Consider the following 144,179-nt stretch of genomic DNA (forward strand, 5'->3'; position numbering starts at 1 on the left):
CACTTACAACAAGATCAGATTATTTTCTACTGGAAGTATGCCTATGTTCTGGAAAAGCCATTACAAAGTTATTGTCTTCTTTTCATTTAATTTGAAACCATTCACCCTTTTATAATATCAGCCTCTGCATCTTACTACTGAGAGACAGTCAATTTGGAAAAAAAAGCCCAGTAATTAAGTTATGTATGTGTGTTTATCTACAGAACCAGAGCATTTGGGAGGAGTGCTCCTTCTTTGCTCTGTGACATCTCCCTGTTTCCTCTTTGGTTTCCTTCCAGCTGCCAGACTTACCATCTCTTTTGTTCCCAAGAGAAAGCAGCAGAGGTAGTAAAGCATGCTCTGCTCCGCTCAGGCACTGTGCTCTGTACATGCATTTACAGATATAGAGGTGTATGAAATGCTGGAAGGAACACATAGTCTTTTCCTTAAGCCAAAGCAAGTTTGCAAAAGGAGATTTATTAGTTGTAAACATCACTTGAAACCATTCACCATTATAAAAGACACTACTTGCTAAATATAAAATTCAAAGCAAAAACTACAAGCCAGATTTTCAAAAGTTAGACTAAGTTTAAAAAAAAAAAAAAGAATTTCTAGGAGGGCAGTACTTACACTTGTACAAATGTCTCTACTGAATGATTATGGGGGGCAAAGCCAGACTCCAGCTCCCCCCTGACCACCGCCCTGCTTTCCTTTCTCTGAGCTTAGCCAAGGAGTAGGATGAGGAGGGTTGCAGGGTCTTTTGGCAAACTGGTTAGTGTGTTCAAGTTGTTGGTTTGGGCTGAGATGGACAGGGCTGTATGGGAGGACAGGTGACAGCCCATGAGGAGGAGGGTGGGAAAGGCGCTGGGGGCATCTGTGGGGGAAAAGCTTCTGGGAAGGTCCGACTGGGAGTTCAGGGGATGATACAGGCTGTGAGGGAGAGGGGGGAGCTCCTCTTAGAAGCAGGGTTCAGTATTTCAAGGGTGAGATAAGCTGGACCGAGTCAGGACCTACTTGAATGCGACTTGAACTGGAAGAGTTTTGTAGGGAGAGAATAAGAGTGAGGAGTATCGCACTGGAGAGGCACAGGCCAGCATGCTGGGGTGATGTGCAGGGACTCCGGGTAGGCCAGATTGCCCTGGCATCGAGTGTGAATGTAGGAAAAGTGGGAACTGCTGCTCTGTAGGTCCCCTAACTGTGTGTTTAAGCTATTTTTCTGTCTAGCTATCTGTCTGGTTTAGTCTGTATGGACAATGCTTTGCTATGGAAAATCAGGCTCGCTGGCCTCCATAACAGGGTCCGACCCTAGGTTCCTGCTGAGGCAGAAGTTCGAAGTCAGATTGGAGAGAAATAAAATTTAATGATACACGTGTGGTAATTACAGCTCGAGCTGGGTGCCTCCAAAGAGGGACCCCGAACAAAGAAATCCCTGGGCAATTATACCCTTACAATCTAAATTCCCCACCCCTTAAGCGATAGTTTGGACCAATAGTAATAGTTAGGTCTGGGGTCTTCCCCTTCTTCACTGGGCCCCTTCATTGTCTCTAGGCAGGCTGCTGCTTATCTTCAAGGTTGGCTACTCCTGCCGTCCGTGCAACTTCTTTATCCCTCCAGCTTGAACTGGCTCTGGGGCCCCCTTTTACTTATCTAAGTAAAAGTTCACAGCCTGAGGCCTAAGGCTTCAGCAAATGTAGCTACTAATGCTAAGCAAGTTATGCTAAGCAGTTAATTCTAGACAGCTTCAGTCTGATATTCTCTAACAGCTTTTATAGTGGTGCTCCTGTAAGAAAGTGGGCCTGAAGGAGTGGGTGTTGCTTTTCGCCTTGATGGCACCAAGAAAGCATACACCAGGCCATCATAACGTAGCTGCTACCTCCTGAAAACACTGGTGTAATTTTTGCCCTAACTGATCCCTTTGTTCAAGCAGGTGAAAGATGCTAAAGTGCAAATGCAACTGAAGATGAGGAATAAGCACATTGAGCTGCGCCCTGTACTCGAGGGCTGACAGGTGAGATGGCTAGAGCGAGCCCCAGGCGCTCACAGGGGCTGCGCTCAGACCCACCTCATCTTCCGCAGGGCAGAGCTGCAATAACCAAGCGGGGGGGTTTGCTGGGTCGGAAGGGGTTGCTGTGTCTAGATCCAACTCCAGCAAGAGTTGCTGAAGGCCTTCTTGTAGGCTACAGGTGGAAAGAGCTGGCTGGTTGTCCATGGCTGCTCTTCTATGCAGGGACAAGAGTGAGCCCAGGCAGACACAGAAGCTACAAATTCTCTCAGCTCCTCTGAGGGTAGCTACAACTGGAGAATGTTTTTCCATGCATTTCTCTCTCTCCTAGGGCATTGCCTCGGTCTACCCGGGAGTTAGCTGTAACCTGTTGTTCAGCTGATGTATAAATGCTCCAGGGCTAGATGGTATATTTCTAACATTTTATCCCAGACCTTTTCTTTGGCAGTCTTCCACAAGAACTCCATAGTGAAATTTTACTACTGAGGTACTCATGCCTCTCATTATTACTATAATTATTACTCTCATTATCACTCTAGGACTATAGAGGACTAAAAATGATGGGGTGTTTGTAAAATACACGTGTCCCCAACCACCAAGCACCATCAAACTTGGAATTGGTAGCAGAAGGCTTCATACTTCACTTTTTCAAATTACCTTACACTTGTCTCAGGATGCTATAAAGATAAAGCATGTCCACAGACCATTACCAAGGGCTAGATGACAGGCCAAAACTTATTCTGAGACAGCTCATTTGTATGCCCCAGCCCTACCTGTCTATTGTATTATTTATTCCTGTGGCTTTTTCCCTTTAATCTCATTTTCCATAAGTTCAGTTTTCCTTAGCTATCACTTTTTTGTTGAGATGTATCATGAGTCATGCCCCATACACTGTGCATAGTGCATGCAAAGAGTATTACAGAAGTCAGCATATCTGAAGAAGACATCATCTTTCTAAAGTTGAATCTGCCCTGTTGCAGCACAGCTACTTTCAAGTTCCCAGCTGTAATGCAATTGCTGCTTGCACCTTTATTTTTTGAGATTTATTTTGAATACAATACAATAGCCTTGGTATCTTAAATAACAGCAGAACCATTTTTCTCTGAAGCCAAAAGGACTGTAATTTGTTTAATGTCCACTAAATGACAGCCCAGTGTGTGAACTTTAATCACAGCTGCTCTGGGTGTTACTGGTCTTTCAGGACTTAGACTGAGCCAAGTCATGCAGAAATGGTGTTCATCTTGCATTGCAAATATGATTGAAAGCTTATTACGAACTTCTCCTATTTCCTCAAGATTGATGCTTTAGATCAACCTGGCTCTGTGTGCTCCAGAGAGCAGCTGAACAGGATATTTATGCAAAAAAATTATTGCATCAAATATTGAGCTTTGATTAGAAGGCATCAAAGATTTATTAAAGTTGGCCTTTTATTCAGTGGGAATGAAAAAAGTCATAACTGAATGCTTCACACATGTGGCACAGGGATCAGTTGTCAGTTCCAGGAGGTGAATGTTATTTTATTTTGTAAACTATTACAGTCCAAAGGGTACTCTTTCAAAGCATCTCGTTTTGGATGAAGGGAGAATGATGACTGAGAGGCTGAGAATTTATCTGGAAGCCACTGCCTTAGGAGAAAAGTCTGTTCCGAGGTACAGCTTCCAGAAGGCCCTGATCTTTGGCTATTTGATGTCAAAATTCACTGGGAAAATGGACATTCTGGGGAAGCTGAAGACTTTGTCCTGGTCTCCTCTGCCCCAATTTAAAGACTGTTGTTCAGTAACAGTCAAGAGAGAAATTTTGACTTCTGAGCTTATCTCCATGTATGAGATGCAATTTCACTCCTGTTTCCTCCTTTCTGCCAGAAAATAACAATTGGTAGCTGGCTGATGCTATCAGTATATTTAATTACTTTTTCCTTCTGGAAATCTTTCCTTCCTCAGGTTTTCTCTGAGATCAAAGCTTTTTTTGACAGCTGCTGAAGTGATGATCTGGGATTCTGGCTGCTCTCTACTCTTGTGTGACCTTATTGTGTCGCACCAGACCTAGGCCAAAAATCTAAACAGGCTCAACAGTGAAACATGGTAGACTCAGCCAATAGACCCCACAGTGCCCTGTAGCCCTTCTGCATTTTTACAAGGCTTGACTGTATAAGAAGCAGCACTCATTGCCATGTCTGTTGAGTTAAATTTTTTCTAATGCCATTTTTCTTTTAGAAATTGCAATTTGTAGAAACAGAAGCATTCCGTTTGAGATTATACTGATCTTGTTGAAATTCCATTTCTGAGTATGCCATTGTGAAATGTTTGCATGCATATGAGATGCACGCTTCTATAGCAGAGAATGTATTGAGTTTAACAAAGAGATGAAAGTAACCCACATGGAAATAGATTATGGTCACATGATCATTTGATACATTAGTCAAATCATGCCTCACAGAGACTTTTATGAATGCAGGCTTTACTGCAGCATGTCAGTGGTTCAACCCCAGTTGTTTTGATGGAAGAGGTTTTCAAACGAAAGGCTTCATGAATCTTTCAGGTCTTTTTAGGTTGTGGACAGGTTTGACTGTGCTGTGTTGACTCCTCAAACAGGCTATTTCATCAGCTTTTGGCACCTTCTTCAGAAACTTCTGCTGAGTTAAAAACAGAAGGTGTTTTGGTGATGTTGGCTGCTTCTGCACAGCAATACTGAGAGTCTGCACCAAATCTGAGAGAGATGAGCAGCTGGCAAAGGCTTCATGGGGAATCCTTCACACAAAGGCTTGTGTGAGGAGGAGGAGAAGGATGGTGGAATTTATGGTGCCTTAACAATAGGACTGTGGAGTCTCTGTAATTCTCTGTTTTGCCAATCTAAGACAGTACAGCATACCCATAATTCAAGCATGCTTCATAAAAAGGATGGCATCCCTAGAAAGATCCAAAATGGATAATAGCATGTTTATTTATGCAAACAGGGAATTTTCTTATCAAAGGAGGGGGATGAGCAGAAAAAGGAAATACTTGTGTGGGATACAACAGATTATTTTGGTGTTCGATCAGGAGACAGGGTACATAAAAACAGCGAAAGATACATTCCAGGATATACATTTGTGGTGTCTCCAGAGCTTACCTGGGAGAGAAAACATTGTCACAAAGATGCATAATGTAATCACTGTCTGCAGCATTCTTTGTCTGGAGCCTTAAAGTGGCTGATGTTTGGCTTCTACTGCTCTATCTGTGTGGTATTGACATGGCTAATGCAATTAGGAGGAGATGAAGAGTAAGAGGTTTCCAGTTAAGTAATTTAAAAGAATAAGAAAACGGAGATTATCACTACAAACATTTTTTCCCAATTCATGTATTCTTGTTTTCATTTGATCTTAGAAATCACTTGCTCCTTTTCCTCTTTGTCAACTAAAGTTTCTCACTCAATTTTTCTTGATATCAACCCAAATCTGTTACCTATCACCTGCTACTTGGTTTTGAATAAAGAGTCTGCCCCTGTCTTACTCATTTCAATTAATTGCCATTCTCTGATGATCTTTTATAATCCTTGCTAACCCCAAGGCAACTCTCATCTGCTATCTTGATAGGTGATTAATGACTTTCTGTTCCTGGAGCTGATGTGAAAGGCAAAAGAGAAATAAGACAACCCAGAAAAGACTTTCCTTCTAACCTTCCTTTCACCTTGATCATTTCAGGAAGAAAGAAGAGAAGGGTAATAAATGTTTCACTCTTCTTCAAGGATCACCAGCTATGTTGGTGCCCAGTGTTAATTACCTGAAAAATATTTAAATGAATGAACATAGCTGAAAAAGAAAAGTTCTCTTCTCTTGTCAAGTTGGGGTGGTGGCAAGAATAAATTTCTTTTGTGCACTGTTGAATATCCTTTCCTTTTGTGTGAGATCTTACATTGCTCACCACAATTCAGCCAGGCTAAGAGCAAGACTGACTCATTTCTTAGGTGTGACCTTAGTCGCCTATCTACATACGGCCTTGGAGTTAATCTAATCCGGTCTATAATGATTTACAGAGCATCAGTTAGTGCAAGTTGTCTGTGTTGGTGATAACACTTTGACCTCCTGTGGTACGTTTGGTACAAGATTCTCAAAACACTTTCAGACTTAATTCACAAGGCTTGCACCAACTTCAGAGAATTTTATCACCGTTTTCTTTTTGTGCTCCATGCTCAGCAGCATGAATGAATGTGGATTCAAGCATCAAATGACATATGGCTTTTATTATGACATTCCACTTGAGCCATATGAGTTTCAATTGATCCACACGGTCTTCCTGCTTTTCTTCATCCTCTGTAGGGCAAAATCATGTTCCCAATTCCTCTTATTGCCTACTTGAGTAATGATCTGTCATGCTGGGCTTTATTGCTGATGTTTGAGTGTGATTTGACACATCACTGTGCTTTTTACATATCCCTAGTGTCTCTGTACAATTCCCACCAAACTGAAAGCTGCCTCTACTCATTAGCACTGCTTAAATCTGATCGAGTAAATGTCAGCTAGGACCGCCTTCTTACAATAACCCAAACCCCATGGTTAATTAGGTCTTTCCTTAGCCCACAGATCAGTAGGAAATCACCAGTCTTCGTCAGCCCTGCGTAAAGCTGAGTTTCTGCTGTTGATATTCACCACCAGTTGTAGAGGTTTCCCCCCAGCATCCTGACCTATGAATGCTGGGCTCATTTACCCACATGTGCTGCTGAGCTCCTGCTGCAGTTTGTTATCTATGTCCAAGGCCTGCAATACAGAAAAGTGTGAAACCCAATGTCAGATCAGGAGGGTATCAGCCTGGCATGGGCTGGGGATGTGGCAGGATTACTGGGAAGGTGGGAGGCATAGTGCTGGGGATGAAGATGATCCTGGTTTGGGAAGAAGGGAACGGTGGTAGGAGGATAGGGAGCTGATGAGATACAGGCCTAGAGACAGACTCTCAGAAAGAAGAAGGGACATATTTACTTTACTGAAAAGTAATTTATGGTTTCACTTCCAAATCCTGCTAGGACTTCCACTGTTTAAGGACAGCCTTGAGTATGACTTTGGTACTGCTTAGAGTGGTTTGGTTTTAAACATGCTAGTTCTTTTTATATTAGGTTGTATCTGGCATGGCTGGGGGTATCATCTAAGCTGGTTAATAGGTGTCTCTAACAAAGCAATGAACCCTGAAAGCAACATCTGTCTTATCTTACTCAGGCTCTCAGATGATAATTGCATCACCTGCTCTGTATCTCGTTAACACTGACAGCTCTTCCTCCCTTGCTCCCAAGATTGGGGGGGGGGGGGAAGGCACTTATCTCATCTGTGTTTAAATTTCCAGTAAACAGATGGTGATTCTTCATCTTCTGTGGAGAGACTCAGAGGCTACAACACTACATTAGATTCTGCTCAATCTACTTATCAGGTCTTTCCCTGACTGCTCTTAGACCAAAACCACAGTGATGCTGCTTAGAAGAAGGTGAAATCTTTGAAAGTTGGTTGAGAATGATATTACTCTGAGGGGCCAAGGTGTTAACCCTCAGTGGGAGAAAGATCTAGCTGGTGTTGGCAAACCTATTTTTCAGGTGAAAACATGCATAGAGCACTACGTGGTGATGCCTGCCTGGAAAAATGACTCTTTGGGGGCTGAGGCTGACCTGGCTTGATCTGGAGGCAGAACCACTCTACAGAAATGAGAGCAAATTTACCCTTCCTATTACTTCCATCACCAATGGCTGTACTGACCTGGCAGGCAGAGGAGCTTGCTCACAGAGACTGTATTGGAGGCAAGAGGCTTCTCTGATGCCTTTGGTCTGCTACAGATTGCTTCAGTAATTGCTAGCATTAAATGTGACAAGCATGCTAAATCTATGAGAGGGTTAATTGGGGCACCAAAACAGAGGAGCAGAATGTCTTCTTCAAAAATCTCTTAAAACTCAAATATTATAGAGCTTCCTTCTTAATTAGCAATTGTTGTGTAACTGAAGTCTAAGGGGTCAACAAGTACAGTGTTGTCTGATGAAGGACCATGTGTCTGCTCCAGCATCTGATCACACACCTGATGTGTTATGTTAATGCGTATGTGCGTTCGTGTGTGTATGGGCGTTATACAGAGAGGCAGGCTCAGATTTTGCAGCCCTTACTAGTGTCACCTGAGCCAAAATAAAGGCCACTGGAAATCTGGAGAAACCAAGCTAGAGAACAGTGACCTGTGAGAAAAATATGCTGCATTACTGTGTGTGTTGCCTATGCCTGAGCACTGAACAGAAAATGGTGCTTTTCTCACAGCAAGCGTTCCCTCTGTGCACCAGAGGTGCTGCAGAGAAGCTAAGACCCAGTCTACAAACAAAGCTTCATTACATCTGCAGGGAATATCTTGTAGATTCCCAGCACACTGCAGGCTTTTTTAGACAAAATGCACATGAGTGTGCCAGACTCAAAGATTGTCCTAAGTTAACACAGTGTGCAGGCTTACACATCCCTTTGCATGCTAGGGCAGGACAGTATCTTTGCAGTGTCTCTGAGGTCTTTAAAAAGCAGAACCCTGAAAGCAATATGCAATGGTGATGCAAGGATGCAAGCAATATGGATGGTGACGGTCTTGGTGCAGCAGCCCTCAAGAAGAAATCTGCTTCTTCCTATATGGGCATGTGGGGCCTTTTTGCCCTTATAAGGAAGGTTGTAGCAAATGTCTTTTACTGCCCACCTGCCCAGTGAAGAATTGTGTATAGGGATTAAATTGGTTGTGGGTGTGCCATTCGCTCTTCATTCCATTAAGCACCTGGGAGTTTGTTACAGAACGTCAGTAAAGCAGATATACCTGCCATTCGTACTAATAATTTATACCACAGTAGCCTCTTGAGGCTACAGGACTGTACACATATCTTCAGAAAGTCAGTCTACAGCAGACAATTTAAAAGTTGAATTTGTAAGATGATGGGTAGGAGTAAGGGAGTAATTTTGCCTTGGGCTATTTTTGTGTAGAATAACATGGTGAAGAGCTGCAAACTATGTATATACTGCAAGCAACATACCAATATGCTTTTCTAGACTGTCCCACCATAGAATTAACTCTAATTTTAGCTCCATTTTGTGGATGAAATACTGTCAGATAAAGTAGCTTGTCCATAGTTGAACAAGAAACTGAACCCAGGTGGTCTAGGTATTATTTTTGTGGGGCACCCTTCTTTTTACAACATAATAATCTGGGCTTGCCTCTTCCCAGTGCAGCTGGTATCTCACTCTGGCAGGACTGAGCCCTAAGTGGTTGAATAGCCAGTACTTCAGTAATGTGGATGACTGTGTTTAGAAACTACATACTATATGTACTGTCAGCCTAGTCTCCCCTGTGCTGACTAATATACGATGACATACTTTATACCTGTCTGTAAGCACAAAGGAGCAGCAAGCAAGTCTGCTGCATGAGATTAGGAGACTGAAGACATTTGTACAATTCAGTCCCACTAGTGAAATAATCTCCTTCCTGGCACCCATCGGGGTCTAGTGAGTTCTGGTTAATGGTTCTCCAGTGGTTAAAAAAAATCCCAAATGTAACCCCACACTCTCTTCCGACAGGAGTGAATTGCAAACCATGCCGTTGCTTAGCCCATCTTCAGAGCTGACTGTTGGTACAGGTGATTCTGCAGTACTGGAGATCAGTTGTTTCACTTTCAAATCACTCCAGATGCTGCCCAGAAAATGAAAGCGCTGATGATGGATGTTGCTCTCCCTTCCCTCTGCTTGGGCAATGGTATCCATGGCATGAACAAGGGCATTTGCAGGGAAATGCTATTTAGCAGGGGACACTATTAACGTAGAAAACTCTAGCCACACTATCCTGCAAAGAGGAATTTCTCATTGTAGCTTAGATAACATCCACAAGAAGCATCACCTTTGGCAGGAGAAGAAAAGCCAAGGACGGGAGATCTTTGCAGGACTAAGCAGAAGGACATAAGGAGCAACAGATTAGGATGGGGAGAGAAAGAGGTTTGCATTCACTATACATTTCTTGAGCCAGAATGTGGAATCACAGAGTAGTAAATAATGGGAGTGGGCTGGTCACAGAAGGTTTTCTCCCATGTTCAGTACAACTCATGTTATACTTGGGCCTTAGAGACCTAGACTTTTTCCAAAGGGTGAAAATAAGGTAGCTTCTGTTTTTCTCCTTCCACCCTTGATCAAATAGGAGTGGACCCTTTCCACCCCCCACTCTGGAGAGGCTGTATCTCTTGCAGCAGTCCCGTGTCTCCGCTGGTCTGACTCAGAAGACACCCATATGGGAAGCCTGCTGAGACGTGGCCAATGTGTGGCCAGCTTTTTTTTGGTGGAGCTTACATGGTTTAAGAAAGACAGCACATATTTGACAGAGCAGATCCCCAGATAGGCCTGATGGGGTTTTCCTGGCAGGATGGGGTGCGAGATTCAGTGGACATGAAAAGAGGATGGCTGGTGAGTGAAGGCTTTGCAGCCTGCCCAGGTGGTGAAGGACCATGAGCAGCAGGGAGGACCTGAGCCCTAGCAAGGATCATAAAGACCGACCATTTTCTGTGGTGCAGTTTGCAATGCAAGGGTGTGCAGCAAGGCTAGACTCTGAGGTTTTTGGGGACTACTGCCATATTGGCTGCTTTATTGGGCTTCTGTTTGCTTGGGGATAATTTGGGTCCTTTTTCTTGTCAGACGTGAGGGCAAGCAGTGGTCAGCCAACAACAAAATTTGGCATGTTCCCTGGAAAGAAAAGAGGCTGGAAAGAAGCATTGCTGGCATGGACTGTACTTGTTGGGAAGAGCGCAGAAGCCTGCTCTGCCATCGCTCTGGCGTACCCACAGCACTGCTGTCGGATGAGAGCATAGAATGGGTGCTGCTGTGACTGCCTCCTGGACCAGCATCCCCAGGGAGAGGGAGGTCTATATGGAAAAGCCAAGGCATGTTAAAGGGGTTGTTTCAGTACCAGTACTGGACTTTTTTTTTTTAAGTCAGATTTTTACTCTCAGCTACCTCTCATTTTTCCTGTTAATGTTGGATGGTAGCAAAGCTGGAATAACTCTCACAGTCTTTTAGTTTTGTGTTGTCAGCCTTTTGACCCTATCAGCTAGCAAAATGCTGGTCATATAATAATTACACAGACAACAATTTGCTTCATTCTATCAAAGGTAAATTTTTGGTAATGCCTTTTTCATGGTGTGTATATGTGACTGACTAGCACTTTTTTTTTTTTTTAATTTTAAATGCATAGAAATGCCCCCTGTCTCTTTCTCATGACTTCCTCTCCTCCAGGCCTCTAAAGAGAAGTTGTTACTCTTTATTTTCACTATCTCATTATTGTCAGGCAGCTAGGTCAAAGAGGTATGATTTACATGTTCTGGCAATGTTTTCAGGCTGCCAATTTGTATGCTGCATGCAATCCCAACTTTGTTTAATGAACAACACGCATTTCAGAGTGGAGGGCATCTTGACTGTGCTCAATGTATTGCATATTCACAGTTCAGCTGCCTATAACCCTGTGTTTATATGTTATATGCTTTGTCTAATGCAGATAAAGCTTGTTGTCAGGGCTACACTTTTCTGTCTATATATCTGTCTGTTTTGGTGCTTGTAGGGCACCAATTTCAATTATATCTAGATGTCGAGTATGTTAAGATAAGTGAAGAAAAATCAGTCAGGACAAACACTTAAGGGACTCTTGCCATTGCGTTGATATTAATGAATATGATATATATGTGTGTGTGTACATATATAGTGTGTGTATGTACATATATAAAATATGAAATTAATTTAAGCTTATCTGATTGAACAAATCACATTAATTTAGGCAGGTGTTAAATGGACTTCCTTAAGCCCACTCAGGAAATGTATTTACAACCTGACCTGAAGCAGCCCCACTATAGCTTTTCTGGGCCTCTTTTGTGGAGACCCTGCCAAGTATTCATTCCCCAGGCACATGACAATTTTCTATATAAAGAATGGCTTTAAAAATAACACTTGTGTACCTCTTAGATTCAGCTGTTCTTTTTTGCAGTGGAAAACTCAACGTTGGGATAACATATATTCCCACTGAGGAAAATATTTATTCTCCATGCTTTACAAAATGTAGTGCACACAATCTGGATGATGATTTGGGACTACATCTATCTGAAATGTCTGAAACATGAAATGAAACACTTGTGTTGGTCTGACCCTATCTGTATTAGAGCAAAGTACAGAAGGAGTATGCATCATTCACATCCTCCTTACTTATATTTTAAATAGAACCTGACGTGCTTTGTATTTGTTCGCTTTCTTTTGTGCTTATTTTCTATGCTGTACAAACTATTTGATAAGCATATCACCAGTGAATAGAAAACTATATAGCTGTATTTTGTTTTATGTTATCTATGAATGAGCATAAGAACACCCACCCTGGTCTGATTGTCCAGGTCGATGCTATTCAGTCTAGTGGTTCGCAATATCTCAGAATGTTGTCCAGCAAAAACACTGTGAAATATTGAAAGAAAATGAACCACTCACAGATCTACCTCTCTAGGCATGTGGTAAGTATGTGTTATCGTTGCTATCAGAACTTGTGGACAGTCAGTATTACTGCAGGCAGAGATAGAGCCGTGCTAGTCTTCTTCATGATCAGTATTTTAAATTAAAATGTCCTTAGTAGGATTAGTTTGATTTTACATTACTGTTATATTTGTATTTAAATGCAAAATATTTTATTTAGGAACCCATCCTCCTCCACCAGACAGTAAAGGAAATTTTATAAAATGAAAACAGGAAAGAAAAATACACCTCTTTTCTTGTGTCTAATAGTAAACATCATCAGAAACTTCAGAGACACAAACAGACACATGGTAGTCAGATGTATGTGTTACATGTTTATCCAGAAAATAGGGCCAGGGATTCCTCTGCTCTGATATAGCAGAGACCTCTGCTGATGTCTAAATCTGATCCAGCTGTCCAAGGCTCCCGTGATTGTTGATGGATGGAAAAGGCCCTTATAGGGCATAATGTAGCTCATGCTAAAGCAGAAGTCTTTAATAAGTCAGATGAGCCACAATACTGAAGTGCCCATTACTCTCTGTTTGCTGGGAAAGGGCAGGGAGAGAAATAGGGTTAATAGCTTCGTTGTACATGTTTACAATTAGCTCAGATAAATTACATAGTGGATTTTTGGAAGAACATAACATTGACTAGCCTTTTCCGATATTATAGATGAACTCAGTCTCTGTTGCATTCTAGGATTCTTTATGTGGACTTCAAATGAGTCAGGATTGATATGGTTAGCTGCAATTATCCAGTGGCCTTTAGGGAAAGAAAGATGTAATATGAGTGCTCAATAAATGAGACATCTACATATATTTAGAAGAAATGAGCTGGGTTCATTTTCTGAAGATATTCACCTAGTGCCATTTTAGGCAATCTACATGGTCTCCAGTGGCTTCTTCAGAAGGTCACAGGTCTTCCAAAACTCCAGTGTCATTGCATGCCAGCCCTGTACTGTGACACCTCCAGCGTCCTAGGCTGTCTAAAACAGCACTAGGTGCTCTGTTTAGTCAATTGAATCTCAGCCAATAATTACTGAGAAAAATGCCTGCAAGTAATGCTAAAGAAACAATGTTTATAAGGAATAATATAAATTAATAAATAACTTTGTTCCCCTGTGGCAATGAGCCCACAGGCTGATGGTGCGCTGCAGCATCAATCCCTGAAGGAAGTCACAGAAGCAAGATGGTTGGGTGTGGGAAAAGATGTTATGCTTATACACTGAGATACTGTGTTATTTATGGATGGGAGTAAATCATGATTCAGGCAGCTCTTCCTCAACCTGTGTTGATCAACTCTCCTTAACACTTATGGATATGTTCTATAGCCAGTCTTACACTGCAGTGAGATGTTGAAACAACAAATGGAATGGCTTAAAATACATTCTGGTTTGCTGGAAACAAATGTTTAGGATGACTCCACCACAAAACTCATCTCCAATTCTACACATACTACATATGTTACAGAAGAACTATTTTAGAAATGTTTGGCTAAAGACAGCAAAAGCAAGTGCTGCAGATTTTAAATGGAAGTGCTCAGTAACATCTACTGCTGATGGTTCTAGTAAATGATTTGAAGGTGGCTAACTGAAAATGATAAAATGTCCAATGCAAAGAAGCCAAGAAACATACACTTCTATTCTCCTTCCAACAGTTGCGTATTCTTTATTAAGCAGAATATTAAATTAAATGTGAACATCGTTTATCTCCTAAAATTCAATTTTTCTGAGCAAACGTCAGACAGAGTCCAGTCCATCTTCTGTCTGGCTTTTATCTGCTTGTTAATGCAATATCTATTGTGAACTGCATATGGTAGGAAAAAAAATGATGGGATACTCATCTGGTTCCAGAGTAAGGCATCCAAAATTGATTTGAGGAAAATGACCTTAATTCAGCAAAGTGCTTCATCTTTAAGCATTCAAATAGCCAGTGTATCACATGCTTAAGGTTAGAGTCATGTATGTGATTCTTGCTAAATTAGGCATAAATTATGTTTCTATATCAAACAACTGCAAAAAAACAGAAAAAAGACCAAACAAAAAACACAGAGAAAAAATAACCATGAAAACTTTGGTTCACAAGCAATGCTTGCTCAGTTGTAATACAGTCCACTTAGGGTTTGTTTCATTTTTTCTCAATCACTTTATTATTTATTGCTCAGTATCAAAAGGAATCAAACTGACATTGATTAAAGGCCATTGTGAGTTGTAGGTAATATTCATATCATTCTTTGAATAGTATGATGCACATTGTAGGGATAAATTGAAATCATAGAAGACTGAAATAGGAGGGAATCACAGTATGATGCAATCATGTAAACAGTAGCACATATGTATAATTAATACAGATTTCCTTTGCCCACAGGAAAGGCCTGACAGGCCTGATCAAAAGTAGCAAATATTTTAGTTCTAACAAACACTTGAGTTTTTTCTTTGAACTGGTGAATATATATAAAAAATCTTATAAAGCAGGGTGGATTAACATGCCTCTGCTGCTTTTCCTCTTGATCTTTAAGGCTTATCAGAATCCTCTGTCCTCCCACTGAGTTTACTGGCTACTTAGGAAAATAAGCTGAGCAAAGTTCATTGTTTGCATTGAAAAAAAAAAGTCATGTGTAAATTGCTGATATTCCCATAGATGAAGATATGAAATCAGATGCTTTTGGTCAGCCAGGAGGACATTAATGATTGGTACAGATCACATCCGTTATGAAGGACCAAGTTTCAGCAGTTAACACCCCTGCAAATTCCTCCTCTGCAATTAAGTGATACATAAGAGCTGCAGAACGAGTCTTTGAGAGCTTGCAGACTGATCTGCTATGTCAACTTCTGACCATGTAGAGAGTTGCACTGGCTTTCTTAAGGCTTTGCACAAGATCAGCTATTCAAACAGGGCAACCCAACTATGGACCTGGGCTGTGCAACACGGATTCAAACTGCCTCATTGTATGGATGTGAAAGTGTAAGCAGTTTTTTTAGAAAGAGTGTCTATCTTGCAAAGGCATCTACTAATCTGGCAGCATCTGAATTTCTTCTTGTAATCTTGGGATTTAGGACATCAATTTGAGGCTAACTCCAGTAGTGTTAAAGACTGGGATTCGGTCTCAAGCTGGTCGAATAAGGCATGAATTCAGCAGGGAGTTTTGGGATAGGACTTAAGCTCCATGTCATAATACATGATAAGCTGCTTAAGTGCATTTGGTTCAGTTACATCCAATTAAATACTTGGCAATTAGGTTCCTTGTCTTTAAACATCATAAGGCCCCTGCCCTACAACAGGATTGGTGCTGGCTGACCTGTGTACATTGGTCAAGCTCCACAGATCCCATTGGCTGCTCTCCAGGTACCAAAAGATTTGTGTGCCCAAAATATATTTGAAGGTGGAGGCCTGCATGGTATGGACCATCAACAAGACAGACCTCCCTGTGCAGTCTCAACGGGATTGAGAGGACTTGAGGGGAGCCTCATGGTGGTACAAGCCAAGGAGGACCTCACATCAATGTATTTATTGTTGAATCTGCAAAACTTCTGTTTAGCAAATGAAGAAAAAGACTTTGGTGTGTCAACACAATGCTAAGATACCCAGTGCCTTTCAGTCGCTAATTCTGGATTTTGATAGTTATAGACTTCACTTCTATGAAGAATCTGTTCTTTCCTAGTGCTTTCAGTCTTTGGGGGGGGGGGTTAATTAACCATCTGTTTTTGTTATAAATAGGAACAATATATAAAATCTTTTAAGTGCAATAAACACAGAAAAATAGAAAACGTTTCAAGCCTGTGGCTCTCACAAATCATTTCTTCCATTTCCTCTGTTGCCAGATAAAGGAACAAGGAATACAGATGAACGCGTCCAAGCTGGCTTCTGAGTAGGAAGATGGCTATTTCTGTGAGCAGCCATCACACCCAACATACGCAGAGACCTTTTGTTCACATACAGAGGAAACAAAGGACACAGACATTCACTACTCTTCTGTATGGTAAGGTGACACAGAAAGAGAAAACTGCCGACTGCCAGGGCACAGTGCACACGGCAGACTGATGTTAACACAGCATCTCCAAACTGCTGTGTTATGAGACTAAACACCAGCATTAAATGCTTCAGCTGATCGGCTGATACTGGGGACAAAACTGTAGGACCACAGCCGCACTTTACTACAAGCATTGGACTGCAGTACAAAGACAGTTTGAACAGTATTTCCCTCCCCTCCCCGACTCCCCCTCCCCAAAACACACTTCAAACAAGAAAGCAGTCCAACAGTTTTCTAAGACACGAGAACAGGACGTGAATTTAGTCCTTCAGAACAGGACTGTCTCCATCAGGGTTGTAATAGTCATCTTGCACCAGAAATCAGTTCAGACTTTTTTTTTCCCCTTACCTTATTCCTATTAGTTTCCAAGGGCCTCTCATTTCCCCAGTGGTTTCTGACTATATTTTCTTTCAATCAATCCACTTTTTGTATTTCTTAGTGTTGCTGTGACAGTCTAAATGTCTTTTTCTTCTCGTAGTTGCAGTTTTCTCGCTATTCCCTGAACATCTGCAAGACAGCCCATCTGGGTTGACACAGTGTGAGATGAGGCAGACAGGTATTGCCAACAAAGGGCTCCTACTGCAGCAAGTGGGCTGTTGAAATCAGATGTTTTCTAAGACATCTATGGGGACAAAGCCTTTCTTCTTCCCGCTGTATACTTTGATGAAGCCATCGTGTTCCTTTTCAGAAGTCACGCAGATCTGAATGCAAAGAAGGTATGACAATAATAAACTCTTTGCCACGATCAGGCGACACATTATTCCAGGCTATTTAGCAGGTGGGCCAGACTTCCTGCCAGTTACTCCCGTAAGCAGAACAATCATTTTTAGGCTCTCATTGCTTTGACTGCTTTGACTAGCTCATATTTTTAGCGACAAACCTTCCCCCCGCCTCCCCAAAGTGCCGCATATGCATAAGATGCATCAAAACCAGGAAGAACTTTGTTGTGGATCAAAGATTTTGAAGCTTGCATTATGACTTCGACCTACTGTAACTACCATAGTTTAAGGTGGACATTGTTTTCTATGTGTGAGGGAGAAATGGGTAATTCAGACCATGAGCTATCCGGCTCCCTGGACAGTCAGTGGTGAAAAGTAATCGCCATGCCAAGGCGAGTCACTTGTAGTATCTGATCTGAACACAAGCATATTCTCTACAGCATGTTTAAGGAGCCCAGGTACTCCTCAGATGGACAGCAGGTTGTCTTATTCAGTCATTCCTCTCACCAACAGATGCCTATGCCGGTCTTGGGTGCCAAGTCCGAATATGCTGAGAGTGTGTTTGCATAGCACCTACTCCAAATGGAGCCAATTATGGCCCGAGCATATGGTCTTTACAGTAATACAAATATTACATCACAGTAAAGGTTTGCATTTCCTAAAGACCTTCGTGATCTCTGATACTTCCTTTTTAGGGCCCAGCTTGAGACACTTTTGGCAATGGCTGAGCACTTGTTGCCTGAATGCCTAGCAGCACAGGTGTTTCAGGCTGGGCACTTGAGCACAGAGGCACTCAAAATTAAGAGCTGCTTTCAAATATCTGTGCCAAGGAACTATGTATTTCCTCTTAATCAAGTAAGATTAAAAATTAAACAGAAAACTGATAGTCCTATTGAGAGTAACTCACTGGTTTCTCATGATGCAAGTGCCAGGTCCTTAATGCTCTCTGTCTGGACTAACACTCAGAAGGGCTTTGTCTGATAGTTATTTGTGATGTTTAATTATAATAATTCAGGAGGTATGAAATGAACAGAAATGGCTCTAAAATGTTCCCAACTAAATGCATTTCAGCATGACTATTATGGATTGTACAGTGACACCTAAATGCCACATCTGAACTCTGGGCCGGTTTGTCCTCCTGCTGTTACATACGTAAAATTTACTGACACTGCCAGTGGGAAAAGAAAGGTCTTAAGAAAGAGGTGAAGCTGCATCATATTTGCCACCAAGAATATTTGGAAATGCTCAGGTGCATCTCTGTACCTGCAAATAAGGGTTTGGAAAGCAAATGGGCTCATTAGTTTTCTTACCTGAGCTACCTACTTAGTACTAACTGAATTGAATCCCTGGGGTAGAATGACTGAGCACACCAATAATGCTGACATCCAATTAAAAAACATAATCTATTCTTGTTTGGGCTAAAGCACATGGAAACAGTAAGAGAGGCATGTAATTTATGCCACTTAGTCAAGGTACTGTCGCAAAAAAGCCAAGCTATTTGTGGAAGGAATCCCTAGCACAACAGCTGCTCCCACTCCGGCCATGTCACTGTCAAAGCAAAAAGATGCGTAAAGCACATGTACACAGAAAGTTGTTTCTGACTATTGCTAGAAGTTGGTCTGTGGCTCTGAGAAAGACTATGAAACCTTAAGTGATGTGAGAACAAGCCTGCAAAGAAGCACCAGAGTAAGGATGACCAAGCACGGCAGAGTGTCCAAGAGTAGAAAAGAGCATCTTGGTTGAAAGACCCTCCTTCTTAGTTGATCTGTCTGTGGGAAAAGAAGCCTTTGCAACTTCTCTGCAAATGGACTTAGCTTTTCCAAAGGTACACCTGACCCTCCCTGTGCTCTCTTCCTAACTAAAGTCTGCAAGACCTCTAGTTTTTGGCATGAGCAGGGAAAAAACAAACAAACCCAACATCTCCAGATGGGGCTCCGCAGAGGTCTGCACTGTTCACTAGCAGCGCTGCCTCTCACGCTTAACCTGAGGCTTGGTGCTCAATGTGTTGCAGAAACAGAGTGATTTTCCCCAATGTCTTGTACAGTCAGCAGCATGATTTGTTGGCAAAGTAAAAAACTGGATTTCCTGAACACTGCTTTTCTCCCTCCTTGAAGAGACAAAATGATGGCAGATTTGGCCTTTTAGAAGTTTTTTTGGTTCTGCTGCTGGTCTGCTATTTGAGTTCTCCTGATGTCAGTGGGAATGCTCTGCTATGGTAATAGCTTTAGATCTTCATTGGGTATGAGGTACATAACCTTTCCACAAGAATTTCTCTCACACTCTATACTAATACATAAATTGGAATTCTCCCAAATTCCAGCTGAAATGCTCTAACACTAATACACTAACCCTTGAATGCATTGGCTCCTGGCTGGCAGTTTTTTCCACTCTCTCCCAAGGAAGGGCATGTGTCTGGAGGGAATAGAGAGCATGGCCACAATATGCCACACTTTGCTAATCCTGTGCCAGTCAGAGGTCCTGGGGGGCTGTGGCAGCTGCTGTCTGCCACAGGTACACAGGTACAAAGCCCTGGAGAGGCTCCAAATACTGCAGTTTCAGAAACGAGAGAACACAACACAGTCTTTAGCCACTTTTGTCCTCATCGCCTTTCGCGAGCGCTGCCCTTAAGCTCAGTTTGACCCAAGGTTTTCACCCACAAGTTGTAGCTTTGGGATCTGGCTCTTGACTTTCTTAGGTGGGTGTAAATCAAGGGTAAACCCAGGGATGTAAATAGTGGTATCCAGAGTTTTGGGCTTGGCCTGATGAAGCAGCTGCCACTGTGGACTAGCCGTGGTGACAGATGGCAAGCGTGATGGCTGTGAAGGTACAAGGGTACCGCAGCTGCCAGCAGGCACTAACAGCTTGCTGCGGTAAATTGGAAGCTGCTTAAAATGGCAACTACTCAGGCTGGCATGTTTTGGGGGAAGGCTGCTGTCCTGCCAAGGTAAATGAGCAGCAACTCCCCAGTGAATTTGGTAGCAACACAAATGGAGGAAGATTTTTTTTTTTCTTCAAAAAACAAAAATAAAAAGGACTCTGTTTCAAGAGATTAGTAATGGGGTAAGCCATGGATTAAGCACTATATCTCAGGCTGTTTCTGAGTCATCAAGTGGCCCTCAGAAATAACTGAAAATGGGATGTAATATTAGAAAGTCATTTCCACATTCTCCTGTTTCATTTTGATAGAAACCCCCCCCCCAACAAAAAACCCAACTGTTGGAATTCTGACTCTTTTCTGAACTTATTAACATCTTCTGTTCTCAGGAGTTCATATTCACCAGGCAGCTCCATGGCAGATGGGGGAGATGAACAATTGAGCATAGCTCAACACAGGCAGCGAACAGACACAGCAGTTTGTGCAGGAGTGTCTGGGCTCTGCTTAGAACTTTTGAGGACCTTGTTGGAAGTTGTGCGGGCTTTCTGGGGACCCCAAGGAACTAGAGGGTATTTGCTGCTAACAGGAAAGGGGAGCTAGGCAAGGACAACTACAGGAAGCCTTAACTTCTCTTGGGAGAAGCTCTAGCTAGGTGTAGCTGCCTCTAAAATGCTCTCTTGGTTGTCCCTGATCAGAGGGAGTTGGGGCCTTTGATCCAGGTGGCCCTTGATTAGGGCAGGTCAAGCACCCTGTGAGTCAGTGCTAGGGAGAGGCCTATATAAGAGCCAGGCCCAGAGTGCAGGGAGCAGAGACAGCAGTTCATGCAGAAGGGTGCAAGAAGGCACCTTTGCTTCCAGTCCTAGTAGTGTATGCTTCCTCAGATATGGCCATGACACACTGCAGAGCACACTCTGCAGTAGCTGTTGGAGTTGCTGCATCAGCTGTGTCAGAGGTTTTGACCCAGACAGACCTTCTGACAACAGATGCAGCTCTACAGGTCTCAGGCTGTAGGGAGTGCTTGGGGCCTCTCGGTGAGGCCTGGGCTGGCAGTCAGCTCTCCTGCAGGAGGTGTGCTGCTGTTGATTAGTTCTGTCATCAGGTAAGGGAGTTACGGGAGGAGGTCAGTAGGCTGCCCAGCATCCGAGAAGATGAGCAAGAGATAGGGTATTCTTGGAGACCATACAGCTCCAGGAGTCCCAACCCCCCACAGCAGTGGAGTTGCTGGAGGGCTCTGTGCCGTGTGAAACGGTACATAACACTGTAGAAGAAGGCTGGAAACTGGTCACTTCTTGTAGGAGGAGAAAGGCTCCTACTTCTCCTGAAGACTGGCATTTGAGGAACAGGTTTAGTGCCCTCCAGGATGAGGAGGAGCTAGGCATGACTTCAAGGGAAGCAACTGGGCTGAAAGACCCTGTGCCTTGCCGGAACGCCCAGAAGAAGCAGCGGGTGATTGTTGTGGGGGACTCCCTGCTGCAGGGGACGGAGGCATCTATCTGCCGACCTGACCTCATGTCTAGAGAGGTTTGTGGCCTGCCAGGGGCTTGAATATGAGATGTCATGGAAAGATTGTCAAGGCTTGTCCACATGTTGAACTATTACCCTCTGCTGCTCTTCCATGTAGGCATTAATGATACCAAGGGCAAACTGGAGACCATCAAACAGCATTTCAGAGCTCTGGGGATGGTGGTCAAGGGTCTGGGAGCCCAGGTCATTTTCTCCTCAATCCTGCCAGTGAGGGGGAAGGATGGGAGGAGGAGGAGACAGATTTTCCAAGTTAACAGCTGGCTGCGCCGCGGGTGTTGGCAACAGGGTTTTGGTTTCTACGACCATGGGACCCTGTTTGAAGATCGACAACTGATGGCGAGAGATGGGATCCACCTCACGAGGCGGGGCACGCGGGTCTTTGCCAACAGGTTGGCCAACCTGGTAAGGAGGGCTTTAAACTAGAAAAGATGGGGGAAGGGGAGAGTTATAGAGACAGTCAGCAAAACACGGCTCAAGTTGGGATGTCTCCAGCAGGTGCATGCAGCCAGGGAAGTGCACATGGGATGTGGCTATGGAGGATCCTCTTGTATCCCTCCTGGGAAACCTGCATGCTCGATCACCTCTCTGAAATGCCTGTACACCAATGCACGCAGCATGGGGAACAAACAGGAAGAACTAGAGATCTGTGTGTGGTCGCAGAGCCATGATCTCATTGCAATTAAAGAGACATGGTGGGATAGCTTACGTGACTGGAATGCTGTCATGGATGGCTACGTGCTTTTTAGGAAAGACAGGCCAGGAAAGCGAGGTGATGGAGTTGCTCTTTATGTGAGAGAGCAACTGGAATGTATTGAGCTGTGCTTAGGGGTGGATGAAGAGCGAGTCGAGAGCTTATGGGTAAGGATTAAAGGGCAGGCTAGCATGGGTGACACTGTTGTGGGTGTTTACTACAGGCCACCTGATCAGGAAGGGGAAGTCGATGAGGCCTTCTACAGACAGCTGGAAGTAGCCTCATGATCCCAGGCCCTGGTTCTCATGGGGGACTTCAACCACCCTGGTATCTGCTGGAAAGACAACACAGCTAGGCTCAAACAGTCCTGGAGGTTCCTGCAGAGCATTGGTGACAACATCTTAACACAGGTGCTGGAGGAGCCAACAAGGAGAGGTGTGCTGCTGGACCTCATACTAACAAACAAAGAAGAACTGGTGGAAGATGTGAAGGTTGAGGGCAGCCTTGGCTGCAGTGACCATGAGATGGTGGAGTTCAGGATCCTGCGAGGAGAAAGCAGGGCAATAAGTGGGATCGCAACCCTGGACTTCAGGAGAGCAAACTTTGGCCTCTTCAGGGACCTACTTGGAGGAATCCCATGGGTTACAGCCCTAGAAGGAAGGGGGGTTCAAGAGAGCTGGTTAATAATCAAGGATCACTTCCTCCAGGCTCAAGAGCGGTGCATCCCTATGAGTAGGAAGTCAAGCAAAGGAGGCAGGAGACCTGCATGGATGAGCAAGGAGCTCCTGGCAAAACTCAAACAGAAGAAGGAAGTATACAGAAAGTGGAAAGGGGGACAAGCCACTTGGGAGGAATATAGGAATGTTGTCAGAGTATGCAGGGATGTGAGGAGGAAGGCTAAGGCCCATTAGGAATTAAATCTGGCAAGAGATGTCAAGGACAACAAGAAGGGCTTCTTCAAATACATCTGTAGCAAAAGGAAGACTAGGGAAAATGTGGGCCCTTTGCTGAATGGGGTGGGTGCCCCACTGACGAAGGATGCAGAGAAGGCAGAGTTACTGAATGCCTTCTTTGCTTCAGTCTTTACTGCTCAGGCCAGCCCTCAGGAACCCCAGACCCTGGAGACAGGAGAGAAAGTCTGGAGAAAGGAAGACTTTCCCTTGGTGGAGGAGGATCGGGTTAGAGATCATTTAAACAAACTTGACACCCACAAATCCATGGGCCCCAATGGGATGCACCCATGAGTGCTGAGGGAGCTGGCGGATGTTATTGCTAGGCCACTCTCCATCATCTTTGAAAGGTCATGGAGAACAGGAGAGGTGCCTGAGGACTGGAAGAAAGCCATTGTCACTCCAGTCTTCCAAAAGGGCAAGAAGGAGGACCCAGGAAACTACAGGCCAGTCAGCCTCACCTGCATCCCTGGAAAGGTGATGGAGCAGCTCATCCTGGAGGCCATCTCCAAGCATGTGGAGGACAAGAAGGTGATCAGGAGTAGTCAGCATGGCTTCACCAAGGGGAAATCATGCTTAACCAATCTGATAGCCTTCTCTGATGGAATGACTGGCTGGGCAGATGAGGGAAGAGCAGTGGATGTTGTCTACCTTGACTTCAGCAAGGCTTTTGACACTGTCTCCCATAACATCCTCATAGACAAGCTCAGGAAGTGCAGGTTAGATGAGTGGACAGTGAGGTGGACTGAGAACTGGCTGAATGGCAGAGCTCAGAGAGTTGTGATCAGCGGCGGCACAGTCTAGTTGGAGGTCTGTAGCTAGCGGTGTCCCCCAGGGGTCAGTACTGGGTCCAGTCTTGTTCAACTTCTTCATCAATGACCTGGATGAAGGGACAGAGTGCACCCTCAGCAAGTTTGCTGATGATACAAAACTGGGAGGAGTGGCGGATACCCCAGAGGGCTGTGCTGCCATTCAGAGAGACCTGGACAGGCTGGAGAGGTGGGCAGAGAGGAACCTCATAAAGTTCAACAAAGGCAAGTGCAGGGTCCTGCACCTGGGGAGGAATAACCCCCTGCACCAGGACAGGTTGGGGGTTGACCTGCTGGAAAGCAGCTCTGCAGAGAAGGACCTGGGAGTGCTGGTGGACAAGTTAAGCATGAGGCAGCAATGTGCCCTTGTGGCCAAGAAGGCCAATGATATCCTGGGGTGCATCAGGAAGAATGTTGCCAGCAGGTCGAGGGAGGTGATCCTGCCCCTCTACTCAGCCCTGGTGAGGCCACATCTGGAGTGCTGTGTCCAGTTCTGGGCTCCCCAGTACAAGAGGGATGTGGCACTACTGGAGCAAGTCCAGCGAAGGGCTACAAAGATGATTAGGGGACTGGAGCATCTCTCTTATGAGGAAAGACTGAGAGAGCTGGGCCTGTTTAGCCTGGAGAAGACAAGGCTGAGAGGAGATCTTATTAATGTGTACAAATATCTTAAGGGAAGGTGTCAAGAGGATGGGGCCAGACTCTTTTTCAGTGGTGCCCAGCGACAGGACATGAGGCAACAGGCACAAACCAAAACACAGGAAGTTCCATCTGAATATGAGGAAAAACTTCTTCCCTGTGAGGGTGACAGAGCACTGGAACAGGTTGCCCAGAGAGGTTGTGGAGTCTCCTTCTCTGGAGATATTCAAAACCCACCTGGACGTGATCCTGTGCAATGTGCTCTAGGTGATCCTGTTTGAGCAGGGAGGTTGGACTAGATGATCTCCAGAGGTCCCTTCCAACCTCAACCACTCTGCGATTCTGTCTAATTAGGAAATGATCCTTTAAGTTGCACGCTCATTAACACTCTCCTGTTCCTCTAAGTCTTGTGCTTTGAATTTGGGCTCAAATGGAAAATTCTCTTTGTTCACGAGCGACTTTGAACTCTCGATATATATGTATATTTTTTGGCTGCTGTCTTTTGCTTACTCTTCTCTCTCCTGTATCTTTAACCTTTCTGTCAGCCACAGAGCGGTTCTGACCAAATAGGAATTTGGTTATGAGGGCAATGCAGTTTCAAGAGATGTCCTGGAGCCTGCAGACACTGCCAGGCCAAGGGGTCTGAAAGCTCAAGTCTTCTATTTATCTGTAAGAATGACACAGGACAGTGGCACTGTGAGTTTCTGTATCTACTTCTGCCACTGCATTAAAGTCCTTGCCTTGGTGAACTTTGTGGATGGAAATGATAACTAGTTCTGCTTTCATGCCCAGTCAGTCATAGTGCCTGTGATCATGACAGGTTTCATATCAGCTGTTTCATTAGCTTTTGGACTGAGAAGACCAGCTTGTTTTACATATGGCCCTTAGGGTTTTAAAGATGACCTACACTAGACTGGATCAATAATGGTTTGCTCTCAGGTTCTGGACTCTTCCAAAATTTGTGTGCCAGAGCATCTCTGAATGAATGGGGACAGATATCCCTGTTCACCAAACTGACATCATTGGAAATCAGAGACAGCTGGAAAAAAGCCCTTTTCCCCTTAAGCCTAGATTTGAGCTGCAGCATTTATTGCAGGGGAGCACACGAGGAACTACAATATCACTTTCTGAGCTGGATTTGTGGTGTAAATGGTTCAGTCTGGATGCGTAAAGCACTGTGATGCAGCTGGTTTTCAAAGGCAGCTGAACCATGCTCTTAGAAGTCCAGCTCCTTTTGGACTATCTCAGGATTAAAAATGGGGGGGCCTAAAACCACAAAGCATCCAGACTAATCTAAAGAAGTCCTGAGCCTGGTGGAGCACCTGAAGCTGGTGACCTGGCTGCAATCCTGCCTTGTTGAACTCAGTCTCCGGAGAGGCTGGGCTTGTGTTTAAGCCCATTCCTAGGCTTTCCTGAGGTGGCTGTATTTTTGGGGTGTATTTGGGAGTTTCGGCATCAGTGGCGTTCAAGTCCAGCTTTGGGGGAGGATCAGAGTTGTACCTAGCTGCTAACATGCATGTGCCAAAAAGTCGCTCATTTTCAAATTCAGGTGACGGGGTGTTGGGGTAGGAGAGCAGTGCATCCTTTAAGCTCCAGTGCTATGGGACAGCAAGGCTTAAAGCTCTGCTTTGAAAGTTGTGATTGTTACAATAACAGCGGCCCATTTGCAGTCACTGCAAAAGCCAGTTGGGAGACTCCTTTTGTAGCAGAGCTAGTTTACATTAGTGACATTTGGAAAAGATATCCATTGCAAATTGGATCTGTTGCATGGAGCTCTGTGTAAAATCACAGTCCACTTTTGGATGAGCAGAGAGCTTCTGATTGCCAGCCTTGTAACAAAAGTTGTGGTTTGGGATCGCTTCTATTGCACAAGATCACTTGTGCAATTTAAAATCAGTTGTGTTATTTAAACACAAAGGGCCCAACTCTGAAGCGGTTTATATTAATGTGACTGTAGATGTCAATGGGGTTGGCAGTGAAGGGTGAAGTTTTTTTTTTTTTGAAGAGGTTATTTCCTTTAGTTTAAGTAGCATCTGAAGGGAGGAATAAAAACAGACATTCAAACAATAGATTATGAGTTGCTTAAAAATAAGCACCATAAAAAATGTTAAAGGCATTTAAAAAGAGATGCTTTTCCAAACCCTGATGATACTTAAATACACCTTTTCAAAATGGTGCCTTTGGTCACATCAGAGTCTGTAGTCATGCAAAGAAGCATTTGTATAATGTGTGGTAATGAATTCAGGTAGGCTGGAGCAGAAGTTACAGGCTGCATAAAACTTTATATATCCAAGTGGTGTTACAGTCATAGTTGGAAATTATGCAGCCAGTATTGTGTGTGGTGGCTTAAAAAAATGCCTTTTGCCTTCAAGTGTAGCTGCCCAACCTGAGAACATTCACACAAGGCACAAAGAGGAGGGAGTCCTGTAGTATACACCATGGGTGGTGTCAAGCAGTGTACTCAAAATTTGCACTATGGTAATGGGTTAAGTTTTCCTGCTGGCATATCTTCCTCCCCTTGCTTTTTAGAAAAGGCTCTGGACTCTTGTTAGACCCTGCAGATTTCAGTCTAGTGAACTAACAATATAAAATAGAGAGAATCTGCCCTATGACAGTAATAGGAAATTATTAGATCAGTTAGAGTTACGATTTTTTTTTTTTCTATTGAGATTTTTAGCTAAAGTGAGGCCTGGCAGGACTTGGTAGCAATGAATAATCTCCCCTTCTTGCTAACCTGGAGGAAGCCAGTGCCTTGCATGTAGTAGATGCACTACACTCAACATTACTCTGCACGCTGTGACCAGACACAGCTAAAATCGCTTGTTACATCCCACAGAAATCCCCAAATGGAATGAAAACCAAAAAAAAATTCACCAAACTTTTCCCAGGAGCCTTATTCAAATGATTGTTTTTTCTTTTTCTGCCCACTCTGTTTCTCAGGGAAAACAGTGTGGAAATTAAGGATGGAAAATAAGAGGAATGCCCAACAGCAAGAAGAAAGGAAATTTGATTCAGGAAACGTAAAATAATTTTTTAAAATCAAAAACTCCTAGCAACAGTTAAAATGTCTCTCACAACAAGAAATGTTGTTCTGTGGTGAAAGCAAAGGTGTTTGGCTGAAAAAACAAAACGGAAGAGCAGTTGCCCTTTTGTGCCGTTCAGGCAGTGGATGCTGTGGTGGGCATGTGGCTGGCAGGCTGGGCTGGGTGTCCCTCTACTTCTGCCCCCACGCTGCTGCTGCTGCACATTGGCCTGTGGCAGCTGCCAGCTCCTGCCGTGGGCTGTCACGGGGGGCTTGAACCCTGTCTGGGGGCACAGGGGAAAGCAGATGAGTGGCCACAGCCTCCCTGCAACTGTCCTGCCTAGAAATTACTCAAAGTAGTCTGGAAGTGCCCTGGCTTTCCCCTTTTGGCAAAATTTGTGTGAGGGTGGAGCAGGACCTGTTGGCTCCACTCCTTTCCTCTGTGCACTCACAGGTTTGATCTCAGCACCGTGGTTTATACCAAACACTAATTTCCTTTTCTTCTTCTGAAGTGTTTCCCAAGTGGTGCAAGAACCCAGCAATATTCATGCGCAGCCTCAGAGTTTGCATGGGTCTGAGATCAAGAGGAGTAAGTTTGCTAAAAGCGAGAAAAGGATAAACTGAAGAATGGCTTCATGCCTTCGTTTACCTCTTGCCCTAAACAGCGACGGTGAAATGCTTCTGACTGCCAGCTCCACTGGGTGCATGCTATGAAAGAAGGGCCATAGGATGTCCTCGTGTTTCCATAGGGCTGCCAGACCTGCCCGCTTGCAAACTGTGATCTTGTGAGGAACAACACAGGGAAATTGGCCTGTGCTGTTTGCAGCAGTAACTGCATTAACTGACAGGATCTGACATGCCCCCTGTTACAATGGGACTCAGACTGTGACTGTTCCCTCGCACTGGCTCACCCAATTCCCACACTCCAATTTCCCCAAGTTCTGTCCTTGTGCATAGTTTATACCAGAGCACAAAGGGTGCAAAACCTCTTGTTCTGCTTTGGTAGTGCTTTTCCCTCTCTATGCACATATATAAACAATGAAAAGAGGCACTGGTTAATGGCATAATAGGGCTGTGGTGAACAGTGTTTCTTGATTTGCTTCAGTGGGTAAAATTAAGTGCCTTATCTCATTCTAGCAACTTCAGGGCTGTCCAATGTACTATGTGCACTGTTAAAATATATTCTGGTTGCTGTATTGTTACGGCTTCCTTAAAGAGCAGGGTATTTCCAAGGATTGTCAACATACATACATACATTTTTCTATGGCACAAGGCAGCAGCAAAAGGATGAATTAATGATACCCACCGCCAGAGTTAAGTGCTACATAGCTCTCTCTTAAAAAAAAAGAACACCTATGGTGCTGAATTGAACACTGATGCTGCCTTCCGCACTACCTTATTAAAATCAATGGCCTTCCAGGCACTGCAAGGCAAACTCATCCTGCTGATGTGAAAGGAAAGGGAATGACTTATGGGTGGAAGAAAATTAGGCTTCATAAGATTCAGTGGGAGAAAGATGGCTTTCTATTTCACCTAGCTGTTAGAGAACCCAGGCTATGCTCAGCCCTAGTCAGCCATCATCTACTTTATATGAGCTTATGCCACAAGCCTGACTGCCATTTAATGCAAGTTTTGAGCCACATTCTGCTCTCACTTTATCCAAGTGTAAGGCCCATAGAAATCCTTTAACAGCATCATCAGACTTGATACATGGAAGTATTAAAAGTCTGGTAAAAATTTTGTTAAAAATCACTTTTAAAATCAGATTGAAAACACCCCCCCCACAATGGTGGCCATGGCTTTCACCTTGTGAAGCCATCTGAATAACATTAAGTAGAAGGACTTGCTGAAAGTCTGCTAGGGTGAATGGACCCTGCAAGTCTACACTGCATATGGTGCACTATAATTCACAGTGGCACTTTAGTTTAAAACAAATTACAGCCCATGGAGAAAGCGTGTAAGTGGTATCACAAGCAGTTAATGATTACAGATACTTTACAACTGGTAAATGTGGGGTAAACATAACATTTACAGGTTTGTTCAGTGCTGTCTTAACTCTGCTTTTGCTGAAGTCAAAGCAATGAGCATTGGCTGCGTTGGAAGTGAACTGAGGCTGATGCATTTGATCAATCCCTCCCTGAATGATTTTGAAATCTCTAGATTTTACTACTGCCTACATATCAGGAGCAAGGACAGGGTCCAAGGGGCACCTAATGGGACCTAGCTTTCACCAGCTACTGCTGCCAGTCTGGAAGGGGGGCTGGGAAGGAAGAGGATGAAGGAAGAGAGCTTGCTGAGGACTGATGGCAGGTAGCCAGGAGGAGGGGAAGGCTGGGGAGGGAACCAGGCACACCTCATCTCCCCAAAACTTCAACCTGAATTCTCTGTAATTGCTTTTCTGTGGGCTGTTTCCCTGATTCTGCCTTCACTTTTCCTTTGTTACAGGTTACGCACAGCTGCTGGAGCTTCCTCTTGAGTTTGACCTGTAAAGCTTATAGCGGTGTTTAGATATTTAGGTAAGGCAAGATCTGGGGAGACAGCTACTGTCTTTTATTAGATTAGCTCTAATAGAGGGAAGCAAAACAGACTATTTTTGTCACAGGAGGTCTGTCTTTAAAACTGTATGTCCTTCAAGCTATCCCTCTGAAGTCAATAAGAGAATGCATAATATGTAAAGTTAAGCATCTTTATGAATGTCTGTGAGACTAAAAATTTAGGCTATGTGAGGCAGGGAGTATGTGTTTGCACAAGGCCACCACTGCTCATAACTGGTTACTAGACACTAGCACCTTACAATTAATAAATCTTGAAGAAGAAATAAAATTACAGTGAACAGGGTCTGCCTGTGCTCATCTTGCACAGCTTGCTTTCTGGCCATGTCAGTCAGACTCCTGGATGCTCAAGTCCTGTGGGGATCTGGCATAGGAGAGGCATGCTCACTTACTTGGTTCTCTTTCAGAGTTATCTGTCCCTGCTCCTTGCATCCGATGAAAGTCCTGATACACCTGTAAATCTTTTCATCATGTTGCACTCTTTGAACAAAGTTAGCAGGAAAAAATCCAGTTCTGTCTTCAATTTTCCCCTGTGGAGAAAACGCATGGGCAGAAGAATGATGTTAACACTAGTAGCTTAAATACCAGTTCAGTACTGAAAAATAACTTTCCTTTACCTTTGAAAATAAGACAGATATAAAATAAGGAGCACAAACCTTCCACCAGTCTTCATTGGAGTCTTCCAGAAGAGTGATCATATCCCCTGGCCTGTAATTAATTGAAGAAAAATGGATTAAGATGACTTAATTGTTATGCTACATCACCATCCACATTTACATTCTAATAGGAAGACAATCCTCCCTTGGTCATTTTATCTGAGCATTCACTACAGGTAGACTTAATGAGGCAACAAGGACTTAAATCATACACAGTGATGTAGAAAGAGACTCTCTGTATATCAGCTGAAAATTAGCCAAGTTTTGCTCTCAGCTCTCAGTTACATAGATATAAAAGTTACTGAAGTCAAGGTGTTTGATTGCAAGCTTTCTCCCTTTGGGATTAATCAGGTATTGATACTAAGGCCTCTGTTGGTATTCCCCAAGTCTTGAATTTTTGCTTTATCCTGGTGCATTTTTTTACTAGTTCAAGTTAAAATTCAAACTAGGAATAAAATCTGTGATGCTGAACTGATAAATAATACTTGTGAATTTGTCCATGTGTGTTTTTGTCATTGTCTCCTATTTGGAGCAGGATGTAAGGCACTGTACCAACTGTGGCTAGCTCAGAGCACGCAGTCTGGGTAGACGTGCCCACAGTGTGGCCCAACAGGTTTCCCTTTCTGCCAGTCACATGTTCACTGCTACTCACTAATATTCCACATTTTATTCCCACTTCATCGAACCTCTGTCACTGAAACCTGGTTTCTGATCTTAGATTGTATGCTCAATCTTTTGCTTTCATTTAGGGCTAGATCCTTATTGTAAGACAACATCTCCTGTGAACTGGAATTTTTGCTTCCTGTTTAATAAGAAACTGTTTAAAATACAGTCCTTATTTGTTACAGGCATTATTCTGTTACTTGAAGACATTTCGTATTGTTGGGACACACCGCTTTATCATCTGTGTTTTCAAGCTGTGATTGCAGAAGGAAGGCAGCAGGAAAATAGTTTTATTTAACTGACAAAGGCAGTTAGTCAGCAGGGATATAATTCTGCTCAGGAATGTCTTTTTGATTTGAATGGGACATATTTACCTTTATAATGCGTGGTGCAGGGTTGTAATTGCTAAGTATCAGCATCCAGCTGACTAGCTCCAAAGTAGAGGTAGGAGAATAATTTGGCTGGGAATGCTAATAGCTAAACATGCTGAGCTGATTTTGTACAGGTAGTTGAGCAGTTATGTGACCTCCTTCCCCCTATTGGTGGCAATTTGTCAAGATTATTATGTAATTGTAATAAACCTGTGTTGCAGAAAGTATGTGACAGCCCATTTCCAAATGGATTCATCTAAGAAAGTTCTGTCTACTTGATTCAACATATTTTTGTGGATAAGAGGCATCTCTTTGATTTTATTAAAATTAATGGTGGATCCCCATTTACTCAGTTTTCCTTGCATATGATGTGGGACTCAGTTTACAGTTGTGGTGGCAGCACAAGAGCTTCCAAACACATCTGGAGTGTATGACAAACTTCAGAGTCTGACCTAGTGGCCCTGGCAGAGCACATGCAGAAGATATGAACCTGTCCAGGATGCAGCTGGAGGTGGCGGCAGTAGGGACCTCTTTGCTTCAGTTGCCCAACAGTTGTCATTGCTGCCGAAGAGTGGAGAAACAAGCACTCATTTTTTTCTCTGATTTGCGGGATCTGAACCTGACTTTTCCACCTTGTGATGAGTTTTTGAAACATTTTACCTATTGCGCCCTTGACAAAAAGTTGGTCACCTGCTTTATATCTATGTGTCTATGAGAAGTTCTTTGTATCTATGACTAGCCACCGTTATAAAAAATGTCTAGAAAAATGTCAGAATGAAAAAAAAAACCCCCACCCACCATAAAACATTCATATACAGCTATACGATTCTTGGTTTGCATGGGTCAAATCAACTAATAAAAATGTTGGCATTTTACCTCATCTCCAAGTCTTCAGTTTCTTGTGGTACAAATTTGTACAAGGCAACATAGGTGTTCATTTGTAAAGTGTTTTTATAAAATGGCCCCTTTAAGAAAAAAGATAAAGAGAAAATGTAAATATCTGTCCTGAACAGTGTTAGGAATGAGATGTAACATATGGTACCATATCTGGAGCTTACTGAAATGTGGGAAACACAGGAATTTTGTTCATTTTGTTACAGGCATAGGGACCAGGGCCCGATCTTCGCAGAAATGAGCTGGAATCTCATTGCTTTCACACCTTGGAAGACTGCAGCCCAGATACACTATGAGTCACTAAGGTAGTAAATGTCTTCATTTAGAAATAAGATTCTTTGAACCCCAAGATCAAACTTCAGTCTTCCAAAGACATAAAGAAATCTGCACAAGCTTGGTCTTTTGGGTGAGATCTTAAAAATGAATCTGCCTTTTGATCTCTGTTAATGTCTGCATGGTATGAGCCCTGTATTACTGGCATTATATAATATGTCTATTACAGTTGTCATTGTGGATGAGATATAGCTATACAGCTGTATCTATTCCAAAACACAGAGAGGGAAAAGTGCACTTTCTTAAACTCAAGGCTGTTTGCATTGTGCCTTCTACAGAGATGACTGGTTACTCTCTCTCCTCCCCTTCTACCTAATATTCACTCACACAGGGACCTCTGGAAATCTGTAGCTGAAAAAGTATCTAAAACAAACCACAGATAATTTTCCACATTATGTCAGATCTGTAGTATTTCTGTTACTGCAGTTCTATTGGAATGACACGGCCTCCCCGCTGGATCTTTTGTGTTCACAGTGTCAATTTGTAATAAACAGATGAAAGAACATAAAAGTGACCATAATGGGTCTGGATCAACGGCTCAGAGAGCCATTGAATCCTGTATACTGTTTTCAGCCATTGCCAGTGGCCTAGAAATAGTATAAGAACATGGTAGTCAGGTATTGATCCTTCCCCAGAAGAGTTTCACAGGACTCCTACAACAATTTCACAGCTCAGGGACCTTTGCTGTATATAAAAACAAGCCTTTGATATGCCTCCCCATTCCCATTGCATTCTCACTAAGATTTTGCCCATACCAGGGAATGTATACTTTTTGGTTCTTCTCCAAAGTGTTCTGTGCCGTTTTCGGAGTATGTAAACACTGAAATAAAGCAGATAGATACATGACATTTTAGGAGTAGTTTCACCTCAGCAGGATCACCTGCATTTTGTTAATCTCTTCCCTTTCCCCTTTACTTTCTTTCCATCACTTGTTGTGCTCTTCTCTGAATCCTATTATACTCCAAACAAAAGCAGCTATCCCAGTGAACTTGGCATGTGGCACTAGACAGTCCCTGTCCTGAAGAATAAAATAAACTGTTTTGGTCAGATGAAAATCCATAGATGAAATGACCAAGGTTGCGCAGCACTGGGAATAGAAGCTAGGTGCCCCATTTGCATTGCTATTGAAAGTCTATCAGTCTTTTTCCATACTAAATGCTGTATTTTCCTATTTAGGATCTGCAGGATTTCTGTTTAAAAGCAACTGCGAAACTTGGTAAACATACATGAGCAACATGGATGGAAGTTTGTCCCCCAACCCCCTTCTTCCCCCTCTTTGACCCTCTGTCTCTAATTTTTTGGTAGTCTACTTTGCCCTCTCCAGTAACCTCTGCCTTGGATCATCCCAGATCTGTTCCAGCTACTGCACTGAATACCCTACCTCCACCTCTGCTTTTATAAGGTACCTGAAATGTGGCTCACTGAGGACTTCTTTTCAACATTTAATGCTTTTAAATGGGAATGGGATATCTAAGACATGGGCTTGTATGTGTGAAAATTTGGTACTAATTTACTAAATCAGAAACTCCACTGACTGCTTGGGGAATAAGACAGCAGCCACATTGGAGCATGTTATCAGCATCTAACAGTGTCTGCTGTCTAACCAGTTACACTCTCCTAATTGCTTCATGCACTGACTGGTGCTTGTCCTCAGTTTCTCCCCAGAAACCCACGATGGCTTTACTACATTGACTGAATTCCCCCTTCACTTTTTCTAAGAATTGCTTGGTGTTTCCTGCTTCTGGATAAAGTCTCAATATGATTTTAATAGCTGGAGCGTTTGAGCAGCTAGAGCTATCAGTGTCTTTTCTCACTATTTACCTCTGCAGTTGTTTTGGACAGAAGCTGGATTTTGTGGTCTCTAGTAACAATTTGGAAATCTCCAAAGCACTAATAAGAAGCTGACTGATTGTTTGAGTGTATTTTCCTTTTGCTTTTCTGTGATATAGTTTCATATATTCAGGGGAAAAAAAAGGGGTAAGGGAACCACCAAACTACTGAATTTCCCTCCACCTCTGCTCTTTCATTTTTACTTGCTCACCTGTCTTCCGTGAACACATATTACTGTGGTTATTTTATATTGCAAATGACAGCCAGGCAAATAGTCTTTGAAGTTTTCCTAGTTAGATAGTAAGGCTCTTTGACAGTAGAGAGATTTGTACTTAGATGTTGAAAAATGTACTGCTCTTGTTGTAAAAGAGGGAAGATTTTGCCATTTTAGGCAGCCAGAGCATGCACAAGGAAGAGAAAGGTACGGCACGAAGTAACACACATCCATGAGCACACACAAGCACATAGGCTCCACTAAAATGTAAGACAATTTTGTAGTTGTAAAGTTCAAAGAGCTCTGAATACAAATACATCATGTGATCTGACACCTGCTGAATTAAACCAGAAAATGCCCCAGGCTGTGTCTAGGTGATTTGCCTGTGGCTGACCTGGGACCTCACTGTGCTCTTCGCCAGGTCCCACTGTGGGATGAATCTGGCCCTGCAAATGCTGGTGAGCGCCAGAGGGGGAAGCCTTAAGAAAAAAAAACGGTTTCCAGGACAGGGGCGTATATGTGTCTTGCATCCGTATAAAGGGATGTAAAATGCTGCCGGTCCAATCTGGCAGTGCTCAAGTTCAGCTCAAAGCACCATGCATGGCTTCTTGGGTATAGGAAAGGAGATAGAGAGGCTAACCAAAAAAGCCCTGGTGAATGATGCGCTTGGTAACCATGAGTGTTTTGGGCATGCAGAAAGTTATTTACCATAAGTGGAAGGAAACGTTTCGCTAGGGCAGCACATTTGGAGTAATTTCTACTTGGGGACAGAAACACAAATCTGTATGCAGAGAACTGCTCACTAAACTGGGCTTTGCCAGGAGGGTATTCCACATTTGACTCAGGGTGGCAAATGCTCAAATCCCTGTTGAAAACAGGCTCATACATGCCATTTAGAGTACATTTTGACCTGCAGGACTTCTGTTACTGACAGCAATTTGCACCAGTGGAGAAGTATAACTGGCTTAGAGGAGGCTGAGAGGCTGGAAATTAGGCAAGCCATCTTAGAGTTGTAAACTAAGCAGCTTTGCTACAGTATGTATGCCAGTGCCTGAAAGAAAGTACCTTCCCTTGAAATTGTTGTCATATATCTATAGGTGTAATTACGCTGCCACACATGTGCTGAGTCCTTCCAGCCTTCTGCATGCCATGTCTTTTTTGCTGTTTCCCTTTAAACAGACTCAAGTATGCATTTTCCTAAAATCTTATTTGAAGGAGTCAGTTTTGTTATAGAAAAAAAATAAAAAAGAGCTAGAATGGACCTGATTCATCAAGGTATTAGTGTGGCACTGCCTGCCAAAGAAGCAGTGGAAAACCGAAGAAAAAGGAGTGGTGAATCACCTTGTAACAACATTTTGAATTTGTTAAATTTTTAATCTCTGTTTAGCTCATGGTTTCTGAATATTACCAGGAGATGCATGAATCTGAAGGCCATAGAGCTATGTAGTTCATGTCCCCACACAACAGAAATCCATCTATTTTCATATTTGTTTGCCCTAGAAGCAGCAGGAAAAAAAAATGTGGAAATTTTGACAGCCTGAAAAGGGTTTTACCATTTCCATGGCTTATGCAAACAGTATGGGCAGTTTATTAAAAATCTACCAAGGGGAAATTTTTGGAGCAGCTGATGCATAATTTATACCCCAAGCCTCTGAAGGATGGATTGTAAAAAAGCCAGTGCTGATGAAAGGAATTGTTAATGTGCCGTGCAAGTTATTTGGAGGTTTGACACATGCTGAGTTTTTAAACTAATCTCTTTGAGTAAGTTCCTTGAATGCCTTTCAGCACATTCAGTGAATGAAGACCTCACAGAAAAAAAAAGTTTCTTTGGGGTTCAGAAATGAAATTGTTCAACGACAATGAGAAAAAGTTTTCTGAAAACTCAAACATGGACAAATTAATCTCAGGTGGGCAGGATTGTACAATGTGAAGCAGACTGAAGTCTCCGCCTTTTAATCAGGTCAGGTCAACTCACACTTTCAAAATGGAAAAGCTAAATATATTGTCAGGAGAAGGCAGATAACACAGATGGGTTGTTCACAAGATGGAAAGGAGAAAATGACTGAACTGAGGTGAGAAGAAGTGATAGGGCCAGGAGGAAAGGGAGCGCATAAGAAGGAGGTGGCATAAAATGGGAATGGACAACTGCAGCATATATCCCAGCTGAGATCCAGCAAATCAGCCTCCACATGCTGTTCGAGAAGGCACTGAGATGGTTTGGGCCTGAAGCTTGGGTGAGTGCTCCAGACTTCTTTTGTGCTTATTGCTTCCCTCACCATGACTGAATTTGACACCAGGGTCATCAATACTATCCCTCAGTGGTTAAGATTTCATCACTTAGCTCTGGTCTTGAAATCCCATCATACCAATGCCATAAAAACATTACTGCAAAGCAGACAAAGGAACTGGGCTATTAATATTACTGTGGCACATATTATAGCTGTACTGAGAGGCTGCAATTATGATCAAGATTCATTGTGCTGGATATTTTGTAGCCAAATGGTTATCATATGAATCAGTCCCTGTCCCAAAGAAATTATGGCATATAAACACAAGTAGACAAGTCAGACATATGGCAAGAGAAAGGAAGTATTATTTTTGTTTCACTTCACCAATGTGAAACTGAAGCATGTTGAGTGATTAGTCTGAAGTCATGCTTATGAAGCAGAATTGCTACAGAACAGATCTGAACCCTTGTCCAGCGTCAGGCCTGGAAAGAAAACCAGTGGCTTGGATCTCATCTGAATGGCAAAGAGCGTTCCCCAGGTTCTTACACCAACTGCTTGTCCCAAACTCCCCCTGCCTTCCACAATAAAAATACTGCTAAAACATGGTTGTGCCAGAAAAAAGTCTGAAATAGATTGTACTCATGCCTAGCATAAAGCCAATACACCTGAAGGTGCTAGCCTGGCCTGGAGGCACTCACCACTGTTGCTCCGTTTCCTGTTGGTGTCAAGGGTGCCTCCAGAGCTATCAGCTTCTTCAGGAACTTCTGCCAGGTCAGAAGTCTGTAGGGACAGAAAGAGAAAATAACATGGGATAAGCCAGAAAGCGATGAAATGAATAAAACTACACAAGAGTCTTTAGGGGAATGTAGCATTTAGGTGCTTTCAGAGCAGAGCCGCGAGCAGTGAGACCCCAGAAAGACCTCCAGACCAAGTTCCCAGTCCAGAGTGCAAAAGATCTCAGCAAAAAGTGAAGTGAAAGTTAAGGAAAAAGAGGATTACACTAAATAATGTGGTCATCTGTACAAAATAGAAGGGTCTTGGGGAATGTATAGTTGCTGCAGGTGTACTAGATAGCTGTCTAATGAGTTCACTGACCATTAGTTGAAACCATTGACTATTATTTTATTAACCCTGAATAAATTATTCAGTAAAATAACTCTAATATGTGTGTGAATTTAATTCCTTTAACATGCCGTGAAAAAAGGAGCTAGAGTGTGAAGGAGCTGGTGAAGTCAGTCTTGAAATATCTGCCCTCAATTTCTTTTTAAATAGTCGTCTGTCTGGTATAGTTAGACAAATGAAACTCAAATAATTTTTTTATGATTACTATTATTTCTTATTTGTACCATATTAATGCCAATCATGATTAGGGATCCATTGTTTTAGAGGTCTAGGAAAACACGGGATGACATAATCCCAAGCCTCAGAAGTATACTCTGCATACAGCACTGGATTCCTCTGTCGGGTAGTTGGCTTCTCCATGTATAGCCTGACAGGAACAAGGAGCTACTGCAAACAAGCCTGTCCGAACCTGACCTTAATGAGCTTCAATTTCTGAACTCTTCACCCAGGACTTTTTTGGGTGAAACATCTTCCAGAACCATAAAAAAATTCTTTAAACTCAAGAGTCAGATGATCTTCACAGTCTGAAAAACTGTACAAAGTCCTTGTATATGTCTAAGCTTTATTTATTTCTTTTTAACAAGATTTTAAGACACACTAAAGTATTTAACTTAATTATTCCATGACACCCTAGAATTATACTGTACCCACAGCTCTACTCACTGCTTTGCAGCTCTTTGCCTGCATTATGGGAAGAAAAGCCAGATCAGGAACATTCACCATCTTTGTTCAGGGAGCACAAAATCTGGATTGCTTCACAGTTTTCTATGCATTTTTTTCCTTTTACTAGTGTTGATAACAAAGTTTTTTTTTATAAAGCACTTTTTGAAAATTAAATATCTTTCCTGACAAACTTATTTCCCCCATCTAGTACTTTTCTAGAATACTGATGGACTAAGAGGTTGGCAGTAGATTTATGCCACAGAAATCCTGTGATTATTTTGTTTCCTTTGTTATTATCAGAGCCTTCTATTTTATTGCTCTGTTATGTTTTGTTTTTAGAGTAAGCCTTCTGGACCAGGTCATGCTTGTCTTGCATCTTGCATAAATGGGTCGTTCCTGTATGAGAAGGCACTGCAATAAAAATGCTAAGAAGGAGACAGGGCAAAGCAGACCTTGGGATTCCTAGCTGATGGGTGGTAGGAAAAGAAAAGACTGGCTTTGTTGAAATAGTAGGTCATAGCTATTTTTCAGCTATTTGCTGTGGCATGATCCTCAGTCTCCATAAACTAGCTGCATAATTGCTGATTAGCTTTGTACTTTGTCGTGTATTATTGCCTAAGGAAATGCAATGACCATCTCTTCAGCATATGCCTGATCCAAAACCACCTGAAGAAATCTCAGTTACCTTTAATAACTTTTCTGTCAGGAGCTGTATGACAAATAGTCTAACAGAATGACAGACTTACAAAACTATGAGCTGATCCATCAAACACTAACAAGAACTGGTATCACATTTACATCACCTCAGGTGACTTTCTGTATAAATGTGGGTTGCAGAAGCACATTTCAATGGAAGCAATAGCTAGTAAATCTGGAGCATATGGCCTCTTTCTTGTATGGGAGAGGCAGCATCTAGGCTGAAAATCACAGTGGGTGCATCCACACTGCTCAGTCATGTTAAAAATACCTCAGCTGGTTCAGAGCAAGATGGTATCTCTCTACGGTGCACAGACACAAGTTGCAAACCCAGAAGCTGCATGGCTGTAGGTGCAGAGCATGGCTCCTGAGCTAACTGCCTTTGCTTTTAATCAGCCTGGCATCACATGCAACTGAAGCAGCTACACTGCTCCCACCCAGAGCTAGCTCTTTGACAGCTCAGGCACCACCTGAGAGGTGCGGTAGGATCCTAGATGTCACCGTGTCACTGGTGTCCCTGGTTTGGTCCCAAAGGCAGATCCCAGAAGCACTCTCTGTCTCCCTGGGCTGGGGCATGGCCCAGCCAAAGAGATGTGGTGCTGCTCTGTGTCAGCTCCCTGTTCCAGCCACCAGTCAGTTGCTGCTCCTGTGTCACACATCATGATTGTGAAGCTCCATGGCCCCATCATTTGGATCAGGGTTGTGTCTTCCCCTGTTTTTTTATCCTTGTCTCAATGCACAGGCTTGCACTGGCAGAAGTTATATTTTCACATATCTGTTTATTCAGTCCTCTAATGTTTTCTATTTTCCATACACTGACAAGTGTTACACTCTCTCTCAGTCTGCGTACCCTGGAGAAATTCCCATAATGAAACGTCATTCCTTATTCTACACCCACAACCCACCTAGTTATGATCAGCTCTCTAAGGCAAGCTGACACAGCATTCGTGATTTCTATGCCTGAATAGTCATTCATAATTCAACATAATGCTTTATTGATTTAGAAAGCAATAATTACATTTGTAGAACTTCTGTTTCAAAGTAAATTAAATAATTGAAAGAACAAACTAACTGTAATCACTATGTGACAGGTGCTAGAGTCACTTTGGGTTTTAAAAAAAGAATGAAAATTACCAAGTTCCTTTTAAGGCAAAAAATAAGGCTGGATGAAGGACATGTCCTGTAATAACTCCCTTGCAGATTTCACTTGGTCCTTGTTTGAATTTGTATGTCCTCTGTTCCATCTGAGACAAATTAACATCTGTTTAGAGACCACCTGTACCATCTGAGGCTATACTTCAGCCATGTGAGAGAATATACGTTTTAAGTCCCAGTGAAACTTTGTAGTGAACATCATAGATAGATTTTAGACCAAGTTTAAATTAAACATATGAGTATTCGCTCTGAGGCCTGGAAATGAAGCCTTATAGCATCTCTGTGCCTGGGGTGAATTTCATTCTGAAACAAGTAGTGGAGCAGGAACTGCCACTCAGAGAGACTATCAAACAACCTGGGTCTGATTTTCAGAAGTGACAATCAGCCTTTGTTTCCAGTGGATTCAGTCCTGATTTTATTTGTTTGAAGGATGTCTTGGAAAAACAAAGAGGCTCAAACATCGGTTTAGGTGCCTGTTTATGCGAGTGAGAGGGTATGAGATGTTCTTTCAATCCTGTGAATGAGCTGCTGACAGCATGGTTCCAATAGCATTGAAATACTGATTTCCTTCTTACACAAACAGTTAAGCTGCTTTGTTGAACTATGTATGGATTTAGCACAGGCAGATTTAAAGGATACTATCTCTTCTCTTATGCTCCTCCTTCATCTCCTGCCATGGTCCTGAAGAGAGTGACTTTCATGACAGAAGACAGTGAATGACAGGGACTGATGCGAAGGTGAGGATGCATCAAGCTGAGCACAAAAACCTCCGTGTTGGGGGTTTGAGGTGAGGAGTCCACATCTGCAGTGTGTCCCTCACAAGCCTACGCTGGGCAGGGATGGAGGTATGAGTCCATTGCCCTGTTGCGGTAGCAAAAACTTCATTTTGGTTGGGCTTGTATGGTGGAGATTGTACCTGTAGATCGAGGCTCTGAGGACTCCAACCCATCCTTAATGCTAGTGCGTAGGGTTAAATGTCCACTGTTAACAGCAGGATGTGTCCACTCTGGCTGCAAGGCTTTTTGTTCAGAACAAAAGGTATAAGTGTTGCTTTCGAATTAGATGTTTTACAGCTAAGTATCTGTGTTCCACTTTTACACAGATATTTAATATCAAGAATAACACTTAATTTTCAAATCCAATAAAAGAAGATTATTCAACTACTTACTCTGAATTTTTCTCTTTTTCTCAAGAGATACTTAAAACCCGAGCTTGCAAAAATAAAGTGTTTGCTGGTCCCATTTTGTGAGCTGAGAATGAGATATTTCTTTTTGTTTAAGAGCTTGAAATACAAATTTTGTGAACTTTGATATGAACTCCTGTGAATGGATATGTGTTGCTCCTCCACAAAAAAAAAAGGAAGGAAGACACGGGATACTTACAGAGTTCCTGTTGGGAGAATCAGACCCACTTCCAGAGCTGCTCTTCTTGGTCTTCTGGGCTAAGGAAGTCCCAAAGCGGAGAGTTTCATAGACAGGGTCAACCTTATTGCCACAGGCTGCAACAAAAGGAGCAAAACATACATCAATATGTTGAAAACATTCCCTGCTATGTTCCTGCTCCACTTGGAGAAACATGCCTTGAGCAACTCTTTGGGATGTATGTTGAGAAATATAAGTTGAGAGGTTATCCTGAGAAAATGCACTTGATAAACTTACAGGAAATGGCTTTTGCTAGTGACTTTTTGCTGTCTCTCTGCTCCCATAAAAGTCATCCTTCCCTCATACAGGCTCTTCAGGTCTCTGCCCTTGCGTCATCTCTCCTCATCTGCAATCCTCCTTCCCTAATCACCGCTGATGGTGCCTATACCGACTTTAATTTGTGTTTACTGCCTGTTCCTACCATTTACCTCTTGGATCACTCTCAACACTGGATGCTTGGAGGGAAATACCTTCATTGTGCCTGGGCTCCGCTGTGGGGTGGGTGGGCCATCACCTTTATGCCATCTACCTTCTCAGTGCTGTTACTTGGCTAATTCTGGGTAAACAGGATGGCCTGGATCTTCCTAGAGAGACACCAACATCACTACTGTTGGGATATGTGGGACGTGGAGGCAGGTGTGAGAAAATACGTGTTTCGGGGAATGTGCTCCAGATTGCTCAACTCAGTCTAGGTGTAGCCAGAAAAGCCTCCACCCCCACTGATGTATTCATTTCTCCCTCTCACTGCCTTCTTAGCTGGCCCTGAAGTCATCTGCCATTACAGTTAAATGGGCATCTTCAACTGGCATGAATAGATCTCTTATATGTACTCTTATATGTACTGCATTATTAGACCTCAACTTCCTCTGGGGTACAGATAGTAGCCCCTTAGAATATAGTAAATTTGTAGCACTGTAAAAAAAGAGGGAAATTTTGGCCAAATTACTGAGAAAATACATTTTGAATCCTGAGCAGAGCAAAACACACTTCATTTTCAGCCAGAGTCTGCTCAAAACATTTTGATTTCTTATGATGAAAAGGACAGATGTTTTTCAGAAACAGAATCTTAGATGAATCCCATATAATTGACTTTTTTTTTCCAATTTCAGAAAATAACTGAGTAAATGTTCACAGACATGTCATTTTAAATTGACTGTTTAGTTTTGGCTTTCATTTTTTTGCACTGTCAGGCTTGCCTGGTCAGATTGCTTTCAGGGAAGAATATTTTCCAAAAAGAACTCAACTTTTCCATTTCAAAATTTTTCTTTTCAGGAATTTGGTAAAGCAGTGAAAAATCTGCTCTTTTAAATACTTGAACAATGTGTAGAAATGCTGAATAGGGAAATGAAAAAGGAAAGTGAGAAGTGTGGGTGAAAAAGGATAGGAAGCTAGCAAAGTCCCTCAAGGGACCTCAGACCAATGGCCTGAATAGTCTCCTAATGTTTTAATATCCCTATCTCTCATCTGGTTCTTCCCAGCTCAGACCTTTACCTCAATATGCCACTGTTTACTCCATTTTTAACTCCTACCTTGAGCTCAGCTCATTATTATTATAAGCATAGGGATTGCTAACAGGTTATTTGCACGGGGCTTTGAATGAGATGCATGATAAACACACCCGCTCCTCTTCCAGCTTTGTATCTTTGGAATGGTCCTTTTCTGGGCTGGCAGAAGGACATCCAGTCACCGAAAGGAGCTGGAAGGCTGCTGCAGGCAAATGCCACGGCGGGGAGTCTGCCGCTGCTGTTGCATAGCACTGCCAAAGGGAGACTGAACGGAAAAGCAACCAAAACCTACCAATAGGCATCACTTCTTTGATGCAGCCAAACTGTTCGTGAATGAGTAGTGGCGAGCTGTAGTACCGTCGAAATCCCTTCGGCTGGAGGGAAAGAAAGCGGAAACATGTGAAGTGCGGCGCTGCCATCATTGAGCCACAGAAATAACCTCAGCTCTTCGGCTCATGGCAGAACAGAAGCTATTTCTTGCGGTAAAGCATGGCGAGACTGGTAATTTACCTCCTGTTTTTGAGTCACTGTGGGGTGTGGAGAGCAGGGATTCATCTGTTTTTTCTGCTGGAAAAAACTAATTTCCTATACTTATCTGAAGGGAGAAGGGAGGTCATTTTCAGGCCTTCTGTTTCTTTTGCCTGGCACAAGTGCATAGCTAATTAGTTGCAGCAGAAGTTGCTGAACCACTAGAGTTTCTAGAAAGATCCACGTGATGTAAGAGTTCTACATTATGCTAATATAAGAATATATGAAGAGTGAATGTGCACTGGTTTGCATTTGCAGAGCATGCACCTATTCTTTCCCCATCCTAACTGCAAATCCCCATGCTCCCACGGATGCATGTGTGAAACTCAAGAAATGTAGAGTCTTTCTGTAGACTTTTCTAAAGTCTGCTGCTTACTGACTGCAGCTTCCACTGCTTTTTGGTCTTACAAGGTCAAAGGACTCCCCAGATCACCATCATCGATGTCCCCTAAATGCCCATATATAGAGAAATGCACTGGAACAACTTAAGCCATGCCATTAAAGAATAACACAAAATGGCTAATCAAGATGCCTTATACCACTCTAAAAGGTGTTCTTAAAAGATTAAATATTTTCTGTTACTTCTTGATTTATTACCTCAGCTAGCAAATACCTCAGTCAAAGGCTGAGCACCCAAAATGATGGGGCTAACACATAAATCTTCAGAAATGCCCTTTAAGTTATTAGGGATTCACAAATGTCCCCTCCAATTTATAATAGTCACCTACTGCACAGGCTGTGAGAACCACTAGCCACTGGAAAAGCCTCACGAGTATGTGCTTATTAGCAATATCCTATATCCAGTATACATTATAAAATTGCATGGAACTAATTCTATTGCGAGTGAGCAGCAGTATGGATTGAGAAGAAATGAGAGGTTTGATAAATTTAATTTTTGGAGGAATAAATCCTAGATTCCCCAGCCACAGTTGTCCCAAAACAAACTAAATTCAGACACAACATGAGCCCATAAAACTCCCCTGACATTGCTGGACTTCTTCCTGCTGTAAATTTGGCCTCTTCTTTTCTGCTTTTGTAAATTAGTGAGAGCTGAGGCTGGAGCTAAGCATCGTGTGAAACAATTCATGTGATTTAGTATTTGGCTTGTCCCAGACCTGCAGTGACGTCATTCAGCTCTTTATAGACCAATTTCCCTCACACTAGGACTATGATGAAGGTTTAAATGCATAAAGTTTTGCCTCAGGTGTATAATCAACAATAGTATTTACCAAATACACTTGGAGAGAAAAGGTCTTTCCAGAGGAGAGATGGATTTTCTAGCTCTTTTGAAGTGAATGCCTGCTTTTTTCATCATTGAACACAATATGGCTATTTCTTTTTAGCTCAGATTTGTCTTGGGTACCTTCACTTGGCATGTACTTGTAACAAAACTGAGAACATCTGAAAAGTGAACATATGCAACCAGTTTTCATGTTCCATATGGTCATTTTCCCAAATTTTTGTCCAGAGCAAACTAAAGAACCATATTTCTATAAAAACAGTCAGCAAACTGGGTTAGACCAGTCTCAGATGTAGTGTTCTGTCTTTGCCAATATGACAATTTGATGCTTAGAAGGTGACGCAGGTACTAAGAGGCTGTCTGTACATATAGGGAGCAGGTGCCCTCCTGACCTCTCCTACTGAGAGACTGCTTCAAACCCTGCTCTGTGTCTCTGTGAAACATGCTTTGTTTTCCCATTAAGCTAAATTGCATTTTTTTAAAGCTTCAACAGTGGAAGAAACAGTAAAACATAAATTGTAAGATTTTTCATTTGTTAAACTCCACTGAAATATGTTGACTAATTTATAGCATCATCTGTAGACATTTGCACTACAGAGACTACAGCAAGAACAGTTTAAATCACAGGAATTAATTCTGATATATAGTTAAATTTAGATTATGCAACCATATATTCACATCCATAAAGTAGAACAGATTTACATTGTAGCATGCTGCTCAGGTCCCTAAGTAGTAGCAATCGCACAAATTTATAATAAGCCACCACCTGGCATTACTTTTCCCACCAAACTGACGTGACATGGGTTCAGTTTTGTTAATGCACCAGCTAAATATGGGCCAGAAGGTCATGCACAGAAAACGAGGGGCTCCGGTGCGGGCTGGTGCCCCCAGCCACGTGGGCTGCCCTGAGCCGCTCACTTACCAGCTTGCCCATGCAACGCTGCTGTCCAATACTGTCGGCGCACTTGTGGTGGATGCTCATCTTGCAAGCCTTGCAGCGCAGCCCATGCTTCGTGTTTGTCCCTGTGAAATGCATGGAGACGATTTAATTAGGCAAAATCAATAATTTCCACGCATTTAACGAATGACCCGAAAGAACCAATGGGGAAGTAAGTTGCAGCAGTGTAAATACTGGCAATAGCTTTTACCTTGACTACTTTGTTTGATATGCGTACATACATGCATACCTTTTCTTTTCAGCCTCTCTATTTTAGGCACTTTTCCCCCAGGCTCTTTCCCAGGCTAGTGCTGCCTTTGGATATATGTTGGATTATTCCCTTTTGGGTCACACTCCTACCAGTGCTGCCTCTGCCTCATGAGCATCAGTTCACCAGGCCAAAGTCGGCTACTCGTTTCAAGGAGGTTTGAGCTGAGAGCGGTGCAGGGCCCACAGGAGGAGTCCCCAGCACTGGGGCTGGCCTGGGCAGGCAGCCCATCCATACACCACCAGTTTTGGTGGCACCAGCGGTGTGGGAGTGGGCTGGCTGGGCGCAGCTCTGCTCGGAGGCTCCCGTGTTTTTTGATGGCAGGGTCCCCCGCAGCGTGGAGGTGACAGGAAGGGCTCTGTGTGCCTGGCAAGCACCCAGCATCTCCCAGAGTGGGGCAGCGAGGATGCCCTGGGCCTGAAGAAGACCTCTCCCACTCAGAGAGCAGTAGCTCTGCGTTATCTTCAGCATAGACCTCCTCTTAAATGACCGAGCGAGTCTCTTTGCTTCGAGGCAGGAACAGTCACTCTTATTCAGGCACCCCGTAAGACTTCCTGAACTATGCAGCAGCATTTAGGCTGCAGCACCTTTTTTTCCTCCCCCCACAGGACTGTAAAAGTAGAATGAGTAAACAACGTGCCAGTTCATTATCAGCTGCTGTGGGAATGAGTAAGGAACAAGGTAGGAAAAAAATAATCTCTTGACATTTTAAACTGGCCCTCATTAGTCAGACATGATAGGAATATTAGTCAGAAGAACCCTGCGTCTGAAAGCGTTCATGTAGCTGCTGGTTATTTGAGTAGTCACCACCATGTATACACTGCTGATTTATTCAATGAATCGCTGCTTTTGAAAGAAGCACTTCAGGGAAGGGGGCATCAAGTTGGTGACAAAAATATGAGCATTGACAGTGCTGCTTTCGGGGGAAGAGGACCCTGAAGTGGCAACTTTCAAGGCGGGCAGGATCCTGAGGTGGTCCCCATGAGCTGGGGCACAGGCATTTCACTTCTGCCCCTCTTGTAAGGTGAGAAATCAGTGTCTTCCACTGCAACCGATAGGAGTGAATGGGGCTGGAGTGGACATAAGTCAGGGGAAAGTTTCATTCAAGACAAGTAGTCAATGCCTGGCAAAGAGGCCACGCTCTGCTATTTGACGGCTGACTGGAGAAGCTGAAGAGGCAGCTAATCCAGACACATTATGTCTCCTGCGCTGAAGAGCCTTTCTCTTTTGGAGAGCTCCTTTTCCATCTCCCCGCTCCCCAGGATGCTGGACCCCGTGGTGCACCTCACTCTTGTAGCTGGTGGTTTCCTCGTGAAGCAAGGCCTGGGGCTGCAAGGCGTCTTGCCCAGCACTGCACCCCACTGCCTTGCCGTGGGACCCCCGCATCGCAGGGTGCACCCTGGGGACGTCTGCTCAATGAGTGGCCTGCCTGCCCCGAGTGCTGCCTATACGGCTGAGCTGGCATGCAGAAGCTCGTGCATCGCCACTTGGGTACCTGCAGGTATCTGGCCCCATCCCTGGCATAATTTCTCCTAGTAAACAGAGGACTTTCTAGAAAAATAGATCCCTGTTTTTTTCTGTGCAGTTGCACTTGGCTTAGTGTGTTGTGAGCATCAGGATTTTTTCGGTTATATATTGGTCCTTTCCAATAATACATGCTCAAACCAATATTGACTTCTGTGGCTTGTGCTTATATTACTGAGGATGAAACACTGAATCGTCCTTCCTGGTGGTCAGTGACCAATACTGAAAGCAATGAGAAAACAGAATGTTGTCCACATTATTTTATTATAGCATAGTGTGGAACAAGAAAGGAAAATGACATAATATTGTACCTACACAACACATATTTAATATCACTGTTTATGCTGGGTCTGATCCTCCTCTCAATTCCACTAGTCTGTGCTGGCATAAATCTTACTTACTTTATCAAGTTATTCCTGAGATGCAGCGGGAATGAAAGGTCAGTCAGTTCCACAGTCCTTTTGGCTGGCTATTCCAGCCATTTTAATGTTGGCATTGCAAGCTAGATATTGGTCTTTACATGTTACAAAGATATGATCACAGAAGATACTGGTCGATGTAACTGCACATCCAAATGAAGTGCAAAATGAATGCAAAGTATCTACACTACTTTCAAAAATCAAGAAACAACTCTTTCAGAATAGACATCCATGATCATGTAAAAATGAGCTACAATCAACTTAAGAGAATAATTTACAGAAGAGCAACATTTTATATTTCTATTGCTGAATGCCATTAGTTACCTATGGGTAGAAAAGTAGTAGCTTCAAAGAGAGGAAAGGTAATTCAGTCACGCACATGAGTCTACAAAAAGTCTTTGTAAATCAAAACGAAATTGCCTTTAACTACCAAAAGCTTCAATCTGTAATTCATTGCCATTTCTAACTACTTGGTTTACTGTGTGACTAGGCAGCCTGGATATAATTTGCATGCATCTCCCTGCCTCCCTTTGTGGAATAACCAAAAGACTTAGAGAAGAAGAGTTTATTCTGTATTTACACTTAACTACCATAACTCAAGCTCTGAAAATGGCATTTCTGCAGAACATATTTTCTTTTTCCCCAGGATAACTCTTTCTTCTCCAGTTTCTGATCTCCATCACATTAAATCAAACCTGCTCAGGAAATCATGGCTAAGCATTTCAAAACTGTGTGCCAGAGGTTAGACAACTACATGTTGGTAACGTCTGCCCAAAACATTCCTGAAATTCAAAGACAAGGTACAGCCACAGCTCACATTATGAGAAAGAACAGAGCCACATTTGTTACAGGCAAAAATGAGACCAACGTTTGATCTGTTGGGCTGGTTTTTGGCCTCCCATGTAAGCAAGCTTGTTGTCTTTGCAGTTGCCTGAATGGGGCTGATTTTGGAAGGCTTCTCTGTAGCATGAAATGGGGAAAAAGAAAACAGAACATGGATCTTACGTACAGATCTTTCATGTAAACCTGGAGTAGTTCCATGACTGCAGTGGGGTCACACAACTATGCTAGTATGACAGAAATATTTCATTACGTCTAAAGCAGTTGCACAGAATATAGGAATATTAGGAACATCATAGAATATAGGAACATCATTTGCAAATAAATTCCCCTGGAGAGCATGAGAAAGCTAGGAATTCAGTGTGAATATACATTAAATAGCAGTAAATAAATGTTATTGATAACTAAAAGTATAAAAGCTAACAATAATGCTGATGCTAATAATAATAATAATAATAATAATAATGACACACTGGGCAGACTAGTTGAGGGGAATTTGGATAGTTTCACTTATCTCCCATAGGGCACCAGGACTTGTTTGAAATTGTAAGCCTCTGTGCTGTGTGCTTATTCCCTCTGGGTTAATCTTTCTGCAGAGCGAAGAATGGGGAAGGGGAAAAACAGGGCGAGGGTGGAGATGGCTGCCGCACTATCCGGAGGCGGTGGCATTCCCGCAGGACTGGTGAAGTCTGGAATGATAAAACACTCCCCGCAAGGACTCCTGGTGAACACCCTCCTCTGATTGCCTGCAGGCCTGGTCATCACTCTCTGTTTGCTTCCTGCCTCCTAAACAGCTGACAGTCTGATTGCAGGCTACCATTTATTCCCATTAGCACATATGCATCTAAGCCAGCCTTAAAGCACAGCTGGAAGCAACTGGTATAAAGTACTCACTAAAATGTCTTTACCGACCAGAAACATGCCAGTCATTTCAATTTACGGTGCATCAGAAATAGAGGAACAAAAGGCTTAGCGAGGAAGCTAAACTTTGAACACCCTAACTACATTTTGCTCTGGTTTTCTTTCAAAGGAGGAGGAGAATAACAGCTTTGGTGGCATCTTTATTATTACCTTAAAAAAGTAAACATTTTCTCCCCTCCTCCCTCTTCTCAAAAGACCCTTATTAAGGTTACTGAATCAAATTGTTAAATGTTGAGATGCCAGAATGAAGGTTCTGCTCAGTCCCATTTTGATTGCAATCGAATGATGTGACTGCTGCTATTTTTATGCTAGGAACTCCATTCAGCAAACAGGGCGGACAGTGTTCAATGAATGGGCAGCTCTATTCAGTGCTTCTTTTTTAGCTTCATCATTCAGTGTGTGTCCTCATGCATCACCTCCCGAGTATCGTATCAGTCCCATTCCTAATACAAGATGATTAATAGCCTCATGGGCTTTCCTAGGGGCCCATTGTCATGGTCTGTTTATGCCTTGCAACATGAGTACATTTGACAGAACTTGGATGGCATGCCTCCCAGGTGAGGGAGTAATGGGCAAAACTGTCACGGGTGTCACTATTAGTTACAATTTGGCCCCGAAGCTGGTGTCTAAGTTGTAAAAATTACAAGCTGCCAAAATTGTGGTTTTAAAATGGAAAATACTAGACACATTTAGCTGACTTGTAATGCCCATTAACATACCTGTCAATTTAGTCATGAAATTCATGTGAGTATAAAAGCACACACATACATGCATGTTCATGCATGTGCTCTACATCATACCTGTTAATGTACCTACTGATTTTCTCACAGTGGGTGAAGTCTGGTATCCTTTTGCAAATGAAAAAAACAAAACTGCAGAAGAAACAGTCCTATTTCATGTGAGTGTTTTGCTGTCAACAAATGAGGGAATTTCACATCAGGATACCTGAGCAGCTCTTAAATAAACTTGCAAATGAGGTTCTGTCGCAGGCATTTGCTTCAGTTACCAGCTAACACGTTCAGACGTCTGGCACTGGAAGGTCACAATGTTTTGAGAAACAGGTCGTGTTTAATAATACCTTGCTAGAAATACTCTATGACTGGGTCAGATCCCATTTGAATATCTAAACCAGGGCTAGATCTTTCAGAACTGCCACAGAAAATTGAGTCTTAAGCTGTTCTGATAATCTGACCCTAGATACTACAAGAGCACGCACTACATCACTTTTGTAAAACTAAGCCTTTTTTGGAGGGAGCCTAAATGGGAACAAAACGCCTGAATATAGGTGAATGGGAAGATCTGCAGGAAGAAAGAGACAAAGGAGAGAGAAAGGGCAAAATCTGATTCCAAGTCTTAATATCTGTCTCTCTCCTAAAAGTAACTTGGTAACTATTCCATATTTCAGGAAAATTACTTTTATCCTAAAGAATGTAGATGGGAATTAGGTTTGTCGCATGCTTGCAAAGGGAACCTTTGTCATCCTCTTGGCCAGCGTAATTATGGCTACAACATTATAGGCTGGTTCTTTATGTCTGCTCTTTCAAGATCAAAGTAAGATTGATAGCCAATGAAGGAGAATGACTTCTACAGCCTGGAGAAATCTGAAAGGAAACTGCAAATATTGGTAACAACATGACATTATGCTGACTGCATGAAGATAACTATATTAGGCACTCATGCTGAAGTAAAAAAAAAAGAAAAAGGGGTAAAAAATTTGGATACTGCCATGGGAGATTCAGGTCTATAACAGTGAGCAAGAGAGAGAGAGTAAGAGGGAGAGAGCGACACAGATTGACTGCCACCTCCAGCTAATCCAGCTGTGACCCAACTGCTATTTTATGTAGTTCCAGCTGAGAGGAACGTGCCAGTCAGAAATTGTTTTGATTTAAAGCTTTGATAAATAAATACATTTAAAATTACATATTTTCCATAGAACTTCAACTTCTACTGTGGGAGGTTGATAAAAATAATGAATGCCTTGCTCCTTTCTCCCCAAGAACATTTGGAATTGTCACCAGAAAGCTGTCTTTGTGCCAGAATTTATGGGAAATGGAGAATTTTAAGAAAGCTGGGCCAGTACTATAGCTGCAAGGGGTTTGGGATGTCACCTTAGAGGAGAAGGAGAAGTCCCTCAAATGGGACTGGCTTCTCTGTATCCACCTTTTAGCCTTTGCCCAATCTCTCCCCCACAGTCTTCATATTTTTTAATTAATTCTTTTTGCTTAAAAGCTCTGACGCTGAATGGATGAAGACTATTTTTAAAAACTCCTCTATGGCTACTTCCTGTCTGCGGCTGGCTGCTACTGGATAAACGCTCACCCTCCTTCTCCCTCGGCTGTGCTCAGAGGGCGGGAGCTGGGGATGAATCAGAGAGTGTTATTTTCTACGCAGGACATCCACCTCTTTAAAGCTAAAGAAAACATGAACCAGATTCCCCCAAATCACGAGGTTAGAAATATATAGTGATTCCATCCTTAATTTCATTCTTACTATAAGAGCTTCCTTCAAAATGCTCAACTGATATTACTATACCCGTGACAGCACCAAGCACTACCGTATGGTGCTACTGAAATTGCCTCAAACTTTCGTTTCACCCACTCACCTGGCCCCTCAATTTGCTGCTCTCCCCTAGCCGCTTTGTGATGTTAATTCTGCCTTCCTGCAGGCTCCCTCTTGCACAGCCCTTTCCCCAGTCCATCTCCTGCAGGCCTTGTCGGCAGGGTGAGCTGAGATCCCCTTTTCTCTCCCTTCCTCAGCCTTCAGCAGGTCTCCTCTCTCCCATTCATGAACTGACCCCTTCATCTGCCCCAAACCTGGCACCTTCTCGCTTCGTTTTCCTAACTGATGCCAGGATCCTGCCATCTCCCCCAGATGATGACAACATGTGACTTCCCAGCTGGCCGTCACGCAAGCTGTAGATCAAAGCCCAATTCAAGATTTCCCAGCCAGCCTAAATTGCCGACCACTGAAAGTCATTGCCATTTGAAGCCTGACTGATAATTCAAGTTGATGGATGCACAGCTACTAGATGAGTTGACTGATACATAAATATTCACCTCACAAAAAATTACTAGTACCATTAACAATCCTCCTATTACATTTTCCGCTGATAGACACAGAACTGAATGGGTTGTTCAAAAAAGTAATAAAAAGGACATAATCACTTTGTGGTCTGATATGTATTGTTCCTAGCTAGCCCACAGATAAATAGATCATGGCAGCTCTTGGCATTGTCACTTGGCACAATTCAAAAGGTTCGATTCTCCTTTTTCAAGAATATGAAATTACACTTTACATATAGTCCTCTTTTGACCCGACTAGATGGTCTACACTCATTTGAACATTGTGGCAAAGGTACTCCATGCATGGATACCAGACTCGTAGAATGAAAGATTTCAAAACATATAAAGCAAAGTAGGCAAAAATCTTATTTAGGTGATTTTTCATGTACAATGGCAGCCTGGGTTTGACTTCACAGTTTTTACTCTTTTAGTTGGCATTTTTTTACAGCTAAATCTGCCAATTCAAAATGTGCAGAGTTGTGGGGAGGTTGAAACACTAACCCCTCGGGCGAGGGGTCACAGGCATGTCCAACAGGTAGAAGCTAACACCCAAGGAGGAACCGCTACGTTTGGGCTCAAGCCACCAGTCCTGGACCCAACACGTCACCTGGTCAGAGTGAGTGACCTGTTCCCCCTGGGTCCATCTTGTGTCAGTCTAACCCGAATGGGGGGTGGTGAGAAGCTTTGATTTGTATGTTTGCATTTTGTAGAACAGGACTTCATATCCACCCACTACACCTCTCCTGTCAAGTTAATAAATTTTGGATTATATATCACTGGTGCAGTTCTGTTCAAGTGGCCACCCCACCCAATTTCCTCGTGACAATATCCAATGTTGAAATAGCAAGAAAAGTTACCATGTATGTAGGCAGGCTAGAAAACAGTGCATAAAATTAGACCTGACTTCCTAGTGACATAGTTTTCTTTAGAAACAGCATGCTGAGAAGAAACTGAGGCATTAATAGGTAGGTTTTTCCTCAAGGCTTGTTCCAGAGAAGAAAAATATCCCTGTTAAAATAAGGTCCTTTCTAATGTCATGATTTTAAATCATATATATCAGCAAGAGAAAATGCCTTTATTACTCTTGCAGATCAGCTTTATAACTTCTTTACAAAGAATTTACAGTGCTCCCAACCTTTTTATTCTGTGGTTCAGGAACAGTGAAACTTAAAAGGCAAATAGGCCTTTCCTGTCTTTTGCTCCAAAGTGATTTTCATTCTTAATGTTTAGTGATCAGAAGAGGGTGAAACTCACTGCCCCCTACTCAAAAAATCAGCCACAAAGCTTCTTTGGCAATGCACTTTTCAAATATTCAGCAGCTTTGCTATAAATGCCTGTTCCTGAAAGGAAATATCCACCTCCATATTTCTCAAAATATCGTCTTGTGTTTTTGATCATCTAAATGTTAGTTAAGATGCAGGAAGACCATGATAAATAAACTATGAGCTAAAGGTATTATTGAAAGAAAAAAAAAACAGTCCTCCAAAAACCAAACACAATAAATCATATCTAATGTTCTTTGCTCTAAACAAACTGATGCTGATATGTCAGTAGCAGCTACAATTCTAGACAATTGCTGGCACTACTGAACCTTGTTTGTGGGTCTTTGCACTGTGCTGTTTTACTCAGATGGCAAATATGAAGCTTAAAGAAGACAGACATGGACTAGCCTGTGGGGGCTGAGGCTGATTTTCTCCAGTGATGAGGAGGGTCCTAGAACTGCATAGACAAGGTGACATGGAAAAATTAAACTTAGCTTGGTGGTCCAAGGAAGGACAAGCAAGTATCAGTGGCTGGTCTTGGTCTGAATAATATTAGCACGTATAATGTGTTTAGTAACTCTTCTTGAGACTAGGATGAGGAAAGTCAGATTTCAAACTGGTCCTATACATTTGCAAACACAAGTTATTTGCACCTGTGTTCTTATATGTGTTGAAATGAAAAGCCATTCAGTTACGGCTTGTTTCTTTCTGTGTTTTTGACACTTTTTGAAAAAGCAGCTGAATTTTCAAGGGAAACTTATCTGTGCAGAACCTGTGAGCTTTTAAGGGCCTTGCATCATCACAGAGGAGTTGGAAAGCAGAAAACCAATATCCAAACAAAGACTAAGCTGCAAAATGAAGAGCAGGACTCTGGCCTTGCTGAAATGCAGTAAAAGAGTTACAGAAGAAAAGAAGTCTGCCCTCACTTGTTGCAGCAAAAGATTTTATATCCTCTCTGCTCTGCTAATGGCTTTTAACATTGCTTGTTGCTTACGGAGCTCCATTATCAATGGGCTTGAAATGAGAGGCTGTTATGTGCCAGAAGACTAGGACAATCTGACTATAAAAGGTTGTTTAGTTTAAAAAACCCTGATATGTAAACAGCCAATTGCTCTCTGGCCTTCTGCTGTTTCAAACTTACTGAGTTTTTTGGCTCTTCTCAAGTGGCACAAATGCTCCCTCATCAAAGCAGCTTCTTGGTTGTGTACCTGGTCTTTGTTAGTGCAGACAGACTGGCAGTGCTTGCAGCACTGAAAAAAGAAAAGCTGCCGTGTAACTTACCATTGCCACTAATCCCCTTCCTTCGTTTTTTTGCCTCTTGCACAGTAGCTGGTGATAGAGCTGTAAAGTGGAGTGCCAGAGGATAACCACCAATATCTATGCCAAATACTTAACATACTTAACACACAGGCTTCTGCTCTGAAGCCAGTTCTGATGCACATGTAGCTGGGAAGGACTTCATCAAAAGTTGCAGGTGCCAGTGACAGCAGGATTTGGTCTGAATGGACATGACTCAGGTTATCACTGTAGGGAAAACTGGGCAGCCTCTGAAATACCAGGTTTGTGGGATCTGTTTTCAAGGTAGTTATTCCTACAGTCAGTGATAATATTTTACTTCTGTAAAATCAAGGTGTTTCAATTTCTTTTCCATAGCAAACGTGAAATCAAAAATTGAAATACTAAATGGGGAAAAAGGTTCAAATGAAAAATTTCAACCCAAGTGCAACAATTGAAGAGCCATGAAATCAGGGAGATGAGTGGAGCCGAATGCTGGGGGATGCCCAGGGACCTCGGCTGGTGACACTGGAGACTGGTGACTGGGAGCAGCTGCACAGCACAAACAGCTGCGACTTTCTGCCCAACCTTCCTGGACCAGCAGAAATGTGGTTGGACCTAGGGAATATAAGGCTGTGGGGGAGTGAGCAAGTCAGTGTATGAGATAAGTGGGTAAGAGCTCTAATCTCACTGGTTCTTAAATAAAATCCAGCGTCCAGATCACTGTGGGCTGGTGTTCACTCTGTCTCACCCGTGACAGGAGCTCAGAATTATTTCTGTTTTTTTTTGGCTAAGAAATAGCCTGAATTTTCCAGATGGGGCATTTTAAAAGATCATCTGTGAGAAAGGCACCCAAATCCCATCAAAGTCCAAAGTGTTGAACTCTCTACTGCTCCTCAGAAAAATCTCTATTTCAGCTAATAAAGAATTTGATGCCCGGGAGCACACCACTACACATTTCAGTCTGCCATAGTGTGTCATCAGCTTGTTACAGAAAATAACAACTGTTCATCAAAGGTTGTTACTCATCTGCTGCTCTTCAAGAGGAACCATCCTGTATCTGCTCTTCTTGTGACATTTGAGATGTGTCGTACTCAATGGTTGTTTGTCCCATCCGGAGCTGAATAATGGAAAATGGACTTCTACACTCAGCTGGGTTGAGGGATGAAGTCATAGCAAAATCTTGGCATAATCTCTCTGTTTTTACTAGCTGTAACAAACCCTGCACAGCAGACAACATCACATTGTGTACCTGTGAGCACATGAGCAGATGAACCCCTGACAATGCCAATATTCTTTGTGTGTGCTTACATGGGAAGGTAAAGCAGTATCACTTACACAAATCCCTGTGCTTCAGAAAAGATGTAGGCCAGCAGAGACTCTCTTCCAAGTGTTTCATGTTTCATGGCTCTTGGGATGTAAGTGACTGCTATGCTACCGAGAGGTGCGGCTAGAAAAACAGGCAATTTTTGCAGCGCAAATACAAGTTTCCTTATCAATATGACCAGTTCTCATCTGGAGAGATCTTCCTATGCATTCGGTCTATCGCCTCTCTTCTGTGATTGCCAAGGAAGCCAATTGGGAAAATATTGGCCATGGCTTCACAGTTCACACTGACTCAGGGGTTATAGCAGCCCTATCCCATTTCCTGTCTTGGTTGGAAAGGTGGAGTTGTGGGGATGAAGACATAGCAATCTTCTTTTTTTCTTCCATCCCTTCTATTAAGGAGTAATATTAAGCATCCTAATGGTCAAAACAAAATATTTCAAGGTTTTGGTTAGGATACTGCCTGCATGTTACAGAGGAAACTATAATGTAATCACAATCTACAACCACACAGTGTGTCTGCAGAATTAGAAACCAGGGAGGGGATCAGTGTGAGTGGAGCATCCTTCAGCGTATAAGATACACTTATGTCAAAGAGGAAAAAAGTTATAGATTGTGTATACCCGGCAACCTAGACTTTACCTAGTTTAGCACTGATGATTGTTGAACTTGCATCTACTTGCATTCATATTGTAAAAGCAGAAAGAGGCCAGTAGAGGTGATAAGTCTCAGCATGCAATCTCTATATGAGCCACAGGGACACTGCTCTCTAAGACATCCTTCTGCAACAAGCAGAGAAGCAACTGTGGACAATCATTTTACTGTATATGATGTCAATGTTCTATTTTCTTGCAAAAGTATTTCTACTAATTGCATCATTTTACAGCTTCTGCAACTAGTAGTAAGGTGAAACTCCTAATAATTTTCTCTCTAGATGACACCTTCATCAGCTATGTGGCAATATAATTACTCACATAAAAATGATACTTTGGTAGACAAAAACTCTATGTAGAAAAATGTTTTTACTAGAAGGTCAGTTTCAAAAAAGATACATTTAATTTGCTTATCTGGAAACACCTAATGACCCATCTGAGCTTGAAAAGTGATCCTTGTAGGACATAAAAAAAAATAATCTTGCTTCATCCCAGATCAACCAAAAAGTTTAAGATTACCATTATGTTCTTCTCTAGGGCTGGTCTTAGGAGCAATTGCCACTACTGAGTGGTCATGGGGACAGCAAAAGAACCTAAGACAAACATTGGTTCAGCAATGGTGGTGTTTTTCCAAGTCATTTTTAGTCAAAACCAACTTATCTAACATGACTTCAAAATACTGATTGGAGATGCACTGCAAAATTTTATTGTCTTCCTTCTAGTTAAGCAGCAAATGTTGGTCAACATCTTTAGAATCTTTCTTCAGTGGAGATTAACTGCAATTTAATATTAATCACATTTTCCCCAAATTTACAGTGATTTTGAAAAAATTATCTAGTAACAAATGTGAAACATGCTTGATGCTGTTCAAGGACAAATTAGAATTTAAAATATATTTCCACCCTCTCTTCTCAGCTAAGCAGTTCCTGATTATCCAATTTACTGATAACATTCTCGCCTCATCTCAGAGGAGGAAGCCCTCCCAGAGGATAAACAGACTAAATATTTGCTTTTCAATAATTGCTTTAAAGTATGTTTAACTCCTTATTACCAAAGAAAAATATTAATTTCATGCAAGGATAATTTGGCCCTCTTTAGATAACTTACAGATGTGGGGCTGCATGAATTGGATATTGTTTGTCATGGTTAGAAAAAACAGGGGAGGTACCAATGAAGCACATCTATATTTTACATAGTGTGTGTATTTCTGCTTTTCTTTCTATCCATTCACCCACATTTTATGTATTATACTGTGCAAACTATCCACTTCCTGGGAAGTTTACAAAGAGTCCAGATGATATTGTCTATTCCTGACTAGTGCCTAACTAATACTAGGCTTAACTGCATACTGTATAGTTTGAATCAATGTAGCGCCTAACTTCATACTTCAAGGAGGCTCTTGTTCAGCTCTTGTATAGCTCCTGTTACAATGCTCCTCCCAGTAGTGGAAAGTTCTATGCTCATTAACTCAGTTATATATAAGGGAGTTATTAACTCCAGAAAGAAACCCTAGGAGGAGCCAGGCTCAATTTCAAGCTAATATGTAGGTTAAAATTATTATTTTGCATCAATTTTCCACAGATGCATGTTAAAAAAATGTAATGTTTATGTTTTCCCTAAGCTCTTGCACAACAGATCAGAAGAGGCTTAAGTAATTCTCACTCACACTGATTCTCAGATGTGTTAGAAGATTCAGGTGCCCAGATCCATTCAGTGTCAGGTGGAGCAAGAACTTAAATCTCTTCCAGAAGTGCATTTATTGGGGGGAAAAGACAGGGTCTTTAGGCCATTTAATAACATATATGATGGCACCTGGTAGCAGTCACTGACAAAGCTACGAAACTGTCCCTTTCCCTCACAATCAAAACAAAACGCGGCTGGATTCAGCTGCTTTTGAAAACCTCTTTCTAAATGGAAATTTGTTGCCCTCTTGCATTAATAATATGCAATATTCATAGACACAGACACACTATATTACACTGTAGTACTCTACCAAGTGGGAAACAGATCTGGGAAGGCTTGACTGTGACTGCACAAGCCCACCCAAGGGATGGTCACCAGCCCTCCTCCACAAGCTGCTCCAGAGGGATCTCCTCCCCACTTCCCATTCTCTATAGGAGACAACTCCCTTGTTGCTGTGGTGGCAACCCAGGTCTTTTTCCTCCTGGGGCTGAGAGATGTCATAAGGACTGGGAGGAGGAGAGGGCAGGGATGACCCCTGATTGAGTAACAGTGTTCATTATTTTTTCCTTTAGCCTGCAAGAAAACCCTGGGCAAATAAAATTGGATTCATTTTTGAAGAGCTCTGGGGGTGACCTCCAAACTTCCATAGCCCTGGGAACAGCTTCAGTTACAGCTATGCTGCCTAGCAGGACTTCTACCTTGCGCAGATGTCAGGCAGTGGTGACCAACCTGTGACCGTTTCTCGCATCCTTGTCTACCTGGAGAAAGTCACATAAATGTAGGCTCTGGATTGAAAAAGAGTGTTTATTTACTTACTTACTTAATGCAATGAGGAAGCAAGCTTAAAAAGGTCAAGAACACTCTTTATGAGGGAGCCGACCAGACTGGAGACAGAATGTACTCATGTCATAGTTTCTGCAAAGTTTGCTATATTTAATAAACAGCCACATAAATTACAGTTATATAAACACTCCCTCAAATTATGGAGGTTTTCCATTACTTGTTGGTTGCAATCACTGATAGCCTGGGAGAAGAGGTACAGATGTAGCGACATGCGAAAATGAGGGACCATAACTGCAATCCAGACTTCTTTCTTTCATTCTTAGCTTTGGAAAAGCTAGGCCAGTTTATCTACTTTGAGCCTAGCTTTATGGAGAATGCTGCATTACAACTTTGGGGGTGAAAATAGCTGAAAGTTCTAATAGCCAGCTGAAAGTTCTAATAGCCACAGCAGCATAATATGGCCAGACAGTTACATAAAGACAATATATATACATATCCATAAAATAAATACAAAGTGTTTCTAAAAGACGTGGTCGAAGAGAAGTATTTGTGACACTTTGAATTGGTTGGTTGAAACTCCTAAATTACTGCTAAATTGCTGAAAATAAAGTGGTAAGAATGAATCAATACTCAAGAGCTAGCATAGTTTCACTACTTAAGTGCTGCTGATTAGTAGATTGGAAGTCAACCGTGCTAGGAGATGATTATTGGTTTTACTTTTTTTGTTTGTTTGCTTTCCACAGGTTTCTTTGGCTGGAGCCTACTTAGTTCGCTGAGAGAGGGTACTGGGTTATTTACTCCTGGGGCTGCAAAGGTCGGGAGACTCTATAATCCATCCAAAAGCTTAATTGCCCTGAGACCAACTATAAAAGCATATATCTCAGGTACCTAGGCCACAAGGATAGTCTGACTTGTCCAGTTCATGTTTTAAATTAAATTCAATGTCTACATTGCCTGATGACCATGGAAAGCCTTGAGAACATGCAATTTTTGAAAGGTGAACAAACATCTATCCAAGGATAGATTATTTATATGCAATGTTTTAATGAAAAATATGTGCATTTTGTCCCTGCATTTATTTGTAGTCTTGCTGCTGCTGATAGTCTAAATATTACAAAACATCCACAGATAGCACAGTGATGGAATGAGCCCAGAGGACCTGTTTTGGACTATTACTGGTCATTGCAGACCACAATTCTGTTTGGTCTTTCTGAAAGTTTGTTGCATTATAGTGTGCTTTTCCAGGCAAAGATACCCCAGCGTATATCTCAATAAAACAGGTGCATGTCAGAGTTTAGGTTAAGCATGGAATGAAACCTTTAAATATACCTTACATGTATATATACATATGTAATATGTAATATACACACACACACACACACACACACACACACACACAGAAATATACAATGATGTTGTTATAAATGAGTGGCTTTTCCCTTAAAACACTCTGAAGGATTGACTTTCAAGCCAGCTATTTTTAAAACCAAAGTGGCTTACTTTTTTGCTACACTACTTATATTTGACTTAGACTGGAATACATTAATTGCATGTAATATGCTTGGAATGTGTGGAAAATAATTTTTTTTCCACATGAGTCAGCACAGGAAATGAACTGCAAATGAGTAAAATGTTGAGAAGTCTACAGATGGAGATTTTTTTAAAATACACAATGTTTTTTCAAGAGTAGAGTACTGACATCATGTTTTCTTCAAGAGTAAAGCACCACAGAGATGACTGATAAAGAAGAGCAAGAACCAGCTTCTGATCAGCATACTTTAAGCCTCTAATCTGATGCAACATTAATTTAACAATTTCTATCTTTGCTGGTGCCACACAGTTTTGTCCCCTTACTGGACATTGCCAAAACTTTTACTGCATTCTTGCTAAAACACAGAGAACTGTAGTTAATACACACCTCTGAGCTTCATTTTCTTTTCACAGTGATATAAAGCAAACAATTCAGCTTCTTCTAAATGAAGATTTTTTGGTAAATTCCACTAGATTCCTTGCACTAGTTAGATATTAAAAGAGTAATAAATAATAACAGAAATAACAGCAAATCATCTGGTTTCTAAGATTCATATTGTGAGAGGATATTCATGGGTGGGCTATATGGGGCTGCCCTTGTAGCAAAATATATAACAAATCATGGAGCTGAATCTTCAGTCCCAAACTGATCAACACTTGAAGCTCATAATGGCAGAAGAGAATACACTTGAGCTCCCTTGAATCTAAAATACTCTCCCTTATTTCATTTGGCAGGAAATTACTGTTTCTATGGCAAATTGTCCTTTTGTTTAGTCCTTTTGTTTAGAGGTGGAACGTTTTGCCCCAGTGTAGTACAGTTAATGGGAACACTTGAACTCACGTCTTTAATGTGAGGCTTAAAACACACCATTAATATTTTATTTCAAAGCAAACAAATTGACAGAGTTTCTTTTGAATATACTTCAATGCACTCCGAGACGCATGAAAAGCATTTGAATGAGTAAGTTTGCATTATACCGATCCTTGTAATCATCCTCCTGTGAACACAGACCAATTACGCATATTTGACCTTTATCTTATGACTGTGCTTCTGTCAAATGAACAAACAGGTGCACGTGCTGCATCCCAAAGGCAAAAATTTGGCTCATAGTGCCTAATGATCAAGGAGAGATGATGCACATATTTTTTGTAGGAAGATAATGTTTCACGCTCCTTTGCTTTAATTTTGCTGTCAGTGAAAAGAGCAGCACAGGGAGCCTGCTGCCTGTGCTTGAAGCAGCCTGCTTGCTCTGAAGCTACAAAAACACTCTGACACACAAGCAAGACTGAAGCTCATACTGCATGCTTGTGTTATGCACTGCTCATCATGCTGCACTGCACCAAGCAGAGCTGCTTGGTTCATAGATCAAAGAGCCATTTAAGGTGATCCTGAAATCCTCCTTGGTGGCAAAACTGAAGCCATCTAAAGTCAAGCTGGGATTTTCCTGGACTCTTTCCCCCAGTCTTCAAAACATGTAACCAGCCTTTGCCTTTACTCTCATCAATAAAGAATTTAAAGCCATAGACTCATTACTCTCAGATGTCGTTGTCAGTGAAACATGCAAATAGAGGGAACAAATGGTGCTCCGTGTTGCAGGGATAAATTCAGAATCACTGGATAGAAGTGAATATTTTCAAGCTGCCTTTGGGAACAGGATTGACACAATTTCCTGAAAAGCTGCCTGTTTTGCTTCAACATCCCCATGACCAACAGTTGCACAACTTATGTGGATTAACTGAGCTGCAAACAGTAACAGCCAGATCTCCCATGCTGTTTAAAATACAATACAGTGAAACCAGGCATCACTGTGGTAAGGATCAAAGAGAGAGGATTACTGGAATATGGCAGACTCTTGTCTACGAGAATCAGGGCCTCTAGACTTGAAGGCATTATAAGGTAAAACTCTTAACATCTTTTCTGTGATATCTCCAAGAGAAGCTGTGCCGGAGGAGGTGAGAGCAAAAACTCAGCCTGCTGCCTGACAAAATAGGTTGCATTATCTTCTACTCAGCAGACATGAAAGGCTTCTCTCTCTAACAAAAGAGCTAAAATGCAGAACAGAAAAGGGAAATCCTCAGAGGAGAAAAGAGGAGAAAAGAGGAGAAAGTTCAGAAGGCAGGTGGGGTCACAGCTGATGTTTTGAAGCTTACAGCTATGCTTCAGGACTTTCCTATCCCTGGCAGGACACAGAGAGCCTAGCAAAGGCAGAAGGGCACGTGTGTTTATGAAGTGGAGTTGCTCTGTGCAAAGTTTGCTGCCAGTACTAATCTGTCTTGAGCAGCAGTGTTTTGGAACAGTATTGCTGAGTCGTGCAGATTTGTGATCATACTAATCTCCATACAACTGCAATGAAAAGCTGCCCAGAAATGTGAAGCATTTATATTTGCAGTATATATTTGTGAAACTAAGCTTTGATAGTACATCCATCCACATGAGGGAAGGAGACAAGTTCTGGATCTGCTTCCATACAAGAAGCTATTTCAACTAACCACCTGTCTTCCAGACTTCCTCTCTATCTCTGGACTATAAACTTCCCTGATATTAATGCTTTATTCATTCCTCCTTTGACTTTTCCTACCCCTTAAAGTAAAAGGAATCTTAAAACACTGGAGAATAACACTAAAATCTGGGGTCAAAACTCATCTATTTCTCTGAATTCAGTAGAACAGCAGTGCTGGAAGGATGAAATCAGGCCTCATGTTTTTAATACTTCAAATTATGGATGCATTTATGAAGTCTTACATCAGATTTAACATTCTGCAGACAGCTACCTTTTTCAAAGAATATGATTTCCATTACAGGGGGAGAACACTGAGTCGTCCCATGTGGAAAAAGGTACCATTCTTCAAGAAAGGCTAAGCAATCAGGTCAATGTCTTTCAGCAGCTTACCATACTGTTATCTGAAAGGCAGTAACTTCCATGCCAAGGGTCAATAGCTTCTTACAATAAGCTAACAAAATTACAGACAATAGTTTGTACTCAAAGACTTGTATTACTACTTCTACATGAAGCTACACCAGTGTTTCACTCCACTGACTGCCTATGGAAACATGGAAATTCTATCACTTGCACAATTTTACACTGGTACAGTGGTATTGAATTTATTCTGTGATTTATTCTTATTCCTCTTTGCTGTGACAGCTAGATGATAAGCAGCAAGAAGATCAAATCATGTGCATAACAAGCCAGTTGCAAAGAAGTGAATTTATAGGACCAGACTGCTGATTAACAACTCCTGCATAGCCACTTCTGTCAGATGCTGCATGTTCTACACCTCCAGCCATCTACTGCCACTTCTTTCTCTTATTGCACAGCCCCACAGATAATCTGGTGGCCTTTTGTAGGTCTTCCACACTGTGGTGAAAATTACCTTGCAAGCAGAGCAAGAAGTATGACAACAGGGGACTTTCATTCCACATTGCTCACTACAAAGACTGAGATGTTAATGAGTTATTAGCTCTATTGTCTGTGTCTGTCTGTCTGTCTGTCTGTCAGCCAGTCCACGGCAGTAACTTACATATCCATGGACAGTTTCAGATGGAGGGGGGGGGAGGATCTTTCAAAGATATAAAGCTTGTATGAGGTTTTGTGAGTGACAGGGACTGGGTAGAAGAGAGAGACCTAAATCAACAATCCCAAGAAAGTCTGCAGTGTGAACTCAGCCATTATTTGTCCTGTTGACCTGGCCTGCCAAAATATGCATCCCAGACAGCCCCCAGGCACAGGAGTATCATGGAGCCTACCAGGCAGCAGATGGTACTTCTTGCCCAGCTGTTACTGAAGCAACACATGAGGAAGCTGGGGGAGGTAGGCATAGTGTCCATAATGAACGGAAACTGGAGGCACCACAGGGTTTGGGGGACAGTCATGAGGAACATGAGAGTTAGAATTACTGCAGTGGGAAAGAATAATGACATCAGACCCAAATGCACAAGAATGATTTCTGCTGTTTCTAGCCTAACATGCAACAATGCTCAGCTTGACTTGAATGAGAGCAGAATTTGACTCTAGCTGAAGCCCTCACTTGTGTTTTATGACCCATCTACAAGGGAAGGAATCTGTGAACAAATGTGGAGCTTATACTGTCTGCGACATCAAAAAGTGCATGTCAAGAAGATAGGCAGATGTGACACAAGTTCAGATTCCTTTTGCACTAGGATTCTTAAGTACACATCTGAGATCATGTAAGCTATGGAAAGGTGATTCTGCATGTTCAAACACGGATGCGCACAGATTGCTCAAAAATCGTTTCTTACCAACAATCATGTGGTTGCAGGCATCACAGAAGGTGGGTTTTTTGAAGATGTGCTCCTGGAAGATGTGAGCCTTGTTGTTTTCTGGCAGCTGTTGGGCTTTTGTTGGGGAGGACGCCTGACTCTCAGAGCTGGGTAGCTGGCCAGTGCTCGTGCTCACCTCTGGCATCAAGTCCACTTGCAGTTTCACATCGCTATTAGTCCTCTGGAAGAAATTGTCTGCGCTTTTACTCCGCAAGCTTTTGGTCTTGAAGGAGAGGGATCGTTTCAGTTTCTGCAGCTGCAACAAATAATCCAGTTACAATTACTCCCTTTCCCTCTTGAACAGCAAGGCAAGGTTCCCGTTTTTGGGGTGCGCTGCTGACGCATGTACCCAGCTGACATTATCAGCACACTGGGAGGAGAGTGCCCACGGACTGAGCAGGCACCCACTGAACCATAATGTTGACTCTAGAGTTTAACTAGCAATTTCAGGGAAAATAAACCAATTTACATAGATTTTCTAACAGAAAATAAATCAGATAGCCCTAATGAATGCTCCTATTGCTATTTTCTTTCAGGTATGACAGTGAAGAGATACTACAGAGAGTTGTACAGACAGACACAGCAAAGAGTTGTACGCACTGTAAAGAGTTGTACACAAAGTTGTACGTGTAGCTGAATATATCCCTTGTATTCAAGCATGAGAGAAATTATTATCCACCCTTGCCTGGTCCTTAAGCAGCCTGTAAAGCCATTTCAAAAACAGCTGTTAAAATGGCATTACAAGAGGCACTAATACATCAAATAGATTTGATATAGTGAACTGTCTTGAACTTGGCAGAAATGAAGACTATGTGGAGCTTTGACTGAGAAATTCTTGTTTTATTTTTTTAAAGGAAAAGAGACTCCAGAGCAGTAGCTTTTGTATAGTTAGTTAGCTGGTAGTTAACACAGTAACTAATGCTAGTTAACACACACATTCAAGTATATTCTTGTGTGTTGTGTTGTATATTGTGTTGTGTTGTATATTGTGTTGTCAGAATATTTAGCACAATATTGCATCATTAACTCAAATTTCTATTATGTCCCTTTCCATGTAAACTGTGTCTTGTACCTTATTAGAGCTCTCATCCTTCTCCCTGAAGATTTTTTATAAGGCTGAGCAGGGCGCTAGGTAAGGTGTAGCACCTATCAGGATATCAACTACACAGATTTGCAGGCTACCGCCTCTGAAGGCTCAGGCGTGCAGTCAAGGTGAAAGGAAAGCATTCTGGGAAAGCCAATTTGGCGTCTACTTCATGCTTGCTATCTCTGAAGTATAATATCTCCCTCTCACCTTTCACGCAGTATTATTTCAACCACTGCAAAATGATTTCAATCCCCACTGTAATTCTCTGGGCAAACATGATGTAACAACTGAAATTTTCCATGCCCCGCAGTCTGTCGGTGGTAACCAGCGGGGATGGTTTATATTAGAAACTGTTTATGTTAGAAACAATGATGATTGGGAATCATATTTTATACTAATATAAAAGGAAGGGGTTCACATAGCTTCCTAAAAAAGCATGGCACTGGCCTGTAACACTGACATAGTGGCCTCAGAGCACTGCTCTCTCTCGTTACTATTTCTGATCTGCCCATTTTCTTTACAAGGAACCTAAAGCACTCTATAAGATAGGAGCATCGTGCCCTCCTGGCAGGGAGCCTCTTCCACCTTCCAATGCCTGTGGCTTGCCGAGCGGGAAGGAGACTCTCTTTGCCCGCCTTTCACACCAGTGAACTCTCCGAGGCCGTTAACCAGGTAGATATAACCTTGCCTGGGGTTAACGATATTTGGGTTTGCTATACTGTGGGTTTCTCAGCTCTCTGCTGGTGAAACCTCCTGTTCCCTGTGCTGCTCCTTGGCGGTGACCTGGGGAGCAGGGACGGGTGCGAGCGAGGGGCCGGTCCTGCACCTGCCACTCTCACCACACGCGCTATCCTGGTTCGCGGAAAGAGCCCTGGGTTCAGAGGAAATGCTCACCTCTTTGCTCAAACTCTCAGTCTTGGGGGGGGGGATGTTTAAATAAGAGAGATTACATGGTTAAATGCCAAGTATGAGGCAAGAGCAGCTTCTGAGGTTCCTTCAGCTGAAGCCTAACTCTTGGACTCCCTGAGCCTGAAAAACACCATACAACAGCACCAAAAAAAGGTGGGACCCTCCCTCTCCCACTTGGATGTTAAATCACCGGCACCCAAAATTACTGAGTTTACTCAGAACTGAGATTACTTCATTTCCCCAGAGACGGCCAGGCTATCGGTAGTAATTCACCCCTTGCTCCTGAAGTAGTTCTCGTAGAAGTCAGACCTAATTAGTGCAGTGAAACACAGAGAATTACAACACCACAAGGTGACGGAAATGGCATTCATTATTGATTTGCCATCCATTTCTACAGTGCCACATGAAGTTAATTAAATTTAAAAATACTGCTTCTGCCACAGGAAGAAGACTAAGCAGTACAATACAGCATTTGTTTTACCATGAAACAACTGTCTTGCTAGTTTGGCAATGCATACAGTATGTTTTAGGGAGCTCTGCATTTAATATTCTTAGCCTGTTCTCTTTTGCAGTGAAGGGATGTACCAGCAGCCCTTCCTCCCCTAGGCAGAAGACTCTGTAGTTTTCCAAAGAGGGATAGTACAGCATCCAGGCAGTGCGTGCCCAAATGTATGTACGTACACTAAGGTGAATGTATAATTTGTGTATATGCTCATTAGCAACAACGATGTGGAGAGAAGGACACAGATATACAAGAGCATGTCCATGGACTTGGCAGGCATCTCTGCACAAGCTAATAATCCCCTCCGAGATGCCTGGGCACTGTCCTGTGCTAATGTGGCTAAACCATTCCCCGACAAGGTGAGCACCCTTGTTGTTACCCACATGCAGGCTTCATACTTGTTGGAATTCAGGCTGGAAGACACTGTGTGGTTGGTTTACATTACGTACTTAACACACAAGTGTGCGGTCATTACATCCCAGGTAGATTATATGTGTACAGAAGTGAGTATGCAAAAAATGCAAGCCATAGGCAATGCTTAATATTTTGCACAGCTAATTACAAACTTCTGCTCAGTACTTACAAAATACTTGTAAAAAAGTATCTAGGCATCTCTCAGATCTGAATGTTTTATACCCATTTTGCATAAATGTATATGAGAGGACATGGCAACAGAAATATGGCACTACATCTTAAAATTTGATCCAACTTTCCTTCCTCATATTAGGTGGGAAGGAAAAATTGGCCCAGGAAAGAATTTGAAATATGGCAGAGGTATGTGATTGTTTACCCAGGAAAAGATGGCCCAAGCAAGGGCAAGGACAGCTGGTTGTACAAATAATTTAAACTGAAAAAGCATATAAGCTTAAGCTATCATTAGGCTGCAGTCAAGTAAGCATGACTTTCCTTCCTTAAACTATCATGATTTCCTTTTGTGAAGTTTGCTATGACCTGGCCCCATTCTTTTATTGGAAGATTGTAAACACGTAGTTAAACACAGACCTATAACATTTGCCTGATTTTGATTTTCCTTAAACTGATTTAATGCATTTGTGATGCCTTTGACTCCAAATGGAGCTGCTGTAGGAGTCACCTGAGACAGAAATCAGCTTCCTCTGTCTCTACAGAGGCAAGTAGGCAAATTTTAGAATTCTTAATTTCTTTCTACAAAGTTAATGAGTCCACAGTTAAATCTCAAATAGAAATACTACCAACTTTGGAAAAAGATGAGGCTAGGGTTGTTCTGCATTTGATGCTGCTTCATCACTTCAGTTCTGAATGACCACATGCACTGAAAAATCCTGTATTGGGTCTGAACACGCCCCCCCCCTAAAAGCAAGGCTTTAAGCCACATGCTTGAGATACCTTTCCTAGGCCTTTCACATTTTCTTCTCTGCAAGGAAAGCTACAAATTAGCTTTAATTTAAACAATTAAAACATAAAGTGAGATTCCCACAAACACAAGAGTTTTTCTAGGCTTGTGATAAAAACCACAAGACTTCACAACACTGGCCCTTCAGAAACATGAACCCTTGATTTCAAATCCAGGATGTTCCTGTGGTTTGAAATTAGAGTTGGGGAAAAAGTTTGTCCGTCCCTAGGTTAAAGCATTTTATCAGTCACACAGACTCTCAGCAACTGCACATACTTACCCTGCAGGCAGGGTAGAGATAAGTGCAATAGCTAAACCTCAGAGCTTGATTAACCTTTCTTTTTCAGTATCATCCAGCACAATCTCCTTCTTCCTCACAGCATTACTGAATGCTCATGCTTCAAGGGATCAGGAAGCTCTGCAGAACCACAGCTTATCGGTGCCTCCTCTGTTCTTAATTCCCTTACGCTGTAACTCTTTAGCTGCTATAATCAGAAAACAGGAGGCAGCAGAAGGACAGCTAGTGAAATTTAGTCCTACTGTTTGCAGATACTGCTGCTTTTGATTCGAAGGGGAATTGCACCTGCCTTCACTAAGGCTTTGTTTTACTTAAAAAAACTGGAAGCATACGACCCTCTTCTACATTTTGGTTTAAGCAACACACGGAAGCCGGGAAGACGTCAGTGATTTGAGCTGTTTTCTAATTTCTGGCTTTGCAATTACAAAAAGAAAAAAAGAAAAGAAAAGAAAATCTAATTTCCAATTGCCCCCACTGCAAGGAATAATTTGTTCAGGCTCTTAACCGCTCCCCTGGTTTTTAGGACCTCTAGCTCCCTGGCCTTTCTGGCTCTAGCAACATTAGCAGATAGCACAGCTCACTAGGAGCAGATCCGGAGAATGACACAGCTGGTGTTGAGGACCCCACATAACACACACACCATATGCATTTCAGGGCACAGAGAACCTTAAGTTTGCTGCGGACCAAATGCCTGTTATCCCTGTTATGCGCGAGGTGCCCAGCTAGAGTACAACCAAGCCCCAGAGTAAGGCAGCCCGCGCTCTTCAACGCTGCTCCACAACAAGCACCAAGGTGCAGTGAGCAGGTCGACTGGGAGATCCACCTCAAAACCACGCTCCTGAGTCAAACCAAAATGCCAATGTAGGCACCTCCGCTACCATCACCGTTTCTCTAGCGTAACTTCTCCATCACATCTTCTCACTGTTCAAAGCTCAGGGTAAAGCCTCACTCGCTCCAAGTCCTGCACACAAATGTCTCATTCCCCTCTTTGGTGCACCATGGCCTCCCTCATCAGTGGTGTCAGGGTGAATGGTGCCTAGTGGGAGGACAAACTGTTGTATTATGTTAGGTTTGCTTAGATCATCAGCTTTACTGTTCAGAGCAACCCTTATGGACAGTGCCCAAATCGGCTTATTTCCCAGCACATTTAGTCTTGTTCCCTCTCAGTCATGTCCAAACATCCTCGCTGGCAGCAGAAGATGGCTTGGGGACTCCCTGTGCAGCATGAGGCCAGTGAAGAGACTGTTCTCATGCATTTCCGCTCTTAACTGTCTTCCATGAGAGAACAGCAAATGAACCAGGCTTATCAGCTGTCCCTTACTGACAGACCATATAACTAAGCCCTCAGTTTCAGATATCAGCTGTGCGACTGTGCTACTACACTAGCAATAAAAGAAAAAATATTGCTTGCTCTTCTCTATCCCTTTCTTTACACTAGCATTAGCAATATCATTACATGGATTACAAGTAACGCAGGGTATTGACAGGATTGGAATGAGCCATCATCAAACCCAGTTTGATTCCTGCAGTTTTTATAAAAATTACTTCTTTTGTTTAGCTACACAGGTTAAAAATGCAGCGTCAACAGATTTCGCTCATCACCGAGATAAACATCCACCTTCTATGAGGAACCATTTCTTCTTCCTTTCTGCTTCTTACCACAAGTTTCCCAATTATTTGACTGCCACATTGTTATAATAGGCCTTCAGTGCACAGGGCCAGACAGTGCTGTATAGATTCACTAGAGAGTGCGTCGGGTACACTCTACATTACCAGAAGGGACGTAGACCAAAAGCCTTTCAAATAAGGGAAAGAAGAAAACTGTTGACAAATAGAAGCTGTCCTGCCGAGTACAATCTGTTTTCTGGGTCAAAGAGCATTCAATTTGCGTTAGCATCCCCTGGAACGCACTTCACATGTTAACTAAGTTTGCTGAAGAACTGGATGTCAGCAGGGTGTAAGCTGGCCTAGCTGCAGTGCTGGGCTACATCTAACTCTGCTGATTAGGAGCAAATGAGGAACCAGCTCAAAAAGAAATGTTCACTTTTTGTGAGCCTAGAGGCTGATGATGTTCTTCTTAAATTTGAGAGATACAAAAGTAAGTGATTTCTGAGCACACACAAGTTATTTTTTTCTGGATTTGATTTAAACATGCACTGCCTTGGCATTTTAATGAGCAAAAATAAGATTATGATATCCCTAAAGCCAGTATGCAATTTCATAAATAATATGGGTGTTTGCCTGCTGATGAGAGAAGTACCATGTCTTATAGCATTAACAAGATAAAAGGATATTGTAAACACTTAAAGGGTTCGTTTGGTCTATTGGCAAAGAGTCCTTAAAATTGGTAAGCAAAGTAGATCCCTTTTTTACCTTCTCCTTTCCAAATAATGAATAGCACAAATACTCTACTAGTACAAATTGAATTAGTTAAACTGACTTCAATTGCTGCTGATTTATAAAGTCTGAGAATCTGGTCCTATCATGAATTTGTGTCTGCTCTATCCAGCTTTCTTGGAAGTTTTATCCTTCTAATCCGTTACAGACAAAGAGGGAGTGTTCATTCTTGCTGAATCTGCTACGTATTATATTAGTGTATTTTCCCAAACAGATTGCATAGCTGGCATTAGAACAAATATGTTTGTTATTGCTGTAAACCACCCCCCCCCAAAACTGTCAGCTTGAATGCTGTGTTGGACTACTCAAAGGGGAGACCTTTTCCCTAATACCTGATGATTACTTTGTTAGTGATTTGTTGGGTACCTCCAGCTATTGCGGTCAGTTCTTGCTCCTCTGACTGCCATCATCTTGTTCACCGCCCAGCCACACATTGTTTTTGAAGCCCACCCACTGATCCTCCAACCCATTTAGGTTATAAATTTTTCCAGACAGGGCTCTTGCTTTGATTTTTTTCACACGTACAGTCCTAACTACAATAATACAACGCTGATTGATATGTCAGGACCTTACAGCAAAAATCCCTGGAAGAGCCTAAGGGTTTCAAAGCATGAAATCCTAAGAGATGCTCGGTTGTCACTGCTCCTAAAAATGTCACTGTGAATTACACATTCTCAGCCCTCTCCTGATGTACTACAGCTTTGGCAGCTGTGCATTTGCATATGTAATTGGCAGACCTCTAAATTATCTAGAGATTCGGTCTGCACTTGTAGCCAAACAGTGTGCTTGCTTATCAAACTTGTCCATACTGTACAATTCTCTGCATACTTTGGTTTAAACCAAGCTGAAAAATTTATCTGGTTCTCAATAGGTCCTCCTGCAGGTGGTTAGGAAATACCCCACAGTTTCGGGTATTTCTTTTTCTAATATTGAAAGGAACAGGGGCAAATGTGTGAGACAAATGTGAAATAGAGTGGTGAAAGGTTTAAGGCCCCAAAACTTAATTCTTGTGAATATTATGAAGAAGTCTGCCCTGTACTCCAAATCTTTTTATATATCCTGAAAATTCAGCACAAGATTTGAGAGGATGAGGTTATGCCATTTAGGAGGGGCAGATCTGAAGAAACACAAAAAGTTTATGAACTATTTATGTCTATGCACAGCTAATGAACAATTTTCATCAAATCTCAGGGAAATCTTGTTTTGATCTCCATTGTATTCAGAACTGTATACTTAGTCTTAAGGCATAAAGAGAGGAAACTCTACATTAGCTATTCAGCAGCTGTGGCTTACCCTGAGCTTGTACGAGCCTCCCCGCCAAATATATTTTTGTATTAGCTTCGAAAGACTTGTTGTCATTTAAACTTTTTAAAACAGCTTGTAAAAAGGAGGAACATATGCAAAATAAATTTAACAATATTTGTATGTATGTCATACCCAGAAATTTTAAGGCTTTTTTTTTTTTTAATCAACAAACAAACAAAATCTCCCCCCCCCAAACAGATACATTTAATACATTTAGTTATTTAGCTAAAACTCTCAAACTTTCTATCTAAAAGCAGTTTTTGCTGCTGTGTTTTTGAATAGCCTTATTTTGGTGTATTCATCTATTTTTTCTTTTAACCAAACTAAATTAAAACCAGTTATCTAGAAACAAAAGACCATTTCTATTCCTGAGCAACTTAGTCTCCATTAGAAAAGGTGCAATTCATTGTAGCTCTTCAAACTTCTTAACAGGCTTGATTCAAGTTTAATTTGAAGAAAATGTTTGTGGGAGAGTGGTCATGTTTTATCATTGTATATATATCGCTCAACCAAGGTTTGCATTAAGCCTGTTTCTAGCAGGGAGGAAAAACACTGAATCTTTCTCCAATTTGCAGCATTTCAAGCTAACTACTCACAAGAACATCTCTCAGAGAATCTTTACTGTAGTTTTCCCAATTTTATCATCCAAATCATGAAAAATCAGATTAGTGGTCCCAAAGTAACATCCGCTGAGTTCACTGTGTTGGGCTCAGTGATTGCCAATTCTTCCTCCTTTGTAAACATGTGCATAAGTAAAAACATATTACAAATCAAACTCAGAAACATTTCAGCCATAACCAAAGCTTGTTGCTTGTTTTATAATTGGGGTGGAAAACATTTTGTCCCTTTGATCTTTCTCCTACCTCACCCAGCAAAAGAGGAGCTGCTGCTCTCAGGAGCAGAGGAAAAGACTGTAAATCCCATATGCTGCCCAATGGCTGTCCTAATATGGGTGGCACCAGCTGCAGGAGATCTTTTATAATTCAGGCTACAGAAGGTGCTTGGTGGAATAACCATCTGCAGACCTGTGTGGTTCCTCTCTCCATACCCTGCTGGGTGATCAAACCTTCTCCATGCTTTCCTCCTGAAACCAGCAGGAAAGCTGGTGAAGGAACTAAGAAGGTTAGGAAAAGCTCTTCTACTTTTTACATCCCCCTGTAACTTTGGGTTTCGAAATGGGTATGTGTTTACAACTTCTGATTTGGTACTTCAGCTTTCACCTCAAGCATCTTGTTGCTAAGCAGCTGGTCATCTCCAGGCTTTGACCCCACTGAGATGAGGCACACGTTGTGGATGTCTCTTGCCTCTTGATGTACAAGGAATTTGGATTGTTATTTCTGAGGTCTCTTCTGGGAATCCCATATTTTGCTGCTCTGTTTGGATATCTCTTTTTCTATTTCAGTTTCTAAATGGAACAGTGATTTCCCTTTGGTAACTCCTGATTTAGTCATTTACTGAGCTTTGCTGCAGTGGAACTGGTACCACCAATTTTGGAGACTGAAAGGCTGGATTTTGGAGTAATGCAAATCCAGGCAGCCTTGCTTTGGTGAATGAAGCTCTGTCGGTATACATCTGCTGAGAATCTTAAAGAATAATAATAATAATAGGGCCTAAGTTTAACTCCTCTTCCCTCTCATGAATAATCTGCAGTGAATGTGATTGCAATTGTAAGATTAGTCATCCTTGACTGTATCTCATGTCTGTCCATCTATGAAGCGTGCATCATTATTTTCCACTGCTGTTCTTATGAGAAATTAAAGCTCAATATGGTCCACTAGGACCTCTGAAAAAAGACATCCTTCTGCTAAAAAGCTCTGGTCCACCTATGGCAATAATTTCCACTAATTTCTTTAATTTATGAGTTTTTCTGCCTTTTTTTTTTTAACAGAGATGTTTTGTAATACTTTAAATGGTAGTATGTCTCTTGAAGCAAATACGGAAATACATCTGGCAGGAAGGCTGATACTAACCAAGAGCAAATTAACATCAGCACCAGATCCCACATACTGTATAATCACATTTGTATTGTCTTAAAACAAAAAGGAAGACTGAGATCCACTGGGAGTTGTTATAGTTAATATTCTGTCAGTGTTTCCACTCCTCTTTATGGGGTTCCAAACTTAGCCTGTTAAAATTGCTTCACAATGAAAACATAGAAGTGCTCGGCTCTACAACAAAGTTATTGTCACTGGGCCAAATTCTAAGGTCTTTGCTCACTGCTAACTCCTGCTGACTCAGTGAGAATAATTCCTGAGTAAAGGCTAGGGATCTGGCTAGATTGCTGTTTTGTTTATTTTGAAATGAAACATTTTTTTTACTGTTTTACACTGTGCATTATAAACAGAGGCTTTCTGCAGCATGAAGAGCCACCTGGCCATATTCTACATGTTGTTATCTGGCTGACTTTATTCATCCCTGTCCAATTCCCCCCTTCTTTTTTTTAAAACCATATCTGTCAATCTCTTCTTCTCCACAACCAAATATAGATAGACCCAGGGGACACCTATTCCTCTGGCTCCTTTTGTCTCTCCCTAGTCACTTGTTTTTAAATTACGCCTGGTGTGACTTAATTCTGCCCAAACTTCTTGCTTAGCTACTGCGCCTTAACTCTGAGATTATTTTACCTCATTTTTTGATTAAAGAAAGAACAGAACAACAGTACCAGAACTTGGGTGCTATATGGGCTGTTGGCTTAAAAAAACTTCTGAACGTGGATCTGAACGTTGCCTTATTTGATCGCACAGATTCCTGCACTCTTCTTTGCTGCTCATCTGAAAACAGAGATCCAGATCTGAATTATACAACTCATTCCCATTTCAGACTTCTCTGTGGGAAGATGATGGTAGGTACTTATTCCTTCAAAAATATTCATTAGGTGTTCATCAGGTCACTTCCTATTTTTCTTATTTACAGCCCCCTTACCTTTCCTTCTTGTGCATACTTTCGCAATCTGGTGGCAAATTTTCTGCCTCCCATCTTCTTTTCATCACTCCTGAAGACTGACACTGTCCAGCCCTGTAAACGCAGCATCTTCCCCATGGCTCTGAGGGGGTCAGAGCATGCAGCCAGCGCGAGCGGCCAGCACTGGCCATGTCCACTCTGACACAATCAGCCCAGCAGGACCCTGGCATCCTGGCCTGGAGCCACCTCACTGCCCTGCTGCTGGGCTTCCCTGCTGCACCTGAGAAGCCGCTGACCTTCCTTCATCTCCTATTTCCAGTTCTGAAGTCCTACAGCAGTTTACAGATACATGACAAATGGTGCATCAATTAAAAACTTTCGCAGTCTCAGTAATATCTTCCTCATGATTCCTTCTGTATCCAGTTATAGTACCTGCCACCGTGTCAGAGATCTATTTATTTCCAGATCGAGTCCAGATCTGGCATGTTTTTCTGGTTAAAGCTCTTTTCAAAATGCAGATGATGGCATGTGTTCATCTTTTCAATACATCAACTCAAGTCACTTTCTAATTTTCAAAAAGTACTTCCAAATAATTTGGAGGAAAATTACTCCTGTAATACCAGATTCCCAGGAACCTGTTACTAGTACAGAAAGTTTCCATCTCAGTCTGTCTTTTGTCTTAGGGCTATTACAACTTAGTGATGCCAAGCAAAAACTACGTTTAGTGTCCTATATAAAGGATAAGCCAAATGTCCACATGAATAGCCTGTTTAACTTGATAATCACAGAATCACTGAGGTTGGAAGGGACCTCTGGAGATCATCTAGTCCAACCCCCCTGCTCAAGCAGGGTCACCTAGAGCACATTGCACAGGATTGCATCCAGGCGCATTTTGAATATCTCCAGAGAAGGAGACTCCACCACCTCTCGGGGCACAATAATATTATCATGTATATGACATACAGTTACTTGACACTTCGTGAAGATGTTTAAAGGTATGACCACTGCATCAAGAAGCTGACAATGTAAATACATAACTTTGGAGACATTAATTTGCAAGAGTTATTATGCAAGAGATTTGTCATGCATTTTTGACCCCTTCTACCTCATGCTAATCCATTTCCTTTGCATTTATTCTAAACCTCCAAGCTGCAAAACATCTTTAGCAAGCTACTGTTTCAAGATCAATCCTGCCAAACAAAACCATTTTATTTTTATCCTCAGCAGTTGGATAACTTTTCTCCTCAAATTACCATTGTCAAAGGTTCAAAATTAAAATGATTGACTGCACTGCAAAAATGTGTTTTTATACTGAGATAGCTTAGTGTAAAAAGAAACAATGTTGTATACAGACTATAACGAACAGAAAGATAGAGAATTTAATGCTATAACTCTTTTGAAAGTACTACAGATTCCTTTTTTCATATTAAGAGATTTTTTTAAGTCCCTCAGAATCCTCTAAATTTAAACTGTTGTCAATGAAAGCCTGCAAAAAAAGCGCTAAACCTCCCCTCTGAGTAGATAATTAAAAAAAAAAAAAAAAAAAAAAGGCCTGTCAGGTTTTCATGAGGTTGTGCTCACTTAACATATGTGGCATATTCAGAATTCATATTTTTGGTGTAGAGAGAGAAAAGAACTTGGTATTGATACACGATACTGGTAGATACTAGTAGAAGTTGTTTTTATGATAGGAAATGGAGGGATCTTGAACCAGTAAAACTCTGTGAAGCGTAGTCTGACAAAAATAATAGCAGTGACTTCAACAGGACCAGCATTTTGCAGCGGGGTACATGGAGGGAGTCAGGCAGGCAGGAGAGCAGGGGAATGGAGGAAGGAAGTGGAGAGGAAAGTCAGGCCAGGACACACCATGCTGCAAGGATTATGAATATGAATCCTATGCAAAAATAATATTTCTATGAAGCGCCTTGGTCTAGTTTAGTCTGCTGTCAGCATAGATGCTGTTTTTGATATCAGTGGCGTGGCACTGATTTATAAGGTGTGTGCCAGATTAGAAGCAGAAATCACAGCCTGACCACTGCTGGACTGAACGGCAAGTGCAGGGTTAAGTGCTGAGGTTTATATCAGTTTTCTCTTGTCGGCTGATTTTTTATATGCAGTGGTGGCTACAAGTACAACTGTGCTGGAGAGATGATATCTCATGGAAAGGAGATTTTTTCAGTGACCCAGGAGCTAGTGGTAAAAACCAAATGATGTTGCCTCAATTGCTGTTTCTGGAATATTGTATTTATTGCAGTGTGCCCCTTACAGTGATGGAAAAAATTAGGTCAGTTTTTCTCATCATGTTTAAAGAAGGTCTGACTTCTTTGTCCTGACAGAGTGACTACTTCTTTTGGACAACATCTCATCACAGCTGAGTTCTCCTCAGAGGTAGATCAGGTAGTTAAAATTTTTGTTTTAAGTCTGACTGTCTTTTTTTGAATCTTTGTGAATAGCTTTTAATTTATCTATATTTGAGTAGGGTTCAAGTAAGTCTATCACACCTGCTCACATTGATTTTAAATTCAGTAACCTCTAAAGAATGATTGGTCCACAACAGATCACCTAATACCGGACAACTCAGGCAAACTAAAATGCAACTGAAAGCATTTCTTTGTGAAGAAAGTAACCAGGGCTTGGTTATAGATAAAAGCGAAAGTGCAAGCTTTGGAATTTGCTTTCTTTCAAGAGTACTTATAGCAGGGACACCAGTATCCACACAGTGTTTATAACTGGTCCCTCCCCCAACAGAAGGACCACCATCCATTTCCTTAGCAGGCAACTTCAAACTTGGCTGAGCTTTCCCCTGGAAGCTTTGCATGTAAAGACAATGTAAAGTTTGGCTCATTGTATTAGAGAGCCTGCTCCCAGATTACAGCATATGGGTGAGAATAGGAACAGAGAGAAGAGAAAGGTAAACATTGGAAGGCAAAAAGCGAGTGAGCTAGCTAGCAAAAAAGTTAACTGTTCATCTGGATCTTTTGGACACCTACGAGAAGGAAGTACATTTGTCATTAGGACTAACTACAGGAGATGGATCTAACTACTGTGAACCTGCCAAAGAGTCCTCTGTGCCCATACTTCATAGAGCTGGTGCATGATTCATCTTGTAGCTACAGTTTAATAGCAGCACTTCACGTTTTGCAGCCTGGATAGGCTCACATTTTTCTCTCTTTTTGTCCTAAGTGCATACTTTCCATTATAGGGCTGGCTGGAAAACAGCAATTCCACTTAGTGAAAAATTTCAAAGTTTGAATGATTTTGTTCTTCATTGACATGAAAAAACAACTGCAGCCTTTCAAAATGTCTTTGAGGGGGCTGTGGGCAGAACAGGGGAAAGTCAGACAGACTAACCTGCCAGGGAAACAAATGACCGGCTTGAGAAAGACACAGGTTCAAGACCTTGCTCCGACAGATTCACAGTGGCGTTCACCCTACTTAAATTCAGGCTCTTAACTTAGCTGTAGCTGCCTACCATAGTCAATAGAAAAAGATTGCTTCTCAGAGAGGCTAACACAGAGCACACAAGGCAGGCTTTTGCTCTAAACCACCTTTGATAAAACAGTCTCAACTTCTGTCTATTTCTGACACAGGGAGGCTGAACTACTAACTGAACTGCCTCAAGTAGGTCTCTAATTGCAGGCCGGGCCATACAATATAACTTATGATGTATTTTCCTCCTCATTTGACTGAAAATTTAATCCAGAACTGGAGAAAGCTTCCTGACAAAAGTTTACATGATCAAGAAAACTCAACACTTCCACAAAAACATAGGTTTTTGACAAATGAAAAAAAACAGCACTTGACAAGCACACATTTCATTGAAACGTTTGTGACCAAAAATCTTTGGGAAACCATTACAAGTCACCTTCCATTTGTTTATGAATATTTTCTTAATTAGATAAATTGAATTAAAAGAGTGTGTGTGAACATAAGTGAGAAATGAGCTGCCTGCACTTATAAATAAGATATACTAAATATACTAAGAGATTTTCTTATAATAAAAAAATGTCTATGCAGGCTCCTTGAGTTGATTTATACCAATCGAGAACTTAACAAAAGGTGCATTTTAAAAATCAGCATGGACCTGAAAGTCTTAACAACTGTATCCTTGACTTAAATAGACAGAAGTCAGTGGCAGTCTGCCAAGTTTACCTTGTTGAATTTTGCCTAATATATTTTGTTGACTTGTGAGAACAGAGGTGCCCAGTCCAAGACCATTTCTCATCCTGCGTATGCACAAAGGCAAGTGAGGCTGGAGCAGGATTTTCAGTTCAATCCCTGGACACTTTGTTTTTGAGGATCTTTACACCTCAGCATTTAAACTGGCTGGGTAAACATTGTCAAATCAGTAATGAATAAGTACATCTACATACATGACGTTTGAGGAGGTGACTTATGTACACCAAGTCAGAATTCTAATTCTCTGATAACAAAAGCTGGTGCCCCCCCCACTGAGCATGAGTAAATTTTGTAAAAGCTGAATGGAGTTAACTGTTGGAGTAATGGAGATGCAAGTCTGGCTCTAAAAGTCTATTCAACAGCATTTGCTCTAACAACCTGTCAGGCTGATTTTGCTCTCTCATCTGAGCTGTGCCTACATAGCCTACATTTCTTTGTCTTGCTCTGAAGAATGAGCTAAGAAAAAAATATCCTAAATGCTGAATTTAATAGCTTTGTGAGTACTGGTTTATAGTATTTTGCTTCTTTCTGAATTAAACCTAATCATTGGTTACAGTATGTCAGCTGCATTTTTGTTTTCTATTCAGAACTGCAGATTGCTAAAATGATCTTTATTAGTAAAGCAATGCATGTGTGGCATTTTAATAAAGCTTTTAAATGGCACTCAGAAAATGATCATTTTCTGTTTCAAGAAAAGAAAACCATTCAAGCTGTCACTGTTACTCACCTAAAGGACTCTGTCTGCAATTCCATATAGGACCTGCAGCCTCCTGCAGCTGGGAAACACCTCTCGCAATTATTAGTGTTACGGCATTTTAAACTGTTTGACCACTTCAGACCCTGAATTGTGACACTTCCATTGGACAGTGCTTAGCATACTACTGTCATCAGTTAAAAACAGATCAGCTAAGAAATGCACTCATAAACAGGAAGACTTCTGCGAGTGCCTAGCATGTTTCTGCAAGAATAGACATAAGAGCCTTGTTTTTTTAAACAGAAGAGCTGCAAGTTATTTGTCATATTTAACTGCTGATGTCAAAGACACAAGAAGTCTTTTTTACATTCAGTGCAAGTATGTTTTAGAAGGTTCCTGAGTTAAATTCTCTGTCAAGGAGCATATACTGTATCAATCGTTCTCCTGAATTAAGGAGAGTTTCCTTGAGAAGAGGCATATGTCAAAGAAAAATCAATGTCAACTTATTTTGGTCATTCATGCAATGATTTGTGATTTTCATTTTCACTGTTGGTCATCTTTGCCAATGAACATGCAAACTTTGCTTATGCTTCAGCTAGAATATAGACATTCACATGCCTGGAAAAGACGGTGCTCATTTAATGTCGAATGGCCGTTTGCCTCTGCAGCTGGAGGTTGTGCAGCACTGAATGCAGAAGTCAAGAATATTCAGCTCACACAACCACATCTGAAAGATAGTCCTCTGTCTGACAAACAGGAGGACAAACTTACCAAATACGAATTCATGGAATCTTTTACCTTTCACGAATATACAGCAAGGGCTTGGGTAGGCAAAAAGAGAAATACTAGTCTGAAAAGGGCAGACTGTGGAGAACAGTCTTGGATCAGGTGATTGTGAGTTACTTTCATTTAAATCAAATTAAGTGTAAGGAAGAAAATGAACCTCTAACCAAAGTTTTGGATTTCAAGAGAATAGCCTTTGATGTGCTAAATTCACTTGAAGGAATTCCAAGCCGTCAACGCTCTCAGCTCCCTGGGTATATATTTTAAGTCACATCACACTTTGGAGTGTGACACAGAGATGCTTGAGCTGGTGCCTGGCTGAACTAACATGTGCACCAAGAGCAGCATGAAGATATTAGCTCTGGTCTAGAAAGCAGCATATCTGTGTAAGCAGGTCACTGTGTCTCAGCTAACGAGTGCTGGCTCACAGCAAGTACTGAGTGCTGATGAACCTGCATGGCTGTGAGTTCTGGACCAGGCTTGGCCTTTGCTACCCTTGAGCTATCAGATCAGAGACATGCTTCACTGATGAAGACAACTGAACAGAAACTCTCAGGTACTTGGATGTGCTTGGATGTGTAGGAGGCATAGAATTTCTTCAAAGCAAGTATGTTAAAACTACCTGGGAACTGAAATAAAAATAAATAAAAAGATTTTGTTTAGAAGTGTGCTCCTGGCAAGCTGCATGAATAGTTACCTAAAAAAAGGATATTGGAAATAAGCAAAGAGTCCACAAAGAACGGTGGGGAGGGGAGGGAGAGAAAGGAAAAGAGAAAGAAAACCCAAGCTGGTGTGCAAAGAAAACTGGACCTTTCAGGCTGAGCTGCTTAGGTCTAACTACACTAATTGCCAAGAAAAGCTAAGTGAGACCTTGCAAAAGTACTGAAGGAAATATCAAAAGATTGATACAGGTTAGGAATAGGAAAAGAGGATATAGGCTGCTGTACACTAGGGATGCTGTAATGGCTGGCTCAGAACCTAACAAACACCTCATCTCAGTTTCCTCAAAGAGCAATGATCCTGGGGACAAAATAATAGGAAAAATAGGAAAGAAGTTGCAGAAATGGAAGATATGATGTTAAAAAAGCAGTTCAGTGTACCTGTTGAGGTGAAAGGGAGAAAAGAAACCAGATAATCTCCATTGCAAAATCTTACTTTCAAAGGGAGAAAAGAAACCAGATAATTACCATTGCAAAATCTTACTTTGCAAGTCTAGGATCAAGTCTTCTTAATAAACTTTATCAAGCTAGAAATGATACACAGGAAAATAAACATCTATGTTTCAAGGGGGAAAAGTGATCCTGCCAACTATAAGGTTGTAAATCAGACCTCAGTGGTGCTTGAAGGAAAGGGCAATTAAAAAAACATTAGTAAAAAGAAAATGGGATACAATGTAACCAGTTTACTAAATGTAAGTAATACAAGACCAGCTACCTTGGAAAAGATGAACAATTTTCTAGACAAAGACAATGTTTAAGGTCAAAAGTAGCTTCTGTCTATTTGAATTTCATTAAAATTGTCCAGTATGGTACCAAATGGGATGAATTACCTAAGATTGAGAAGATGGGGATTAGCGGAGAAGTTACAAGATGGGACAGACAGCAAATTCAATGGAAGATGGTTGCTGCTGAAAGGAGAAATACTAGGCTGAAGGAAAGTTGTTAGTGGTGTTCTTCAAAGAACAACACTGGCCCAGCCTTAGGGCCAGTCTTTTCCGTATTTTTATTACCGAATTTGGTGCAAAGATTAGGAGTGCCAGAAGGCCATTTCCTTCTGACATGAGGGTGGCGGTGCTGTCAAAACTGCAGAGGACCTGGGCTTGAGGGTTGGAATCACAGAAATGTGATGTGGTTCAGCAGTACAAACACAAGCTATTGCACCTGAGACCTGATCCAGCCCGCTCTGGATTGGGGCAGTCTAATTTATCCCACTCGCTGAAAATGACAGAGGAGAAATAGCATGGTGATGCCTGGTAGACCAGAGGGTGACTAGGAGACACTAACAGGATGCAGTAATGACCTTAAAAAAGCATCACGAGCAGAATTTCTGGAAAAAACCCCCGATGTATTAATGCTATTGTACAAGACTTCATGTATAATAAAGTGTACAATTTTGGTCACCTATTTTCAAGAAAGATTATCCAAAATTGAGGCAGGTGCACAGATCTATTATTAGAATGAAATGAAGAATGGAGAGTTAATCCTATGTCAGCCCGCCTTGTTTAGTCTAGGAAATAAAAGACTGGGAAGAGATATAAATGACTACTCCTACCTCCTATATGATGGAGATACGCACAAAGAGTAGAAGAGAGCTTTTTAAGTTAAAGTAACATTATCAAAAGTACAATGTTGCATAAACTAGCCAGAAATAAAATGAGACTCGAATTAGAGGCGGTGGAGTTGGGAGCGGTGCCCCTTAGCCATTAGAACATCCAGATGCTGTTAGAGCCTTTCAGAAGAAGTAATGGTAAAAAACTTTATTTTTTTTTAAGGTTCAACAGGATTACCTTATGAAAGAGAGTACAGGATAACAGACTGTGATGGTAGGACTAGACTGTCTTCCAGCTTTGAAAACAGTTTGTTTTGTTTCAGTGAAAATTTGCATTTTTTAGTAAATCTATTTTTACCACACAAGACTTGAGTCAAGTCATCTTTAGCTGTTGGAAGGTAATAGGCATGTTCTTCATTTTTGATGGCAAGGTGGAAAGTGTGGTTAGAAGAGAATGAACTGATCACATTTCTATTTTGCCTAAGAACTGATGTGCCTAAGAACTGGTTTGGTATACGCATCACAGAGAAAACAATATCAGAGTATTTTAATCAGGATATGAGTAGGTAAGAGAGAAAAGTCAAAATAAACCTAAAGTACAAGAAACAAGTGTGCTGAAGAAATTATTCATAGAGGTAGAATATTACTTTCTTGCTTTTGATGAAATCTTCCTTTACATAATTTGTTCTAACACTTCATCAAAAAGTAACACATAAAAATACTTCTTTCCTTAGTCTTGCCTTCACAGCATGTACTCACCATTTTATGCAGCGGCGTGTAACTAATCTTAAGAGAGCTGGTGTTTTCTTCCCCTTACATTGGATTTGTTAAAGCTGTTTTGATATTCCCTTGAAGACAACTGCAGCAGTAGTTTGCTTACTGGATATTTATCAGTAGCGTGGAGGGTGAAACACTAACTGTACGCCATACTCCCTGCCTTTTTTAAATATTCATTGACCAGTAACCATCTATGGTGCCTCATAAAGTATTAACTCTTTAAGCAAATCTCTGCTTACCTCCATAGCACAAATCCTGCATGATTTAAATCCCATGAAATCCTATTAAAATCCAAAGAGTTTCAAGCTGTTTTCGTTAGTTTTGTACCTAATATTAACACCTGGTTCTGAAACCTCACATCAATAATATTGCTCTATTGGACCAACAGGACAGGAAAAAGTAAGTTCAGTTTTCTTGGCTGATTTGAGGATATATCTAAACAAAGTCTACATCTTGAACTTAAGTGCTGAATCTTTTTTCTTGGCTTACTACTTTTCAGCAACTTCCACTTTATATACTACATACCAGGTCAACCTGGTGCTTGAACAGTTATGCTACATTTTCTGAATTGCCAGAACTGAATTTGAAGATAATTGGCTGCATTTACCTGTGTACTTGCCACTGGCTAGTCAGTGTACAGAAGTGTCAGACTGAGACAGGCTCATTTATTTTGTGATAGTCCAAGTGCCATATTTATTTAGAGGTCTAGTTTCTCATTTTCTAGCTATGCAGCCCACCTAACTGACCTAAGTGTAAGCAATTTGTTGAGCCAACAAATTTGTGGTTCAGAGGAAAACTTTAAAGCTATCACACCCAAATACATGTGACTGCAATATATGACAGTCATAACTGGACTTTATAGAAAGTAGATGGAAATGGGCAAGGTGGTGAAAGATCACTTGGCCTTCACAGCTGTCCACTGGTATCTACAGATAAGTAACTTGTACATGACAGATTGCCTGCAATGGCATGGACTTGATACCCCAGTGGCTCTTCTGTGCTGTATGAGAGACAACCTGACAAGCGTTTAATATACTTGAAATGAAACAGTAACAGCCTGAAGATTAGCGGTGCTGACCAACCCTGCTGATATTAACTGAAACATCACAGAAGCTCAGACCCCTCTAGAACTTAAAAATGGGAATGGTATTTTCTAAGGCGTTCACCTCTACCACCTGTGAATGCTCCCAGCTGTTATTCAAAGTACAGCAGCAGTGACTTGACTCACTACTAGTGAAATCAGCAGATGGGCTCTTTCCTTTTCATATAGAAATGTCAATTGAGTATAAGAAGGATAAAGCTTACAGGGTTACATGACAACTATGCTGAATTGTAAAGAAATATTACCAGGTGTGGGAATCTTTTCTTTAGGTTCAACCATATGACCCAAATTTTATTTTTTTATTAAATTCCAAGGTACCTTCACATAAGAGGCATCAGGAATAAGAGCTGATTGCTGTTAGTAGATTTCTGCTATATTGCTAACTTAGTGATTGTACAAGTGTGCAGTGTGTCTTTAATTGCTACCACTAGGAAGAAATCTCCCCTTAGGATTCATTAACTAATGACTTCCTCCCTTGCTGAGAAGAAAATCTACAAAATTCTTCCACAAACTGGTCATTTGCCTTCTTGGAAGACAGGCATGAAGGACCCATAGCTATGGGAGCCATAATCACAAACATATGCACATAATAGAATTAGCAATTACATGCATGTATATGGTACCCTTATAAAGTTCTTCTCCTAATATACCTTAAATATCTACTCAAGTAGTAGATAGGTGTTAAGTAAATGTTTTGGGGAGCTGACAAATTAATTTAATAAATTAATTATTAGTTTTGCATCATTCCTAAATTCATGCTGTGGGGGTTTTAACACAGCAGCAGTATATATACTGCTACAGGAAGACCTAGTTACAGTGTTTGCTGCACTTTGGACACCTATTTGAAATCATATTAATGAGATAATACACCAGGGGTGTTGCATGTAAAGTGCCTGAGGACACACAATCCAAAAGACACATTCACATTATATGACACTACATATACCACACCACAAGGAACATGCAAATACATTCTACAAATGCATTTGTGGTTTCCTGCTAGGGCCCAGACAATGTGGCATATTAAAAGTGCATTTGAATTTCTTCATTCTGAACAGTTGCACTGAAGTACTGGCATTGAGGTGCTGATGAGGGGAATTGCGTACATGAGGACCTAGTCGCTCAGCTTTCAGCATCTGAGTTTGCTCACCTGTAAGCACGTTCCTGATCTGTAGGTAGAGGTGGTACGAGACTTTGGTGTTTATTATGAGTGAGAGGCATTACTGTGGAAGGGGTGTGTGACTAAAGCATGAGAGTCATGCTTTATGGTCTTCCAAATTTCAGCTACTTAACAGCCTGAAGTTCTACCTCTCAAACTCATGCTAGTCAGGAATTGCAATATGTCCTCCATGTCGTCTCCTGAGTGCAGTCTGGAGTGTGCAAGCTTGGACACGTTTCCTGGACTTTGGTACCGTAAGGGATTACATGCCACAGTTGTCCATGATTACGCAGGAAGTAAGACCGTGCTACATTAGTTCTACATTAGTTCTTCATAGTTTTCTTTCTGCTGAAATGCATCCAGAGCATTTTGAAGGTTGCTACTATCCATATTGTTTCTATTCCTATATTTGGAGTCATAATAGCATTTTGGCACAGAAACATAGTAACTAGATACTGCATAAACTCTTCTGCAGTAACTGCAGCGGACAGGGGCTTGTTCCCCTATGCTATGGAGAGGTACCAGAGGAGGCTGAGTCCTCTATGAATGACAGGATAGCTCCCTCAGCAGGGGCACTGTGAGATAAAAGCTTGCATGCAGGCCCTTGGCACAGACAGACTTATGCATGTGTCAAAGTCTCTAGCTTCTGAAGCACATCAATTCCCTTGGAAAAAAATAGCACAAACAATATCTTTATAAAATTACTGAGAATTCCTCCATCCTCCTGTTTGCAAGACAAAAAACCAAATGTAATCTCACTATGCCAGTGATCAGAAGCCTCTTTTGACTCCATCTATTGAAATGACAATATAGCATGCTTTCTGATCATATTTGCAGTCCTAAAATGTAGATACACAGATTATATATTTACTGAAAACATCTGTATGCAAATAATGGCATCAACTGATCTGCACAGACAGTCACAGCTTTTGCCTGTTCCCCTGAACCACTTCAAATGCTCACAAGACTGGCAAATCTGATGATAAAAACATTTGATTATAAAGCAGTGAATAATCTCTTTCTTTTTTGCCAGATGTGCCTAATTCCTATTGTTGTCCTTGTGATTGCCTCGGATGCACAAGCAGCCAAAAGGAATCTTGCACGCTGCACTTCGCTTTCTCTTATTTTAGGAGTCCTGTTGGCCAATGCATGCTGGACACAGCACTTGGTGAGCCAGTGGGGAAGTCCCTCAAGCACACCGTTGCAGTCTGATGATGAGAATGGTACCTTGAGCACCGTAATCATGTACCGGGCAGGGGGCGAGGGTCGCAGCAGAGGGAGCGCATGGCCCCGGGCACAGGCCAGCACACGTGAGAAGATGCTGTTGGCCATATGGTGGAGGCTCCACTCACTTCTGGGACCTCACCAGAGGGTTGGTCTTCCCGATGGCCAAATAACAATACAGCAACTCCAGGGAAGTGTGCTCTTGTGGGGGATTTAAGGTACTGATGCACCAGATCCTTTGGGGATCCGAGGTTAAGTAAATAACCCTTTTACTTGTCATTTCCCATTATCAAGGAATAGTGTAGCAATGTCCCAGTAGAGCTGAATGTGTATAGTGAATAGTGGATGCTATTGATGCTGTGAGACCTCTTTTCTTTTAAAGAGACTGTTTCACACAGGGAATACCTTAGCTCTCTTCCTTGGAGTATAGCATCTAAAAAAAGATCCCGAACCCCATGTCAGAACTCTACCCACACAGACAGATTATTGCAATTCATTCTACAGAAACCTCGTTATAACTCAGAATAATGTAGATTCTTCCTATGTTAGACTCAGGCAGCCAGTGCCTTTAAACTAGAGGCAATACGAGCCATCTCTGTCAAGCAGCTGTTTAGTTCACACAGTAGTTCCTAAGGCACTGCCAGCTGTAAGCTCCTAGTGACAAACACCTCCCTATTTCCATGTTTGCACAGCACATAGCATCACTAGGAATATGGTCCACGGGATGGGCTGTCAGATGCTATCATGACATTGATATGTAAAAGTACATTATCCAGGTAAGCTACAAAGAGCATTCATTCTGAAAGGTTACTTTTCTCCTTTTACCTCTCTCTCTTTTCCAAGTCACATACTATCTGGCAGAAAAACTTTTCATATGCAAGTCAATTAAAAATTTAGAGGCCACGCCATTTAAGCTGGATGTTGGCTTTCAGTAAGGTAAATTGAACCACATTTAATAATTAATAAGTAAATAAGAGGCTAGGAAAAAAGATCCTTTCTTGAGTGGTGAATATAAGGATTCTTGTGCCAAAACTGTCACTAATATCCTGTTTCAACTGCTGGCTTGTTAAACAGTGAAAGTTCACTGATGGGTCTGCCGAGAAGGTGAGGCAGGTGAAACACCCCAATCCCCCCAGACAAAATTCTCTTCTCTGAGATGGTGATAGCTAAAAATATCAATTGAAATCAATCCCCTCCCTGACTCTCCCCTTCCCCTCCCACCCCCTGTAATACGGAGGAGAAAACACAGACAAAAATCCTCAAACAACAACATCTCAAAAGCCAGGTTTTTTCCCAGTTCAGACCCCTGAGCTGCCCAGGTGACCAGCAAGCGTTCAGAAGTATGACTGTCAATTTGGAGATGGCTTACAGCAGTCTATTTCAGACCCTGCCACAGGGCTCCAAATAAAAATCAAAGCAACACATCTCTTTTTAAAGCAAAGAAAGATGGGGGGAAAAAAAGAAAATCTTGTTCTCTGAATACCTTTGATTCCTGGCTGGTGGTTGATGCCGGAGAGGGGGGCTGCTCTGTGCTCTCCACTTCGTGCTCTTTCTCCACACTCTCCACGCTGACTTCAGTCGCGCTGCTCGGGGGAATCATTTTACCTCTGAAACACTGTTCCTATCGGGAAAAGAGCTACAGACCTTTCTCCCTTTGCTCGATTTAACGTCCTCTCTCTTCTCTGCTCTTCTAGAGCAAATGAACTTCGATCATGCTGTTTCACTATATTTGCCAGACTGGAATTCTCTGGATTTTCTTTTTTTCCCTTCTCCTCCTCCTCCTCCCCCTCTCCTCTTCCTCTCCCTCCTCCCTCCCCCTGCAATTCTATGCAATTCTGCTGCAAGGGGAGCAAGTTGCTGCTGGCGCGGCAGGTCGGTTGTGTGCCTGCCTCTGCGTTTTCCCCGTGCTCCTTCCCTCCGCGCGAAGCCCAGAGGCGCTGAGCGGAGTCGTGCCTGGCAGCCCCGCAGCCAGGCGGGAGTGAACCCAAGCAGCAAGCCCGAGCCACTCGCACGCACGGGTCACCGGAGGGAGGAGTTGTATTGCTAATGCCTTGAATAGCTTTGTAGGAGCATGTGCTGTCATAGTAGTGAAAGGAAGTACTGCGCGCATGCACACACACATGCACGCGCAGAGGCATGCGGCATGCATGAGGTTTGCAAGCGTTTTACCGTTTAATCAGGCTGAGGGCATCAGAGTTTGAAGTGCAGCTTTACATTCTTACAGGTCTGATGTTTTCCCAAAGGACTCTGGAAACACAGGAGAAATCAGAGTGTTCCCTCACTTTGTGCTCAAAAAAGATTGCTAAAAATGATAGCCACCCGATGTTTCTAAAGCACAAACACCCCCCAAACTCTTGCTAACAAGTGATACGAAACAGTTGCAGAAAAGTCACCTGCCGCTCCACATGCTCTTCCCTCCCCAAAGCACACCTAAGCGCGGGCAGGGGAGCGCCGCTTGGAGCGAGGAGCACGCACGCGACCGGGGTCCCCCGGAGCTGCACGAATCCTTTACCTGCAGGTTGCCATAGCGATCGCGCTCCATCAGGATCGCACTCCATCAGGCAGCGAGGGAGCCCGAGTGGCCGGCGAGAAGGGCCTGCCGGCTTCCCCGAGCGCCGTGGCTGCTGCCGCGGCGCCGGCGAGGACGCGGCACCCGGTGGTCAGGCTTGGGGCCACAGGCTGATCGGCTGAAGGTCAGCACAACTTTGCGGGCTGACTTGGCTCTCGCCCAAGTTTGCCACTGATTTAAATCCACCACAAAGGTGCACGTCATCTCTCTTCCCTGCTGACTTAAGGCGCACAGTGTGAGCAGTTAAATGGACGCGCTCCTCACCAGATGTACGCTTTGCAGAGTGGGAGCTGCTCCATGCAGCTGGAGGAGATGCCTCTTTGCCTTTCACTTAAAGAAAAAAATATAAGAGCGACCCAAACATGGTTTTCCAATAAGTTGCACTTATGTTCTGAAAAGTGCAGAGGAAAAAATTCTTGCTTTATAGATGTATACTGCTGTATATTTGTGGGTGATTTGCTGAGTTTGGAGCCAGAGGAGAGTTTTAGTAGCTCAGGAGAGAGTACCAGGCCCCCTTTGGCCCCATCCCTTAGAAACACTGTTGCTGCCTGTGGCTGCCTTGCAGGCCCTCCCCACCCCAAATAATCCATGGGTGAAAGGGAAGGCAGGATTTCAAGACAGTAGGAGCTGTACGGATAAAAAACAGAGCAGAAATTGTCCTGCAGCCTCTGTATTCTTTGTAACTATGCAGAAGCCAGGAAAACACTCAGCTTTTCTTTGAATCCCCAGTGAATTTTCAGGATTGGCAGTCAGATGGGGGAAGAAAAGCTTTTTTTTCCCTCTGAGATAGAGCATATAAGATAGTGAAGTCTTTACCAGACGACAACATGAAATGCCGCAATGCTATTTGCGCAGGCACTTCAGAGCAAAAGCGCATCTTAGGTGTCTGCCAGCACAACCCTTTATTTGGCTTGCAGTCACTAACACCATTACAGGGATCAAAACAAGAACACCGGTCACTTGTTGAGGCAGCTTCAATGACAGCTGAGATTGAAGCAAGGTAATACAGAGCCGAGAGTGGCAGATTTGGCAGGTGAGTGAAAGAATTGATTTGCAAGGGTTTGATTTTTAAAAGAGAGCAGAATCTTAGACAGTTTCTGTCTGAGCCAGAGGAATTCCCAGCTGCAAATCTCACTTCTTCCACCTAGCAAGAGAGATTTAGGTGCTGCCGTAAAACCAGCCTGTTACCAATGAGCAAGGACTGCTCAGACTCACAGTTTGGGGGAATTAAGGCAGCTGTGGGCAACGGAGGTCTTGGTGGGGCTGTAGTGCTTGAATGCTCCAGCTGGGGCAATGGTATCCTTCCTGATGGTCCTGCCTAGTGCACCATAGTTGGGGGACAGGGCACTGGGTCTGCCTGCTGCAAGGACTATTCTGTAAGTCCAACAATGTGAGAAATATTTTTTTTCCAGTTCCTCAGGAGAGTTTTGAACCAGTGTTTCATGGTAAGAGGTTCAAACACATCTTCCAATGGTGAACTTGTAGGTCATCTCTGAAATGGGGCTGAAGTGGCTGGTTAATAGTTAATGCTCTAAGTGTTGTAAAATCCAGCACACATTTTGTATGAAAAGCTCGTAACGTCATGACTGTGTAAGTGACTATCATACCACTCTCTACTCTTTTTTTTTTTTGTTTTGTTTTACCAAATTAGTACTGACACCGGCTGCACCCCCTCCCTTCTCCAAATTACTCACTTGTCAACCATGATTGATTTGTCACTTACTTGACAATCAGCCTGGGAAAGATGAGTCAAACCTAAAATCTTACCAAAAAAGAAAAAAAAAGGGAAAGAAGCTGGATTTCTCATATTTTTATTTCCTTCCACAAGGGTTGGTATTGAAAATCAAATATTCAGTATAACAAAACAGACTGATCAAATTAGATGAACCTACATTTCCCTCTCTCTCCCATGTGTCACTCATGAGAAGTTGGACTTATGATTAGTGCCGATCAGCCTCTAAGTGAAGGTACTTGGCGGAAACGCGAGCACTGCAGCACAGTACTAAACTAGAGAAAACTGAACAGATTTGCTAGCAAGGAGATGAGTGTAGATTTCTGGAGTGGGGAAAGGGAATTTGGATGAATAAAACATGAGACCAGATTCTCAGCCCCCAGCTGAAGTTGTTTAACTATATAAAAGCACTCTGTCGCTGCCTGGAGTTGTGGCCAAGAATTGCCCTGCAGGGTGATGTAGAGCTGCCTGCATGGGTCCAAGGTGGTGACTGGCAGTGCAGAGCACCTCTCTGAGATGGGGCTTGAGAAGTTCTTCCTCAGCCCCAAGGCTGCTGCAGATTGAGCCTGGGGTGCCTCACTGCTCCAGGAGGATGTCAGTAAGCCTCAGCTGCACTGAGGCTTAAATGGCTGCACCTAGCAGACCTGGCCCAGCAGTCCTTAGGATGCCCATCGGGGCTGGAGGCAGCTGTGGTGTGGATAGTGCAGGAGCTGCTCCGATCAGGAACAGAGGCAGATGCCTTGGGTAGTGCTGGGGAAGGGGGCATGATGAGGCACCACTAATTCTACCCTGCTTCCCTCCCCAGCTCTGCCTCTGCTTTTGTGCAGCAAAGCAAAAATAAAACACCCCCACTAACTTCATCTAGTCTTCATGGGACACCACCATCAGCAATGACAGGGCAACAAGGCTTGCTGCTAATAATCAGTGTGCAAGAGCTCCTGGCACCATGAGCATATACTCTGATTATTAACACAAGTTAAATCCGTATTGCCAAGTCCTACCTGTGTAGAGCTCCACAGTGACAAGATGAAGCTTGCATAGGTGTTTTGGCCCATACCACGTCATGCCACACCCTATTGTGCCACATGCCACATCCTTCACCTTCATTTTCTGGTACTGATGTTCCTTTTGCAATATCTGAACACCTTTCTGCAAAAGAAGTAGGTGAGCACAACTAGATTCCACCAAGAGTAAAGATATAAAATTAGCACTTATGAAAAAGATGTTATTCCTGTTTAGACCCCCATGTATTTACTAGAAGAAAATAAGAAGTATAAAGGAGTGGGGGGGCCATAGGTGTCATTTTTTACTACCTGATGCATGAACCATCTTGTACTCCTGAGCAAACAGAGTATAAGGGAGTGTATAAGATGATGTTACTCACAAACAACAGTGCTTTAAATCACTATGTACATCTCTTTAGAAAGGCACAAAGCAGTAAGGAATCAGGTCAGCTGTCACCAAAGTGAAGCTCTCAGAGGAAAGATCAATGAAGTCCACTGAAAGCCCAACTTCCAAGAAGATGAAAATTGAGTACCACGGAAAGTCATCAGACACAGAATAAAAGTTATAGTTCTGGCACCTGTAGTGCAACTTTATCAGCTTCCCTCCAAGTCCCTCAGTCCTGTTCTGTGAGAATTCCAGGTAAGAAATAGTAGTTTGATTTCTTAATGATTCCGATTTTGTCTTTCTGGAAACTGGCAGCAGGATTCCCCTCTAGTGCCATTTGGGATGGGAATTTTATCTTCAGCATGGTGCATTTAGCCAGACATACTGGTGGACCTTTTCAGCAGACTGTGCATTCAGATATTAGCTAGTGACCACAGTTGGCTACTAGACTGAAAAGATCAGACTTTGCTTTAGTGGAGTATCCACCTATGTTTCCAAGTAACAGGCTTGTAGGTGCTTCTCAGACAGCAAATGTTGTACCCACAGAAATAAACAATATTTAAATAGCATCAGGTAGCTTTTTTAAATATATATAGCTTTAAATAGCATCAGGTAGCTTTTTTTTTTTTTTTTTTAATAGTTACCCACCCCTTCTTTGCTTTCAGTGCTGTCTTGGCTGTTCATCAAGCAGCTAACAGAGTTGCAACCCCCTCCTGGATTTTGCTTATCAAAATGCCATCTAAGGGCTACAATCGCCAGCTCATCAGGCTGGAAGCAGAAGCCAGTCAAAGCTCTGAAAGCATTCCCAGTGCTATTGGGATAACAGGGCTTTGCATTTTGACTAAAATCATCTCAAAGTACTTTGCAGAGTTAAAGTAATAAGCCTCCCACTGCCCCAGGGAGTGATTATACTGTATCAAAGGAGTAACAGTGGAGGAAGCCAAACCAACAGATTTGTGTTTGTACTTAAGCAGGGAGAAAAATGGAACCTCTGCCTGAGCATTAATTTCAAAACCATCTTTCTCTCCTTCTGCAGCAATGCTACAGGGAGTGATGCAGAGATCACACTGCATCTTGGTCAGCCTGAATCTATGAGATTGAAACACCACTACCCAGACATCTAGTTCAAAACGAAGAATGCTGCATCCTCTTGTGACAGAAGAAAATGTCTGAGAAGGGGAGAAGAGGATGTAATTATAAAAAATGGAATTTAGCCAAGATCCAGCAAGTAATATGTTCAGTCTTACAGAAAGCATAGCAAAACCTTTAAATAACCAGCGACAGTCCCGACCTGATTTTACATCTCTGCTAGCAATGTGATTCCTTCTCACTTTTTATAGGAACATGATATAAAAAGAAGAAGCCTGTAGAATCACTAGTACCATTTCCTGCAACTCACAGATGCTCCTAGAAATTCCTGTAGCCATTCACGGGTTTGGTCCAATATGACTGTAGTGCAAATGCCCCAACTCACTTCAATCAGTTGCTGTGGTGGAGATCTGGCCATGCAAGCACAACATACTACATTCTTCAGGCTATCCATACCCCAGATGTTTAAGGCGATGTCAAATTCATGATAATTAATACAATCTCCTCCACTTTTTCTGGACTCCTCTTTAACCTCCCTCCTGTTCCCTCAGAGAAGTGGGCCATTAAGACTTTTCCTGAGAGCTCCCAATGCAACTCAGAAGTCTTAGATATTCATACAGTCTTGACCGGCTCTGTCCACCTCTTTTCCTCAGCCTTTTCCAGAGAGGAGGAGAAAAAAAGCCTCACACAGGGTCACCATGCTGGATCCTGGGCTTTTTTTTTTTCTTTTTCCTCCAATGTCTTTCCATAGGAGGGAGCTTTTAATATCATCTTTCTTTCCTAGGCCTTCCCCTGACCTGAATTCTCCTTAAATTCTTTTGTCCACTTGTTAGCCTTCCCAGGCATATGAGCTGGGTGTTAGAGCTTGCAGGGCTTTACTGGATTTGTCTCAAGTTCCTGCTTTCTCCATTCAGTCGGATATTGAGTACTGTGTCATAATGAGCTATTTCTTAGCTAATGTCGGTGAAAATGCACTGAGAGCAATGTTTTGCTTAGACTGCAAATAGAATCCAAAATACGACTTGGCAAACATTCCCAGCATAGCTGGTGGCGAACACAGGGATATATATATGCATGTTTTTCCTACAGATATCTTATGGCTATGCACCAATTTTAAAAAGGTTGTGCATGCACAGCATTACCTATCTTAGGTAGTTATAACATGCCTGTCACTGTAGTATTTAGGCACAAACATGCAAGCTGAATGCAAAATGATCCTCATTGCCTACTGCAAGCCTGCAACGGTTGTGCTGTCATATGCTGCTTTGGAAGTGTCCTGACCTTTGTCAGGAAAGAGGAGGTATTCTGAGGACTCAGTTACACACGACAAATCTTTTAAGTACTTTTGGATCCTACAGGATGAAAGGCATCATAGAAATATCAGAAATATCAGAAATTATCATTATCAGGATTAACATTCCACTCTATCAAGATTAGTGCATGTGTCAAATGGAATAGCAGTGTGTCTGATGAGGGTTGCCCACCATTACATAAGTTATTATAATGATCTGTTACAGCTCTCAAACAAGAGTAAAGAAAATAAATATTCAGCCTCTTATAAATCTGGTGGGAAGGGGACTGTCTTACAACGCAAATATTCGTTTTGTTCCTTGAATCTTGGTAAGATGCAAAATTTGAAAGAATATACTGATGGAAGATAGGTTGTTGTCTCTCTGTGTAGTCACCGGTTCAAAACTAAAATTGGAAGTAAAGCTTCAATAGAGTAAAAGGAAAGGTATACCTTAAAAACACAGCAAGAAGTTGTCTGTAACGATGTATGTTATTTTATTTTAAAGCAATAAGAAGTCTTAAAGTCCAGTGCAAAATGATCATAGAAAGGTAAGTTTGTCTTCTTGGTAAAGACAAGACTGTCAGATATAATCCATACCTTTATACAATGACTCAGAGAGGGCAATTTACATAGAAGAAAATCAGGGCTCACTATCTAGAAGCAGTCATAAACCCACTAAGCATTCTAGTTGAGAACCTTTCCAACCAGATATCTCCACAGAAATATCATAAATTTTTAAAGGTGCTCTAGTGCATACAATTGTTATATTTTGTTGCTTGAAGCAACAGGAAAGAATGTGATTGCTTGCTTCCATTTGAAATCATAACACAGAGCATTTTGGAGTTGCTGCTTCTTTTGATAAGTACATATCAGTGACACCTATTATTCAAAGGAGTCAAGCTCAGCTGCAAGAGCAAACTATTTCACTAGCAGAGACAGTCAAGATTTTTGAAGTACAAATGTCAGAAAAGAATAGAAATAAAAAAAAAAGGGGGAAAGTTGTCCAAAGTATAAATGACTTTACCTTCCACATTCCTAACAATCTGGATTCTTTAGTGGATTAACAAAAAAATCAATTAAGTTTTCCTTATGTTTGTCAGTCATACCGCCTGCAGGAACACCACTCCATAATTGTGATTCTGATGTCTCGGAGTGTTTGAAGTGTTCAAACAGAGAAGGACAATGCACAGCACCCAGTGAAGAGCTGAACCTCACCTGTTTCCATGGAGTGGGTTATCTCAGATTCAAATGCCTTATAACTTAGCTCAAAGGTTTTGAACTTGGAGTGTGCCGGGTACTGAAGTATGTTGCATTCAAATGATTGAAACTGATCAGATTGATTTCAATAAGATCATTCAGACACTTAAAGTTACATGTTTATGATTTAGCAAATACATCTCTGTATGATTTTAAAATTCTCATTTCATTTTCTAATCCACATCACTTCTGTGTCTTATTACTTTACTGGACAATCTAGAAAGAGAAGGCTATTGAGCGATGAGCATCAATCCGGATGGCTGAAATCTGGAGGAAAAGCAAATTATTCCAAATTCCTAGGAAGGGCTAGTGTTTGGGATGCTGTAACTTAGCCAAAAGCAGAGTACCAGAACTGAGCATTGGTGGTTGGACGTGCATAAATTCACAGGACCTTCAAAAAAAGAAAGCAGCAGTTTATGGCAGAAAGGACAGTAGTGACCTCATGATGGAAGGGACTGTTTCCAGCTGGGGCATCCCTTGGGGATCCCAGGTACCTGGAGATCCAGCAGACTTTGTAGTCTACATGATGAAATTATCCAAGAGGTGAAGACATTAGGAAGGTATAACTTTGGTCATAAACTTTTTTCATTCGTGAGAAAATATCAAAGGAAAGTATTAGTTGAAATATTGCAAGCTGCAATACAACAGATGTGATTCTTCTTCCAAGGGGCTGTGACCAGCCCTCAGATTTGCACTCCTGCAAACACAGCAAGTTTAAATCTAAATTGTGAGCTCTTCAGGCTAGGTATTGTCCTTCTATTTTGTGACTGTACAGCATCTACCAGCTAGCTTTGCTTTCTGCCTGGTCTTACTCAGGTATTAGATTAAAACAAATGAATGATCATTTAAAAAATGTGGATGAGTCTCTACTCAATCCCAGCAGCACTGTAAGTCTAACTTGTGCAAAGATGTTGTATTCCAAGATTTTATCATCAAAATTTTCCCTTTGCTTCTCTCCCTCCCCATTCGCCCCAATTCTGTTATGATAAACAAAGTTCTGCTTTTCTGCATTGTTTATTTTAAGCTGGAGGAAGAAGTACAAAGACATTTTAAAAAATGACAAATAAACCCACAATGGTATTTTTAAGACAGAAATCTTAAACAAAGATGTCAAAGTAAAGGAGTAGAAGCTAAAAAGCAGTTTTTATATATACGTTCATATGGTGCATAAAAGACTTGGCACAGTAATGGCTTCATATATTGTGACTGTGCTGAGTGATAGACAATGAAAGGCAGTAATGTTCAAGAAAGATGGGAAAAAGATCACTGCAGTAAGAACTCCATACATCAAAAGAAATACTGTAGAGAATGATCTGATTTAGAAAAACTGGCCGCTGTGTATTTCTGTGACCCCCTAATGAGAGCTTTGTGTAGCAAATCTATTTTTATCTTCCACACAGAAAAGCAAAGAATGAGCACAACTGTGAATGATATGTTTTAACTGCAGATAGTTGGTAAAGGTTTTGATTTTTTTTTGGTATTTTTTTTTAATCCCACTGCAGCCAATGGATTTATGAGGACACTTAGAATACATCTTAAAAGCCATTCCTCCCTGTTCTGAAATACACCATTCTCGAATCATCCTGGGTGGGATTTTCAAAAATGCTTCACGGAACTTTCTCTTCCACAGATGAGAAAGCTGCCTTCCTTTGATCTGGACAGAACAGCTGGACCATAACCTAGCACTTAGCTGAAAATCATAACACCACTTGGTCTAAAGAGTTCTAGGTCTATTTTCATTGTTATTATTATTATTATTTTTTAGCATTAAACACCTACAAATTACTCCTGGACCCCATGCTCAGGAACAAAAATAGAAGTAATCTGGCTGGCTTCGTTCACCTTGCATCCATATTTTTACTCTTCAGAAAGTCATGACTGAAAGTTTTATTTCCCCTGAACCAGAACTTATTCTGATCTAAATGTAAGAAGTAAGTTGTAAGTAGCATAAAACACATGGTAACATGCAGCTGTGAACACTATTTTCAGACCTTCATTGTTAGGTGTTTGCTTAATAGCTGGTAAATAGGCTATTAAAAAAACCCCTGGGCCCTATTTTCCAAAAGATGTGAATGGTACCAGGGCCCTGAATTTTGGTTAACCAAAGACGGACAAGGCTAAATTTTAGTTTGAAGAGTACATGTCTCCCTCCCACCCAGGGAGGAACCTTTTGAGAGTCACAGTAAAAGCTTCTCTGCCAGCTCTAAATACACAGATGTGCCTGTGGGTAGGAATACAATGTGAAGAAAACCATCTTCCCTGAACAATACAGCTTTGCACATGAAGTCTCAGTCCTATTCTTCTATTGACAAAGGGAACTCATTCTCATTCAGCTATCAAAGGACTAAATATTTTGAAAGAGGACTATCTTAAAGGAGAATCTTGAGGGCACAGGCAAAATCCTGGCCTACTGAAATCTGTAAGAGGTCTCTGGATTTCATCCCCACAAGCAGATGAAGGGGGTCCCAGTTAGGGAAGGGTGGTGATATCTGTGGCAATAAAACACTTCTGAAAACAAGGCCATAACGGTTATCTGGCAGACAGATCAGACAGTGCTATTATAGTCAGCATGCAAACCATTTTCCCTGTTAATTATATGCATCTAATGTCAGACAGCTAATTATCCAAGAAAAAATTAAAATCCCTAAAAGAGCACAGCATTAAAAAAATGGAATACAGCCAAACTTCCCTTTAGTTTTCACTCATGATAATGTTAGCCTGAGAGATCAGCTCCAATTTTGACTATGCTTTAACGTTTTTTTCCAGTGGCATGAACAAAAGGAAAAAAGCGACCAGAGGTATATTACTTTCAAATGTTTATCTCCTTCCAGCACTTTCTGCACCATCTGACTGTACTAAATTACCCCAGTTATCTCTCTCTTTCAGCCACTGTGAGGGAAGGATCCCTGGATGCATACAAAATTACTTGTAAAGTACAGTTTTGCACCAGTATTTATTTCACCTCTGAGGAGACTGCTCACAAATTCCAAGAATCATGAAGACTACCAATAACTACTCTGTTAACTATTTAATCTCCTTAGTTGCTGTAGATATATAAAGGAGTTAGCTGAAATTCCTTCCTGAGAACATAATAGTTTTCTCTACATACACAAAGAGCTTGTTTCATCTAATTCAAGAAATAAAATTGCTGAGTGAGGAGATCATCTGATGACCAGTATTAGCAAATTCCTGTCAGTCTACCTCCTAGACAGCCCAGGGACTGAGGACCAACCATTCCTCCTTCTTGGCGTCTTGGAAAGCATTAACCAAGTCAGGAGCAGATTTGCATTTGGCAACATTGTCCAAATGCTTCCCACTGAAGTATCCATCATTCACATGAGTCAAATCAAGATGCCTTGGGACTGTGCTCTTCACAAATTCAGCCCTCTGGAAAAGAAGGAAAGTAGAGACAAAGGTGAATGGAAGAGGAGGGAAAATTCTGTGAAAAGTCTAGGTATTGGTTGCGGCAAAGACAGAGGTTTTCAGATGGGTTAAACAGACATAGCTCGACTGATTTTAGGGGGCTGTGTTAATTCACACAACTAGGTTTAGAAGCATGAAGCAGTATTAGAAAGCAAGGAAGCTGGACACACAAGTTGCTTCTGAAGATGTTTGTGGAAGTTTCACTTTGGTAGTTCTTATAATTTTTTTAGATCAAGCCTGTTCTCAGCTTGCAACCCTCTACTGCTAGAGGGTATAATATGAGCTGAAGGCAAATTTACAGAAGAATGCGCCAATAGGAGGAGTAAGTATTAACTTGGCATTACAGAAACCATATTAACTCTATCACCTGGGACCACAGAAGAGACGCAAATTAATGGAATCATTACTCTCATTTTGTAAGAGTCTACCCACGAGGGAGCAACTCGACAAAATATCAGTTACTATTTTAAATGACAAAGCTGAACCAATCCATCTTAGCTGTCAGACATCCCTACTCAGAAGGGACAGTTCCTGCTTTAGCACAGACTTTCTTGTTTCCTGTATTTTTCTTTTCAGTTTGTCTCACAAAGATGTGTAACTATTCCAGTGCATTGCAGCATGGTTTAAGGGCCATGCCCCTATTTCACCCTCAGGGGTTCCTATTAATACCCTTCAAATGTTACATGTTAGTTCAGGAAACAAGGATTTTCTGCTTTAATTAATCACCTTAGTTATCACCTCATACTCCACTATCACTCCCGGACACGTCAGTGATTTATATACTCCCCACAGGGCTGGGTTTAATATTTGGGGACTAATCTAACAAACAGTTTATCGGAGCTCTCCAGCAAATTTAACCATGTATTTTTTACTCTAAGAATGCTGCTACACTCGAACCTATATTAGGATTTATTGGCAGATGTAGAGAAACAGTGGTTGTCTGGATACCTGATGGTGTTACCACTTGGACAGGTTTTCTCAACATGGAGAATGGGAGTTGTTCTGAGAGCACTGCTGGTGTCTTGGCCTTTATTAAAGACTCATTGCAGACTCAGTAGGGAATCATCAAGAATGAGGTTTCTTGAGGGACAGGTCTTAATGGATCAGAGCATGCCCTTTCGAGCTATGGCCAAAGGATCTTCTCTTCTTCCCCAGGCAAAAGGAGAGACCATGGAGTTATAGAGCAGGTTGTCTACACAAAACCTGTGTGCCCATGTTCACCCTGTGTGGATTCAGAAATGGGCTGCAGGCAAGCTTCAGAAAATGTTGGGGGAGAAAGCTAGGGTTTGGTCACGCAGCTGCTGTCTCCTCAGGTGGATTTTTCTACTGAGATGAGAGGAGCAACCGCTCCCTATTTATTAGAAATGAACATCTATCCTCTGTAGACTCATAGGCTTTCTCTTCTGGCTTGTTGCCAGCATGAAGGTTGGCCATTAAAACCAAAGAGGAATAATGTTTTGTTTACTCCTTGAAATTCTAAATCAACAAAAAAAAAAGTATCCTACCAATGACTGTTAAGCCTTTCCTCAGCCCAGCTTTTCAGTTGTGATGCCTTAGTCACATCTGCATTAAGATATTAGGCAAAATAGTCTGAAGCCTAAAACCTACACCTGCTTATTGAACAATCAAACATATTTCATAATTCCCTCATTTCCAGACCAGTATAAACTTCTCTCTTCCACCCATATTCTACCCTGGCCCTTCACTGGAATCATCATGCATAATTTCTCTGGTCTCTTCAGACAAATCTCTCCAGCATTTATCATTTATAACATGGCCAAAGCCTTTCAAACCTGTGAGTCATTAGACCTTGATCAAGCAATGTGAGCTCATGAAAAGAGAACACAAAGCAGCAGGCTTGTGGAAATGCTTTGCTTTCTTATCTATTGTGTGCCTCCAGTAAGCCTTTTTATCTAGGCAACTACTCATGAGCAATGGTCTTTCTATAAAAGGGGGGAATTTACTGGGTATACAGTGTTCAAATGAGCTTTTCCTTCTGGATGCAAAATTTTTCTTGGATGTCAGCTGTATAAACCAATGCTCATTTGAAATGGAAAATGGATCAAATGTTGCACAGTGCTGGGGCTGTATCAGCTCAATGTCTTCTGAAATGGTACCATTGCACCGGGATTTTTCTTTTAGCCCTCAGCATTCTCATCTTGTACCCTTATTTATGCCTAAAAACTCAGATATTGATAAGGAATGTAGCTTTTGGGTTTAGTTTTGCTGGGTCAGATATACTGATGGTGGAATTCAGAGCAGTGCTTTGGAAGCTAATGGCAGTGCTCTAAACTGGCACACCAAAATATCTGATTATGAAATGCTCTCACATGAAATCAGATGAAACTGCAAAAGGCACCAGTGATTCTGATGTTAATCTGTCAGGTGGTTCATATATTTAAGAGGGTTGCAATTTCTGTAAGCTGTGTTGCACCTGGCCTTAACCATGAGTACACAACAAAAACAGAGCACAGTAGAGAAGCCAGTGGTTTTAGGTTTCCAGACACTTAGAACCATTTTCCTTACCAGAGTCAACAAAAAGACAACGTTTGCCCACACTACATTCAATGTTATTACAGCATTCCTGTGATTGCTTAAGTGAAAATCAATGGATTATTTAAAGACTGCAATGTAAAAGCTATACTGTTTTTCCAGTACAGTGCCCCCAAACTTAGCAGAGTGTTCAAAATCCAAATATACATGAATGATGCAAATGCTTTTCTGAGCTTAGCACACTGTACTAATTGTTTTGATTATAAGAGTTACAGCCAACAGAGAATTAGCTCCTGGACCACCACTATGGACTGAATAAGTCTCATGAATCTAAACATATCAAAGTTTGTGATTTAAAAGACAAATCTACATCTGAATTCTGCTTCACACCATGCAATCTCTTCCTTTCTCCTACTTCCCTCTTGATACTGCAGCCCATTAATCAGGCAGCACATCCCAGTCAGAGCCCCATCCCATCCCTGGCTCTAGCCCAGTATAACTAATCAAGCACAGCCTGCTCACTAGTTTTCATGCTGCTGCTACAAAATCTGTGTCTTATGTCACACCGGAAGCCGCATTTCTAAAGCCAGTGGTCCTAAACAAATCCCTGAGAGGTCTCAGTCCCTGGAAGGAAATCGCATGGGATCACTGACGCGTGAAAGGGCTGCAAGAACCAGGACCCAAAATGGCATCTGCTGTAGCCTCATTCAGTCTCTGAAACAAGCATGGTCCTCTCTCTGGGCTTCTGTTTATACTTTTACGATGCAGATTCAAAGCAATTTGCGGTGGCCAAACTAGCTTTGAATGAGAAGCCAGATTAATCACCCAGCACTAATCTCTGTGCCCACATCACTGCTGTTTGAGAGTATTTCTGAGTCCTAAAACTGCAGCCCCACAGCCATTTTTTCTCTTATCACAGTCACAATTTAAAACTAACACCTCAGAATATTTGTGGCCCAGCTCTCCCACAGCATGTCAGCAGGACATTTTATTATTACTTTTTTTTTTACTTTTTCCACATTACGTGGGCAACACATGCCCTCTTCTACCTGGAAGAGCAGCTGGTGAGGGGCCTCAGCAAAGGTTCATTGAGTGAGTGCAGCGCAGCAGCAGTTGAATTCAAGACATGGAGCAAAGCACATCCCTTAATCAGCAGGCCTCATGAAGGCTGAGCGGTGAGCCTAATCAACCCAATTAGGCAGATGTGATTAGGAGCCACTGTCCTTGCTAGAATCACCCAGCTGTGCACGGAGCTGGTAATGGGCACCAGTCATTTATTGGAGAAGACTCTGCAAGACGTGAAACATCAGCACCACGACTACCACCGAATGATACCCAGGTGCAGAGTCTCATGCATTTGTGTGTGTGGCACCAGGGAATTTTTAGGCTGTTGTGAAACTATGCTCCAGGAGCTAGACTTTCCAAGAAAGAAGTGGAGAATGAAGGATGGAAATAAATTCGTGCAGAATTAATTGAAAAATGTCACAACTGTGAAATGTTGAAGAAAACTCCAAAAAAGGCGACTATATTGCTGCAGCTTTATGCTTTTTTTTGCTTTAACACAGAAAGTCAGCGTTGAGCAAAACTTCATATTTTAAAAAGTTGAAATAAAAGACAATTTCTTTTCATGCTGCCATATCTTCATGGTTTTTTTTGAATAATTATAGTTTCTAGTCCTTATGATTATGACTGTAATTTAGAAAACATTCATTGGAACACTATGCAGAGTAGAAGTGTCTGTAGTCGCTCTCTGAAACAATAGCTTGAATGGATACGATAGCTTGAATTACTTCATCCACCTTAGCATATATTAACTCTGAAGACTAATAATAACAACACAGTTACAATTTCACTGCTGTTCATTCTGCTTGAAATATCTAGGTAATGTGTATATCTCAAAAATTTATATTATCTCCCAAGTGACAAAAAGCCATGACTCTCTTTTATGTAATCAACTATGATCAGGTAACTGTTGGTCTTTTTTACTGGACTTCAATAAACCAAACATTTTTTTTTAAAGCTAAAACTAGCAAATTCTTAATTTGGAGAAGCAGTTCCTTTCATACTTGGGTTTGTAAAGTTTTTGACTGCATTTCCCTTGTGTCATGATGCTAACTCTCCCTATACATCTCGACTGAGACTCCAAGGACACAGAAAACTGAGGGTCATCTCTCTGCAAAATAGGTATATAACCTTAAGTAACATTTAAGCAGAGCCTTAAACAGTCTTTAAGCTGATTCAGGATCTGGTTATCCTCATTACAAGTTGTACATTAGACAAAATCCAGAAATCCACTTTTGTGTTTGTGTGGGTTTTTTTCCCCCCTCAGCGAAAGAGGGAACCACCATGAAAGACTTTTCTCCCCTCTCTAGTTCTCCTTACATCTCAGCAATGTTGTTGGGATTTGTTTTCCTCCTTTACTCATACTTTCAGATGCAGCTCTAGAAAGTAGTTTCCTGTTTCTAAATGTGTCTCCCAGGCACAATAAACCCGTAGGAGACCAAGGTAATGGGATTCCAAAGACCCCCTACTGACTCCAATTAAAATGAGGGCCAGAAAGCAATTACTCTGTGAATGTATATATATCTACAACCACCCGGGAGGGGTGGCATTAATAAAGAGTTTTAATGCTGTTGCCTAATTAGAAGGAGGAGAGCTAAGGTTAGCTTTTTTGCTTGTCACAGTGATTCAAAGCATGACAAAGGGGAGTGAGAAATAGTACTTTTAAGGTAAGGGAAGTTTCACTTTCAAGCTCCTGGCAATTATGCTTTCATTTGATGACTGCACGAGTGATGGAAAGAGAAGGAAACAGCCCTAAGAAGCCACAGCCTAAAAAAGAGTGTCACAGATTTTGGAAAGATGAATCCTCTTCAAAAAAAATGAAACTCATCACTTTACGTATTTCTTTTGAACCCCACTGCCACCCCATTACAACCCCCCCTCCCCCATGTCCCACATCTGGGCAAATGCCAATTCAAAATGCGTATCTGTTTGGGCTCTGTATGCTCTCCAAGCTTGTTAGGGCTTTTGTTCCTTTCATCCTGAAGTAGCAAGAAGTTCAGGTGCTGAAACACCTCTGTTAATGATGTCTGGATCATGCTGAACAGATTCAAAAGGGCCTGTCACCCTCCTCCTGATGATCAGGTCTCCTTGCTTGCACTTGCAGAGCGAACTCGCCTGGTGGCCCATCAGTGAGGGTGACTCCAGTCTCCAGCTCCTCCTCCTTGGACAGTGGCATCTCTACAAAAAAATCACAACATGACCCCGTCTCCCAGAGGTCGGAGCAAGGCTGGGGACAAATGGCTGGGCAGCATCCACTCCTACTACAGGGTTTGCTGGGGCATTTCCTCTAAGGACACTGTGCTGCATCCTCAACTGAATTAATCTGCCTTTTCCCACATGGCATGAGTAGACCTGCTCCGATTTACACAGGCAGTTGTATCGCATCACATTCAATTTGACTGGAAGGAGAACTTGAGGCTGGTGTAATACAATTATCCTCACTAGAATAGACAAGAAACTCCACTTCCATGGCAAGAGATACGAAGCTATGTATGCCCGTTGTTCATCAGGACGCTTGCGTTAAATGTTATTAATCTGGCGGTGTGTCCAGGGGCAGAGCATCCCCTACAGCTATTCTGGATCTTTGGATTAGTGGTGACTTTGAGGAAGAAGCATGGCCAGTGAATCATCTCTTTCTGCATCAGCCAGGGTTTCCAGCAACTCATAACCAGCCTTACCCTCATTGGATTATTAGAATTTATGAGGCCATGGCCCTATGGAATATATGTGCTGTCTAGACAGAGGGATGCAATAGGTTTGTATTAGACTAACTGGCACTGTATGCCATTTATTAACAAAATAACCTCTTGCCATGTGCTAATTATTTACTTTGCTACTGGAAAATATGCCATAGTAATATCAACATAGGGCAGCCAGCCCATAACATTTACACTGAACTTTGAGTCATTTCAAGTACTGTTGTAACATTTAAGAATGGGAATCTTAGAGATGACTACTATTCTCATTTATTTAGAGTATGACCGAAACAAGTTCAATTGTTCTCAAATGTTTGTCTACTTCCATATGGTCAGTGTTAAAGACAGTAAAAGTAAGTGTTTATGCATATATAAGCCATACGTCTTCCTTCTTCAGTGCACAATTAAAACAGGCAATTGTTTTCATCTGCCAGAAAGAAAGAATGTACATATTGCAGTGGAATGGTACAAGTCTCTCTCCCCCCGGCAAACTGGCGATGATATTGTAAAGACAGTCCAGAAAGATATATGTTTAAGTGCCTTTGTGCCTCTACGTTGCCAAAAAAAGAGAAAAACAACCGCAGCTACCCTTCTGACATCCTGGAGCTGCAGACATTTCCTCCCTGCAGCCCATTCAGGGGGACAGTTAACAAGAGCAATTCTTGTATTTTGGGTTATGCAGAAACTGTTCCTTCAGTCTTGCTCTCATGTGGGGTAGCAGGATGCTTAAAGAGGTCTGGACAGGTGACAGGACTGTCTTCCCTTCCCACCATCCACACAGCAAGCCCAAGACGCAGGACCAGGAGAGCACTTCTAATGGAGAGAACGAGATTGCACTCCCACGGTGTGCCAGGAGCTACGCACAAGGGCTCTGGCTTAAAAGCCACCATCCAACTCTGTGTGTCATGCGCCCCTAAGGAGAGCCACAGAGGCATGCCAGGATCCCTGCTGTTATTGAAAGCTCTCATATTAACTTCAGCTGAGGCTCAGCATGTTCTGTTTGCGCTGCCCTGCTGGGCACTCTGGCCAAAATTCCTATAGCAATAGTTTTGGTTAAAAGCAAGTATGGAAGAAAATTAAGACAACAGAATTAGAAAAAGAAAAAAAAAAGTGGATCCTTCTGAGGTAAAAAAGATGTATGAATATACAGAAGATGGGTACATTACATGATGAACCTATTTCTCCCAGGATAAAGTTACCATGGGTATGAGTTTTCTTGACATGACCCTCAGACATTTTGTTCAGGAACAGATAAGGATTTAACTACTGCTCTGGGATTTCCAGACATGCATGCATGTTGCAGCAGTAAGTCCAGCTGGACTATCTGACACCCAGAGGTTTGGACAAACAGCCCTTCTACAGGTACAAGGCACAGGCACGGCACACACGGACAGAGCCTGGATGTTCTGAATGGGAGGCACTTGCCACTAAACAACCATGTATAGCCTAAATGTCCCTCTAATGCACTAAAGTAAAGTCCCAGATAGAAATACAGGTTCATTCACTGCAGAATCAGCCTCCATATAAATAGTATGTATGATATATCCAGTATGCATTCACTCTGCATGAATTTATATGTATGTATATCCAGATAATACCCTGGGAGCACTAAGCCAGGACGCAGTGCTCATCCACTTTGAAAAAGTAAAGAATGATAGTGCTGAGCAGACGATGCCTTTCTACATTAGACAATAAGATGTGGAGAATTTTATAATAAAATGGTGATGCTGCATCTATCCAGCATGTGTATGCACCCTGAGATTGCTTTATTTCTAGTCTACCTGGCTTATTTTAGCTTGAGGCAAATGTTTGACTATATTTACAACTCCATTTTGAAGTGCTTGCCTGCTGTGCTGTTCTCACTGCTTAATAATTCTCTCTTGAGTACCCGACTTCTTATAGAGTTTCTGTGAGGATGTCTCTATAGAAAGTTTCCTGAAATAATGGCTGTTAATCCCAGCTATGAGAACTGAAGGCAGGATTCCTGAGTGTGCCAGTGCCTACAATGAAACAGAAAAAAGTCTCTAATTGGGCATGTGAGAAGAACTGATCCTTGGTAGAGGCAGGTCTAGGAAGACCCCCCAAAAAGTAAAATAGTGGGAGGTTTCTAATTTCTCTCTTCATATTATGAAAAAAGACTAAAATGGTACTCAGTTCCAGTGTTGCAGTCTCCTGATCTGATTTTCAGCACTATTTCCTCTTCCCCTAGTCCTCACTCCTTCCCAGCTGCATGCAGGACATTTTAATGGCTTGATGGAGACTCTTTTTTTAATGACTCTTTTTTTAATGTGTGGAAACAATACATTTCCTCAATACAAAACTGTAACTTTTCCCATCTGTAGGTGAAGAGTTGAGGTGCCACTGTGTTCATTTCCATTTCAGGGTTGGCATCATACCCATGCAATGATACATGAGCAGTGGAAGAGCTGAGTCTGTCAAGGAAATCTGGGATCTAGGGGACTTTCTCAGGAGATGCTCCACAATTACCGTGGACAGCGGTGCATCGTGCTTGGAGAGAAGCGGGCCATCATTTCCAGCCAACATCAGCACTTGTTCTTTCCCCATCCTATAGGCTGGTGCCAGCCCTCTTCTGGCCTGTGATCCCAGGTGCAACTACACTCCTGCACCTTGGATAGCTATGCCCAGGCTTTGCCCTCCTGGTGAGAAGTTAGAGATCTGTGCTACCGTGTATATCACAATCACTATTTTTGTGTTCCCTGAGCACCAGCTATGGTTCAGTCCAAGCAGAATATTCAGAGAAAATTTTGCTTGAAGACAAAATAACAAGACAGGAGGAGGAAGAGGGTGACTTTGCTACAAGACAGTATTGATTGTTGCCCATTAGTATCAATAGGCACTGACTTCTCTATGAACACGGTAGCTAGCCTTATACTAGAATAACAAGGGCTGAAAAATACCATTCATGCCAACTGTGCCTTGAGGTACCTACTAGTAAAACATATGTTATCACAAACGACTGTAGCTTCAAGGGAACCAGAAACCCAATCAATCAAACAAAGCCATCCAGATACACAACTGTCCAGTGAAACTAAAAGTGAAAATGCACTGACCTGAACATTTTCGGATTGCAAAACAGATTTGATTCAAATTCTGAAAAATAAAATACAGAAAACCTTGGCAACAAAAGTATATAAACTTCCTGTGCTACCAGAATGCACAAGACTCTTGAAATTAATGACAGAAAGAACTGTGTTTTCAACAAGTATATTGGACAAGCAGTCCAAGAGAATTTGCAGTCCCATTTCCAGGAGTTAGTATCTGCAAATATGAGAGGATTTTTCAAATGATCTCTTCCCCCTACTGAGATAAAGAACATATTTTTGTTTGTGTTTGTTTTCAAGCCCAGATAACATTCAACATCTTCCTGTAGCGTTTCTGGGGAAATTTTAAGAAGTACCTACACAATCCAGCATCCTGAGCTCTTTCGAAAACCAAATCTCTTTGCCTGGTGCCTAAGTGCTTATTGCAAGTTAAGTCAGTTTGGAAAATCAGGTCCAGAATGTGAGTAACACCTAACTTTTGCTCAGATCAGATTCCCAAAGACAAATTGCTGAAGAACAACTGAGTAAAATACACAAGAGATATAAGTACTTTTAAAACTGAACAATATTTCATTGAACCAAAAAAGAAAAAAAAAGTTGTGATAAAAAACAGCTTTCTAACAAATGGCTGTTTCCCTGCCCCTTGACGGCATCTGTGGGCATGACACAATCCTTTGAGCTCAGCCCTTGACTTCAGACACGGTCAGGCAGACGGAGCTTCTCCTTAAACCCTGTTTATGAGGAAGGGGACAGAGCTGTAAATTTGCCAGCAGATTGGCAGGATCCTGTTTGGATAGGTGTGTGTCAATGAACACCGTAACTATTAAACCTTTCTTTAGCTACTTTCCAACAGCAGAGTAAGACTTGTCTGGATTGGAGTCTGCTGATTTGTGTGAGAGGGAAGGGAGGCAAGGCTTAGGCGGCAGCTGTCACGGCTGTGGGTACAGGCCAGGTAAAGAAGGTGAACAGCCCTAAGATGATATGGGTGCCTCCATGCAAAAAGGTGCACTGGGATGCCCAGTGCCATCCTAGGATCACACGTGGACATCTGCCGGAGACATCTGGATAGCAGAGCAATTGCATGGGGGAGATGCATGCTGTTCATACTAGCTCCCACGGGCAGCATAACGGGGCAAGGGGCACTTAAAATACCCTCCACGGACTCCCAGTGTATCAGGTGATGTGCTTGCATAGCAGTCCCCAGGATTTCACACCAGGCAGATACTTGGGGCATTCGGCCTTGAACTTGCTGCTGGGGATGTCTTTATGGGACTATATAGACACAGTCGCTACCATGAAATGTCAAAAAGCTTTTCACTTCTACAGCTTCACAGCCAGAAGAATAAACAGCAGGTTCTCACATAAGCTCCTCTAGTGTTTTATACTATTTTGTACTAGCATGAATTCATGTCTGTTTTTGTTTTTTTTTTAAGCCGACAGTTAATTTCTGACTAGATTGAGAAAGAAATTGTATGATGAATTCCTGTTATCATAGGTTTGTTCCCCCCCCCCCTTTATTAAGGTAGCCAAAACAGTGCATTTACTAGGACAAAAACATAAGAAGAAGATGAAGGAAACAGACTTGCTGTCATAGCAAATTTTATACCACTTCAGAATCAACATGGTTTGAACAATTTTCCAGAATAGCATTTCTTTTCACTAGGCATGAGATAAAACACATGAAAGAAATAATTTGAAGTCATGGCCAAACAAACAGATGCTAACACTTTATGTTCTTCTCTACAGGTGTTTTTTTTGCTTAAATGAAAGAATTTCTTAAAGGGTTGGAAGAATCTCAAAAGGTTGGAAGCTCAGAAATCAATTAGAGCTGGATGAAATAGTCTGAATACTTCTCTGAGCTCATATGTCTGAATATCTTGCAGCTTTTTCCAGCAAACTTTGACAAGGTTTTTTTTATGCCTAGTAAAACAGGTCATCTCATGAGTTTCTCAGACCCATCCTTCAAGTCCCAAACATTAAAGCAAGAAAGTCAGCTTTCCTTCAGCTATTTTACAATTCTGTGTGAAGGCAAAAGTCCAAAACAGTAGGAATAATTAATGGAAGTCTCAAAACCTTTAAGTCATTTTTCAGTGTGTGACAGGGAAAGATGGAATGGCACAGATAATTGACTGACTGGGGCTAGAGATCAAGATGATAAACCGAACAGCAACAAACAAAACCTAACCTGGATGAGGTGTTCTGAATTGTAGCATTTCCTCCCCCAACTTCTCACTAGAATTAAAAAAAATCAAAAATATTATTTGGGATTTAAAACAGGGCTTTTATGTTGGTATTGGGTATCTTTTTTTCCAGATTTTAATTTTGATTATCAGAATCTAAAATGTGGATTTGAAAAGTGAAAGCCAAAAGGTTTCACTCTGGAAATGCTACATGGAATATAAAAAATAATGTTACAATAAGATCCTCAATTTTCCTAATGCAAATTTTCTTCTGAACTTACTTCAAGCTGGGAAATTGTTTAGGTTAATACAGAAATTAAATTTTCAGCTAATAAACTACGCAGCTGAAAACTTTTGCCTCAATCTAACATTACATCTAATTTTGTCAAACCAGTCCAGCTATCCTTAACCTCATTTCATAAATGCTTGCCAGATTTCTTAACAATTACTCAAAACCTACCATAGGATATGCCATTCAAACAAATAATAGTAATTGCACATTTTACTAAATCATATGTGTGTATACATATATATGTATATATATAGATATGTACATATCATATCTAGGCTCAAACAGTCCTGGAGGTTCCTGCAGAGCATTGATGATAACGTCTTAACACAGGTGGTGGAGGAGCCAACAAGGAGAGGTGTGCTGCTGGACCTCATGCTAACAAACAAAGAAGGACTGGTGGAAGATGTGAAGGTTGAGGGCAGCCTTGGCTGCAGTGACCATGAGATGGTGGAGTTCAGGATCCTGCGAGGAGGAAGCAGGGCAATAAGTGGGATCGCAACCCTGGACTTCAGGAGAGCAAACTTTGGCCTCTTCAGGGACCTACTTGGAGGAATCCCATGGGTTACAGCCCTAGAAGGAAGGGGCATTCAAGAGAGCTGGTTAATAATCAAGGATCACTTCCTCCAGGCTCAAGAGCGGTGCATCCCTATGAGTAGGAAGTCAAGCAAAGGAGGCAGGAGACCTGCATGGATGAGCAAGGAGCTCCTGGCAAAACTCAAACAGAAGAAGGAAGTATACAGAAAGTGGAAAGGGGGACAGGCCACTTGGGAGGAATATAGGAACGTTGTCAGAGTATGCAGGGATGTGACGAGGAAGGCTAAGGCCCATTTGGAATTAAATCTGGCAAGAGATGTCAAGGACAACAAGAAGGGCTTCTTCAAATACATCTGTAGCAAAAGGAAGACTAGGGAAAATGTGGGCCCTTTGCTGAATGGGGTGGGTGCCCCACTGACGAAGGATGCAGAGAAGGCAGAGTTACTGAATGCCTTCTTTGCTTCAGTCTTTACTGCTCAGGCCAGCCCTCAGGTACCCCAGACCCTGGAGACAGGAGAGAAAGTCTGGAGAAAGGAAGACTTTCCCTTGGTGGAGGAGGATCGAGTTAGAGATCATTTAAACAAACTTGACACCCACAAATCCATGGGCCCCAATGGGATGCACCCATGAGTGCTGAGGGAGCTGGCGGATGTTATTGCTAGGCCACTCTCCATCATCTTTGAAAGGTCATGGAGGACAGGAGAGGTGCCTGAGGACTGGAAGAAAGCCAGCGTCACCCCACTCTTCAAAAAGGGCAAGAAGGAGGACCCATGGAACTACAGGCCAGTCAGCCTTACCTCCATCCCTGGAAAGGTGATGGAGCAGCTCATCCTGGAGGCCATCTCCAAGCATGTGGAGGACAAGAAGGTGATCAGGAGTAGTCAGCATGGCTTCACCAAGGGGAAATCATGCTTAACCAATCTGATAGCCTTCTCTGATGGAATGACTGGCTGGGCAGATGAGGGAAGAGCAGTGGATGTTGCCTACCTTGACTTCAGCAAGGCTTTCGACACTGTCTCCCATAACATCCTCATAGACAAGCTCAGGAAGTGCAGGTTAGATGAGTGGACAGTGAGGTGGATTGAGAACTGGCTGAATGGCAGAGCTCAGAGGGTTGTGATCAGCGGCGGCACAGTCTAGTTGGAGGCCTGTAGCTAGCGGTGTCCCCCAGGGGTCGGTACTGGGTCCAGTCTTGTTCAACGTATTCATCAATGACCTGGATGAAGGGACAGAGTGCACCCTCAGCAAGTTTGCTGATGATACAAAACTGGGAGGAGTGGCTGATACACCAGAGGGCTGTGCTGCCATTCAGAGAGACTTGGACAGGCTGGAGAGGTGGGCAGAGAGGAACCTCATGAAATTCAACAAAGGGAAGTGCAGGGTCCTGCACCTGGGGAGGAATAACCCCCTGCACCAGGACAGGTTGGGGGTTGACCTGCTGGAAAGCAGCTCTGCAGAGAAGGACCTGGAAGTGCTGGTGGACAACAAGCTAACCATGAGGCAGCAATGGGCCCTTGTGGCCAAGAAGGCCAATGGTATCCTGGGGTGCATCAGGAAGAATGTTGCCAGCAGGTCGAGGGAGGTGATCCTGCCCCTCTCCTCAGCCCTGGTGAGGCCACATCTGGAGTACTGCGTCCAGTTCTGGGCTCCCCAGTACAAGAGGGATGTGGCACTACTGGAGCAAGTCCAGCGAAGGGCCACAAAGATGATTAGGGGACTGGAGCATCTCTCTTATGAGGAAAGACTGAGAGAGCTGGGCCTGTTTAGCCTGGAGAAGACAAGGCTGAGAGGAGATCTTATTAATGTGTACAAATATCTTAAGGGAAGGTGTCAAGAGGATGGGGCCAGACTCTTTTTCAGTGGTGCCCAGCGACAGGACATGAGGCAACAGGCACAAACCAAAACACAGGCAGTTCCATCTGAATATGAGGAAAAACTTCTTCCCTGTGAGGGTGACAGAGCACTGGAACAGGTTGCCTAGAGAGGTTGTGGAGTCTCCTTCTCTGGAGATATTCAAAACACGCCTGGATGCGATCCTGTGCAATGTGCTCTAGGTGACCCTGCTTGAGCAGGGAGGTTGGACTAGATGATCTCCAGAGGTCCCTTCCAACCTCAACCATTCTGTGATTCTGTGTTTTCAGTAACTACACATTTACATAAACTGTATTAAAAGCTTCAGTTTTCTTTACTGATTGCACATTCCCAAGAGTTTACTAGCACACACTAACAGGTATTAACACACTGGGTCCTCAGGTCCCCATGTGATACCATATATGAAAAGCATGTAATCACTGAAAAAAACACTTTTCCATGCATAGTAATGTATTTATAAAATGTGCTTACAGACAAATACCTCTACTTAACATTCAGTGTGCTTTGAAAATTGTGGAGGTGCCATTTCGGGGCACATCTGACATGGATTTTGAGAAGGCGTAGAGAACACCAGAACAGAAAAAATCCACCCCTACAGAATTACGTCGCTGGAAATGACCCAAAAACTAACTGTATGCAACAGTGCACAAAGAAGGTAGTTCATTATTGAGTTAGGAACAAGGTAGATAGTCACACTAAGGCTGGGAGGAGTTGAAAAAGCATTAGGAAGATAAAATGGACAATTAATGAGTAAGCATGTTTTTTGGGTGATCTATGAAAATGGGATGAAGGGGATTATAAAACCCAAAGATGATTATATATCCTGGCTCTGTGCTCTATGCCCAGCACACCATAATGTGTTCCTCCTGAGAAAAACACACACATATAAACTGAAAGTTAGCAATGATGACATTTCCCTGCCTTTACCTGCAGTTCACTGATGAAGCTGAAGAACACTAGTGTGTAGTAGAAATTCAAAAGGTCTGCCATGGCCTTTGGGCCTATTGAGCTTCTATGGGCTAAATCATAGCAATTTCTGTAGCCAGGAGAGCTATTTTATTATATTTTGCCCATTTGCAAATGTCAACAATCGCATTAAAACTGACATACTGGGTTGTGGCTGATTTTACCGACTCATGGAGCTAAGCACAAGAGAACCTTCCTTTGGCGATGCGATTTCACATTTGCCTTAATTAGGGCAAATCATAATCTGCAACCACGCCAGTCAAAGTTAACAAGTAACACTGTGTTAAACAGTGCCTAAAATACGTATCCAAGTCATAGCTGTCAGTGCTGTTACCGGTTGCATTTACTGGGAATTAAAGAGGTCTGGTAGATCTGAATGCTTCCTGGGATATGTGAGTGTCCCCTCTTTGCTCTGCTAAACAGGGGGCTGGAGAGGAGGCTGAAGATCTGCGTCCCTAAGAGCAGGACAGGAGGACAGGGCAACTTGCAGGCCAATGCCCTGAACCACAGACAACTTATGAGACTTGATGGGGAGCCAGTCAGAGGCAGCTGTTGTCCTCACCCTCCGCATCTGGTTTGGAGTTTTCATGATATTATAATCCCATTTCTACAAGCTGTGAGTTTATAGCTTTTTAGTCATAAATTTAATTGCAGCTGATTGGGGCTATTCTTTTCCCTGGAGGCATGTCTCAGTGATTCAGAGGTCTGAAATGATGCATTTAAAAACTCATGAATGTTCACAAGTGATTATTTTTGGAAAGGGCCAAAACACCCAGCCATTGCAATAGCATCCTGAGGAGTCACTTGTACAAAGGTGCAGGAGATGACTGGCTGAGTGATCATGAGCAGCTGATCCCACAGCTCAGAGTAAGCCAGTGTAAGGAAATGTTCCTATGTGAACGTCTGTAAAGTGTATGCTAATAAGAAACCTGGAGAAGACAGTAAGCAGAAGAGTGCTATGACTCGTTAGGGCCATGAAATTATTTTCTTCACCATCTCAACATTTCCCCTTTAGCTATTCATCATTATTTTTGTATTTTATGGCCAAAATAGGAATAATGAAACAAACCAGGTAGAGAACAGACACGTGTTTTTTTTTGTTTGGAAGGATTTTTGAGTGAGCTTCCCTCTAGGTAAATAATTCTCTTTAACTGTTCCCTAACTAGCAAATTACATCAAACCTACTAGCAATCCACGCTGTTGGCTTTGGAAAAAAACCCTAGCAGTAGAGAGGGAATGAAACTTTTATTTCAAAGGCATACGATTTGACAGCCCTCCCTGAGTGCAATGGATCAGTGCAGTGGGGTATTTTCAATGCACCATCACCCCACTCAGCCCCAGGCAGACAAATCCTTAATTTAATGGGAAGAACAAGAGCTCATTGCCTGATTCCCCCTGGTATGAACAAATGAATGGGGACAGCAATAAGGCTTGGAGCAGTCCTGGTTTCCCTCTCTTGTCAACAGAGGAAAAATAGCTGTTGGCAGCATGAAAGGCAGGACCACTAAAGAGTGTGAAGCAACCACCCTCTCCGCAGACTAACAGGGAAATTCTTACACTCATCGCTTTTGATTTTATGGCCATCCGTACAGTTTTGCCTGGGTAAGAAATGGTGCAAAGCCACAGTACCTCTACCTTCTAGACTGGCAGTGGTGCAAGCTTTGCAATCACAAGGCCAAGGCCTCCCCATAAAACTTGGTCAAGCAACCTACCTAAGGTTTCCTGTAACATTCAGTGTGACACCAAAAACATCCGCAGAGCTGAAGGAGGCAGCACAAAGGGGAGGAGAATAACAGCTATTTGCTCCATGCTTCCTGGTATGACCAAGTAAGTGGGGAGAAAAGTTAGAGAAAAAGCCTAAAATGCTCTGGAACACAACCTGGCTTTCTGTATTAAATATGATTTCTGAGTGGACTGGTGTTTCTTTTCATTCAGTTTCTGCAGCTAATCTTTTGAATGCTGAGCCCCAGAAAAAGCAACATAATCTCACCATCTCATTTTCTAGACATATCTACCTTTTATTTAGGAAATCCAGTCTCTCAAGTCAGGGCGCATCCTTCTGCCTGTGTTAGGAGCTCCTATCAGTGAATAACAAGACCTTCAGAAAAGGCTGGTTCCTTTCTTTCTTTCTGGAAAGGGTCAGGACTCTTTTGATATTACATAAACAGTGATTTTATACTCACTGTAATCACTGTTCTCTCACACTGAGTTTAGGAGTCTGTGACAATTGTGCAGTCTGCCCAACCTCTATATTTAGACTCATAAAACTAATATCCTTTGCTCAGAAAATATCACACGCTTTCACTCTCAGATCTGTCCTTTTGTCTATCAAGGATTTCACAACTCTGCAATGGTACAAACAAGAAGGAAAGGCTTCATTTTCCCTTATATTTAGTTTCACAGGACAACATTGGAGTCTGAGCTCTCTTTTTTTTTCCCCTAAGAATTATGGCTCACTGTAGGCAACTCAACTGGTTTGTCCTGATCCCACTGGAAACTTTGCTGCTGTACATGAAGATCAGTTTAATTTGTTACATCTAAGTCTGATCTGATAGGAATTACCATTAAGATACCACAACAATGTTCCCTCTACTCCATCATCTTGTTTCCACCACCATCCAGCAGTTTGATATAAAGGCAGGCAAAAGATACAGTCTGCCCTTTGCAAAATGTCTTTCTGAAGTGTTAGACTTTAGACCTTTTATGACATTCAAATTTTATCTAATGCAACTGAGTGTTCCTTTTATCAACACAGGTGGAAAAGCAATACTATTTTCAATACTATTTTGCAGTGATGAGGTTATATTTTCATGGTGGAAAAGAATGCAGTATCACTCCCTATTATTTGTTTCCCAGGGTGCAAAAACATGCTTGATGAAAGCTCAGATCAAAATCTAAGAGAATATCGGATAGAGTTAAAAGAGAGTACAGAAAATTAGTTGCAACATTAATTTTCCTGTTTTTAAGTACCAGTTTGGTGATTGTATATTTTTCATCAGGCTGGCTGCTTAGCACAGAATACCTTATCTGTACAGAGGAAACAAAGGCAATCACAAGAAGTAGAAGTCAGACACTCTCAGTTACAATCTACCTGTAGATAGCTACACACTGGGCCTGGAAAACTTATTTTATAAAAAAGGTAAAACACAGAGCAAGACAATGAGGGAAAAGAGATATTTAACCCAAGAGACACCCAGTAAAATCAGGTATAGGATAATACCTGATATTATCCTGATAGGATAATATAAAATATGTTCAAAAGAGAGAGATGTACTTGTTGTATGAAGGATCTTAACCAAATGAGAAGGTTATTTATGGACGACTTCTATGCATAATTTAAGTACATAACCTGTTTTTACACACACGCATGGCTGGAAAAGTATCTGCAGAGAAATGAGCATGTGTTTTCTGTTCATTGTGTACTTTACAGGCAGATCCATTCGCGTGGCTCTTGCAGCTCCGGTGTTTAATGGGAAAGGTATCTGTTAACCACTCAAGATTGCATCTGACTAGTGAGTTTTCTCTGTTTTGGAAGAGGTATGCGAGAGCTCAGTGAATATTCACACATAGCAAATCTAGATGCCCAGACCGGTTGATGCTCTGATTTCCTATGTGTGGCTCCATAAAGTAACATTACTATTTTAAATGGATGAGAGCTCACAGGACAAAAGGCAAAGCTGGACAGTGAAAGTGAAGCATTGAAGAATTGTATGTAATATGTAGAGGAAAAAGTTTCTGGAAAAACTAGAAGTAGCACATTAAAAAGTTACAAAATTACAATTTTACCAAATCCGAACACAAATTTCAATCCATTCCCCCTGGTTCCTATGCCCAACCATGACCTTTTAAATACTCTCCAAAAGAGCAGGAACCTTTCTGCACATCTGGAAGGTGACAATCCCAACCCCCAGAGGGATAGATCCAGATGGTTTTATCCTTGAACATGGGAAGAGCTGCATTTTTATTTGGTGCATTTGCCAAGAACATTCTATTTTACTGTTATTATATTTAAAAAAAAATCCCCTCACCTGTAGTAATTGAAAGGTCGCAAAACGTGATATGGGAGCAATACTTTAGGCATTGAATGTGCCTTAGTAATTAGCAATGAAGAATAATCACAAAACAAAAATGTACGTTTACTTTGATAATTCTGACCCATGAATAGCAGTAGAGAAAAAAGAATTGCTATAGAAGAGCACTGTAAAAAGAATGAGCTGTATTTGTTCAGTATTTTCTGTGGTACTTGATCTGAAATACAGGCAAACAAAAAAGAGCTATAATAAACATAACAAAATACAAATGGGTTATTGCTTTGTTAACACCTCAACTGACAAGATCTAATTTCCTGCAGATCTGCATCTGGGGTGTAAGAACCTGTGTTGATGTGACTAACGTGGAGTGAAGTCACAGCCTCAGCCTGGAGCGGGTCCCAGGTTTGGTCTCCTTTGCCCGCCCAGCTTATTCTCACAAAAAGTTGCGTGCTGCTGCTAAGTTTGGTCAAGATTTGCAAATGGTATCAAAGTTATTGGGTATAAGGGAAGGCGAGGAGATCAACAGCCAGATGGTGGGATCGTAAAAGCTTTGCTGCCCTAGGAAATGCAGCAAAAAATGGAAAATTAGTCTCCACTGCCATTCAATAGGGAGGAGCATTAACTTTAGCATTATTGAGGGTATGTTGATCCTTTGGACCAAACTGACGGGAGAGAGGAGTCTGTTACAGCTCCAAATAAGGTTGAAATAGGAGTATTGCAGGCCATTAGAGATCTTGGTTCAATTCCTGCTGGCTTAGCCAAGATGGCAGTTGTCACACTACCATAAATTACGTAAAAGGATATTTTAGGAGCAGTTCTGGCACCTTCCTCTACTACCTCATTCTTAACTCTCTATTCAGTAAGTGACAATAATCTGTCAAGTGAGCACCAGTTGAGAAAATAGGGCAGAAACTGCAGGATTAGGCCAATTGCAATGAGGATAGTGTGGTTTTGTCACCTGAGAAGAATAATTAGGGAGAGGGTATCTCAGAACAACAGCAGCACAGATCAATGTCTTGTGGTACACATAGACTTCACTATCAACTCTAACGGAAGTGCTTCTTCAAAACAGCCTAACGTAAGAAGAGAAAATTTGTTTTTCTAGAATCCCACAAATATGAATGAGGAAAAAACCCTTAACATCTTTAAATATTTTAGTGCCTCTCTCTCTATGCCTTTATAGATGTTAAAATAACAAATCCCCAAGTGCCTAACCATGCAGCAGCATTGTCTGAGTATTCCTGAATCCCTGCAAAATTATTTGGTACAATCTCAATTAAAATGCAAATCATTAAACTGTAATTATATACATTTGTTTCCATACTTTGCCCTGTACTTTCATGCAGGAAGCTGTAAACAAATATTTATAAAACATACTGTTTCTGTAATTAAACAGGTCCCAGTGTTAGTAGAGAGAGGGCTGGATGGGTTTACATCAAAGTTTTCCTCTCAGAGTCTCTACCAATTTAACAGGCTGAGCTTGTCATCATTTTTTCCTAGTTCTCAAGCAGCTATGAAAGTACTAGAAAATAAGAAAAAGGCTCTTTTTTTTTGCCCATAAGCCCAGTGGTGTAAACACCAAAGATTTGATTTGTTCTGATACCCATCAAGACTTCCAGTCAAAGCTTTAAACTAAACCTAATCCCCAGCCCTTTGTGTGCTTTATCTTCGGTATGGAGCTCAGTTTTAGTTGTTTTGGCACTCTCAAAACCTTGGAAACTTATTTTGTTGCTTAAGGGATTGAAAGCTAGCCCAGGAGGTGCCCTCTGAACCATCACCTCCCCACAGTAGCTGCCATATAGCGTTGCTGCGCTCTGGCAGAGAGTTTCTAAACTGAAGTTTATTCTTGGTGGAAGAGAGGAGATTCTTGCAATCCAAAATGATCGCCCCCTTCTTTACTGTACCAGAGGCAAAAAGGAGCAGCTGGACCCGTGCTGCAATGGAGCTGTCCCAAACCCATATTTTTCCTACAAAATGAAGGTTAAAAGTATAGCAGTGTTTTAGGCTCACAGGAGGTTTCTTGTATGTTGTGCAATAATCTTTAAATGGAATCAGATCATGTCAATAATATATTAGCTACTTGAAGGCAATAGATTAGATTAATCCTCTTGTTGGCTTCCCAGACTAATCATACCATCCCAGTCTTCATTGTCTTCGAAACATATCAGAGAGAATATTGCTTAACAAGAAAGTCAATGAATGAAAAATACTTGAATGAATATCACCCATGATAAAAATGCCCACTTAAAATATCCATGTGGACAGAGTTTTCTGCCTTCTGTAACTATATTGCATGCAAAAAGATGAGGATGACTGTCTTAAAATACTAAGTAGACATCTGCATACAACATCGTGAGGGTGCAAAGAAAGACATTTGACCCTGGTTTTAGGAAGGAGACAAGCTAAGGCTAGAAACTTGCAGATGAACTGTGGGAGCCACTTCCCAGAGCTGAGAGCCCAACCTGGCTGAATTTTAACTCTATATTTGAGGAACACTGTGCCTTTCTCTGTCTTCTGTCCCCTTGGTGTAGTTTCCATGGAAAGGAAAGCTGGGCACGTGGGTCACAGCTGGCTGGATTGCCCTGGACTGCAGAGCACACCACTGAGGGCACCAGCCCCTCGCTAGCCATGTACCCACTATATCCACTAACCACCAGTCCCTCATTTTCTGTAACACATTCACCACAAAACCCTGCCTCAATATAGCTGAGCTACAGTTGGAGCAATATGCTATGCAAATGAAATGAGAAATCGCTTTAATATTCGCATTACATGGGCTCTCTTAAATGCTGAGGTCTCCTTTTCTCAGTTTCAGAAAATCTGTCGCTTTGCCTTTTGCTTCTCAGGCACAATGTTAGAACGTGTCCACAAGTGAGAGCTAAGAAGAGAACACAACAGTTAGTTTTTTCTTCTTTGTGGTCTTGTTTTCCTTAAGAAAACAAAAAAAAAAAAAAGAAAAAAAAAAGAAAAAAACACAGTTTGATGGACATACTTGTGGTTTGTTCTTCTCTGTCAGCCATAAACAATGTTGTAATGAGTTCATTTTAGTTCATTCCCATTTTAGGGGTATTATGAGTTGTAGCACTATCTCTGCACTTGAGATGGAACACACTTTCTGAATCTGGCAAAGCCTCCACAAACAATAAAAAAAACTTTTAATGTGTCCATTATGTTTTATATTTAGATTGCTTAATTAGAACCAGTGGGGAATTTTCTAATGGAATAACTTCTTGTTGGAAAGCGTAGTTTTGAAAAAAATCAAAAGTTTTTCAATTAAAAAGTCATTTTATATGGAGAAAATGAAATACTTTGTTTGTGTCTGTTCAACCCAGAATTTTTCAATTTGTTCACTTCATCTGAAAGCATTAACTACATATTGGTTCGGTAAAGCATTGCACTGCATAGAACAGAGAAAAATGAGTTCAGAGCCTCAATTTTCCCCATGTGTTGCATTCCTTAGAAGTGTGATTCTTGCAGGACAAAGTTATACAATAATCTTCCTTCTGTAGCAAAGATGGCACAAGATGCTCCTGCCACCTGCCTGTTCCTGTCCTCTGCTTCCCATACTGTCAGCTGGGATACCATGCTCTAACCTAGAACACTGGACTTTTAGCCAGCACCAGCTTGGGAATATCAGTTTTCATACTGATATAAAGCAATTTAAAAAATTCCTCAACCCCAGGTTTCATAAAAGAAAGTTGATTTTTTTTTCAAAGTTTTATTCACAGTGAAATATACTTAGACACATAAGGTAGTATCGGACCAGTTTGGAACATTTCACTGAAAGAAGCATAAAAAAAATGTAACTCCCCCTACACCCATCCTTTTTTTTCCTTCTAATCAAGGCACCAAAATAAGCATGAATTTGAAAAAAGAAGTTGGTCTAGTCAAAGCCACAGTTTTGGGTGTAAAAAGGGTCTTGAGAAAAAAATAGTGTTCTTCTCTACTCCAGCTGCTATTTAATGATCAGTGCACATGGTTGACACATCCACTCCTGAGCACAGATGCTGACGATCTACCAGAAGTGAAAGATGGAGATGGAAAGCACTTGCTAAGCTCAGTGACAGGGGTTAAATTCCTACCTTTCACAGTATTGCAAAACGTTAGCCTTAAAGAGGAAGAAGAAGTTGAGTTTCCGGCTGGGGAGGACAGAAAATTATGGTTCCAGCCCCCTCTTTCTTCAGTACCTTGATATAAAGGACTGAACTTGATAAATAAACTTTTGCATTCATAAGCTTAAAGCACTCATTAGGTTATGACATGATGTGTCCCTAGGCATGAAAAGAAAATTTTAGAGAGGACTGACTATATTGCATTAGGAGAACTAATTACCAAAAGTACAATCTAATTAAGACAGGGCATTTAGGACACAGGATCCCAAAGCTAGAATTGCTAGGGGACTGTAAGTAAAACCCTGAACAATGAGTTTCTAGTGTATGGTATCATAGCTCTTTTATACCCCACTTTAAGGCAATGCTGTTCTCCGACAATGCTCTTGAGCAATCATTTCCCTGGATGTGGTCTTATATACCACGTAATTTCATTATATAACATCATACTTCTAAAATATATGTATTAAGCATAATATATGGGTTTCCATTTCCATATCCTGAGGACCTGTGTACTTCTATTAAAGTTAATATAAATCAGACATGAGCATGGATATAGCATAGTCTCTACGAAGCCACCTTAAGGATATAAATAAAGATACTTTGCAATTACTCTTTAATAGCCTCCATATAACTACCTCAATGTATCTTGGAAAAGATTTCAGAAATGAGCATTTTACATGCCTAATCTGCAACACTTCAGAAAGAGCTTGATCATTCAGCTTTTTCTAAACCAACTGCCCTCAATAGTCTCCAGCTGGGCACCCAAATCATCAGAAATCTTGCCCTTCATAAAGATCCATGAATCAAGATTGCACTGCAGATGAATGAAACAAGCAGGCATTTAAACCCCCCACTACTTTTCTTTTCTTTCCCTAGAGGGGAGAAAAAGGCGAGAAGACATCAAATGACTTGCCCAAAATCTCAAAGAAAGTTTCTGAAAACAGGAGTTTGTGTCTGATCTCTAGACTATGACTTTAGCCATGGGACTGTCCCTTCTGATAGCCTCAATATAGAAAAGAACAGCATGCAGTACTTATAACCAGTTTCGGGTCTCTCTATAAATAAATGACTTAAACCAAGCAGAAATTAGTTTATTTAACAAAAAAAGCATAAAGGTCATGGATTGCAGCATTTGCAGGGAGATATACTTTAACTAATACTATTTAATAAATAATTAAGAAATGTAATTTCTCTTAACAACTCAATGAAGTCATGACTTAACATAGCTGTTGTGGCTAGTAATTTATAATATACTTCAGAGTTTAGGCTGGTAAAAGAAATGCAGCCAGAATTGTGAAAATAGTTATCTAAACTCTTCATAAAGCAGTTACTGAACAAAGCAATAGGAGAAGAGGCATACTAGTACTCCCAGGGTTGAGTGATTGGTTTTATTGGTCCTTAGGGATAGATTTACTGTAAGGATTTCAGATCATTTGGACTGGAACATGTTGAGCGCAAAGCAGAGCTAGGGTTGAAAAAAATGGATCCCTCCCACCCCCACCCCATCAAAGGTGTTTAATGCAAATTTTGGGCAAAGAGTTCTAGGGAAGATTTGAAGTTGGCCTGTTCTGTGGCAGGGTCAGTCTCCAGTCAAGTAGAGAATCACTGAGCTGTCAAGAATTCTCCTATTGCCTTCATATCTGTTGACAGAGGATATTTCGGTCATTCCAGAGAATCTGTCTCAAATGATTAAAAAAAAATAACACGGATATAGAAGCTAAAGGAAAAAAAAAGTCTGTGGAGACCTGTTTTAATATTTAAACATGCCTATAGTTAGATATAAACAACTATTATAAATCACATACTTAAGCTGTCACACTGAAATATAAGTCAGATCTCAGAGGTTACTTAAATAATGGTGCACCCTAACAGAAAAAAACAAAATTATTTCAGGCTTATTCCATCAATCTAGAATGAACCGTACCAGCCAATGAGAACATTCTAAATAGTCAATTTTTTTAAGGTAATTGTCCTAATGTAACTGATACATTCCCCAAGCCTGGTCCTGACATACTCATGCTCTCTAGGGTCACACACAGTGCTTCATGTAACTACTTTAATTGTCTTTCAAACTCTTACTGACTGCAGTAAATGCCACTCTTCAAAACTGCAGTTCATTCTTGCATGTAACCACATTATATGAACTGGAGAAATAACATTGAGTGAGCTCTAACTCTGTGTATCTGTATACTGGAACTCATTATGCTTTCTGTGGAAAGGTGGAATACAAATGGCTTTTTGCATGATAATGAAAATTTGCTGAAGTGCTAAGTCTACCAAGATATGAGACTTATCATTAAGATGACCTTGCAGATATCTACCTTCCTTGCCACTTTTCTAAAGCAGGCTGATCTGAAAATTTTGTGCGTAGGCAACACAGTCTGTTTTCAAAAGTGAACAAATTAAACTGAAAACAAAGTTATATTATAGGATATAGCAATGTATTATGCTTCCAATTAAGCATACCTGGACTAACAAACTGTTAGGAAATGAAACTCCGGCTGCAGGAGCAAAGGCAAAGAAATCACAATTAGAGAGGTCTGCAATTCGAAAACTCTTATCCCTAGCCTGGGGGAGCACAGTCTTATCACGATCCTAACCAGAATACCAATAGAAGTCCTCCCTAAAACTCTCACTCTGGTGATTATAAAAAGACCAGACTAGTGGCCATTCCTCTCCTGCCTCCCACACGCTCACAACTAAACATGAACATTAGGCCTCAGATGTGCTAAATCCATTCATTATCATGTAAGTATCTCCTTGCGCTCCATGTCTGTCTTCATCTATCTTGCATTTATATCCTAACTTCTGGGAAAAAAATATTTTTTTAATGTCTCTATAGCATAGAGTATAAGGTGAACTTACTTCATGCTGTAAGTATGGTTTTAGCCATAAGTAATACCCTTTAAACATGAAATTTCTTACAAGTAAAATACCACCAACAACCATGGACAACTTTTTACTCAGCACTTAAAAAAAGTTGAAATCCGAGGCAATCCATGTATTTCACAACTACTCAGCAGCATCACGTATAATGAAAAAATTTTAAAAAGAAAAAGTGAAAATGTACGCCTGTCATAGAAACAGTTACAGAGCAATGTGAGATTATACTAATAGGCGGTGTGGACACTTCTTGGAGACGCTGGTATGTGAACAGAAAGACAGCCAGGCACCTACTCTCAGTTAAAGAATTTCTGTTTTCATTTCAATATTGAAGGGAAACACATGCAATTTGATTAACTGTTTATCATACTTTGCAAAATTGACCATCTAACTCTAAAACACTTTAGCAGACATAATTGGGGATGAATTTCTTCAAGGGTTTAGCATTCATTTAATTGCCAGAAAAAGTGGCAAGTTTTTCAGAAGAGCTCATCATGGTAGATACTGAATGAATTTGAAAATATGGCCATTATTTATAGACCTAAATAAAAGCTTCAGTCTTTTGCAAACCTTGTTCTGCAAAATTAAAAAAAAAAAAAGTAAGAAGCTTGATAACAGGTAGATCGTTCTTCAGCTAATCCTGTACATCTGGAAAAGTGGTTCTTTGTTCTCTGCTGAAACTCAATAGTTTTGGAGTAAAGCAGGCCCAAATGGCAAATTCTCTAAACCCAAAGATTTGGTACAGTGCTACTTCAGCTAATCCAGCGTCTGCTTCCCTGGATATAAAATGAGGCTATTACTAGGAGAACAGTGGAAAAATTACCAAATACACAGTCAAGACATAAAAATTACCCTTCCTAAATCGTTGTTGCTATCCACAAAGATGCTACAACCTTGTTACAACATTGTTAAAAGGATCAAGCAGAAGGCAAAGTGAAATAGAGAAGAACAACATTTTCTTTAAAATAAATACTACCAGTGGCTAGGAAAATAAGCAAGAAGTACAAAGTAACCATAAAAATGATAAACATCTATTTCTATGAGCTGAAAAGTCTCCTTAAAGCTGTTATAAGACTGCAGAGAAATGATGAAGCCACTGATAGGAACTTTTAAAAATTTTCTATTTCTAGGGAGAGCCAATTTAGAAGCGAAACTATCCAAATCCTTACTTACTAACTGTATTACTCCTGTAAGTTAAGGGGAGCACAGGAGCAATTAAAGGGTCAGACATTTAATTACAGTCCTCTTCACAGATGAATACAGCAGCAGTGAGAGACCTAATGCTTTCCCTTCAGCTACAAGATTTCTCCCACAAAGGTTGCTGGAGCCACAGTGTTGTGAAGGAAGGAAACCAGCACGCAGAAGGGTCAGAGGAGATGAGATGTAAGAGACAGAAGTGGGACCTGGAATAGCACAGAGGGAAGAAGATTTCAGAAAAGCTCAGCCCAGAGAAATACCCAAGGAGATGCATGACTCTGAAAGGTTCCTGGAAGCTGATCTCGTGCTCCTTAGGAGTACCTCTACACAAGGATGAGCTTATTATTATGATTATCAGCTGTGGCTCTTCTACTATATTGGTACTTGATAATAAACATTGTTGCTACAGCTTATAGCACAAAGGCTACAGCATGTTCAAGCTACATATATTGGTAAGAAAAATTGAACAAGTTTGCTTGAAACTTCCCACTTCCGACTTAAAAATACCAATGTTTCCCCATCTAAACATAGCAGTGTGGTGGCCATCAAAACATACTAGCAATTAATTCAGTATGTAACCAAAAGGCCCAAAAGGCATTAAACAGTGCTAATTGTTTGTATATATTGGGTGCCAGCAGGAAATGAAACGATTTAAAGAAAGGATGTGATTTGAATTGGCAGACAGTGAATGAATGGTAGTAGACATAATCACTTTGTTTGTCAAGTATTTGCCATGTCATTCATTATCCTAATTAATGTCATCCGAACCACCTACATCATCCACAGGGGATATTCCAGCCTCTTTCTGGAAAATTGCTTTTTGCTCAGTGCTAGTTATCAGTCGTGCTAAAAATCTTGGATTTATGAAAGGAAATAGATCAAGATAGAGAATGACAGCAAATCACCAGTTTTGTGGGGGATTTTTTTGTTTTTGTTTTTCTTGTTGCATTCACTGTAACAAAAGCCTGTGAAGAAAACTGCAAGTTCTTCAAGGAAGTTAGATCATAACTCCCCCCAGCACATACACGCGCGCACACACACACACACACACACACACACACACACGTGTTTTCCTGCTAACATTTCACAACTCAACACTAGGAAGAGGTTGAATACCTGCCAGGATACTTAAGGATAGCATCACTCCATTAGGAAGTATCCATTTGCATTTTGAAAACTTCAAGTATGAAGTTGCCTTTACATCTACTTTGTATTTTAGCAACAAACAGATGAAGTAGCAGCTCTCTTGATCAAACAGAATAAGGAGGAAACTACATACACTTTATTGATATCATCTCAAAATGAACAACTATAATCCATCTATATGCTTTTAATCCTTTCTCCCAGTGAAGAAAGATGGACAAATATTCAAACCCTTGACTGACAGTTGTTCGATGTGTAGGTTCAAAGAACCAAATTTTCATCCTTCACAAAAATCTTTGTATCATACTATCTGTTGCCTTACGCATTTACTCTTTAAAACTGGTCTTTAAAATGCTCTTTTTTAAGAGCATTTGAGTGACAGTATAAAAAGTCCATAAAAATCCAATAATATGAGAAACAGACATGTCCTAATGTTAATTTTAAGGCTACCTTTTTCATTCAAGTGGTTCAAAAGCCTCACAGACGACAGTTAAATTCTAATCTAAATTTCATAGGAATCATTGGAAAGATGGTCATTTCCTTTAATTGGTTTTGGATCAGAGCAGTCTACGGAAACTACATGAACCTTCAACCCTTGACCTTATTTTCCTCCTTATTTCCCAGGGTTTACTCCATCTCACATATTGCAGCAAATGCAATATCTTCCTGCATCTAACATGAAGAGGCACATGCTTTGCAGTAGGTACTACAAAACGGAAGTGGTAGTTCTTCACCACTGGTTTGATTTATTTTCACAAGCAGGCAAATTGAAGAAAGGATTTAGTGACTCTTCAGAGTATCCTTAGAGCCAGCAGCAGAGATCAAGGAGTTCCAGTCCACCACTGCAACTACTACCCAAACACAGCATAAACCCATGGCAAAATTACAGTGAGTGCAGACCCGCTCTGGGTTACAATGATGAAGGAAGCATTGGATGAGTGTCAGCAGTTTGCTGAGCTCAAGGGACCTTCTGACCTGGTATCAAAGTCCACGCTCACCACTTTATGCTACCAGTTTAAGCAGAGGGTTTTAAATAGCATATTGTATGTTTATCTAATGCTTTTCATCATAAAGGATGTAAAAATGTTGTGAAAAAGATACCAAGAGTAGTCTAGATAAAAGTGTCTCAAAAAACATTTCTGAATTAAAACTCCTGGTAGGGCAAAACAGCTTCTTTCAGTTATAGGTGCTATCATTTTAGTCCTGCCAAAGAGTTTTAAAACTCTGGTGAAAGCCACAGTCACACAATTCCTTGTATTCAGCACAGGTGCCGGAATGCTACCAACGTGCCTCTGAATGTAGGTAAGCATTTGTCTTGCAGCATGACTGGGTTCGTTCCTCTCGAGCTATTTTCCATCTGCAACAGAGATGAAGCTTTTACATTTCATTAATTGTAAAGTGGAAAGAATCCTTAATGAGATAAAAGCAGTGTTTCTCAGAGGGCAGAGCTGTTTAATCTTCAGAAGATGACTCTAATTGCACAGAAGTCCTTTATTAGGGCTGAGTTTTGTCACTGTGAATCAGGAAATGGATCGCTGGAGTTAAAGTCTAGCAGAAGACTCTGGATGCTGTGGCTTTCTCATTCGTATGTATAGTTAAAAAAAAAGGCTTATTCTGTTTTTACTATCATTTCTTTCCCCATTAATTGATCAATTGGTCACAGAATGGTCAGGAAACTGAAAATAATGACTATTAGCAAAACCCAAATAAACAAAGTTCATAATAGTAATAATTAGTTGAAGCAACAGGCTTTTCTCAAAGAGCATTATCATTAAATCCAGTGCAAATGGCTCAGCTTCTGCAAAAAGGCCCGTAAATAAAATGGGGCCACTTGGACCGCTGTTGTTCTTTTCTAATCCTTTAATCAGGCTGCAAAATATTTTCCAGTTTTCACCTTGAATTCCTTACAAAACTCAACTCTTGGAGAATTATCATAAGCCACAACAGCCATCATAGATAGAAAGGTAGTAAAAAGCAGGTAAAAAAGTGGAACAAGTATGCTGGTTAGATTTTTAAAATTCAATGGTAGGATACTGTTTTGGAAGAAGTCTGCAGCATTATAGAAACAGCTGGAGGGGAAATCACTGGAAGTACAGGGAATGCTAACCCGGAGCTGCCCTGCTCTTCCCGCTGGGGCCCATGTCAGGCTTCGGGGTGCAGAGAAATCCCACACCTCTACAGCAGCACCATGATCATTTGGGACTATGCATCTACAGCATGAATTAATACAGCCTAGAAGCAGTCCTATCTCCTTTGGGAGCCAGGGCTGGCCTGCAGGTTGGAGATTGAGAACAGCTTTTCAAAACTTCCCTCTCCTACTCCTCTCTCCTCAAGTCAGGGAAGGAGCAGCAGTAACATCCATGGAGCCTTTTGCTATGGATGCTGCTTGTAATTCACCAGTACCAAGACATTAAAGAAGGAATGCTGCAAGGAGGAGATGATACAAGGCATCCCAAATTTCAAGCCTGCAGAATAAAAAGAAACCATCAAACTGCATGTGAGCAGAACTCACAGCTTTCTACATCTAACTAGGGGGAAGAAAATAAAGTAAGAGAATGAGGTCTAAAGTTAAAGACATTGCAACCCTGACCTGCAATACAGCCCTCTTCTATTTTTTTTCTTTGTCCTTCATCTAAAACTAGCACAAGAAGCCAGCAGTAAAACTATTAAGGGATTATTTCTGATTTTCAGACTTCAGAGGATTTTTTCTTAATAAATACCATGGAGGTTGGGAGAGAGTAATGGGAAGAGATTTTAACAATTAACAGAAATGTTAGCAAGCACACACTATTTTCAGATCTCTGCTGATATCACTCTGGATGCTGGTGCACAAACGAGATGTTTTGTCAGATAAGGTGCTATGTACTGCAGATTCAAGTTACCAAATAAAAATAGCAAAGATAATTTAAGCTCCATCCACAGCACTGGGAGCTGGGGAGGGGTGGATAGTGGAGGTGGAAAGGAATATTTGTGGAGTGGAAAAATTCAGATCTATTTGGGGGTAGGAAAAGAAGAGGATAGATTTATATAAAAGGTTCACAGAAACTGCTGTAAAGAAGGAAAAGCAGTGAACCTGGCCTGGTCTGTGTGCAGCTTTTATGATGTCTGTCAGTTTATACATACAATGCTGTGTGTGCCACGTACCATATTCCATCAGTAGTTTCAGTAGTACAATCCTAGTGTGATCATGCTTATTATATTGCAACAAACGTACCATAGGCCTTTGTGCATACACCCTATTTGGTCAAAGTCAGCTAGGTTAGGCTAAAAAATGTAATCAGTAGTCTTTGATAACCTGAGTGACTTGGACGGGAAAGAGCCTGGGAAGCAGGTACATGAAGAGCTCAGGTAGCAGATCTGAGGTGCATAACTAGCAGCTATGGATTCAGCCAGCAAAAAGAATGCAAACAAGCAGCACGATCTTTGATCAGGGAAAAAATTTTAGTCACTGGGGTTCATCTATGTTGGGATAATCAGGAAAGTTCATCTGAAATATTTTTTTAATGTGGATTGGTCAAGTAGCCTTAAAACTCACAAGTGAACACTTGCTGAGAATAAGAGTAGCCTGCATTCAGCCTCCCTTAGGAAGAAAATAAAATCGTACAATCTTCAGCCTATTGGTTCACCAAGGAAGAGTCCATAAAAAGCTATAATACAATTCAGCAAGACTAGAGCTGTATGCTGTCTGAATCCTCAGTAACAGAAATAGGTAAGCCCTTGAAAACGAATCCTGAAACTGTTTTTGAGTCTTTACCCTCTGGTCCTTGAGGAAATTTCACTAAAGTTTGTTTAAAAAGAAGAAAAAAAAAAGAAAAATCCTGAAGAGCAGATCTACTGTATTGTCCAGGTTTACCTCCACCCCACTCTACCTCATACAGAGGAGTTTAGTAGCATTTTATGTTCACTTCCTACAGGTTCAAAGAATCTCATAAGCTGAAAGAAATACTGAAAACACTCAAAACATTGTGTAGGGTCCTCTGAAAGGGCACAAAAAATATTACAGTGGCACTGCTACTGATGTCTACTGAACAAAAAAAGCCCAACACATCTACTTTTGTCTACTTGAAAACAAGCAAACCGCAAAACCCTGTCCAAAAAACCCCTGCAAGAAGAGAGGCTTTCTCAGACAGTATCTATACATATGGGCTCTCAATCCTAACATTTTTACAACAATTTCCATTTTTCAAATGCACATCTAGGACAAAATAATATTGTATGCTGAATTATTACAAATTCTGAGCAAAAAGATTTTCCTACACTTGATACTCATAAATTTGGTGAGGTAAATCTTTGTATCAAACAATCTGGGTTTTCAGCAGTATTGTACTCAAGGCAGCCAAATATGGCAATGTAGGGTTTAAAATGTCTTGATTCTAAACAATACATACACATTGCAAGGGATTTTAGCCATTATCAAAGATCTCTGACCTATCTTGGTCCAGTAATGTGCTGTTTGGGATGTTACTCAAGAACTCAAAGTTTTACTTAGCAGTGAGGTAAGACTTTCTGTGTCCATGACCATCCCAGTGATGGGTCTAATTCCATGTGTAATTTCTTCAATGATCTAGAGCTTCTGGCCAGCTAAGGCTGTATGAACTCCACAGTCAACCCACCAAGCAAGTGAGGACACCTTAGCTGGGACTGAAAGAATATGGGATAGTCAGTGAATGAAAAGCCTGTGACTTTTCTGTCCTCCTTGACATCCCAACAACGTTACTTCAGCCCACAGTATCTCTTCATTTTCTCAGTTTGAAGCAGTGAAAATATCACCTTCTTGTCTGCTGAAGTCACATGTACACCTGCACCCTCACACTTGCCCCTTGCTATACCTCTGGCATATACCACAGGTATCTCTGGGTCCCATTTATACACATATACCTGATCTCTTCCTCTTCAGTCACCATCAGTCTGATGCCTTCCCTGAAGTCTTCAGACACACAACTGAGTTCTGCGAGGCTGAAGCTAATGCTTTTGGCATCCTATTTGCTGGAGGATGAGACTGCGATCCTGAACAACTGCCGTGCCCAAGCACTAGCTGCCTGTGGGCAAGACTGACTCCCCTAAGACAAAAGAGCAGAAAGTAGTCCCACTTCCCTTTACCTTCCTCCCAGATCTCTGTGTAATATAATTGCATCCACAGCACCATTCATATCCAGTAGCAATGACTAAAAGGAAAGATGGGTGGTTCCAAAGAAAGGTTGGCGCAACAATAATAATTTCAGAGCAAAACAGTTTTAAGCAGAGCATCAGGCAACAGCCTTATATGTATTTCCTTTTCAGAACCTGTTCTCTGGTTACTCAGCAAAATCAACTTGCTATAGTAACCAGGCTGAACAACACCTCTCTTCTATTTGTTGCTTCTCTTTGGCTTCCAAGCCCTCCAAGACGGCTGCCCAGTCACTCTGTAGAGGCTTTCTGTAGGGTGCACCACAACACTTTGTTCAAGGACTGTGTAACATTACTCTGCCTCTTTTAAGGCTGCATGAAGACAGCCATCACTGGCTGTATTAAATGAACCAGTGACTCATACTACATTCTTGATATTGAAAAAAGGTGTGGGTAGTATTTAATAGTTCTAAAAGCTATGATTTCATATTATGTTTAAATAAAGAAGGGCAATGACTTTAGAACATATAAACTCCAGATGATAGATGATGTACCACGTATTAAAGATCTTTGGCAATATTTTATGTGGTTGTGTCATCATCAGTCAGCATGGGGATCACAAGCAGAAGTTTAGATGAACTTTCAGAATAAAAAATATATGTTACGGGAAAACAAAGTAAGGAACTGGAAATATAAATCAGTGTACTATTTCCTCCACGGGTCAGATTTTCTGCGGTGGGGTAGGAATCCTCCCCCCTACCTTGCACATGCAAAGGCTCAGGTTATACTTGTCTTCATCACACAAAATCATTCACATTGGTACAAAGTACTACCATTCTTGTATAGTGGCATCCTCATGTTTGCCCTCTAAAATGAGACCATACGGTTCTAGCAATGGAGAATTGTAGGCAAGTAACTTATGGGAGTAAACTGGCATTTAAATTCTGCTTCTCTCCACCCCTCTCTTTTCTTTCTTCTGCTACTTGCCCCAGATATGTGTACTTTTGAAAGCACTCTAGAATTATTTCCTCCTTATATACTTACAAATAAAACAGAGCTCAGAGCAAAAAGGTAAGCACCAGAAACACTGTGCTGCTTATACAGTGCAGCCCATGGCTGGAAATATCTTACTCTTGATGAGCCAATAAGCTTTTTGCAGTTACATCTTTCAAGATGCATGATTCCTTCCTGTAGGTATTAGACACAAAAGAATGTGTGTGATGTGGAGGCTTTGAAACCAGCACCCTAGCAAAAGAAAAATTCTGGTTATGGCACATTTTGGTGCCAGAAACTTTTCCCTTTTTATTTTCTACAGGAAAAAAAATTAAGACAAATCACTCATCCTAGAAAAAATGTTAAGATATAAATACTAGGGTAGGTAGCGACCACTTTTCCTATTTGGAAGGAAGGCAGAAGACACCTCTTTCGCACCAGAGAGTGAATACTACATAGTCTACTTAGTAGCAAAGGCAGCCACTGGAAAGCTTGATGAACACTTCCTTTTTCAGATGCTTCAAATTGCAATCTGGTCAAGAATAATCTTAATTTTTAGCACTGTTCCTTTGTTTTTGCTGTTGATTCCAAATCAGCATTACTCATTTCAGAAAAGATGCCAATGTAGAGGCAGGCTGAGGTAATCTGGGAAGTGTTAGCCAGTTGATACCGTGGAGGTGTTTGGAGGAGTGTATTCCAACACTTCTCAGCATGATTTTGAACACCCGTAAAGTCCCACTTCTTCCTAGTAGCCAATAAAAGAGTGAGTCAACCAAGACAGTTTTATTTTATTACATGTACTTTGCACCCACCTTTCTGAGTAACTTGCATAATCTCTCAGCAATTTGCTGTCTTTCTGCTTCAGTCCCCACCTCTCTGCTTTGTCGTTTCTTTAAGTATGAACACAGACAGGTTTTAAGACCTCTAGGGTGCTATAATGTACCAAATAAATAAAAAGCTTTTTCCAATATTCTCTCCATATTTCCTTTTTCTTCATCGTGTCCCATTATATCTAATTATATCCACTGGAACATCCCCCCAACTACTCTCCATCTGTCAGAACAACTGATAGTACATTCTAGAGAAATGTGCTCAAAAGTCTGCTCATGAGTCTGCTCCCACAAACTCAAAGAAGATGCTATTACAAGTTTACTTCTTCCTCTGACACTCACATCGGCTCACAAAGTGGGTCGGAGAGAAGAAGACACGCCAGACTTACAATCCAAGATGCCTGTTTGCTGCCCTGACCCTTTTCACAGTATGGGAATCTCATAAGGAGCTAGAATCAACTGCTATCATACATTTCAAACAACCACATGCTTTCCCTAGAATCTCATCCTTGATGTTAACTGTCCTTAGATATAATGCAACAACGTCAGCCTTCAAAAGGCCATAAACTCTGGGTTTAGACTGAATTCTAGATTCACATCTAGAGTAATTTGTGCCATGTAATCCTTGAACAAACACTAGGTGTCTAAGACTGTGAGCTAAGCATTAATTTTTTGCAACTTTTTTTTTTTCCGGAATAATAGAATAATTTAGGTCAGAAGGGACCTTTGGAGTTCCAAACCCCTTTCTCAGTCTGACCAAACTTCAAAGTTACATCAGGTTGCTCAGAGTCTTTTTAACTCAAAAAGAAAAAAAAAACACCAATGGAGGGAAGGAATAGATGGTGTTCTGGTACTAGGTGTATTTCTCCATGTTTTAAAAACTCTTTATTTAGATACCAGAGCAAGAGCTTCCCTTGCCTTTCAGCTTACTCTTTCTGTTAGGAAGAAAGATGCTGATGACCACACAGTGAAGATCCATCTAATTAAAGAGTGTAAAGGCATAACAAATCTGTCTGCCTTACAGTTCCCACATTCCATGTTGAAAGGAGTTTGGAGAGAGAAAGTGGCTTTGCAAAGAAGCTGTAGCAAAAATATGGAAGTGGTTTGCAAAGAAGTTGCTTCACAGTCCCAAAGTTCCTTTTCCCTCCCCAAAACCCAGAAAAGTTTTTAAAGCAATTCTAGTAAGATCTTCCTCTTGACACACAGCATATTAGCAGTGCATCAGCTCTGTTCCTTGCAGCACACTTTGCAGTCCTTGGAGACATCTGTATCTTAGGACACATTGCAATACCAGTCATGCTAGTAGCTTCTTAGAATACAATTCTAGTCGGATTTTTAGCACTTGCTGCTGTGGATTCACAGTGCACATACACCCTAAACTAATCAAGATATAAACAAAGCAACTTTAAAGGAGCTATGACATATGTCTCCATTTAACCCTGCTCCAGCCTGTCCTAAGGATCAAGTGAGCAAGGCCTTTGGCCTGAGATGGGTGGCACATGTGTGTATTAAATTCTGTTTTTCTTCTTCCTTATGACTTTTCCCTCAGAATGATGGGTAGATGGAAGTAATCCCGCTGAATCAGGAGACATGTGCAGCTTACTTGGAAGATGTCTTTCTGTGGCTGAAGATGATATGGTTGTGTTATAAAGTTCCACCTCATTTCCCAGTTAGGAACAGCAGGGTGCAGAGGTTGCTAGGAAATGTTTCACATCCTATTCTTTTTTATAAAGATAAACAGGGAAAGGAGAGGGCAGCTTGGAGGAAGAAGGCAAACTGGCCCTGCAAAAATGCTAATTGCTGCTCCCACAACATCAGTGTGCTGGCAGCAGAGAGAGTTGTTAGCATGAATTGATGATCATAGCCAAATTGGCAGCAGTGACCAATTTATACTATGCCAGCAAAATTTACAACTTACTTAATTTCATCCTATATAAACTGGTTAGCACATGATCACAAAGTACTGTGGCTAAAAACTCATCCACCTGTGCTTTGCCAATACAAATTCTCTCATGAAACAAGGAGGGCATGCACTGATCCTGCTTTGACAGGAGGCTGGACTAGATTACCTCTCGAGGTTCCATCCAACCTGAATAATTCTGTTTTCTGAAATTTGTTTTGAACTTGACCTGCTTAACCTCACAGCAACAGCAAGCAAACACAGTAAATGTTTGCTTACTACACCCAAACAGAATGCAATTTTAGCTTATGAATATCAGAATTTGACATGAAAATGGGATGGGAGGAGGAAGTAAATTATCCAAGCAAACATGAAATGTGAATGCTGCTGAAATTTTATTGAGGAAAGTTACAAGTAACTGAAGAATGACAGAAAGAAAACTTCACTGGAAAAAGTAAACTTTCAATATCTACAGTTACTAAATTACTCAGCCTATGTCAGGTCATAAGACACAGTGGTTAGAATTTGGCTTAAAGTCATATCATAGTTGGCAGACCTTGATTCAGGAAGACTGGTCATGCTACCAAAGGCTTTTCTGGCCTTAAATATCCAGTAACTGAGAACTGTAAATCCCGAGTCACATTTTTTTCTCTGTTCTTGTATGGGCAAACCTGAAAATCTCTAAAAAATATTCCTTCAAAATTCTGAACTGATGTTTTTCTCCTTGATTCTCATTTTATTCAGTGCATTTTACTCCTCCCAGTGATAATCCAGCAGACGCCAGTCACTCAGAGCATTTGTTCAAACGTTGAGACATCAGGAGGCCCAGCTTGGTTACCAAAAGAGTAAAACTACCCATAGAATCTTGAGGACACATAAGAATAAGTATCTGAAATAACAGCAGTGAATGAGACAGGCTTGTTTTATATAGTGGTCTTCACTTTACCTGTGACAGAGCTACATTAGCTGACAAACACAGAGTGGATGATGTGAGAGTTTAAGAAGGTGGTTATGGATTAGGGGTACCTGATCACCTTCCCTAATTAGCTTCCTAAAAACGACAGCTACACCATTATGATGAACATATTACCTGATAAAAATGAATTGTGACATAGTGAAAAGTTGTCAGCAATTTTCTGAAGCCCAGGTTCTCAACCCAGGAGATCACTGTAGGGAAATGGTAGAGAGAAGGAGATTGTCACAAAGCTTTTCTAACTAAATGAAATGGACGTGAAGAGAATGAATGAATAATCACCAACCGTCCCATGGACAGAGGCATTGACCAAAGCTAGTAGGTGTCAGGCTCAAGACAAATAAAAGAGGTAATTCTTGAGATAACTTGTATCATCTGAAACTCCTTGCTGTTGTAGATGTTGTAGATGCTAAAAGTTGATACAGGCTCAAGGGCTAATCGAACAGGGTCATGGAAATAAAATCCGTTTGGAGCAATTAAAAAGATATCATCTTGGCTCGAAAAACGATTCTGTGGCAGACCCCCAAGGTACTGGAAGCTGGGTCTTTGAAAGAAGTAGCACAATATGCTTCCCCTATTCTTACGTATCTCCCTAAGAATCAATCCACCTCTGACCACTGTTAAAGATTGCATACAAGGCTAGCTGGATCTTTGATCCAGGTTCTGTTTTTTGTGGATATATTCTAGGAAATTGTACTCCAGTATGAAAAAAGAAGAAACTGATAATTATTCTAAGCAACAGGAAAAGCATATTTAGCAGTTCTTTTCAAACAAATTTTCTTTGTCTTGCAGCTTTACATCGATGTAGAAGCAGCTTGAATGGCACTTACCAATGGCATTTTAGAGTACTGGAGCATTACAGAACAACTACCATCCTAACACAAACTACATGCTACAGAGTCATAATTTACATTGGTGTCATTCCCTATGGCTCCCTGAAGTTCAGAGCATTGTGCTCACTCATATCTGCCCAGAATTTGCCATGCTATCTGCAATCTACACAGCATAGTCAGTGTAGAGGAGTAAAACACAAGCAAGTTGCACTCATGGAATTTCTAAGTCACAGTTTTAGTAAGGATGTCACAGATGACTTGGGGGAGGAAACCCAATTCCACCTCCTCAATACAATAATTTAATGAATTTTACAGAGGAAAAAGAGATGAAAAGACATCTATGCTGATGTTTCAAGTCTCAAATTCAAAAAAAAATGAAGAGCGTTAATTTTAGGAAAATACCTACAGTTACTATCCAATCCAAATTGCACAAAAGGCTGCATACTTCTACTGGAATGCCCTTCAGAACTGTGTGCCAGTAGATAGTGGTATCCTAAGTTTACATAAAAAGTGATTTCTGTGGTACAAATCTCTGGGAGAACAGTTATTGAACTGACAAGCATAGCTTGTTGAATAGCAAGGGAGAAAGACTTTAACCACAGGCTAAAGATAAGCTAACATGGTGCAATGCTCTGAAGGTTTGGGTTCTGGTCATTATAATATACAATGGAAACTGTTGCCATGGCACTCTAATCTTTTAGTTTTTAGTGCTGAAGAAAGACTGTCATAGAGTAGAACCATCAAAAATACTAAAGCAATAGAAAAATTTATATTTAAAAAAAAAGTATTTAGCTGTTTAAAGATGCATATAATTACCTGATACTTTTAAAAATTCTTAGTAGGTGTCCCACTGCATCTTCGGCTGCCCAAGCTATCTTCAGTATGTCTAAAGGTATCTAACCTGCGTAGGGGAAAAGGGAAAAGCCTCTCGTCAATATCCTTTCTTCTGCTCTGCATCGAGAACAATTGTGAGAATTCTTCCTTTCTACATCCATGCAACAACACTCTCATGATTTTCTGTCAAAATTTGACACATTCTTCTATGCTCCAACTATCAGATATACATAATTTATGTGTAAAACCTTGACTCTAACAAGAAAAGGAGTTCCTACATAGCATGTGGGGAAAACCTTGACTGCACTTCCTATCTTCTCTCTGAAAGCTCAAAGACCAAAAAAAAAGTAGTACCTTATTATTATTTTTTTTTAAATTAAAGTCTTAGGATATTTGGGTCACATTCAATTTGAATTCACAAGAATGATGAAGGATAGGCAATTGAAAGAACAGAAAATATACACTAATTTCCCTTGGGAAGGACCCACCCCTAGGACTAGAATAGGTCTGTTTTCATCCTCACTTTTGTATCCTCACTCTACCTTTGAAGAAAGGAAAGGAGCATTTCCTGCTTTACTTTTAAACAGAAAGAAAAAAGACACACTTGTTTGATAGTGGCTTTGAACTGGTAATAAGTATCCTCAGTTTTATAAGCTATATCAAAGTTTATTGTCACAATAGTGGAGTGCTGATTTGTTCTTCAAAGTCCTTTGGGATGAGTTCACAGGGTGAGAAGCTCCATAAATATGCATGAGACAGCAGTGCGCCTTGTGTTTCTAAACTGTTCATGTCATTCAGAGCTTCAGACACTTTCATTTTTAAGGAGCTGGAAAGCATGATATATAGCCCAATAATATATGGTACACAATGAAAAAGACTAGAGAAGTGCATTTTCTCCCACTACTTTCAAAAGCTATCAGAAGAGAAAAAGAGATCTAGCTTGAATGAGACCTAAGGAAGAATCAAAGGTAACTTTGTTAAGAATTTTAAAGTGACTTTTCCAAAAGGGTGAAACATAAACGCCACTAAAAATCATCCCCTTCTCCTAGCCCACTATTTTCAGTCTCAGGAGGATGTTCCCATCCTCATTCCCTTGGGTTCTTACATTAGTTTGTTTGTGTCTGATACGTTGCCCTAGGAGTGTAAACAAAGCCGTAGGAAGACCCATTATTTCTAAAAGGAAAGAAGGGACGGCATGATCATTAATGTATTCAACTATAAAAAAAAACGGTGAAGATATTGACCTCAAGATGTATGAATCACTAGTGTGAAGTAAACTTAAGGAACTTACAAAGAGCATACTTTGGTGTTTCGAAGAACTGTCTCTTTGAGTCATTCCTTTCATTCTACAGTTGCAGGCAGACCACATGGTATTTGATTAGATTCTGGAGCTCTTCTTGAAAGTTCAGTACTATTACAATGTATTACTAGCTATAATACAGGCCATATGGCCACCTGATATTTAGCAAAGTAGTTTCACTTCAGTCCTATATATGACAATTCTCACCAAATGGAAGTCAAGTGCACAGCTGAGTTGTATGGGCTATAAAGCTTTAGCACACTTCAACTCCCCATGAAGAGTTAAATGTAGGATAAAGAAGAAAGAATGCTCTGTGCTAAGACCACAAATTTACTAGGTCAGTCTTTGGTGTAAATCAGTATCAATAGTTCTACAGAAAATTATAGCAACTGAGGTTCTGTCTGTTTGCAACTTGCTATAGCCTGTGGGCAAAATAGATGCCTTCAATGCTGCCTTTGCCTGCTGAGGTACACAAAGAAGGACTTCCTGCTACTGGTTGCTCTAGTCATGTGGTGTGCCATGATGAATGTTGTGATGTGTATTCCCACATTTGCACGTCACATGCTCAGGCCCAATGTGCCTAATGAACAGCAGAAATGTATTTTTGTACCCTGTA

The 144,179-nt window shown here is 41.5% G+C and overlaps 1 protein-coding gene across 1 annotated transcript; it reads right to left on the minus strand.

Annotated features, from left to right (window-relative positions):
* Positions 1–17,104: 17,104 nt before the first annotated feature.
* STAC (SH3 and cysteine rich domain) lies at positions 17,105–91,121 on the minus strand. The gene is made up of 11 exons (XM_013948135.1): positions 91,005–91,121; positions 66,544–66,820; positions 46,725–46,825; positions 44,327–44,408; positions 42,491–42,606; positions 38,171–38,252; positions 33,956–34,020; positions 32,850–32,938; positions 30,940–30,991; positions 30,676–30,813; positions 17,105–17,203 (listed from the first exon to the last, which is right to left on the minus strand). The coding sequence occupies exons 1-11, from the start codon at positions 91,119–91,121 to the stop codon at positions 17,105–17,107; spliced, it is 1,218 nt and encodes a 405-aa protein (XP_013803589.1).
* Positions 91,122–144,179: the final 53,058 nt, after the last annotated feature.

This window comes from Apteryx mantelli, chromosome 2, assembly GCF_036417845.1.
Source record: "Apteryx mantelli isolate bAptMan1 chromosome 2, bAptMan1.hap1, whole genome shotgun sequence".
Classification (NCBI taxonomy): Eukaryota; Metazoa; Chordata; class Aves; order Apterygiformes; family Apterygidae; genus Apteryx; species Apteryx mantelli.

Bases quoted from the DNA above. Each gene is read 5' to 3' on its own strand.
- STAC (XM_013948135.1), bottom strand. From the start codon at position 91,121: ATGATTCCCCCGAGCAGCGCGACTGAAGTCAGCGTGGAGAGTGTGGAG. The intron at 30,992-32,849 runs GTAAAATGCCAA...AATTAATTACAG, and splicing joins ACTGAAGACTTGGAGATGAG to GCCAGGGGATATGATCACTC. The intron at 30,814-30,939 runs GTTTGTGCTCCT...TTTTCTCCACAG, and splicing joins CCAATGAAGACTGGTGGAAG to GGGAAAATTGAAGACAGAAC.